Raw genomic sequence first — 118327 nt, 5'->3', positions numbered from 1 at the left:
TGCTGGGTAACCTGGGGCAGATCAGTGAACCTCCTTGTGTGTCTCCAGGCACTGCACGTGGAACTTAGCAGGACACAGCTATGGTGCTCAGGGGTGTAACACCCACACCCAACCTAGCCCAGGGTCAGCACAGCCAAGCTGTCGGATCCGTCCTTCTCTTGCTCGGGCAGGTTTGCTCCTGCAGACGGCGCCTCTGACCCTGCTCTGTGCGGCACTCCGGTGCCAGTGGGCACCAACCCACCACCAGCGAGTCCCTCACTATGAGGCCAGAACTAGAAACTCAGCTTGACAGAGGACTCCGTCCTGGGATCTGGCTGGCAGAGCTCTGGGTCCTGATGAGTCTCCACTTGTATTTAGACTGAGCACAGGAAGCTGTCCATGCAGCTGTGCTCCCCTGCAATATCTGGTCCTGCTGCCTGACCCTGCCTGCCTTGTGGTCTGTCCTCTGGCCTGTTGTGGATTTGGATCTCCTGGCATCTGACCCAACCCGACTCCTCCTCTGACCACTAGGTCAGACTGCCCACATCCTGGGTATGCCAGCAGGGCAATGTAGCTCCTCCTGCAGACAAGCTGTGACACCATCTATAAGAGCAGGAGGAGTGACATGGTTCATTTACAGCATGTTTGTAAAACTCAGTTAATTCCTTTTTGTTACAAGCTTTGGGTACAGACAGGCCATGAATTTCTATAACCACTGAAACAAAGATACACCCACAGCTAGTTTGTGTGTGTGGGGTGTATATGGTGTGTGTGTGTAGATGTATAGTGTGGATGCTGGGGAGTGTGTGTGGAGAAATAGGGGGGGTTTCTGGTGTATAGTGGATGGAGTATGGGGACGGATGGATGTTGGCACAGTGTGTCGGGGTGGTGTGTGTGTCTCATGGGTGTGGATATGGGTGGTGGACTAGGAGTGGTCTGAGTGTGTGTGCTAGGGGTGTGTGGTGTGTGGCGTGTGGTGTGCATGTCTGGTGGGCATGGGGATGTGTGATTGGGTGGGGTAGTGTGTGTGTGTGGTTGGGTGGGTGTGTGCTTGGTGTGCAGACATGCACATGTGTACTGTGGGTTTTGTGTATGGACACACATGTTGATCAGAAGCCAGACAGTCGGCCCCTGCCCCCAGACATGGCCGCTTGGAACAGTTCCAGCTACCCCTGCCATGGAAGCGTGGCGGGCGCGTGGGGTGCCAGGTGCAAAGCAGAGTGAACGCTGTGCCATGCACCGGCAGGGGATGCGCTGGGGAGACGCCTGCCCAAGCCAGGGTGCTGAGAATACAGCCCTGCAGCCCAGCCCGCACCGTGCGACTCGCAGGCTCGTTCTCTCCAACTGACAGCCTGTGGCCCGACCTGCGAGCCTGCTCCTCAGAGCTGCTGGAGCCAGAGGGGATGGGGGGGTGGCTGCCACAGCCTCCAGCTTGAAGGGCTTTGCATCCCGGACAGGCTTTACCCTTCTCGTTCCAGCTCCCCTCTCAGTGTGTAACCCTAACCCTGACCGAGCCGTCTCTGCCTAGCCTGGGAGACTGGGGCTGGCACCTTCACTGCCTGGGAAAGTCAGGGTGCCAGGCACCAGCTCAGACGACAGCTGGAGGAGTTTCTGGCTGATAAAGGTAGCATTGGGCAAACACGCTGTGTCCCGCTTCCCAGCCAGCTGCAGTATTACTCCGGGCATTTGAGCCAGCCAGATGATCCCGGGAACACAGACTCCAAGCCACCCGGAACCTGCCTCTTCTCCATGGGCGCGGAATCCAGAGGTCACTGCAAGTCCCAGGCCTGCAGCTCCCTATACAGAATGACCCCTCTCCTCTGGGTAATGAATCACAGAGCCAATCGCATTTCTCAACCAGCTGAAGTCACTGGCCAAACTCTCCTTAACTTCCGTGCAAGCAGGGGCTGGCCCTGGCTCATTCGTGTGCAACTCGGCAGCATTTCCTGGTGCTTGGGGCTTCGAGACCAGGAATCAGCACCCCTGGGCTCTGTTCTCAGCTCTGCCAGTGGCTCACTTTGTAACTTCAGACAAGTCCCCCGGGCCCAATTCTGCAGCCTTTAATCATCAGAACGATCCTTTCTCAAGAATTGCCAAATCAGGCCCGCAGCTGCTCCGTGCCTCAGTTTCCCCCCTGCCAATGGGTTTAATGATACATCCCTAATCCGTGGAGGGGGAGGCTCAGCCGTGGGTACGCGCTCTGAGATCCCTGGGGCTTTGGAAGTGCCGCACTTGCTATCCCTTCATTCCTGGATTTGTTAATGGCTTCCCCAGTTGCATGGGGTGGGGATGGGAGGTGGAAGAGGAAATGCCTGCCTCCCGGTCTGCAGGACGAGGCTTTCCTGGCTATGGGGCCCACCCTGCTCCCATCCCACCCCCTGTTGTGCTTCAGGAGCCCGCTCACTCAGCCGACAGCCGATTCCGTATGGTTCTGTGACACTTGCAACACGGTGCCTTTCTGAGTCATTTCCTCGCCCCTCGTCCCTGGGGCCCCCTCACTAGGGTCTGCTCAGGGGTCCTGTTTCCTGTTTCCTGTAGGCTGTGGCATGTCACCACCAGGCCCCGAAACAGCCCCAGGGGCGCGACTGAGCCTTGCTATGCGCCTCCCCGTTTTGTTCCCAATTTGCACCTCCCAGCCATCACTGATCCCTGACCCTGTCTGTGTCTTTCAGGGGAAGGAGCCAAGACAGGCTCTCTTGATCTGTCTCTCCTCCCCTCTCCACAGTCACCCCCACCCCCACCCCCGCCCTGCATCTCTGTTTCCGTCCACTGAGAGAGAGGTTCTTCTACAGCAGCCGGCCAAGGGGGAGCTCCTCTCGCCTGTGGCTCCGTATCCCTCCTTCCCGGGGACCTCCTCAGGACCGAGCACTGCCAAAGGTACGTGGGAAAGAGCGGCGTGGCACAGCGCTTCCCAGCAGAAAAAGGGCTTCATTCGAAAGAAACTCTAGTTGCGAGTTGCAGGCACTGTTACTGTCACCCGGCTCAGAATGAGCAACAGATGTGTGTGTGTGTGGGGGGGGTCAGATAGAAACCAAGTCTGTCTGAGCTCAGTCAGGACCAAATGTCTGTGTGTGTGTGTCCCCGTGTGTGTGTGTCCCCGTGTGTGTCCCTGTGTGTGTCCATGTGTGTGTGTGTGTCCCCGTGTATGTGTGTCCCTGTGTGTGTCCATGTGTGTGTGTGTGTCCCCGTGTATGTGTGTCCCTGTGTGTGTCCGTGTGTGTGTGTGTGTGTGTCTCTGTGTGTGTCCGTGTGTGTGTGTGTGTGTCCCTGTGTGTGTCCATGTGTGTGTGTGTGTCCCCGTGTGTGTGTGTCCCTGTGTGTGTCCGTGTGTGTGTGTGTGTCCCCGTGTGTGTGTGTCCCTGTGTGTGTCCCCGTGTGTGTGTGTGTGTCTCTGTGTGTGTCCCCGTGTGTGTGTGTCCCTGTGTGTGTGTGTCTCTGTGTGTGTCCCTGTGTGTGTGTGTCTCTGTGTGTGTCCGTGTGTGTGTGTGTCTCTGTGGCTGTGTCTACACTGGGCCACTTATTCCGGAAAATCAGCTGCTTTTCCGGAATAAGCTGCGAGCTGTCTACACTGGCCCCTTGAATTTCCGGAAAAGCAACGATGCTCTACTGTACAAAATCAGCCGCTATTCCGGAAAAGCTACGCTGCTCCCGCTCGGGCATAAGTCCTTATTTCGGAACACTGTTCTGGAAAAGGGCCAGTGTAGACAGCCCAGTAGTCTTTTCCGGAAAAAAGCCCCGATCGCGAAAATGGCGATCGGGGCTCTTTTCCGAAAAAGCGCGTCTACATTGGCCACAGACGCTTTTCCGGAAAAAGGGCTTTTCCGGAAAAGCAGCCTGCCAATGTAGACGCTCCTTTTCCGGAAAAACTGAAAACGGAATAGTATTCCCTTTTAAGCGTTTCCGGAAATTCATGCCAGTGTAGACACAGCCTGTGTGTGTACACGTCCCCTGCACGGTATCTCTTCCCCATCAGCTCTAAAGATCCCTTTTAGGGAAAAGGTAACACATCCACAGGAATTCTGTCTCTCTGAGCGCCGCCTGGCTGGGTATCAGAGGGGATGTTATCTTCTGAATGACTGGGCTGGGGGAAGAGGCTGGGAGCAGCCTGCTTGGACGGTGGGGGGGCTAGTCTCATGCGAGCTCACTGCATCTGTCTAGCTGTCGATGAATGAAAGAGGGACCCGAGCGTGTAGTTTGGATCTGGAACCAAATCCAGACTCCACGATGTTCCGCTGGGGTGGGGTCTGGCCCCTCTTTTCACAGGCTTGTTCAGGGTTATTCCCAATGCCGCGCTCCCTGCCAGCCCTCGTTATGAAAGCCCCCTCTCCAAATCCACAGTGATAGCAGCCTCCTGATATCAAGCCTACATTTTCCTTTGCTTAATTTCAGCCTGGAGCCCTGAGTGGGAGCTAATCCCTCAGCGCTGCAACCTTCACATACTGGCTGGCTGTTTATCATGTCTCTAGAGGCTTCTCTCCGCCAACCCATAAACATTTCGCTTTTGTAATCTTGGCTGCCCCGCTGGCCCTGCAGCGCCTCAGTCGCTTCTGCTGCGCTCCCAGCGCTGGAGCTGAGCGGCCAGGGGCCCTGGGCCTTGGCAGCCAGCTAAGGGGGCTGTGACTGTCCCCCGGTTCTGCAGGCGGCAGCAGCGGAGCGGAATGCAAGGGGATGGCTGGTAACAGTGGACGCTGGTGGTGACCCCAGAGCAGGCTCTGAAATGGGTGCAGGGGCTCGTTGCCTGGAGCCCCAACCTCTGCCCCATGGGCCAGTGCACGGCAGCTCCGCGGGCGTGGGAAGAGGTTGATGTGGCTGCAGCGCTGTGCTGGTGGAAGGCCATGAAACTGGTGGGGCTAGTTGCTGCCTTCAGTTGTATCCCCGGGATGAGCAGGGCTTGGCCCAGGGCTTGTACACCAGCTGCTCTGGCTGACTTACAAGGGGCAGTGCTCAGTGCGCCCTTGGCGGGGTTCTCAGGCCCTGAGACACAGGCCTGGTTTGCCTGCGCCGCCCAGGGATGGGTGCTCATGCGTGGCTTCTCTCTGATCTGCCTCATAGAACCATAGAACCATAGAGCTGGAAGAGACCTCAGAAGGTCGTCAAGTCCAGCCCCCTGCCCTAGGCAGGACCAATCCCAACTAAATCAACCCAGCCAGGGCTTTGTCAAGCCGAGACTTAAACACCTCTAGGGACGGAGACTCCACTACTTCCCTAGGGAACCCATTCCAGTGCTTCACCACCCTCCTAGGGAAATAGTTTTTCCTAATATCCAACCTGGACCTCTCCCACCACAACTTGAGACCAATGCTCCTTGTTCTGTCATCTGTCACTACTGAGAACAGCCTCTCTCCATCCTCTTTGGAACCCCCTTCAGGAAGTTGAAGGCTGCTATCAAATCCCCCCTCACTCTTCTCTTCTGCAGACTAAACGGAACCAATTCCCCGAGCCTCTCCTCATAGGTCATATGCTCCAGCCCCCTAATCATTTTGGTTGCCCTCCGCTGGACCCTCTCCAATGCGTCCACATCCTTTCTATAGTGGGGGGCCCAGAACTGGACACAATACTCCAGATGTGGCCTCACCAGAGCCGAATAAAGGGGAATGAGGACATCTCTGGGTCTGCTGGCAATGCTCCATGGGCTGTGCAGGAGGTGGGCGGAGGGAATGACCCAGGCTGGCAGGGAGCCAGAGTCCCGCAAGTGGCAGATGCTGGAATGGCCACATGCAGCCACATAGACAAGCCTGCTTGCCCGGCAGGTTTGTCACTCAGCAGGTCAGACCCTGCTTTCCTGAGAGGCTGAACAAGATCGTGGGGCGAGCCCTGGCCAGCACCTGACTCCCCAAAGCTGGTTTTCTCTCTGCCCTGGCCAGGCAGCGCCAGCTGATGTGGGAGGCCCCAGGATGTTGGGCTGTCGCTGCTGCTTGGCCTCCGCATGGGAGGGAGGGAGAACACACTGCAGGGGAGAGGCCTGCATCCGCTGGGGAGGCTGGGAGAAGGGGGCAGCCCAGCCCAGCCTCTTCCCAGCTTTGTCTACTGCCTTAGTGAGGACCTTGGCAGGTGGCAGGGGGCCAGCGGTACTGGGAAGTTTTATTTATACTGTCCAGGAAGGGAAACTGAGGCAGGCTGAGGGGGTGCATGGGAGGTGGCTGACCCCAGTTCCAGGTGTCTAGCACAATGGAATTTGACTCTCCACTGGGGTGATCTTGGTCGCTATGGCTACGCTGTTACTGACTATGCAGCTGGGGGACGGGCAGGTTAGTACCTGGCATCTAACACCTGGTGCCACAGCCACACAGCCCGCTGTCGCTTCTAGCGAGGGTCTGGCTCCCGTGCCAGGGCTGGCACCTCCCAGTCGCTGGCCAGGCCTGGTAAGAAGAAGGAAACTTGGGCCAGATTGACATGGAAACAGTTTGCCAGCAGTCAGGAGCGTGAGAAAGCCCTGCTATGGGCCCAGTCACCTCAGCGGACAGGACTTGCGTTGCTATAGCGCCTGTGAGCAGGCCCAAACTGGGGCCTCAGTGCACGAGGCTCTACACTACAGCTGGAGCTCCAAGCCGGCTGGCTCTCAGCTAGGGCTGTCGAACTGACTCAGTCTCCCTCGCTGTAAGTGGGCTCAGTGCCGCACCACAGGACTGGGCCCCATGCCCAGCAGGCGTGCGGGTTACACTGGGCTCAGCGGATCTGTTCTTTGGTGTGTCTCGCTGTGCCGGTGTAACCCACACACCTACTAGGGTTCACTGTCCTGTGCAGTGGCACGTAGACCCCTTACAGTGAGCTAAGAACAAGGGAGCTCTACACCCTAAGCTGCGCATCAACTGGCTTCATAGCTCAAGCTGCAGCGGTTCCTGCACCAAGCTCCTGAAATCCCAGGCTCAAATTTGCTTGGTGGTAGTTGCACCCGGCCTTGTCCTCTGTTGTAAATGACTGAACTGCACACCCTGATCTCTGCCACTGCACAGCCCCTCTGCTGCAGGCCAGCCCCAGCTGCCTGGTAGGAGCCCTAGGCCAAGACCAGGTGATGTCCCCTCCGTCTCTCTTCCCAGAAAATCTGAGCAGTGTGGCGTTCCCACAAAAGCCCCTGATCTGGTGCTAATCAGGAATGATGATTGCAGGCAGCACGCCTGTAGCCTGCAGAGTCTCTCTCCCAGAGCACCACATTCAGCTCCTGCCCTTTTCCTTTGTGAAGCTCTGAAGCAACAGGAGCAGGAAGTGAGCTTGCGGTAAAGCACCAAACAAAACCTGGAGCCCTAAGAGAACATGATCTGTTTAAATAGCGTGGCCTTGGTTGCCCTCACACCCTGGCTCCAGAATGGGGGTGATTGGAATGAAAACTCCCTGCCCTTCTCACTGTTTGTTTTTGTATTTTCGTGGCCTCACTCTCACTTTCACTTTTGTGTATCACTACGTGTCTTGGCTTGTAAATATCACCGGGAAGGTTGGTTAGTTTTACAGAAGCCATCGCAATAAAACCATCCTGCCTGCTTGAGCCTCGCTGTCTGGTGCGTTGTGGCCAAAATGCCAATTTCAAACCGCTTTGGACCTGGCCAGATGCTGTTCACTTTGGAGTAAGTGGCAACCGTTGGGGAAATCAACGTGCACCATGCTGCAGGCAGTTCCACGCATACTGCTGGGTCACTGACTTCCAGGAAGTCAGAGCCTGCCAGCCAAACTGGTCTCCTGGGGTGAAAGTCCCCAGATCTAGTGAGAAGGTGACAGGCAGCGAGTGCACAAGGAGTTGGAGCAGAGTGGAAGCTCCTGGCTGGTTTTGAACTTTACCCTGGAATTGCTGTGGAGCAGCTACAGAGCAGCAATAAAGCTCTGCCTGTAAACCTGGTGTTTCATTATGGGCAGGCTCCAGGCTTCTGGGCATGGTCCTAGGCACTGGAAACTGGAAGTCAGGAGGCTCATGTAAGGCTCAGTAAGGGCTGGGGGAGGAGCTAAGCCGTTGGCAGCCAGCGGTGCCGACAGAGCCAGTGTGTGGAGGTGTTGGCAGAGGAGACCTGTGCATCCCGGTAAGTGTCCTCGCGCTCTGTGGGGCTGTGCTGGGGGTCAGGGGCCATGGGTGGGGTTGGGACACTGGCTGCCTGCCGGGGCTGGAACAGCACAAGAACAATCCAGCAAGCAGCCACGCTCGGACCGGCAAATGGGTGTTGCGTAAGGGCTCCGACCGAGGCTTCAGAGCAGGTGCTTTGGCTCTAGGAGGCCAAGCTCCACTCCGGGAGGTGAGCAGCGTGCGGCGCAAAGGCGCTCAGTGCAGCTCTGGCCCTGAAGTGCCTGGTGCAAGCAACGCGGGGACCCCTGAGCCCAGTGGTGGGAGCTGCTGAACTGAAGGAGACCTGGCCCCACAGGACTGCTGGCCCCAAGTCTCCCACTGGCGGGACGAACAGGGCGCTAGGCAGCATTTGGAGGGGAGAGCCTCTGCAGAGGGGTGGGCTCGTCCCGTGTAAGGGACCAGGCTGGGGTGTGACCGAAGAGCTGGCGGAAGGGCTGAGGAGCTCCCTGCTCAGAGACAGCTCTTACGGCTGTAGAGAACACAGTGGGCTCTGGGTGGCCAGTTAAGGGTGAGGTGCCGATTACAGCTGAGCTGGAGCAGGAGCAGATAGCAGCGCAGAGGCGACGTCTGTAAACTCAGCCGGGTTAAACGAAAAGAGGCATCTGGTGAAAAATACCCCAAGAAATGTCTGTCTGCAGCCACAAGCAGTGAACAGCAAAGCTGGAGACTGGGGAATGCCTGGGGCCAGGGCAGGAGAGTCCTTGCTGGGATGACAAAAAGAAAGGAGGGAGCTGATCAGGTCTGCTGCCAAGGGGCGTAAGCCTGGAGATGAGGAAATGGGTGAAACTCACATTGGCTCAGGGACTGCAGCAGGCTGCAGGGCCCCATGGCAGGAGGTTTTAAGGGCTGCTTGTGTGGACTCCAGTCAGAAAAGTGTTAGGTTGGCATGGCCCTGCCTCAGTGGGGGGCTGGACAAGAGGGCCGCTCGCCATCGCCGGTGAAGAAGAACCAGGGGATGTAGTTTCTTTATACTTCCAAAGAAATCTCGTTCAGCTGCGGTAGACGCTCAGGCTGCGTCTGCACTGGGGAGGTTTGGGAACAAGTGCCGTTAACATGCAAAAGTTGCCAAAAGTGCAAAACTGTCCGACTAGTTTTTCTGCTTCCCATTGTCCACGTTTCATGGCCACTTTGCTAACACCCTGCTGACAGACAGAGCAAAGCCTTGTGGGTGAGCATCCCACAGGGCTGGGTCAGGGGAAGGCAGAGCTGATCCCTGCATTGCCTGGGATTCCCTCATAGCTTTGGGGTCTCTCCGTCAGAGGGATGTCAAAGCAGCACAGCAGCCTCTCCAGCCCTCCCCCCGCAGCAGCAGCCTGCCTGTCGCTATGTTCCTAATCCAGAACAGGAGCATCCCAACGATTTGCTCTTTGTTTGTTCCCCAAATGGAGCAGCTCACTCAGCTGTCAGACACTTCCCTGAGCTTTGAAAGGGGAGGGACAACTGCCTGCAGGGCAGCGGAGATCACAAAACACTGAGCAGAGCCATCACAGATGTAGGATACTGACAGAAGCCAGTTCTCTCAATAGAACAAACAGCAGAGTCCACACTGGCTCCTTGTTGACAGAGGTGGAGTTTTTTGTCACCAAAATTGGGTGTTTTTCCTGACAAAATTGCATTGCAGTGTAAACACTCTCATTGTTTTGTCACCAAATGGCAGATTTGGGGGGCAAAATGTGCCAGTGTAGACAAGCCCTTAGTCATCGTGGTGTGAGACACAAAATAGTGTCACTGATTAAAAACCGGCTCAAAGGCAGGAAACAAAAAGCAGGGCTTACTTGCTGCACGGCAACTATCTGGCTTAGGGACGTGAACTGCCTGCCCCCAAGCTCAGCAAGTTGCCGCCCTGCAAAGCACCAGTGTAAACAGGCTCCCAGAGCTGTTAGCTCCTCCTCTCAGGGATGTAGTTTGCCTCAAGCGCCGGGAGAGCTTGCACCAGTGTTGGCCAGTGACCACAGGGCCGCCTCAGCGTGCTGCCGCAGCTGTGCCTGGCTTTTAGAAGTGTGGACAAAGCCTCGGCTGAACTGGGGCGTTTCCATCACGGCAGGAGGCAAACAGCTCCCGGTTCTGCACTAGCTCTAGGTGTCTGACGTGGAAAGGGGGGGCAGTGTGACCAGGCCCGCGCTGAGGCAGCCAAAGAGGGTTGCTTCCCCGGGGCCTGGTGATTTGAAAGGGCCCAGGACTCCCAGCAGCAGTGGCTGGAGCCCTGGGCCCTACATCACGGCCAGAGCCCTGGGGGGCACGTGCTGGGCAGCACCGGGGGGCCAGCTGGGGACACTAGCCACAGCCCTACCCCTTCCACCCCATTCTAGGGGTGTAGAGCTTGCCCCCATCTTGCCTGGGGGCCCGGCAAGTCTGTCGGCCGCTCCGAAGCTGGCCATGTTTCCCTATGGGACACTGGTAACATGACTTGTGTGCAGGCAAGTTCAACAGCAACCCAAGCGCTGCCGCGCAGACACGCAAATCGCCACCACGGGGACCGAGCCCCTGGCAAAAGACTCTGCGAAGTTGGTGATTTTGGTTCCCTTCCGACCTCTCAGGCTTTAGGGTTCACGCGGGGAGAATCGACGCACCCCTCTCCCTGGGGCGGTGCTGACGTGATGCCAGGCTCCCCGCCCGATGGAGCCCCAGACAGACCTGCCCCATGGCAATATGGGAGCATGCGGGGTCACGTGCCCTCCCCAGATTTCTGTCATACCGGATGTGCCCGCAGCGGCTCTCTACGCTGTGTGGGAGGAACGGGACAGAAGCTGCTTCCAGCCACAGAGGCCGGGAGGGGGTGGGTGGCCTGGCCTGTGTCTGCAGAGCTCATCCCCCGCCCCCCCGCCCTGAGGCTGGAAGCAGCTTGTCCCTTCCTGCCTGCACAAAGTCAGAAAGGCAGCTCACACCTCCAGGCTGCTGCTGGCCACCAACACAGCTCACCTGCCCCCACCCCCGCTTACAGTGCAAGCAGGAAGGGGTTAAACTGGGAACCGGATTGCAGGGGCTTCAGCCAACTAGGCCAGAGAGCAACAAGTAGTCCTGTGGCACCTCAGAGACTACCAGCGTATAGATGGTCTGGTGGCACTTTACAGACTAACAAAACATGGAGATGGGATCATGAGCTTTTGTGGGCTCAGCCCACTTCTTCGGAAGACCGGAGTGCTGGATGTCCAGAACCAGTGCCGCTCACCCCGCGATGGCCTGCTGGCACCTATTTTCCCATCTTACTTGAACTGAATGATTGAATGGGATTCCCCTCTGGCGTACTGGCACCTATTTCCTGTTTCCTGGGGTGGCTTGGCTCCAGGGGCGGATGAGAGTTTTGCGGGGCCCAGGGCAGCACAATTTCATGGGGCCCCCTTTGGAGAAAAAATAGAAAAAAGGCATCTCCCCTGTGCCCACTCCTCCAGTAGCCCCATTCTGATCATGTGAGCTACCCCTCCTCATCCCCTCTCCTAACACCTCCCTCTACACACCTGCCCTGCCTCTCTCCTCTGGTGCTGGTCCCTTCCCTTCAGGTGTCTGCCCTTCTGCTTCACCCCCCGAATCCCCTGGCACCTGCCCCTTCCCTTTCCCCTGCACCCTCCTGGTGCCTCCTCCTTCCCTCCCCGCCTGCGCCCTTTGCCCTCTTTTTCCCTGATGCCCACCCCCTCACCACCCTCTGCCCCCATTTCCCTCATGCCCCTCTGTGCCCTCACACATGCCTTGCTCCATCCCCACCTTCCTCATGCCCATCCCTTCTTTCAAGCCTTCTCCCAGCACTTCCCCCTCCCTCCTTTAGCTCCCAATGCCCTTACCCTCTCCTCTCACAGCATCACCCTGTCCCCCCTCCCACTGACACCTCCCCTCCTGCCCTTTTCCTCATTGTCTCCACTTGGCCCCCTGGCATTTGTCTCTCCTCCACGCTGTCCCTTGGTGCCTTCCCCTTTCTTCTCCTGACCTGCCCCCCTCCCCTCAGCACAAGCCCCTTCCTCTCCATCCACCTTCTGCCTTCCAGTTTGCAGGGCGGCCATGACCCCGGCCCAGGCTCCAGACCATGTGCCGAACCAAGCGGTGCCATGCTGGGCCGTGCAGTTTTAAAGTCCCGGCCCGTGACGTCACACCATGCCTGGCCGTCTCCCCTCTCAGCTGTTGCGGGGCATTTCAGCACACCACGCATGTGTTCCCTTGGCCCCACATGGCCAGTACTGGCCGGCGCCGGGGAATTTAAAGTGTGGGGCTGTGGTGCCCCGTCACAATCCCCCTCCTCCTCCAGCAGCCGCCAGCTGGCCCTTCGGTGGACGGCCCACCGGGAAATTCCCGGTATCCCGCTGGGCTAGTCTGCCCCGGTGCTAGTGATGGGCCTATTGAAGTGCGGGGCCCGGGGCAGCTGCCCCGCTGGCCCTGCCCTATATCCACCGCTGCTTGGCTCCCAACAGAAGCTCTTAAAGAGGCCGCGACCGCATTTCGGCCCCTGGTGCAGGTTTGTTTGTTTTTTCTTCTTTTTACTCAACAACTTTGACCCTGGAGTACCGTCACCTTTTTTCTTACAAAAAAAGCACTGTCCAGAACCAAGAATAAATGGGGGATGGGGGGGGGGGGAGGGGAGAGGCAGTGCATTTCAAAGGGAAAGCAGAGCCAGTCTGTAACAGATAGTCTATTCGTACCTTAAAGACTAGATAGTTAAAAGAGGCCGATAAGAACCATGAGTTTGCACTTGGAGAGGAAGAGCACTAACACCAGATTCTGTGCAGACATCCAGAACCATTGGTACCTTCATTGTTCGGTTAGTTGATATTGTTGCAGCCATCCAATATCGCAATTTAAACCATCTGCACGAGAGTTAAACTTGTGAATGAAGTGGAGTTCCAGCCTTCTCTGTGTATTTGGCTTGTGAAATTGGTCTGTAGCAAGACAGCCACTTGGAGATCCCTTAATGAGTGTCCAGGGAGGTTAAAGTGGTTACCAGCAGGTTTTTGTTTGTTCCCTTTCCGGATATCTGATTTGTGTCCATTCTTTCTTTCCTGGAGGGACTGTCCAGTTTGTCCAATGTACATTGCAGTGGGGCACTGCTGGCATTTGATGGCATAGATCACATTAGTGGATGTTAATGAGCCTCTGATTTGGTGGCTGATGTGGTTGGGTCCAGGGATACATTTGCTTGTATAGATATGTGGGCAGAGTTGGCACCGCAGCTGATTACAAGGCTGGGCTCCTGGATGCTTGTGATGTAGCTGTGTAGCATGGTTACCGGAAAGAAATGGATTCAGGTTGGGGGTTGTCTGTAAGCGAGACCCCTAACGATGGGGGGAAGGACGGTGAGCAGTGAGGGGCAGGGGAGGGGGAATCTGCCCAACACAGACAGTGATTTAGGGGAGTTGGGACCAGAGAACACTGGAGGGAACTTCAGAGAGGAGCCCTAGCGTGGGACCAGGCTGCGCACATGGCAGGGGGGATAAACTACTCGTACCTGCGCCACCGAGGGTCCAAATGAACCGCCCCAGCTCAGGACAAGGGAGCCCTTGTGGACAGCACCATGGAGACGCCTGCTCCATGTGCTGTGCAACCAAAATTGCAAGTGCGCCGGGAGGCTGAGGAAGGGACGGACAGTGAATATTGCAGAGCATTTTCTAAGTCGTGATGTCAATCAGTGCCCAGAACGGAGCTGGTTACCACAGCGCCCAAAGGGCCGAGCCAGAAGAGGGATGAGGGGAATGAGCAGCAGTTTCCTGGGAAGAGAAGGGATGGGATACCAGGGAAGAGAAGGGATGGGATACCTGGGAAGAGAAGGGATGGGATACCCGGGAAGAGAAGGGACGGGATACCCGGGAAGAGAAGGGATGGGATACCCGGGAAGAGAAGGGATGGGATACCTGGGAAGAGAAGGGACGGGATACCCGGGAAGAGAAGGGATGGGATACCTGGGAAGAGAAGGGACGGGATACCCGGGAAGAGAAGGGACGGGATACCTGGGAAGAGAAGGGATGGGATACCTGGGAAGAGAAGGGATGGGATACCCGGGAAGAGAAGGGATACCTTGCTGGGGTAACTCAGCAAGGGATGGACTCCGAGGATGCGTGAGGAGAGTCTGTAATGGGTCTGGCTGCTCGGGCGCGGGGGTTTCTGTTCTCCTTCCCGTGGCGTAACACAGGAACAAAGAGGCATTTGTTGAGATGAAAAGGTGAGAGAGAAAACCAAAACCAATGAAAGGAAACGCTGTCTCGCGCAACGTGTGCTTAAACTGGGGGACTCATTGCCGCAAGACGTTGTTGTGGCCAAGAACTTAACAAGTTTCAAACAGAAACAACCCTGAGTGCAAGTGATCCTGACATCTTAGATTTCAGGGGTCCCAAGAAAGGAAGGCATGAAAAAAGCAGGATGGTTTTGCTCCCCACCCCCCTCCCCTGTTCCTGGCTGCCTCCTCCCAGCAGGCTGCTGCCATGGCTCCTCTAAGTCTACACTGCCACTGGTACTGGCTCAGGGGCATGACACCCCCAAGTGTAGCAAATTTCAGCTGTAAGGTGCCAGGCCTCACCCGGCGCCCTTGCTGTGACCACGCGGCCACCTCTGCTCTTCCAGCTTTCAAGTGCAGACAAAGACTCGCTGCTGGGACAGAGACAAGAGCCGTGTGAAATCGAGGTGGATGGGCTCTGTGACATTGAGGGGCATGGGGCTCACAGCAGGGGCTGTCACCCGGGACTGGTAGGGCCCCGCACTCAGCTCTCAGCATGCCCTCCTCAATCCCAGCCGGCGCGGGCGAGGGTGTGCACCAGCACCAGGAGGAGAGTGGCACGCACAACAGCGCTTTGAACCCCTGGGCGGCTGTAGGTCCACCAGCCTAGCTTTGCTGCGTGGCGAGCCCCGGGCACTGCATGCGCCACCCCAGAGAGGAAGATAAAGGTGCTGAGAAGAGACTCGTTAAGGACGTTAGAAAGCAGAAGAGGATGAAGGAAAGCGCAGGGCCTCTGCGTGGTGAGGGATGGGAGCTCAGTGCTGAAGACGCAAGGGAGGAATATTTAGCCACGTTAGTCGGCCAGGTCTCATGAAATTCATCTGCCGGTACCGAAGGCAACCTCAGAACCGTTAGCGACTCACTGGGCTGGAGGAGAGGTGAGGCCCGGCTGGCTGGAGAAGGGCAAAGGCAGAGCTTGCCTTTGAAAGGGGGAGTCTGGACCCAGCGGCCTGACTCCCATCCCTGGAAGATGCTGGAACAGATTATTGAGCAATAAGCGTGGAATCCCCCAGCAAGGGAGAGTCAGCACCTCGGGGCTCCTGGCCTAGTGGGGGGGGAAGCCGCTGACATAGGCACTGGAAGTCGGTGTGGGGGGGTGGGGGGCAGGTGCTGCAGCATCCCCAGGTTTTGCACCCAGCTTCGCCATGCCCAGGGGCCAGCCCTGCTGCCGTCCCCTGGGGTCCTGCCATCCCACGGGCTCGCAGCCCCTCGGCCCTGGGGTCCAGCCCACCATGCCTGGAGGCCCCGCTGCTGCTCAGGGTCCCGCTGCCACCCGGGCTCTGAGACCACCTCCAGCTGTGGCTAGGTTGCCGGCTCTCCTGGCCCAGCCTGCCGGATGCCATTTCAGCAGTGTCTGGGCCAGGAGAGTTGGCAACCCTGGGGAACGCCAGCCCGGGGCAGAGCCGTGCGAATGGGGGAGTGGAACTCAGCACCCCCCTAAAATAGCTCCAGCGCCACCGGCAGCGGGGTCTGGATTTTCCAGGGCTTTGGGCCCAGTCCTACGTGCACACTAGTGCAGTGTGGGCTACAAGGAGCGTCCCTGGCGTCGGCCGGAGGAGGGAACCCGCGCCGAGTGCCAGCGCTTCGCCCTCGGCTGCGGAAGAAGTGCGGGGGCCAGTCCTGGCTCTGGGACCAGCTGCTATTTTCATTAATTGCGGCGTGACCCTGTCCCGGAGGCGCTGTGGAGGGCAGGGCTGGGCTGAAATTCCTCGCAGACAAGAGCAAAGCGCCCGACCGAGCCGAACGGGCCCCACAACTGCAGACTGGCCCTGCTGGCTCGCGGCCGCCGCAGGGCACAGGGCGTGGGAACGGATCCCGCCCCAGCAGAGGGCAGCTGTGCAAAAGGCTACTAGGACTCTGGGGGGGGGGGCTCGCTGTAGGCAAGACGGGGGAGCTGGCTGCCCCGCCCTGCCCAGCACTGCTGGGGCTTCAGCTGGAGCCCTGCGTCCAGCTCTGGGTGGGAGGGAGACTAACGGGGGAGTGACACACACGAGAGAGGGTCAGAGCCCTGAGCACTGAGGGAGGATGGAAAAGCTGCCAGGGTCCGTCGAGAACAGACCACGGCAGCACGGGGGAGTGTGGGGGACGGGGTGGGGGAGAACCTGCGACTAGCCTGCAGCCACGCTCGGGGCTGCTGGAAAGGAGCCGGCATCAGCTGCTCTCCGTGTCCTGTAAGGTCGGACCAGAAGTGACAGCCTGGGAGTCCAGAGAAACTCCCCACTCGGCCCAGGGAGGCTGTGGGGCCCGTCTCAGGCCAGGGCCGTCCGTGGGCACTAGATCCCAGCGTGCGTGTCCCAAATCAAGCAGTGCCCGTGCTGCGCATGCCTAGCACTGCCCCAGGGCAGTACTGGCTCAAGCAGCCCCCGCCCCCACCCCAGCCGCTCTCCACCTCTCGGCCCAGGCAACCCAGTCCCCTGCCCCCGTCGGCCCCCAGCTCTGGCGGCTGCACCGCTCCCCCTTCCGCCTGTTCTCCCACAGCCTCCCTGCCCTGTTCCTGCCCCCCAGCCCTGAGCACAGCCCCCCTGCAGAGCGGGTGGTGCAGGTGCTTGGGCTGCACAGGGCTCCGGCATTCACGAGGGTGGCCTGTTTCAGACAACGCCCTGTCAAGGCTGCTCCGGGGTCACTGGCCTCCCAAGGTCCCTCCCGCCCTGCATTCCTGTGGCCTGTGCATGCCAAGGCTGGGCAGCCTCTCCCCAGCGGGCGTCACTGCCTGCGGACGCCATGCCCTGGGCAGGCTCTGGAGCGTGGGACGGGGCCTCGGGGGCCGGGCGGGGAGGCAGGGTCATTTTTCCCACATCGCTCCTCAGGCTTCCGGCAGCTTCCTCCGCAGCAGCCGGTGCCGGGCGCTGGCAGAGACAGGATCCGGGGGGCTCATCTGGTCAGGTCCCGCAGTGGGGCTGGGGGGCCGCCTCAGCCTGCCCCATGCTCCCTAGCTGACAGCCTCCCGCGAGGTCTCCCGTCCCCAGCACGGCGCGCTCGCTCCGACGGGGCCGGGAGCCGGGCCCCGGGAAAGAGGGGACCTTTCTGTGGCATGTTCTTTCCCAGGCTGCAGCAGCTCCTGGCATCCCAAATGAAAACAGAGAATTCCTAGCGCTCGCCGAACAAGGCGGTTGCAGCCGCAGCGCCCAGAGCCAAGGGCCGGGACCAGCCCTCAAAGGGGACAGGGGCTCCAGCAACGTCAGGCGGATCCAACTCTCCAAGACCCCAGGCTGGGAGAGGCTGGGGCCTGGGTTCCAGCCTCTCTCATTTGGCAGAGAAACTGTCCCTCTTGGGAAGCAAAGCCCGGCAGGCCCCAGGCCAGTTAATGCAGCCAAGCAAATTCCTTTGCCGTGAATATTGATGGCACAAATGATGCTGCAGGAATCTCAGCATGCGATGTACCATGAGTGTGCAGCAAGCACCGTCCGGGTGCAATCCGAGTCCAGCTTCCCCAGCGGGCAGCAAGTCACCAGGCCCTGCGGCAGGCATGCCTGGAGTGGGGCAGGGGGCCCGGATGGCAGCTCTCTCGTCCGGGGATGGTGCTCACAGCACGTCTGCCCTTCTCCAGAGCCCTTTTGTCCCAGGAGCGTAACACGCTTTACAAGGCAGTGTTGTTATCGCTGTGGCACAGCTGGGGAAACTGAGGCAGGGGGCCATGCCGTGAATTGCTCCTAGGCCACGCCACGAGTCACTGATTGAGGTGGGAATGAAACCCAGGAGTCCCGATCACCCCCACAGCCTCATGCCTGCTCTGTTAACGTGCCACCCTGGGCACCTGCACCCTGCCGGGAGCAAGGCTGTGCTTGAGGGTTTGCTATAGATTGTGAGGGAGGCTCGTTCTTGTCTTTCCTTCTCTCATGGAGGCGCAGACGGTCCCATGTGATGATGTGGCTCTGTCCCTGGCAGGGTAGATGTGATGGGTGGGTCTTTGGGCACAGTGAAGAGGAGTCCCAAGAAAAAGAATTTCCTGGTGGGAAGGGTTTGTCGTTGGGGGATTTCTCGCTTCCTCAAGTCCCGGCTTTGCTTGTTGAGCCCCCTCGCTTTGTGTACGTCCCGGCCAGCCAGCTCATACACCGTCCCCGCCAGTAATAGCCCCCTTGGCACTACTGCAGCAATTTCTGCGTCGCTGCGCTGTCCAGATGCTACTGTGCACAGTGGCCTTGTGACAGACACAGACACTGGCCTACAAGTCACAGAAGTCAAGTTCCATCTCCAGTTCAGCGACTGGTGCGCTGTGGGATGACAGCCAAGTCTCTGCTCCACTTTGTGCCTCAGTTTCCCCATCTATAAAATGGGGTCACTGGCACTGTCCCTGGGAACATGCTGGCCCATCAGCACAGTATCTGAGCACCTTAGAGCTTTTAACAACTCTTCTGTGAGGCAGGGCAGAGCTATTCATCCCAAACTACAGCTGGGGACCTAGGCACTGAGAGGTGAAGTGACTTGCTCCAGGGCACATGGGAAGTCTGTGGCAAAGATGGGTGAGACTTGAATGCAGCTTTCTTGACCCCGAAACCAGCTTCCTAATCACCAGCCGTCCTTTCTTTCATAGGGAAGCCCCTGAATGAAAAGGACTAAGTATGCTTAGCCCCTCTCCCTACAGTGCACTGTGTATTTCTGTGGAAGGTGCGACCGGGGCCAGATTATCCATTAGGCACAGTAGTACCTCGGGCCTACAAAAAATGTAGGGCCTACAAAAATTCTTAATTGACTCAAAAATAAGAAAAGAAAACTGCTAAATCATATGTAATAATTTGCCATTTTTATTAGAATACATGTGCAAATTATGTCGGACCTGTTTGTAATGTCGGTACCTCTTCAAAGGCCGTCCTTGCCAAGTATTATTGTATCACGTTATTATAAGGTCTAAATAAACCTTTCAGAACCTAATTCCCAAGGTTCCCTGTAAGCTGGGCAGCAGCGTGACCTTGCAGCTGCTTAATGAGCCCTGCCCAGGAGTTCAAGGGCTGCTTTGCAGGGAGTTGCCTTATGGTGGGAGTGGTACTTCTCTCTCAGCAGCAGTTCCATGCTGGAGATGGAGTTTGCCTCTTCCAGCTGGTAGGGAGGGGACAATAAGTGGTTGAGGGGGGAGTTTGGGGTGGGAGAGGAGAGGATTGGTGTGATTACAGCAGCTGGGTTTGGCTGTGGTTTCATGTGAGAAACTTCCCCTCCCCTCCCAGCCCAGCAGTCTGGAGTGTGCTGGGAGAAGGGGAGCAGACTGCATGGGGTAGGTCGGTCCTGGCTGGCATCTGTGTGCTGAGTTAGGGGGAATTTGTTGGGTGTCCTGACTCACTCCTGTCTGGTCTGCAACTGTTGGTGCAAGGGAGAGACATAGAACTCTCTCCTGGGCTGGGGGAACAGGTTGCATGGGGAGGTGGTGATATGCTGGGGTAGGAGTTATGCGGCTATATGGAAGATGAGGATGCTTCTATGGAAACTTCATTTGTCTCATTAATGCATCAGAGGGAAGTTAGTCAAATATATCTTCCCTTTTCGTGTTGGGGCTGGAGTGAGGAATATTAATTACCAGCTGATTGGTGACATAATTACAAATTTAAATATGCGAGGAAAATATGACAGGGGAAAGAATAATGTAGCACCCACTGTTAGACTTGTCGGCTGCGTCTAGACTGGCAAGTTTTTCCGCAAAAGCAGCTGCTTTTGTGGAAAAACTTGCCAGCTGTCTACACTGGCCACTTGAATTTCCACAAGAACACTGACTTCCTACGGTCTGAAATCAGTGCTTCTTGTGGAAATGCTATGCTGCTCCCGTGCGGGCAAGAGGGCCAGTGTAGACAATGCGGGATTGTTTTGCGCAAAAAAGCCCCGATAGCAAAAATGGCGATTGGGGCTTTCTTGCGCAAAACCGCGTCTAGATTGGCGTGGATGCTTTTCTGCAAAAAGTGCTTTTGCGGAAAAGCGTCCGTGCCAATCTAGACACTCTTTTCCGCAAATGCTTTTAATGGAAAACTTTTCCGTTAAAAGCATTTGCGGAAAATCATGCCACTTTAGTCGTATGCACACACCAGTGACTCCTCAGCAGTGCTAGACCAAAATATTTTTCACCTAGTATCAGGAGGAAAAGATAAAAAGCTTGCTTTTGGCAATGTTGAGTTTGTTAACAGGAGGTAACCTTCCTGGAGATGTTAGCCTGAGCTAAAGATTAGTTTGTTTGGAGGGAGACAGATCCTGAGCAGACAAATAAAGAGTGTGGAGAGATTCTGCATTCATAGATCTTAATGCAGGATCTGAATTCACTTGTATTGGTGTTTTTGTATTGTAAATCAGTTAGGTTGCTTTTGTAGATAAGGATTATGTGGATAGGCCTAGCTCATGATATTTGCGTGATTATACTTCAAAGAAAGTTTACATAAGTGGTATAGTTCTGGCTCTGAGTAGTCAATGGGTGTACTAGGTGTGATGCTAAGTGTGTTGTAGGATGAAGACTGTATTTGCAAGCTCTTTAAAAAATGGATCTGCCTACAAACTCTGACACCATGTGTTAAAATGCTGCTCTGGCTGGAGCTTCTACTCTTTGAGTTGGTGACCCACACAATGTAAAAGTTTCAAACAAGGATAACTTTTATCAGTGCTTACAGATCTCTGTTTCACTTGCATAGCATTCATGTAAAATACATATCACCAACCACCTGATTTTTTTTTCCCCTTCCTGTTTTCATGTGTGTGGCCTTATTTATTTTCTGTGTTGCTTTATTACTTATTTTTACTGTTCTATGGTTATGAACTATTGATCAAATTAAGAGTTAACATTCCAGAGAAACTGTATAAGCCTGAGTGCATGCCTCTTTCTCTTGTTTCCCGTGTAAGTAAACATAGTATTAATATTTGCAAGGAGAGCATGACTATGTTCACTTGACTCAGATTGCTTTAGCATTTTAAAGCTGGGCTATGTGTGGATAATACACGTTTTGGTGTGTTTCATAGCTTGAGTTGTCCGAAAGGATGATGAAATACATGTGGTACCAGGGTAGTGTTAATTTCCTTCTATTTGATATTAAACATTGCTCCTCGTTAATTATCCCTTGTTTTAAAATTTGTGTCTTCCATACCTACAAGCTGTTTAAAATATATATTTATATCTAGGTTTTTTTTGTTTGTAGTGGTGGTGCATAGAAGAAAATTCAACCTGCCCAAGAATGGAAAAAGTTAGAGGGAACACTGCTTATCACTACAGTGTTTGCATTGCAGTCACAGTTGTGTTTCAGAAACCCTAGGCTGCTCTTAAACACTGTCTGTGGGGAAACGTATGGCCAGCATCGACCAATGTGCTGTTATTTTGTAAATGATGTTGAACGATCTTGAGACACAATGTTGCCGAGTTACCTCGATGCATTGCTCTGTGGATTTTACAGTCGTAGTGGCGGCTACATCACCTCACTATTCTCCTTATCAGTCGATTATCTATCAGGTGACTCCTAAGTATAACTGTAGTATACAACAAAATGGCTGTTATTTTAGAATGAAGGACCATGAATTCCTCAGGAGAATATCAGGAGTGAAAATTAAAGTGGGTGATATTAGGTGTATAGGGGATAGTCTAATTCAAGAGCCTACAATTATGAGCATGCCTAGGCCTACAAAGAGCTTAATCCGGCCCTGGGTGCAACTCTCCAACTCCACCCAGCTGCCTTCGTACTGGGGCTTCCGGCCTCTTTCCTCGGCACCAGGGCTAATGCAAACCCTCAAGCACAGCCTCACTCGTGGCAGCCAATGCTCAGCTGTCAGGTGTGCGGGTTCACTGGGTGGCACGTTTACAGGGCAGGCATGAGGCTATGGGGATGATCAGGACTCCTGGGTTTCATTCCCGCCTCTATCAGTGACTTGTGGCATGACCTTGGAACAATTCATGGCATGGGTCCCTGCCTCAGTTTCCCCAGCTGTGCAATGAAAAGCACATTGAGCTCCCTGTACCCAAAGGGCTCTGGAGAAGAGCAGAGGAGCTGTGAGTGGCCATTCCCTGACAAGTGAGCTGCCATCCGGGCCCCCAGCCCCACTCCAGGCATGCTGGGGCCTGGTGGCTTGCTGCCTGTTCAGGCGGCTGCAGGGATTTCCCTACACCCCCCTATGGGGGTGTATACCCCCCCCTAATTTCTCCAGCACCCCACCAGTTTTGTGAACTTTGGTACCATACAGCCCACCTTCACTCTCACGGTCTCACCTCTCATCGGCCCTGACACACCCCTCCGTAAATTTGACCCCCCCCCCCCAATTTCAGTTCCTGGGGAGGCTACTGGGTGGCTGGGAGGAGGATACAGACAGAGCGGGGGTGAGGTGGACTGTGTGCTTGTCTTTCAAACATCAACTGTAAATTCTGTGGCTGAAAGCCTGGCTGGGGGGTTGCTGCGCCGCACAGATGTGATGGTTTCCTCTTTGAACTGTGCTAGCACCTGCAGGCGGGATGGGTTTGCCATGAGCTACGTCTGTGCTCTGAAAGAGAAAGCGGAAAACAAGCAGAACAAAAGACACTGCAGGGCTTGGAGCATGTTCAGCATGTGCTGCCTGTCCTGGCCGTGATTTGAGTGTGACGGGTGAAAATATAAATCCGGTGTTTGTACTACACCGTCTACAAATGCATTTGGCTTATAAAAACCCAGCGAGGCAAAGAACAATGATTAAAATCAAACAGAGATTAGAAGCAAAATTCTGGGGAGGGGGCTAGAGAGGGAATGGAAGGAATGTGGGAAGAAAAGGTGTCAGGGGGTCCCATGATCATTCAGCTACTTCCAGGAAAGCAGCCCCCACCTCTGGGACTTTGCCTGGAGTGTACCCCCCGCAGTGCCCCTGTCCAAGGCTGGCTCTGCAGCTTGGGGCTGCTGTTTGGGTTTCCCTCTCTGAGCACGTACTGGTGTTCTGCCCAGCACTAATACAAGCAGCAGGTTTTCGTAGAATCACAGAAGATCAGAGTAGTGGGATGTAAAATCCCATTTAATTGGTTACCGGCCTGCCGGAGCAGCCCCTTCCTGCAAAGGGCAGGGACCAGAACCAGTAAGTTAACCAGAACCAGTAAGTCTCACCCAGTAAGGGTGAAACTTACCAATTAACTGATTAAACATTCACATCCTTATAGAGTTGGAAGAGATCTCAGCAGATCTTTCGTGCTCAGAGAGGGACCAACCCCAACTCAGTTGTCCCAGCCAGGGCTGTGTCAAGCCGGGACTTAAACACCTCTAGGGATGGAGATTCCACCCCTCCTTAGGGAACCCAGCCCAGCCCTTCCCCACTCGCCTAGGGAAATCGCTTTCCTAATACCCAGCCTAGACCTCCCCCCCTGCAACTTGAGACTGCTCCTCTTTCTGCCACCCGTCACCACTGAGAACAGCCCCTCTGGGACCCCCTTCAGGCTGTCGAAGGCCGTGTCTACGCTCTGCAGCTTTAGGGACCGAGCCGGGTTGACATAGCCCAGTGGCTAGAAGTCAGCGTGCATGAACGCTGTTGCTGGCAGATTTGTCTACAAATTACACTCCCCACCCCCAATGAGGGGTTTCCCGCTGGGGGCAGCAGGGTGCTCCTGCCACTGCGGGGGGTTTGCACTTCCTCTTGCTGCAGCAAAACCGTCCTTCATGGGGAGCATTTTTTAAGCCCCCGTGAATGCCAAAAGCTTTGTCACTCGGGTTCGAGTGTCGTCATAGCTGGGGTGAGCTTTGCACTGACATCCAGCAGGCTCTCTCCCAAACGGCCTGGCCTGGCAGCCTTCCCAGCGAGGGGTTAGGCTGTACCCTGCCTTGTGTCTGACGCAGCAGCACGGTGTTGGACCGACACGGGGCAAAGCTCCTTCCCAGCCTCTTCTCTGGGAGGCTGCCCGGGCTTGGGGCTTCCGCCTCGGAGGGTCCCGGGCTTGGGGCTCCACGTGGCCCTGCGTGGCCGACCCCTGAAACAGCTCACGGACCCCCACGGGGTCGGGATTTTCTGCCAGGCTGTTGTTAGCCCAAGGCCCAGGGAGCAGGTCAGACAATGGCTGAAGTTTGTTTCCATTGACTGGCAGAAAATGAGCCTGGTCCCTGCCCCCATTCCCAGGTGTGCAAGGAGCAGCTGCAGCTCTTGGTGAGCAGGGCCTATCCGAAGCACTTCAGGAGTGTGGGGTTGGTCCTGCCAGGCCAGCGTGTTGCAGGGGGTGAGTGGGAAAGGTCCAGGGGAGCTTTGCCAAGGCAGGGCTGCGAGGGGCTGGCTGAGTTTCTAGGTGTCAGGGGCTGCGGGGATAAAGGAGGCCCTGGCAGCACAGAGATGCTGCAAAGGGCAAGCAGGGTGGGATTCTATCCCCTGTTCCAGGGGCCCTGACCAGGCTACACGGGAATCACCATGGTGCATGCTCGGGAGGTTAGCTATTGGGTAATTGAACAGTAGTGTAACCTCATGACATCTTTGCCATTTCATGACTATTTGTGGACAGTCATTAAATGAATGGAGATTGTCTAGCTCCTAGAACTGGAAGGGACCTTGAAAAGTCATCAAGTCCAGTTCCCTGCCTTCACAGCAGGACCAAGTACCATCCCTGACAAATGTTTGCCCCAAATCCCTAACTGGCCTCCGCAAGGATTGAACTCACAACCCTGGGTTTAACAAGCCAATGCTCAAACCACTGAGCTATCTTTCCTCCCCACCCCCCTGTTCTTGGTGGGGAAAGAACGGCTTAGGAACTATTTAGAAAAGCTAAACGTACATAAATCCATGGGTCCGGACTTAATGCATCTGAGGGTGCTGAGGGAGTTGGCAAATGTCATTGAGGAGCCTTTGGCCATTATCTTTAAAAAGTCATGGAGATCGGGTGAGATCCCGGATGATTGGAAAAAGGCAAATGTAGTGCCCATCTTTATGAAAGGGAAGAAGGACGATCCAGGGAACTATAGGCCGGTCAGTCTTACCTCAGTCCCTGGAAAAATCATGGAGGGGATCCTCAAGGAATCCATTTTGAAGCACTTGGAAGAGGGCAAGGTGATGAGAAATAGTCAGCATGGATTCATGAAGGGCAAGTCCTGCCTGACCAATCTGATTAGTTTCTATGATGAGGTAACTGGCTCTGTGGATATGAGGATGTGGATGTGATATACCTTGACTTAAGCAAGGCTTTTGATACGGTCTCCCACAACATTCTTGCCAGTAAGTTAAGGGAATGTGGATTGGATAAATGGACGGTAAGATGGATAGAAAGATGACTGGAAGATCAGGCCCAGCAGATAATGATCAATGTCAGGATGGCGGTCGGTTTCTAGTGGAGTGCCCCAAGGATCGGTTCTGGTACTGGTTTTGTTCAACATCTTTATTAATGACCTGGATGAGGGGATGGATTGCACCCTCAGCAAGGTTGCGGATGACACTAAGCTAGGGGGAGAGGTAGACATGCTGGAGGTCAGAGATAGAGTCCAGAGTGACTTAGACAAATTGGAGGATTGGGCCACAAGAAATCTGATGAGGTTCAACAAAGACAAGTGCAGAGTCCTGCCCTTGGGACGGAAGAATCCCAAGAACTGTTACAGGCTGGGAACCAACTGGCTAAGTAGCTGTTCTGCAGAAAAGGACCTGGGGGTTACAGTGGAGGAGAAGCTGGATATGAGTCAACAGTGTGCCCTTGTAGCCAAGAAGGCTAATGGCATATTAGGGTGCATTAAGAGAAGCGTTGCCAGTCGATTCAGAGATGTGATTATTCCCCTTTACTCAGCTCTGGTGAGGCCACATCTGGAGTATTGTGTCCAGTTCTGGGCCCCCCACTACAGAAAGGATGTGGACACATTGGAGAGGGTCCAGCTGAGGGCAACCAAAATGATTAGGGGGCTGGAGCACATGACCTATGAGGAGAGGCTGAGGGACTTGGGTCTATTTAGTCTGCAGAAGCGAAGAGTGAGGGGGGATTTGATAGCAGCCTTCAACTTCCTGAAGGGGGGTTCCAAAGAGGATGGAGAGAGGCTGTTCTCAGTAGTGACAGGTGGCAGAACAAGGAGCAATGGGCTCAAGTTGTGGTGGGAGAGGTCCAGGTTGGATATTAGGAAAAACTATTTCCCTAGGCGGGTGGTGAAGCACTGGGATGGGTTCCCTAGGGAAGTAGTGGAGTCTCCATCCCTAGAGGTGTTTAAGTCTCGGCTTGACAAAGCCCTGGCCGGGTTGATTTAATGGGGATTGGTCCTGCCTAGAGCAGGGGGCTGGACTTGACCTTCTGAGGTCTCTTCCAGCTCTATGATTGTATTTGATAGTCGCTGGGGGCGGGGACAGCAGCCAATGCGCTCTGGCCCCACTACCAGGTAGCCCCCTGCCACTCCGCACTCTAAAACCCAGCTCCCTGCTGATACAGAGGCAGCAAGGGGGGGTCATGTAGTTGACAGGATTAACCAGTAAGCCTGTGCTTGTGTAGTCAACTGCATGCTGACATCCCGAGTGCATGCACTTAGCTGGCTGCCCGCCCTCCTAGGATGGAGTGGAGGGAGGAGGGGGCATAGAACAAGCAGCGCTACAGCAAATGGGTTGTGCCAGGGATGCTGCCATGATCTGGAGCAGCTCCCTGGACTGCCTGGCTACGTCTACACTGGCAGCTTCTTGCGTAAGAACCGTTTTGCTGAAGAGTTCTCGTGCAAAAAATCTTCCACAAGAGCACGTCCACACTGGCATGGGCTTTTGCACAAGAGCATCCGTGGCAGTGTGGACGCTCTCTTGCACAAGAAAGCTCTGATGGTCATTTTAACCATAGGGACTTCTTGTGCAAGGAATTCATGTTGCCTGTCTACACGGCCTCTTGTGGAAGAGCTCTTGCACGAGAGGGCTTCTTCCTCGTGGGGAGAGGAGTGACTCTTCCGGAAGAAGCCGTTTTCCAACGCTAGACTGTCCATTTACTTGCACAAGAACGCTCGTGCAGTGTAGTCAGCGGGCAAGCTTTTGCACAAGAAGCTGCCAGTGTGGACATAGCCCCTGTGTGTCTCGGAGCCGTTCGGGATCCCCCGACAGCCCAGAGTTCTGCCCTGGAATGGGCCCCTGGCCTCCCAGCTCAGCCAGTGTTCCCTGCCTGGAGCGGGGGCTGCGAGAGAAGCACCAGACACTGGGGAACATGCTGGAATCGCAAGCGTTGGCAGTGCCGCGTGGATGGACATGCAGCCAACCCGCCGCATTCACTCTGGGGCCAGAGCCGGGGCTGACGGAAGGCCAGCTCCGAAGGTCTCCCACATCTGTCCCCCTCCAGCCCAGCTCAGTCCGAGGCCCACGGTGGCAGTGCTGCTGCTTTGCCAGACCAACGCCGTCGAGGGGCCGGGGCAGCTCAGCCCCCAGCGAGTGTTGCGGGAACAAACTGTGGCAAGTTTTCACTCTTGACTAATGGAAAAAGCTGGGATGTGCCCCCACCCCGGCAGTTGACTCATTCCAGAGCTCCCTACCAGAGCCCCAGTGACTCAGAGCGGCCAGAGGGGGGTTGGGTTTCCACCCGGGCCCGTCAGCCGGGGGCTGGAGGAGGCCTGTGGCTGGCAAGGTCGCGTGTGAAAGCAGAAGCAGAAGCTGGGTGCGGTGCTCAGTGGCTGCACCGCACCGGGTGAGGCCGGGGGTGAGAGGAAAGGAGATTTGGGCTGCTCCTGCCAGGAGGCGAACACCAGGCAGCCCAGCAGGCCTGGGTCTCGCTTCCGGACCTCGGTCCGAATGCAGCTGGGTCTGGGCTGCGCAACGTTCTCTCAGGTTCAGTCCTTAGCTTGGGGGACTCGTGAGACCCATCTCCTCCTGCCTGCTGGGCTCATCGGGGCCTTCCTCTGCAAGGAGCTGAGTCAAAGCCCCCCCGAGCTCTGCTGCCGCTCTTAGGGCTGGTCGCAGTTCAGCTCGGAGGTGCCTGGCTCCTGCCAGTCTCTGGCTTGAACGTCTGCTCGTCTGGCCTTGGCCCAAGGCCTGCACCAGGCACCGGGCAGAGGCCCGTGGCAGTAGTGAGCCAGAAAATCACTTCCCCTGCTCTGGTGCCGGGGCTGGGCCCTCGCAGCCTCTCCAAGTTCAGCGTTCCAGAGTCTACGCTGCTAAGAGCCTTGGCCTGACATTTTAGCTGGACCCGCCTGCTGCTGCCAGCGGGTTTGCGCAGGGAGTCGGAGCAGCTTGTGCCCTGGAGCAGGGCCCGCGTGGGCCACGCGAACACCTGCCAGATGCTAGGCAGGGGCAGACATGAGCTCAGTGTGACCGGCAGCTGGTGCTAAGCACCCGCTCAGCCTGCTGTTACCGGCGGCTCCTCCAGACTGGGCCTTGTCAGCAGGGGGGCCGGAGCAACGTGCGGAGCCGCGGAGCCGCGGAGCCAGGCTCTGCACCCGGCCGGGCTAAGTCCAGCACTGTGGAGACCGACGGTCGAAATGTGGGCCCCTGGCCGCGGTGTGTGGCGGCTGCAGCTGACAGCACAAAGGCTCTGACCAGGGACCCCCTGGGTGCTAAATGAGGTTGGTAAAACCAGAGATTGGCTTGGCCTGTGCCCCCTGGGCTAGTGCCGTTGGGTGACCTACAACGCGCTCGGGTTGTGGTCAGCCCCTATGTCGGGCATGCGCCGTCCAAAGGCAGCGTCGGACTTGGGCCTGCCATGCCGCTGGCTGCTCCCCGCCCCCGGGAGCGGGGGTGTCTCGGCCTGGGCTGCCCCCGTGGGCTGGGCGGGAGCCCTTGCAGGGGCTGTGGAGCAAGGCAAGTACAAGTGCAGACCTGGAGGGGTGACCAGGGCTCCATGGGGAGGCGTCTGTCTGCCTGTCTCTGGGCAACAGTCAAAATGCAGAAGGTCCCACAGTCTGGTGTACTCGGGAGAGCCCAGTCCCTCCCCCCGTGGGGCCAGGTGTGTGCAGCGTTGGGCGCCTACCCCCCTCCCGCTCTCCGGTGTGGACACACAGCTGGAGTCGCTGGCCAGTCCCGTGGTGCTGCCTGGGCGAGGCGGGCACAAGGGGGAAAGCAGAGCTTAGTGGAATTGACCTTCTCAGCTCTTGTGCCTTGTCCAAGACCAGCCTGTGAGCTCCCCGGGAGGGCTCTCCCTTGCACGTGTCTCTAGCTCCCCGCGTGGTGGGCCCCGAGCTGGGACTGCACAAGCGAGGCCGCTGCAAACACGGTGGGGCCGGCCGGGCACTTGCAGTGAAAATGGAGCGACCGGCGTCCGCTCGGAGCTTGAAGCCAGGCTGGGACCCAGCCAAAAGGCACCAGAAGGAGCCGAAACCGAACAGGAGAGCAGGGCTGGGAGCTTCCACTCTGAGCAGAACCGGGCCGTGGAGGTCGGGTCCCGGAGCAGGAAGGGGAGAGGCCCGTGATGCAGCCTGCCCAGGAGAGGCTGGGACGTGAGATGAAGGATCTTCTTTCCAAGCTCGGCAATTTAGTCAGTTACAGGGGACTGAATACGAACCACAGAGCACGTCGGGAGCAACCCGGGCACGGGACGTTAACACGAGCTCTGGAAATAAGAAGAGGAGCACCCATGCCCCGGGCTGGCACGCTGGGGAGTGGACACTGGGCTGGGGGCGGTGCCCCGGGCTGGCACGCTGGGGAGTGGACACTGGGCTGGGGGCGGTGCCCTGGGCTGGCACGCTGGGGAGTGGACACTGGGTTGGGGGCGGTGCCCCGCGCTGGCACGCTGGGGAGTGGACACTGGGCTGGGGGCGGTGCAGTGCCCCAGGCTGGCACGTTGGGGAGTGGACACTGGGCTGGGGGTGGTGCCCTGGGCTGGCACGCTGGGGAGTGGACACTGGGCTGGGGGCAGTGCCCTGGGCTGGCACATTGGGGAGTGGACACTGGGCTGGGGGCGGTGCCCTGGGCTGGCACGCTGGGGAGTGGACACTGGGCTGGGGGCGGTGCCCTGGGCTGGCACGCTGGGGAGTGGACACTGGGCTGGGGGCGGTGCCCTGGGCTGGCACGCTGGGGAGTGGACACTGGGCTGGGGGCGGTGCCCTGGGCTGGCACGCTGGGGAGTGGACACTGGGCTGGGGGCAGTGCCCCGCGCTGGCACGCTGGGGAGTGGACACTGGGCTGGGGGTGGTGCCCTGGGCTGGCACGCTGGGGAGTGGACACTGGGCTGGGAGCGGTGCCCTGGGCTGGCACGCTGGGGAGTGGACACTGGGCTGGGGGCGGTGCCCTGGGCTGGCACATTGGGGAGTGGACACTGGGCTGGGGGCGGTGCCCTGGGCTGGCACATTGGGGAGTGGACACTGGGCTGGGGGCGGTGCCCTGGGCTGGCACGCTGGGGAGTGGACACTGGGCTGGGGGCGGTGCCCCGGGCTGGCACGCTGGGGAGTGGACACTGGGCTGGGGGCGGTGCCCTGGGCTGGCACGTTGGGGAGTGGACACTGGGCTGGGGGCGGTGCCCCGGGCTGGCACGCTGGGGAGTGGACACTGGGCTGGGGGCGGTGCCCTGGGCTGGCACGCTGGGGAGTGGACACTGGGCTGGGGGCGGTGCCCTGGGCTGGCACATTGGGGAGTGGACACTGGGCTGGGGGCAGTGCCCCAGGCTGGCACGTTGGGGAGTGGACACTGGGCTGGGGGTGGTGCCCTGGGCTGGCACGCTGGGGAGTGGACACTGGGCTGGGGGTGGTGCCCTGGGCTGGCACGCTGGGGAGTGGACACTGGGCTGGGGGCGGTGCCCTGGGCTGGCACGCTGGGGAGTGGACACTGGGCTGGGGGCGGTGCCCTGGGCTGGCACATTGGGGAGTGGACACTGGGCTGGGGGCAGTGCCCCGCGCTGGCACATTGGGGAGTGGACACTGGGCTGGGGGCGGTGCCCCGGGCTGGCACGCTGGGGAGTGGACACTGGGCTGGGGGCGGTGCCCTGGGCTGGCACGCTGGGGAGTGGACACTGGGCTGGGGGCGGTGCCCTGGGCTGGCACGCTGGGGAGTGGACACTGAGCTGAGGGTGGTGCAGTGCCCCAGGCTGGCACATTGGGGTGTGGACACTGAGCTGAGGGTGGTGCCTGGTGCCCCGGGCTGGCACATTGGGGAGCGCAGATTTAGATGGGTGACTAGTGCGTGACCGGGACCGTATATTGGCCCTGCCTGCGTGAGCCCCTGCGGTCACAGGCCTGTCCTAATGGAGCTGGGGTACTTTGGCTCTGAGACATTTGACCTGATCCCAGCCTATCATCAGCGCAGTGAGAGGGTCAGCGAGGCTTCCTGCTGGGAACAGCGGCTGCCTCTAGCCCAGGCAAAGCCAGGCCCCTGTTCTGCCCCAGGCAACATTAACCAGCACCTGGGCAGCAGGGAATGCCAGGGCTGGGGGAGGAGCTGTCAGGCGAGGGTTATGGCCCAGCACTGCAGCCCAGGGTGGGAGCCGGGGGGTGACGTTACCTAAGCTGTGATCCCCGGAACTGGCCCTTTTCCAGCCCCGTTTGTCCCAGGATCACAAAGCACATTGCGGGGGCCCTGACCCCGTTGTGGTGACGGGGAACCTGAGGCACAGACCAGGAACAGCTTTGCCAGTCACACAGTGCTGCAGGCGTCCTTGCACACGGCCAGGGCTGGGCTCAGCCCTCCGCTGGGATGCCTCCCGTTCCCCCGCTGCGAGCCAGATGGCAACTCTCAGACCAAAGCAGCCTCCAGAGCCGCGGGCGCCTGGGCCGTTCGTTCTGGGCGCCGTGCCGGGCAGGGCTGCCGGGGGTCGGAGCTGCACCGTGGGGTGCCACAGCCTCCCCATGAGACCTCCAGGCTCCTGCCCCTGGAGTCCGATTCACGACAAGGGTCCCTCGCTGGGTCACAAACCTCCTCCTGCCAGCAGCTGTGGGCTTGAGCCCTCCAGGTCAGCTGCACAAAGGCCAAGGGAAGGGCAGGAGGCTCCAGGGGCCCGCGTGTGGGGCCGAGATGGGCCGGGAGCTCAGGGATGGGCCAGCCCACCGGGGCGTTTGCTCTGTCGGGGCCGCTCCTGTGCCCGGGGCTCTGGTTCCCAGCTTGGTTTGGCTTTGGAAATGGCTCTAAGCCCCTCTGCTGTTTGCCGCATTGAGGTCACTGCAGCAGCACCCAAAGGTTCCCCTGCGCTGGGCGTGGGGCACTGGCCCAGCCTGCCGGTTCCTGCCCAAAGGGCTCGTGGCTGGAGTGTGGGGAGCGCGTGGCGGTGACTCATCAGCCCCCCCTCCCTGTGCCCGGGGGGTCAGGCCTGCTGAGTGGCTGCAGAGTAGCCATGTCGGAGATTAGAACCTGCCCCCTCTGCTCTCCCCGGGAACTCCACTGCCCCCCAGCCCTGCCTGCTGCCCAGCCAGTGCCTGATGGGCCGCGGGGGTCTGACGTGGGGGTCGCCAGTCCCCCGCTCTGTGACAGCAGAGCTGGGGCAGTTCCACGCCTGGCCTGGATTTCAGACCCTTGCACTGAGATTTCGCCCAGGAGCGACACGAGGCCTGTTTCTGCTCCCCAACCCCCATGCTGCTTTGCACGGCCCCAGTGGACTTACGCCCAAGCAGGTCGGCTCAGAATTGGGCGCAGGAAGTTGGGGTTGAGACCTGGGCCGTTGCTTCACAGGCTGGGCCTGGGTGTTGGGGTCAAGTTGCTGCCGCCTGATGTTTGTGGTGAGAAGGGTTTTTTGGGGGGGAGGAGGGAAATGCAGATTTGGGAACTGAAACGTTTTCTGGCTTCATGTTCAACCCGCCAGATTGTTTTGCCGCAGGAACTCGGAACAAACGGACGGGGTTTGCGTTTCTGATTCGTTTCCAATGCCCTTTAAGCATGTTTCAATGCTCCACTTGTAAACAGCAAGTTGCCTTTGAGCCAAAAGGGTTTTTAAATGTTTTGCTTGGTCAAAAAAGTTTTTGTTTTGACTCCAAACAATTCCCGCCGCTCCCCCCGAGTTTTTGGAACTGCCACTCAACCAAAAAGTCCATTTTGTCCTACCCCCAGGCTGCTCTCCTACGGCTCCTGAGGTGCAGGCCAGCTGTCCCCCCTCACCCCAACTTCAGGGGGCGCCCAGTGTGCCGGCCAACCTGGGCCCACGCTGCTCCGAGCAAACAAACGCAGCACCTGGCTGGACTCAGCCGCTCCCTTTCCTGGAAGGACTCGCTACAGCAAGGGCAGGGCTTATTCATCCCTCCTGATGGGAAAGAGGGGGCATAAATGGAAGCAGATGCAGCTGAATATGATGAGCAGCCGGCTCCACTCCTGTCCCACGGGGCGGGGATGTTGCAATAGTGGAGTCGCGGAGGCTCACCCAGTGCAGGATGCGCTTGGGCCGACCCAAGCCAGAGCAGTTTGCACCTCAGTAGCGTTTTCCTCCCCTTTGCCCTGGGGTGAAGGAGCCAGGCCCAGGGGCTTGTCCCACGATGTGTCCACAGGGCCGTGTGCATCTCTGGGGGGAGCCAGCTGCTTTGTGCCCAGCTGGGGCACTCAGATACAGCAGCCTCCTTCCTTCCTCTTCTGTGCCCTGTGCCAGCCCTGCTGTGGCCGGGGACATGCCGTGAGTCCGAAAGGTGCAGAACGCCGCGGGACGTGCACCCCATTAGGAAGCCTGAATCAATGTGGGCACCCCCCCACCCCGGGAGCCAGCAGCAGGCCCGGGAAAGGGACCCTGGGCCCAGCCCCCTTCACTGAGAAGCTGCTTCCACAGACTTAGAACCAAAAAGCGGGTCCTGCGAGGTGTTTGGTTTTAAACTGGACAGTCCAGTACTTGAGCTTTCTACTCGGGAAACAAATGGAGGAAATAGAAATGAGAAATGGAACTGTCCGGTCGGTGTGTTCTAGATCCGATGGAATGTAGCGTGTGATGCAATGTCAAGTGTGTCTGGTATTTTTGTTGAAACCAGCTGGCAACCCTAGTCCTGCTCACAGGCGGGCTGACAGCCTCCCCAGGCGCCGCTCTGTTTTTGCAGCCAGGGCTGCGCAGGGCGAGTCCTGACGTACCGCAGGCCCCTGTTGCTAGTCCAGCCCCTGCCAACCACGGGAATTCGCTTTTCAAGCCCCACATGCCGCAGGGGCTGGGCTGGGGGTGTTCCTGGGAGAGACGTGCTGAGTGCAGAAGTGGGTTAAACTAAACGAGCCAGGACACAGTCTGCAGAGAGTGGCCACGCGGGGAGCTGTTCTAGATTTGCTCTTGCATTTTAAATTCAAACCCTGCCTTAATGTGGAATCGCCATTTGAACACGGGGACACATTCAGGGAGCCGGTACAGATCTCTGCCCAGTTAGCTGAGCCTGAGTTCTACTCCCGGCTCGCTCAATGACTTGGGCAAGCCACTGACCCGCTCTGGGCCTCAGTTTCTCCACCAGTCCTGAACCTTAGCTTCCTAGCCCATGGGGCTCTGCTACTGTCTGTTCACAAAGAGCTTTACTGGGCCCCAAGTGCTGGCAGGAAGGGCAGGGGTCACTGCGGAAGTGGAGGCCGGGCTCTCCAGCATGTTCATTGACTGGACCCTCTGGGGCCGGCCCTGTCCCAAGCCAGGTGGGTTTGTGCCAGACCCCATGGACAGCCCAAGCTGCCGGTTGCTCGATGCCAGAGCAGGGCCCCCCGAGCCTCCCAGCTGGCAGCAGGTTATTGCAGTCGGGCTCCGAAGGTTGATCCCAGCAGGACAAGGGGTAGATCAGCTGCCCTTCTCCAGCTGAGAGCACCATGTCGCTGGCTTCGGCTGGGAGCAGGAACCAGAGCAGGCTGATGAGCTGCGGGTGTAGAACAGGGCTCCCCGCCCCCCAACCGGATCTGGGCTTGGCCCGAGCAGCACCCAGCATGACCGGCCTGGGCTCTGGTGCCAGAACCATCCCGGGGAGGGTCCCGCGGTAGAGCCCTGCTGCTCGCCAGCCCCCCACACGGTGCTTGTGTAACTCCGCCCCAGCCCGGAGCGGCGCTGTGGGGCTCAGATCTCGCTCCAGTCAAGCTCCTGGCTTTGCCAGAGTCCAGAGGCTGAGCAGGCCAAGCCCCCCGTCTGGGGCGTCAGGCCTGGGGAGACATTCCCGGAGCTCAGGGAGGCCCATGGTGCAGCCACGCTGAGGTCAGGGGCAAATTTGTGCTGACCTGCTCCAATAGACCCGAAACTCCGCCCATCTCCCAGCTCCCTTTTGGATGGTCCACACTGATGCCCTCAGCTTGCCTCTGGCTGGCTCCCCACAGCTCTGGCAGGGAGGCCAATGGAGAGGCAGGCACGTGAGCTCGGCCCGGAGCCAGGTGCGCACCCGGCGAGCGGCGGGGCCCTCGGGCAGCGGGGGAGCTGAAAACAAGTTTCTTTAAACAATGCGCAAATGGGAGCCACAGACTCATGTAAACAGCCCGTGACCTGCCCTCGGGAGCGTGGTGCTAATGCAAAGCAGCTGCCCGGCACTGGACCCGCACGGCCCATCGCTGCAGGGCCTCTCTGAGCCCTTCTCCACACGGTTGAGACTCGACTGACATCCACACAGGCCCCAGTGGCCTCCAAAGCTGGACTGGAACCAGCAACCTACAGGGAGACACCGTCTGCCTGTATCTACGTTCTGGGCTCCCAGGGTCTGCTGCACCTTGGTAGGCAGGGGCCTGCAGGCCAGGTGCTTGGGGAGAGGACGGTGATGGTGGAGCTCGGTGGCGCTTTTGTACAAGGGACGTACAAAGTCTGTTTCCAGCATGCCGCAGGAATCGAACAGCGGGCCCACAGCCCCAGGACGGAGCCAACAGCTCTCCTTGGCCTGTTGCCGGGGAGTTTGCTGCGTTTCTCTCGCACAGGGCCCCAAGCTAATCAATCCTAGAGTGGCCAGATGGTTTAAAAAAAATACTGGACACACTTGATCTCATGGGGGGGGGAGGGGCTGGCCGGGGGGGAACCAGACAGCAGGGAGCGGGGCTGGCCGGGAGGGTGTCAGGGGGGGGACAGGCTGGCGGGGAGTGGGGCTGGCCCAGGTGCACGCAGATCCTGGGGTGCTGCCCATCCCGCACAGGGTCCCGGTGGGGCGCACGGGTGATTCCATCCCGCCCCCTCCCCCTCCTCTCTACTGCGTAGTTGCGTACTGCCTGGCTGGTAGACACGCTCACGCAGTGTGAGCCAGGCAGTACGCAACTACGTACTGATACTCATGACGATAATAAAACGTACTTATTAGAAAACACTGGACATTTCTGTTTGGTATTTTCTCAATTTGTTTCCCGGACAGACAGCTCAAATACCGGACACCTGGCAACCCTCCCAATGCCCCACCCTTGTGCTTTGGGATCTGGCCCTGGGAAGGCCCGGGTGCATCTCCTACTCCAGCCCTGCATATGCCGGAGCTTTGGCTGCTGGCTCTGACAGCTTCAGCACGGAGCTTCGTGGTGCCTCACGTTGCTCCTCAAAGGCAGCACGTGTTCCAAGAGGTCACCCCCAGGCCCGTGTGTGAGGCCTTTATCGTGGCAGCCGAGCACCCCCCTTGCAGCCTGGAGAGGGAGCGATTGGAGCGAGGCCGAGCCGACAGCTAGAGTCGCTCCTGGCGCTGAAACAGACCCAACCTGCAGCGTAGCGGGCGAGCAGCGTGGTGGCTACAAACACCATCACTACGTCTGGATTGGATCCCTTTTTCGTAAATCTCCCCCGCTTCATTAGCATAAAAATGGCTGCTGCTTTTTTTCGGCACGGAGCTTTGCTGGAAAAGAGCACTAGTCTAGACGCGGATCGTTCGGAAAATAAAGCCTTTTCCGAAAGATCCCTTATTTTAAGAGGGACTAGGGATCTTTCGGAAAAGGCTTTATTTTCTGAAAGATCCGCGTCTAGACTGGCGCTATTTTCCGGCAAAGCTCCGTGTCGAAAAAAAGCGGCAGCCATTTTTATGCTAATGAAGCGAGGGAGATTTAAATCCCTGCTTCGTTAGCAATTGCGATACATCTAATTTGCATCCCTATTACGAAAAAGGGATCCAATCTAGACGTAGCCCATGTTTGTGCCAGGATTCCGGGGGCGGAGGCCCCTAGGCGGGGAGAGGGGGGCGGGGCCATGGGGAGCCTGGGGGCTGGAAGGAAGGCCGGGCGGGGCGGGGAGGGGCGGCGCTCCCAGCCAATGAGCCCAGGAGAGAATGGCCAGGCAAAGCCGCCCGTGGCCAAGTCCCTGCTGCAGCACTTGCTTCGAGGGTTGCTCCAGGGCTTCCTTTCCTCCCCAGTCCCCTCGCCCCCCAGCTTGGGCCTCTGGGAGTGGGGGGGGGATGGTGCCTCGCGCTCGCTGGGCTGACGCTGTCGTTAGATTCCAACCCGGGACCTGCTGGCAGTCGCCCACGGCAGTGAGTGTCTCGTGCCAGGCTGCCCGGAGCCACCCCAACCGGGCCGGGCCCTGAGCTTCCAGCCCACCCCGTTTTCCCAGCCTCGGGGCAGCGACTCGCCAGCTCTCGGGCCGTGGGGACCGATGGGCAAAGGGAGCCGCGGCAGTGAGCGAGTGCCGAGGCCTGGAAGAGTCCTGAGCGCTCCCTAAGCCCAAGCCCACACGAGCCCTGGCCCAGCGAGGGCGGAGGGGCTGTGCAGGGAGCTCGAGTGGCTTTTAGTGCTGAAGACCCTTGACCGGGGGCTCCGGACACTTCCGCCCGCTGTGTGCGATCCGCCTGACGGTGCCCGGGGGCCGAGTCCCACCCTCGGTGCCTCACGCTGGGAGCCATGTGGGGAGGGCCCCGTGGGGCGCGCTGGGCGCCGCTGCCTGGGTGAGCCGGGCGTGATACTAACCAGTCCCCTTTCTCCCCAGAGCGCTGGCAGAGCAACCTGGGCACCTGCTGCTTCTCGGCCAGTCGAGCACCCGGCAGGCGCGGTGCCCAGCCCCGGGAGAAGGCCCGCCCGGCTGCGGGCCATGGAGCCCAGCTGTAAGACAGCCTGAGCCTGGGCTGCAGAGGTGCTTGTGTGGGGGAGACCCCAACCGTGGGCAGGGATGAAGCCCAACGGCAGCCTGCCCAGCGAGTTGGGCTCCTGCTTCCGCAGCCCCAACCTCACCGAGAACAGCACGAAGTCGATTGTCTCCCCCTGGTTCTCCACCGCCTTCGGCACCATCGGCCTGGCCTCCAACCTCTTCGCGCTCTGCGTGCTGGTCAGCTCCTCCCGCAAGATGCACAGCCGCGCCCGCTCCTCCTTCCTCATCTTCCTCTGCGGCCTGGTGGTGACCGACTTCCTGGGCCTGCTGGTCACCGGCTCCATCATCATCTCCTACCACTTCACCAAGTTCAACTGGATGGAGGTCGACCCCTCCTGCCACCTCTGCAACTTCCTGGGCCTCTCCATGGTCTTCTTCGGCCTGTGCCCGCTGCTGCTGGGTGCCACCATGGCAGGGGAACGCTTCTTCGGCATCAACCGCCCCTTCTCCCGCTCCACCAGCATGTCCAAGAACCGAGCCTGGCTCATGGTGGGCCTGGTCTGGGCCTTCTCCTTCTCCCTGGGACTCCTGCCCTTCCTGGGCCTAGGGGACTACACCCTGCAGTACCCCAACTCCTGGTGCTTCCTCACGCTGCTGCATGACTCCAGGAACGTGACCTTCTGCATGATCTTCGCCCTGCTGGGCATCCTCGCCGTGGGCCTCTCCTTCCTCTTCAACACGGTCAGTGTGGTGACGCTGTGCCGGGTCTACCACGACCGCGAGGCGGTGCAGCGGCGGCGGGACAGCGAGGTGGAGATGATGGTGCAGTTGGTGGGCATCATGGTCATTGCCAGTGTCTGCTGGTTGCCCCTGCTGGTAAGGGCCCCCCTCCCCCTGCGGAGCCCCCAGCTGCTGCGTTGCAACCGGGCTGGGAAGGGATCGGCAGGGGGCATTAAGGCCTTATTTCATCATTCCAGTCAACCTGACCCACAGCCTTGCACTCCCCCCAGTCAGTGCCCCTGGGGCCCGGCCTGCAGCCCCCGCGAGCCCAGCCCTGGGTTCCCCCCAAAACATCTCTGCCGGTGCCCCTGGGCCCGGCCCGCAGCCCCCGCTAGCCCAGCCCTGGGTTCCCCCCAAAACGTCTCTGCCGGTGCCCCTGGGGCCCAGCCTGCAGCCCCCGCTAGCCCAGCCCTGGGTTCCCTCCAGAACGTCTCTGCCGGTGCCCCTGGGGCCCAGCCCGCAGCCCCCGCTAGCCCAGCCCTGGGTTCCCCCCAGAACGTCTCTGCCGGTGCCCCTGGGGCCCAGCCCGCAGCCCCCGCTAGCCCAGCCCTGGGTTCCCTCCAGAACGTCTCTGCCGGTGCCCCTGGGGCCGGACCCGCAGCCCCCGCTAGCCCAGCCCTGGGTTCCCCCCAGAACGTCTCTGCCGGTGCCCCTGGGGCCCAGCCTGCAGCCCCCGCTAGCCCAGCCCTGGGTTCCCCCCAAAACGTCTCTGCCGGTGCCCCTGGGGCCCAGCCCGCAGCCCCCGCGAGCCCAGCCCTGGGTTCCCCCCAAAACGTCTCTGCCGGTGCCCCTGGGGCCCAGCCTGCAGCCCCCGCTAGCCCAGCCCTGGGTTCCCCCCAGAACGTCTCTGCCGGTGCCCCTGGGGCCCAGCCTGCAGCCCCCGCTAGCCCAGCCCTGGGTTCCCCCCAGAACGTCTCTGCCGGTGCCCCTGGGGCCCAGCCTGCAGCCCCCGCTAGCCCAGCCCTGGGTTCCCTCCAGAACGTCTCTGCCGGTGCCCCTGGGGCCCGACCTGCAGCCCCCGCTAGCCCAGCTCTGGGTTCCCCCCAAAACGTCTCTGCCGGTGCCCCTGGGGCCCAGCCCGCAGCCCCCGCTAGCCCAGCCCTGGGTTCCCCCCAGAACGTCTCTGCCGGTGCCCCTGGGGCCCAGCCTGCAGCCCCCGCTAGCCCAGCCCTGGGTTCCCTCCAGAACGTCTCTGCCGGTGCCCCTGGGGCCCAGCCTGCAGCCCCCGCTAGCCCAGCCCTGGGTTCCCTCCAGAACGTCTCTGCCGGTGCCCCTGGGGCCCGACCTGCAGCCCCCGCTAGCCCAGCCCTGGGTTCCCTCCAGAACGTCTCTGCCGGTGCCCCTGGGGCCCGGCCCGCAGCCCCCGCTAGCCCAGCCCTGGGTTCCCACCAGAACGTCTCTGCCGGTGCCCCTGGGGCCCAGCCCGCAGCCCCCGCTAGCCCAGCCCTGGGTTCCCTCCAGAACGTCTCTGCCGGTGCCCCTGGGCCCAGCCTGCAGCCCCCGCTAGCCCAGCCCTGGGTTCCCCCCAGAACGTCTCTGCCGGTGCCCCTGGGGCCCAGCCTGCAGCCCCCGCTAGCCCAGCCCTGGGTTCCCTCCAGAACGTCTCTGCCGGTGCCCCTGGGGCCCAGCCTGCAGCCCCCGCTAGCCCAGCCCTGGGTTCCCTCCAGAACGTCTCTGCCGGTGCCCCTGGGGCCCAGCCTGCAGCCCCCGCTAGCCCAGCCCTGGGTTCCCTCCAGAACGTCTCTGCCGGTGCCCCTGGGCCCAGCCCGCAGCCCCCGCTAGCCCAGCCCTGGGTTCCCTCCAGAACGTCTCTGCCGGTGCCCCTGGGGCCCAGCCTGCAGCCCCCGCTAGCCCAGCCCTGGGTTCCCTCCAGAACGTCTCTGCCGGTGCCCCTGGGGCCCAGCCTGCAGCCCCCGCTAGCCCAGCCCTGGGTTCCCTCCAGAACGTCTCTGCCGGTGCCCCTGGGGCCCAGCCTGCAGCCCCCGCTAGCCCAGCCCTGGGTTCCCTCCAGAACGTCTCTGCCGGTGCCCCTGGGCCCGGCCTGCAGCCCCCGCTAGCCCAGCCCTGGGTTCCCTCCAGAACGTCTCTGCCGGTGCCCCTGGGGCCCAGCCCGCAGCCCCCGCTAGCCCAGCCCTGGGTTCCCCCCAGAACGTCTCTGCCGGTGCCCCTGGGGCCCAGCCCGCAGCCCCCGCTAGCCCAGCCCTGGGTTCCCCCCAAAACGTCTCTGCCGGTGCCCCTGGGGCCCAGCCTGCAGCCCCCGCTAGCCCAGCCCTGGGTTCCCCCCAAAACGTCTCTGCCGGTGCCCCTGGGGCCCAGCCTGCAGCCCCCGCTAGCCCAGCCCTGGGTTCCCTCCAGAACGTCTCTGCCGGTGCCCCTGGGGCCCAGCCCGCAGCCCCCGCTAGCCCAGCCCTGGGTTCCCCCCAGAACGTCTCTGCCGGTGCCCCTGGGGCCCGGCCTGCAGCCCCCGCTAGCCCAGCCCTGGGTTCCCCCCAAAACGTCTCTGCCGGTGCCCCTGGGGCCCAGCCCGCAGCCCCCGCTAGCCCAGCCCTGGGTTCCCCCCAGAACGTCTCTGCCGGTGCCCCTGGGGCCCAGCCCGCAGCCCCCGCTAGCCCAGCCCTGGGTTCCCCCCAAAACGTCTCTGCCGGTGCCCCTGGGGCCCAGCCTGCAGCCCCCGCTAGCCCAGCCCTGGGTTCCCGCCAGAACGTCTCTGCCGGTGCCCCTGGGGCCCAGCCCGCAGCCCCCGCTAGCCCAGCCCTGGGTTCCCGCCAGAACGTCTCTGCCGGTGCCCCTGGGGCCCAGCCTGCAGCCCCCGCTAGCCCAGCCCTGGGTTCCCCCCAGAACGTCTCTGCCGGTGCCCCTGGGGCCCAGCCTGCAGCCCCCGCTAGCCCAGCCCTGGGTTCCCCCCAGAACGTCTCTGCCGGTGCCCCTGGGGCCCAGCCTGCAGCCCCCGCTAGCCCAGCCCTGGGTTCCCTCCAGAACGTCTCTGCCGGTGCCCCTGGGGCCCGGCCCGCAGCCCCCGCTAGCCCAGCCCTGGGTTCCCTCCAGAACGTCTCTGCCGGTGCCCCTGGGGCCCAGCCTGCAGCCCCCGCTAGCCCACTCCTGGGTTCCCTCCAGAACGTCTCTGCCGGTGCCCCTGGGGCCCAGCCTGCAGCCCCCGCTAGCCCAGCCCTGGGTTCCCTCCAGAACGTCTCTGCCGGTGCCCCTGGGGCCCAGCCTGCAGCCCCCGCTAGCCCAGCCCTGGGTTCCCCCCAGAACGTCTCTGCCGGTGCCCCTGGGGCCCGGCCTGCAGCCCCCGCTAGCCCAGCCCTGGGTTCCCCCCAGAACGTCTCTGCCGGTGCCCCTGGGGCCCAGCCCGCAGCCCCCGCTAGCCCAGCCCTGGGTTCCCCCCAGAACGTCTCTGCCGGTGCCCCTGGGGCCCAGCCTGCAGCCCCCGCTAGCCCAGCCCTGGGTTCCCTCCAGAACGTCTCTGCCGGTGCCCCTGGGGCCGGACCCGCAGCCCCCGCTAGCCCAGCCCTGGGTTCCCCCCAAAACGTCTCTGCCGGTGCCCCTGGGGCCCAGCCCGCAGCCCCCGCTAGCCCAGCCCTGGGTTCCCCCCAGAACGTCTCTGCCGGTGCCCCTGGGGCCCAGCCCGCAGCCCCCGCTAGCCCAGTCCTGGGTTCCCCCCAAAACGTCTCTGCCGGTGCCCCTGGGGCCCAGCCTGCAGCCCCCGCTAGCCCAGCCCTGGGTTCCCCCCAGAACGTCTCTGCCGGTGCCCCTGGGGCCCGACCTGCAGCCCCCGCTAGCCCAGCCCTGGGTTCCCCCCAAAACGTCTCTGCCGGTGCCCCTGGGGCCCAGCCCGCAGCCCCCGCTAGCCCAGCCCTGGGTTCCCCCCAAAACGTCTCTGCCGGTGCCCCTGGGGCCCGACCTGCAGCCCCCGCTAGCCCAGCCCTGGGTTCCCCCCAGAACGTCTCTGCCGGTGCCCCTGGGCCCAGCCCGCAGCCCCCGCTAGCCCAGTCCTGGGTTCCCTCCAGAACGTCTCTGCCGGTGCCCCTGGGGCCCGGCCTGCAGCCCCCGCTAGCCCAGCCCTGGGTTCCCTCCAGAACGTCTCTGCCGGTGTCCCTGGGGCCCAGCCTGCAGCCCCCGCTAGCCCAGCCCTGGGTTCCCTCCAGAACGTCTCTGCCGGTGTCCCTGGGGCCCAGCCCGCAGCCCCCGCTAGCCCAGCCCTGGGTTCCCCCCAGAACGTCTCTGCCGGTGCCCCTGGGGCCCGGCCTGCAGCCCCCGCTAGCCCAGCCCTGGGTTCCCTCCAGAACGTCTCTGCCGGTGCCCCTGGGGCCCAGCCTGCAGCCCCCGCTAGCCCAGCCCTGGGTTCCCCCCAAAACGTCTCTGCCGGTGCCCCTGGGGCCCGACCTGCAGCCCCCGCTAGCCCAGCCCTGGGTTCCCCCCAGAACGTCTCTGCCGGTGCCCCTGGGGCCCAGCCTGCAGCCCCCGCTAGCCCAGCCCTGGGTTCCCCCCAGAACGTCTCTGCCGGTGCCCCTGGGCCCAGCCCGCAGCCCCCGCTAGCCCAGCCCTGGGTTCCCCCCAGAACGTCTCTGCCGGTGCCCCTGGGGCCCAGCCTGCAGCCCCCGCTAGCCCAGCCCTGGGTTCCCCCCAGAACGTCTCTGCCGGTGCCCCTGGGGCCCGGCCCGCAGCCCCCGCTAGCCCAGCCCTGGGTTCCCCCCAGAACGTCTCTGCCGGTGCCCCTGGGCCCAGCCCGCAGCCCCCGCTAGCCCAGTCCTGGGTTCCCCCCAGAACGTCTCTGCCGGTGCCCCTGGGCCCAGCCCGCAGCCCCCGCTAGCCCAGCCCTGGGTTCCCCCCAGAACGTCTCTGCCGGTGCCCCTGGGCCCAGCCCGCAGCCCCCGCTAGCCCAGCCCTGGGTTCCCCCCAGAACGTCTCTGCCGGTGCCCCTGGGGCCCGGCCCGCAGCCCCCGCTAGCCCAGCCCTGGGTTCCCCCCAAAACGTCTCTGCCGGTGCCCCTGGGCCCAGCCTGCAGCCCCCGCTAGCCCAGTCCTGGGTTCCCCCCAAAACGTCTCTGCCGGTGCCCCTGGGCCCAGCCTGCAGCCCCCGCTAACCCAGTCCTGGGTTCCCTCCAGAACGTCTCTGCCGGTGCCCCTGGGCCCAGCCTGCAGCCCCCGCTAGCCCAGTCCTGGGTTCCCTCCAGAACGTCTCTGCCGGTGCCCCTGGGGCCCGGCCTGCAGCCCCCGCTAGCCCAGCCCTGGGTTCCCTCCAGAACGTCTCTGCCGGTGTCCCTGGGGCCCAGCCTGCAGCCCCCGCTAGCCCAGCCCTGGGTTCCCCCCAGAACGTCTCTGCCGGTGCCCCTGGGGCCCAGCCCGCAGCCCCCGCTAGCCCAGCCCTGGGTTCCCCCCAGAACGTCTCTGCCGGTGCCCCTGGGGCCCAGCCCGCAGCCCCCGCTAGCCCAGCCCTGGGTTCCCTCCAGAACGTCTCTGCCGGTGCCCCTGGGGCCCAGCCCGCAGCCCCCGCTAGCCCAGCCCTGGGTTCCCCCCAGAACGTCTCTGCCGGTGCCCCTGGGGCCCAGCCTGCAGCCCCCGCTAGCCCAGTCCTGGGTTCCCTCCAGAACGTCTCTGCCGGTGCCCCTGGGGCCCAGCCCGCAGCCCCCGCTAGCCCAGCCCTGGGTTCCCCCCAGAACGTCTCTGCCGGTGCCCCTGGGGCCCAGCCTGCAGCCCCCGCTAGCCCAGCCCTGGGTTCCCCCCAGAACGTCTCTGCCGGTGCCCCTGGGCCCAGCCCGCAGCCCCCGCTAGCCCAGCCCTGGGTTCCCTCCAGAACGTCTCTGCCGGTGCCCCTGGGGCCCGGCCTGCAGCCCCCGCTAGCCCAGCCCTGGGTTCCCTCCAGAACGTCTCTGCTGGTGCCCCTGGGGCCCAGCCCGCAGCCCCCGCTAGCCCAGCCCTGGGTTCCCCCCAGAACGTCTCTGCCGGTGCCCCTGGGGCCCGGCCTGCAGCCCCCGCTAGCCCAGCCCTGGGTTCCCCCCAGAACGTCTCTGCCGGTGCCCCTGGGGCCCAGCCTGCAGCCCCCGCTAGCCCAGCCCTGGGTTCCCTCCAGAACGTCTCTGCCGGTGCCCCTGGGGCCCAGCCCCCAGCCCCCGCTAGCCCAGCCCTGGGTTCCCTCCAGAACGTCTCTGCCGGTGCCCCTGGGGCCCAGCCTGCAGCCCCCGCTAGCCCAGCCCTGGGTTCCCCCCAAAACGTCTCTGCCGGTGCCCCTGGGGCCGGACCTGCAGCCCCCGCTAACCCAGCCCTGGGTTCCCTCCAGAACGTCTCTGCCGGTGCCCCTGGGGCCCAGCCTGCAGCCCCCGCTAGCCCAGCCCTGGGTTCCCTCCAGAACGTCTCTGCCGGTGCCCCTGGGGCCCAGCCTGCAGCCCCCGCTAGCCCAGCCCTGGGTTCCCTCCAGAACGTCTCTGCCGGTGCCCCTGGGGCCCGACCTGCAGCCCCCGCTAGCCCAGCCCTGGGTTCCCCCCAGAACGTCTCTGCCGGTGCCCCTGGGGCCGGACCCGCAGCCCCCGCTAGCCCAGCCCTGGGTTCCCCCCAGAACGTCTCTGCCGGTGCCCCTGGGGCCCAGCCTGCAGCCCCCGCTAGCCCAGCCCTGGGTTCCCACCAGAACGTCTCTGCCGGTGCCCCTGGGGCCCGACCTGCAGCCCCCGCTAGCCCAGTCCTGGGTTCCCCCCAGAACGTCTCTGCCGGTGCCCCTGGGGCCCAGCCTGCAGCCCCCGCTAGCCCAGCCCTGGGTTCCCTCCAGAACGTCTCTGCCGGTGCCCCTGGGGCCCAGCCCGCAGCCCCCGCTAGCCCAGCCCTGGGTTCCCTCCAGAACGTCTCTGCCGGTGCCCCTGGGGCCCAGCCCGCAGCCCCCGCTAGCCCAGTCCTGGGTTCCCTCCAGAACGTCTCTGCCGGTGCCCCTGGGGCCCAGCCTGCAGCCCCCGCTAGCCCAGCCCTGGGTTCCCCCCAGAACGTCTCTGCCGGTGCCCCTGGGGCCCGGCCTGCAGCCCCCGCTAGCCCAGCCCTGGGTTCCCCCCAGAACGTCTCTGCCGGTGCCCCTGGGGCCCAGCCCCCAGCCCCCGCTAGCCCAGCCCTGGGTTCCCTCCAGAACGTCTCTGCCGGTGCCCCTGGGCCCAGCCTGCAGCCCCCGCTAGCCCAGCCCTGGGTTCCCCCCAAAACGTCTCTGCCGGTGCCCCTGGGGCCCAGCCTGCAGCCCCCGCTAGCCCAGTCCTGGGTTCCCTCCAGAACGTCTCTGCCGGTGCCCCTGGGCCCAGCCCGCAGCCCCCGCTAGCCCAGCCCTGGGTTCCCCCCAGAACGTCTCTGCCGGTGCCCCTGGGGCCCGACCTGCAGCCCCCGCTAGCCCAGTCCTGGGTTCCCCCCAAAACGTCTCTGCCGGTGCCCCTGGGGCCCAGCCCGCAGCCCCCGCTAGCCCAGCCCTGGGTTCCCCCCAGAACGTCTCTGCCGGTGCCCCTGGGGCCCAGCCCGCAGCCCCCGCTAGCCCAGCCCTGGGTTCCCTCCAGAACGTCTCTGCCGGTGCCCCTGGGGCCCAGCCCGCAGCCCCCGCTAGCCCAGTCCTGGGTTCCCCCCAAAACGTCTCTGCCGGTGCCCCTGGGGCCCAGCCTGCAGCCCCCGCTAGCCCAGCCCTGGGTTCCCTCCAGAACGTCTCTGCCGGTGCCCCTGGGGCCCAGCCTGCAGCCCCCGCTAGCCCAGCCCTGGGTTCCCCCCAAAACGTCTCTGCCGGTGCCCCTGGGGCCCAGCCTGCAGCCCCCGCTAGCCCAGCCCTGGGTTCCCTCCAGAACGTCTCTGCCGGTGCCCCTGGGGCCCAGCCTGCAGCCCCCGCTAGCCCAGCCCTGGGTTCCCTCCAGAACGTCTCTGCCGGTGCCCCTGGGGCCCAGCCCGCAGCCCCCGCTAGCCCAGTCCTGGGTTCCCCCCAAAACGTCTCTGCCGGTGCCCCTGGGGCCCAGCCCGCAGCCCCCGCTAGCCCAGCCCTGGGTTCCCCCCAGAACGTCTCTGCCGGTGCCCCTGGGGCCCAGCCTGCAGCCCCCGCTAGCCCAGTCCTGGGTTCCCTCCAGAACGTCTCTGCCGGTGCCCCTGGGGCCCAGCCCGCAGCCCCCGCTAGCCCAGCCCTGGGTTCCCTCCAGAACGTCTCTGCCGGTGCCCCTGGGGCCCAGCCTGCAGCCCCCGCTAGCCCAGCCCTGGGTTCCCCCCAGAACGTCTCTGCCGGTGCCCCTGGGGCCCAGCCTGCAGCCCCCGCTAGCCCAGCCCTGGGTTCCCTCCAGAACGTCTCTGCCGGTGCCCCTGGGGCCAGACCCGCAGCCCCCGCTAGCCCAGTCCTGGGTTCCCTCCAGAACGTCTCTGCCGGTGCCCCTGGGGCCCAGCCTGCAGCCCCCGCTAGCCCAGCCCTGGGTTCCCCCCAGAACGTCTCTGCCGGTGCCCCTGGGGCCCGACCTGCAGCCCCCGCTAGCCCAGCCCTGGGTTCCCCCCAGAACGTCTCTGCCGGTGCCCCTGGGGCCGGACCCACAGCCCCCGCTAGCCCAGCCCTGGGTTCCCTCCAGAACGTCTCTGCCGGTGCCCCTGGGGCCCAGCCTGCAGCCCCCGCTAGCCCAGCCCCGAGAGCTACGTCGACACATCAGAAAACGCCGGTGGCAGCCTGGTCACGGACTCGGGCCGGCGGGGCTGGCGCCCGGGGCTAAAATCAGCCTCGTGGATGCTCTCACTTGGGCTGGAGCCAGGTGGTGAGCCCCTCCCTGCCCAGAGCGCTGGGCTCCAGCCAGCCCCTGACCGCCGGCCCTGCAGCCTCCGTGAGCTCCGGTCCTGGCGGCCCCACCTATCGGTCCCGCTGGAGGGCGGGGGGCCCAAGGCTCCATCGGGGCGCAGCTGAGCGTCCGCTTGTCTGTTCTCCCCAGCCCACGTGTTCTCCCCAGCCCACGCTGGGGGCACCTTCCCTCCCCCGCCCTTCACAGCACCTGCAGCCTTCCCGCCATTGCCTGGCTCCTGCCCCTCTGGGCCGCTCCCCCCATGTCCCCAGACGTTCCAGCTGTGGAACCCCCCCCCGCCCCTGTGGAATCCCCACCTGGGCCGTTTGCCTCCCAGTGCCCAGCCATACCAGCCTCCAGGTCCCCCGTCCCCCCTCCAGCGGCCCAGAGTCGCAGGGTGATTGGGGCTGTGCCCTGCCTACTCTGGCTGGCTAGGTGCCCCCCACGGTGGTGTGCTCTGCCCCATCTCGCCTGCCCTGCCTGCATCTCCCCCCCCCCCCCCGGCACTGCACTCCGTGTCCCCTCCCCCCACCATGTCCTGCTTATCCTGTTCCCCCCACCCAGCCACGTTCTGCCCATGCCCATCACCTGCCGTCAGGCACCGCTCACCCCATGTGCCTCACGGCCCTGCAGGAGGGAAGACTTGCCCCCACCCCATATAGGGGGGAAACTGAGGCACGGGGCAGGTAGAGGATTTGTCCAGGGAACATGGCAGAGCAGGGCCCCACTGACACCCAGCCCTGTACACTAGCCCCAAAGCCCCACTCGTGTCTGGGAGGTGGGCGGTGCTGCACTGGGCAGAGCCCGATCCTGGGAGGGGAGCAGTTTTGGGCACAACCAAAGTAGAAATAAATTATAACTCCAACCCTCGGGGGTGCCAGTGCCCCCCCCACACTGACCCATAACAAGGGGCAGGGCTGGCTATAGCTGGGTCCTTGGACCCAGGCTCAGATTCAGAGAGACCAAGTGCCCCCTGCCTGGGAGTCCTGGTGGCTGAGTCTTTGGCCAGCAAGTCACTGTGCGGCCATAGGCAGACGGTAAGATCGACACCCTGCATGTCGCTCTTTGATGGGACGGACAGACAGACGGGTGCTGCATGGGACCCTGTAGTGTGACTGACAGACAGACGGGTGCTGCGTGGCCCCCTGGAGTGTGAGACAGACACACAGACGGGTGCTGCCTGGCCCCCTGCAGTGGGACAGACGGGTGCTGCCTGGCCCCCTGGAGTGTGAGACAGACACACAGACGGGTGCTGCCTGGCCCCCTGCAGTGGGACAGACGGGTGCTGCGGGGCCCCCTGTAGTGGGACGGACGGAGGGACAGACGGGTGCTGTGGGGCCCCCTGCAGAGGGACGGATGGAGGGACAGACGGGTGCTGTGTGGCCCCCTGTAGTTACAGACACACAGACGGGTGCTGCGGGGCCCCCTGTAGTGGGACTGACGGAGGGACAGACGGGTGCTGCGGGGCCCCCTGCAGAGGGACGGACGGAGGGACGGACGGGTGCTGCAGGGCCCCCTGCAGTGGGACGGACGGAGGGACAGACGGGTGCTGCGGGGCCCCCTGCAGTGGGACAGACGGAGGGACGGACGGGCGCTGCGGGGCCCCCTGCAGTGGGACAGACGGAGGGACGGACGGGTGCTGCGGGGCCCCCTGCAGTGGGACTGACGGAGGGACAGACGGGTGCTGCGGGGCCCCCTGCAGAGGGACGGACGGAGGGACGGACGGGTGCTGCGGGGCCCCCTGCAGAGGGACGGACGGAGGGACAGACGGGTGCTGCGGGGCCCCCTGCAGTGGGACTGACGGAGGGACAGACGGGTGCTGCGGGGCCCCCTGCAGTGGGACAGACGGAGGGACGGACGGGTGCTGCGGGGCCCCCTGCAGAGGGACGGACGGAGGGACGGACGGGTACTGCGGGGCCCCCTGCAGAGGGACGGACGGAGGGACAGACGGGTGCTGCGGGGCCCCCTGCAGAGGGACGGACGGAGGGACGGACGGGTGCTGCGTGGCCCCCTGCAGAGGGACGGACGGAGGGACAGACGGGCGCTGCGGGGCCCCCTGCAGTGGGACGGACGGAGGGACGGACGGGTACTGCGGGGCCCCCTGCAGAGGGACGGACGGAGGGACGGACGGGTGCTGCGGGGCCCCCTGCAGTGGGACAGACGGAGGGACGGACGGGTGCTGCGGGGCCCCCTGCAGTGGGACGGACGGAGGGACAGACGGGCGCTGCGGGGCCCCCTGCAGTGGGACGGACGGAGGGACAGACGGGTGCTGCGGGGCCCCCTGCAGAGGGACGGACGGAGGGACAGACGGGCGCTGCGGGGCCCCCTGCAGAGGGACGGACGGAGGGACAGACGGGTACTGCGGGGCCCCCTGCAGAGGGACGGACGGAGGGACAGACGGGTACTGCGGGGCCCCCTGCAGTGGGACGGACGGAGGGACAGACGGGTGCTGCGGGGCCCCCTGCAGAGGGACGGACGGAGGGACAGACGGGCGCTGCGTGGCCCCCTGCAGTGGGACGGACGGAGGGATAGACGGGTGCTGCGTGGCCCCCTGCAGTGGGACGGACGGAGGGACAGACGGGTGCTGCGGGGCCCCCTGCAGTGGGACGGACGGAGGGATAGACGGGTGCTGCGTGGCCCCCTGCAGTGGGACGGACGGAGGGACAGACGGGTGCTGCGGGGCCCCCTGCAGAGGGACGGACGGAGGGACAGACGGGTGCTGCGGGGCCCCCTGCAGAGGGACGGACGGAGGGACAGACGGGTGCTGCGTGGCCCCCTGCAGTGGGACGGACGGAGGGACAGACGGGCGCTGCGGGGCCCCCTGCAGTGGGACGGACGGAGGGACAGACGGGTGCTGCGGGGCCCCCTGCAGAGGGACGGATGGAGGGACAGACGGGCGCTGCGGGGCCCCCTGCAGAGGGACGGACGGAGGGACAGACGGGTGCTGCGGGGCCCCCTGCAGAGGGACGGACGGAGGGACAGACGGGCGCTGCGGGGCCCCCTGCAGAGGGACGGACGGAGGGACAGACGGGCGCTGCGGGGCCCCCTGCAGAGGGACGGACGGAGGGACAGACGGGCGCTGCGGGGCCCCCTGCAGAGGGACGGACGGAGGGACAGACGGGCGCTGCGGGGCCCCCTGCAGTGGGACGGACGGAAGGACAGACGGGTGCTCCGTGGCCCCCTGCAGAGGGACGGACGGAGGGATAGACGGGCGCTGCGTGGCCCCCTGCAGTGGGATGGATGGAGGGATAGACGGGCACTGCATGGCTCCCTGCAGAGGGACGGACGGAGGGATAGACGGGTGCTGCGGGGCCCCCTGCAGAGGGACGGATGGAGGGACAGACGGGCGCTGCGGGGCCCCCTGCAGAGGGACGGACGGAGGGACAGACGGGCGCTGCGGGGCCCCCTGCAGAGGGACGGACGGAGGGACAGACGGGCGCTGCATGGCCCCCTGCAGAGGGACGGACGGAGGGATAGACGGGCGCTGCGGGGCCCCCTGCAGAGGGACGGACGGAGGGATAGACGGGCACTGCATGGCTCCCTGCAGAGGGACGGACGGAGGGATAGACGGGCGCTGCAGGGCCCCCTGCAGAGGGACGGACGGAGGGACAGACGGGTGCTGCAGGGCCCCCTGCAGAGGGACGGACGGAGGGATAGACGGGTGCTGCGGGGCCCCCTGCAGAGGGACGGACGGAGGGACAGACGGGTGCTGCAGGGCCCCCTGCAGAGGGACGGACGGAGGGACAGACGGGTGCTGTGCGGCCCAGGCAGGGGGCGAGACACAGGACCAGGGCCGTGGCGTGAGCCAGTCGGGGTTGCAGGACCACTGAGCTCCTGGGCCACGCCGGTTCCTCCCCACACGATCTCCCTCCCCCTCCCAGATATTCATCATCCAGACGGTGCTGCAGGAGCCTCGCCCTGGGCTGCTGCCCCGCCAGCTCGAGCGGCCGACGGAGGAGAATCTGCTGATCTGCCTGCGCATGGTCACCTGGAACCAGATCCTGGACCCCTGGGTCTACATCCTCTTCCGCAGGGCCGTGCTGAAGCGCATCTACCCCAGCCTCAAGGCCCGGCCCTCCATCGTCTCCCTCTACCCCACGCTCAACCCCTCGCTGCGCCGCAAGCTCACCCAGGACTCTGTGCTGCAGTAGCAGAGGCAGGGCACGGGCAGGGCGTGGGCTCCCGGCCCAGGACTCGGGCTGCCGAGGGACAGCTGGTTTGGGTGGGTCCCTGGACGGACACTGCCTCCCGCCTGCCAGCCTGGCCTGCCTGACTCCTGCCAGGACGCATGAGGTTGGCTGCCTCGTCTGCCGGCTGGCAGCGCGGGTATTGGAGCCGCCCCGCCCTGGACGGCGCCAGTACCCCGGGGCCATGGTGCTTATGGGTGGGTGCTCAGAGCCCTGGGACAGAGAGCCGACCCCACCTCAAGGCTTGGCTTTTTCAGTGGGGCAGAGGCCATTTTAAATCCCCCAATCCTTTGAGTGGGGGCCCCCCTCTCCATATGCCCCCCAGCTGCGCCTGCTGCAGGGCCCCCCTGGCCTGGACAGACTCCAAGTGCCGCTGCTGGCTCATCACTCCCAGGGACGTCCTGCTTCACCCCATCGGGTCTGCAGCGACGCTGGGCCCAGCACCAGGCGGACCAGGGCTCCCGGCTGCCGGGCAACAGGCTCGGCCCATGGACCACAGCTGCCGGCAGCACCTTAGCGCGAGCTGTGCTGCTGCTTGGAGGGGAGCCACTGGCTGAGGCTGGGGCATGCAGGGCTCTCAGGAGGGGCAGGGCAGGGCTGGGGGTGATTCAGGACAGGGATGGGACTGGCCAGGGCGCAGTGGGGCCCAGAAAGGGGACAGGCTGGATGGGACCTTGGCATCCCTGCAGCAACCCACATGCTCTTCCTAGCAATAAAAACCTAGTTGGTTCCATTCTCTGCACCTGGCTCCGCTGGGGACGATGTGGGGTGCCGACGTCCCGCCCCACAACAGGAAGGGATGCTCATGGGGGGCAGTGATGAATTTTGGAGCTGGGGTCAGGGAAGTTTTTTCACCTGCGTTTCATTGCAGGAGATCCACTGAGGGGCTTACGGGCCAGAGTGAGGCTGTGTGTCTGTACGGCTGTGTGTCTGTACGGCTGTATCTGTGAGTCTGTGTCTATACGGCTGTGTGTCTGTACGGCTGTGGCTGTGCCTTGTGTCTGTACGGCTGTGTCGCCGTACATCTGTATCTGTGAGTCTGCGTCTATACGGCTGTGTGTCTGTACGGCTATATCTGTGAGTCTGCATCTATACGGCTGTGTGTCTGTACAGCTATATCTGTGAGTCTGCGTCTATACGGCTGTGTGGCTGTGGCTGTACGCTTGTGTGGCTGTGCCTTGTGTCTGAACGGCTGTGTCGCTGTACATCTGTATCTGTGAGTCTGCGTCTATACGGCTGTGTGTCTGTACGGCTGTGTCGCTGTACATCTGTATCTGTGAGTCTGCGTCTATACGGCTGTGTGTCTGTACGGCTGTGTCGCTGTACATCTGAATCTGTGAGTCTGCGTCTATACGGCTGTGTGTCTGTACGGCTGTGTCGCTGTACATCTGAATCTGTGAGTCTGCGTCTATACGGCTGTGTGTCTGTACGGCTGTGGCTGTGGCTGTACGCTTGTGTGGCTGTGCCTTGTGTCTGAACGGCTGTGTCGCTGTACATCTGTATCTGTGAGTCTGCGTCTATACGGCTGTGTGTCTGTACGGCTGTGGCTGTGGCTGTACGGTTGTGGGGCTGTGCCTTGTGTCTGAACGGCTGTACCTTTTGTATGTCTGTGCATCTGTGTCTATGTGCCTGTGTCTGTACCACTGTGTCTGTATGGCTGTACATTTGTATGTCTGTGCGTCTGTGTGTCTGACTGTACTGCTGTACATACGTATGTCTGTGTGTGTGTCCATGGGTGAACCCCCAGAATGTTGTTTTTATCAGGGGCTGACCAGGCTCCACGGGCTCTGGGAGCCTGCGGTTGACCAGAGAGCAGCTGGCAGACCAGCCCCAGCAAGCCCAATGGGGAAGGGACTTTAGTCTGGACCCTTTAAAACTCACCCACGTTGGTTAGCTGGTGTTAGTGGCGGGGGGGGGGGGGGGCTCCTAGGGAAGCCGACTCTGCACCTGCGGGGCCCTTTCGGCCACTTGGGGCCCACGTTGCCCCCCCATTTCCCCACAAGCACCCGAGCCAGAACCCCGAGCTTTTGGGTTTGTTTTTAATCCACCTCCAGCTTGCCCATAATTCCGGGAGCTGGGGCTCTCAGCAACTCACCTACCACACGCCGTGAGCTCCCGTGGCCGCTCTCAGGAGCCCAGGCCCTGCTCCTGCCCATCAGCCCCCCCTCACCCCAGCCCTTCCCGGGCCCCCAGCCAGAGGCGAGCCCCGAGGGTCCCAGGCTGCGGGGCAAACGAGCAGAGAAACATGGAGGCTTTCAACAGCCTGAGGCTGTCTGGCTTCTCTGCCCCAGCCTTTGTCAGTGAACGTGGCTCCTCCATGCCCCCAGGTGGGGGGCCAGCCTGCCTGCAGGGGGAAGGTGGCAGGGCCCCCGCCCCAGTGCACACACCCTGCAGCCAGGGCAGCCCTTCACCCGCGTGGCCTCCCGTGGAACGGCCCCCACCTCGAGAGGAGCGGGGCTGGGCCTAGCCTGTGCCCCCGTCTCTCTAGGGCAGGAGCCCAGCCGCCCCACCGGGAGCAGGAGGGCGGGGGCTGCAGCCGGGTGGGAAGGGAGCACGTGGCCCAGAGGCAGGTGTCAGAGGCCGAGTGCTTTGCACCCCTATTTCCTGCCCCCCTTGGCTCCGCTGATGGCAGCCCAGACCTCGGCCACAAACTCGCCCGGGAATGCAAACTCGCCCAGCACCGAGTCCAGGCCCTTGGCAAAGTCCACGGGGCTCCGGCGCGCCTGGGCCACCTCCACCATGGTCGAGGCTGCAAAGAGAGAACTCAGCTCAGCCGGGGCTCTGGAGCAGACCCCGACCTCCCCGGGACAGGCCTCGGGGGGGGGGGGGGGCAGAGAGGCACCAGCCAGCCTGCCTCCCACGCCCCTGCCCTGCTCTGCCCTGCCCCCATCACTGGGCCTAGCCCCTCCCCCGCCCCCACAACCCCACCCTGGGCCCTGCCCCGCCCCCACCCCCACTACCCCACCCTGGGCCCCGCCCCCGCCCCCACTACCCCACCCTCTGCCCACCCTGAGACCTGGCCCTGCCCCCACCCCCACTACCCCACCCTGGGCCCCGCCCCCGCCCCCACTACCCCACCCTCTGCCCACCCTGAGGCCTGCCCCTGTCCCCACCATCACTGGGCCCAGCCCCTGCCTTGCCTGCCGCAGGTCCCCGACCCCGCTGCCCATGCCCTTCCCGCCCCGCCCTGCTCACCCAGCTCTACGTCCCGGATGCCCATGTAGCTCTCCAGCAGGTCGTCCACCCTCCGGGCGGCCTCCTCCTCCCAGGCGCTGGGCTGCGGGCAGGGGCCGGGTCAGCGGAGCCACCGTCAGGGCAACCATCTCGGCCCCTAAGCGCTGCAGGTTGCTGGCTCCGAGGGCCAGGCCAGGCTGGGGCAGGCCAGCGAGAGCCCTGGGTGCACCCACCCCAGGCCCCGGGGCGAAGGGAGTCACCAGGGTGCTGGTGGGGGAGGGGCTTTGGCCCGATGGACTCTGCTCTGCACCCAGGGGGGTTCCCTGGCCCGGCACGGATGCCTAGGGGGTCCCCCCCCCGACTTACCACCTCCTCCAGGCTGGCTGGGGCCCAGGCGCGCAGCCGCAGCGTCTCCCTGCCGCTGGCCACCCTGCCCTCGCCGGGGCACTTGCTGCTCTTGGTCCTCTGCCCAATCATATCTGGGGAGACGGGGGGGGGGGGGCGGTTCAGTGCGGGGCCCCGAGCCCAGCCCAGGATTGACCTGCCCCAGGCACCAGGGCCAGGACCCCGGTGAGAACAGCCCTGGGGCCAAGGTGGGGGCCTAGCACCCCCCTCTCCCCACTCCCGGAAAGTGAGTGGTCTCTGGCACGGACTGGGGAGGGTCAGGCCCACTGGGGCCTAGTAGAGGCTGGAGGGAGAACGGGGCTTTGCCAACTCGCTCCTCGAGGGCTGGGCCCCCAGATGGGAGCCCCCAGGGAAAACAGCCCATACCTGGGGGGGTGCATACACAGGGGGGTGCGCATACACCCAGGGGGTGCATATACACAGGGGGCATATACACAGGGAGGGGGCATATACACGGGGGGCACATACACAGGGAGGGGGCATATACACGGGGGGCACATACACAGGGAGGGGGCATATACACGGGGGGCACATACACACACGGGGGGGGGGGGGTGCACACAACTCACCAAAGGCCCTTTTGGGCTGCACCAGTCTCAGGGTGAAGGGCTGGGCCTTGGGCAGCTCCCGCAGCATCTTGGCAACGTCATAGTGGCGACAGCCCACGATGCTCTGGTCGTTGATGGCCTCGATGCTGTCTCCCACGCGCACCGCCTGCGCCCGGTTGATGATGCTCCCTTCCTTTATTCTCTGGGGGGGGGGGGGCACGGCCAGTCAGCACTGGGCAGCCCCCAAGGCCCAGCCCGGCCCCGGGGGGCAGCACTGCTGGGCAGAGCGGTGACCCTAGAGCTGCAGCCTGGGGCACCCGCATGGCAGGAGCTGCCATTTCTCCAGCCCCAGTTGCACGAGGGGCCCCGAGGTCTGCAAGGGGTACAGGGCATCACCCTCGCAGGGCCCGGCCGTAGGAGGGAGCCAGGATCAGCCCTTCTCGCCCTGGTCCCTGGCACTGCAGACAGCAGCCGGGGGAGGGGCAGTGCGCGGGGCACGTGGGGCCAGTGAGGGGTATATCACCGACGGGGATGTCTGTGCTGGCGAGGGCTGGGCAGTGGAGATTTCTCCAGTTCTCTGCCCCCAGACAGGAGCTGGGCTGGCTGCAGCTTCACTCCTGGCCCCAGAACATGGGGTTGCCCAGGTCTCTTCCCAGCCTCACTGTGCACCATGAGCTAGGGCGAGCGGATGCAAGCCCAGCCCCGGGGACGGGGCCGTCGGTGCCGCGAGCCCAGCCCCAGAGAGGAGCCAGGGGAAGTGATTTCATGGCTAAGACACAGCTGACCCGCTAGCCCAGCCTCCAGCAGGGCTCTGGCACAGGCTGGGTGCTGTGTGGCTCCAGTTCTGGCCTGGGACAGATTCAGATCCCAGCTCTGCTAGGTGAGGATTCCCTGCTCTGTTCCCTCCCTCAGAGGCACTTGGCCCAGGCCACGGTGGGTGGACAGGACACTGGGCTGGATGGACCTTTGGTCTGACCCATCACTGGCACCAGCTGCTTCTGAGGAAGATGTAAGAATTCCTACAGGCAGCTCTAGGTGAGCTACCCTAGGGCCTGGTCCCTCCAGCCCCCACAGCTAGAGGGTGGCTTGTCCCTGAAGCAGGGGGTCTCCCTTGGGTTATTTCCTGACTCAGGCTACTCTCCCTCCCTGAGGCAATGACCATGCCCTTCCCTGAGCCCTGCCAAGCTCTTGGCCTCTCGGGTACCTTGTGGCAGTGAGTTCCACAGGCCACCAGTAGGAAAAGGCATCCCCCTTGGATCAGTTTTGAATCGATCACTTTTCCATGTCATTGAAGGACTCCTATGTCGCCCCATGGGACGGGAGATCAGAGACCCCTAACCTGCCACCTCTGCTCTCTCAGCTGCCTCCTCAAACCAGCTCAACCTCCACTTGGTGAGGTTTCCCTACGTCCCCACTCATCCCCTCCACCGCTGTGTGCTGGGAGCCTGCCCCAGGGAATTCCCAGCTATCGAAGGGTCCATGAGAATAAATATCTGTCAATTTTGCTTCCGGCACATCCATCCCAAAGCCGAATTGTGTGAACCTGATGGGCCTTCTCCCAGGAACCAGCCTTCCCTGACCCCCTCCACAAAGTTTTGTCTTTTAATCAAACTGAAAACGGAAATACTTTTAAGACGTGCCACCCAGTGTCTCGTGAGTATTGTCTGTAGTTCAGTGATTCTTGCTCCTCCTCTCCTTTATGCCGGGTCAGACTACTACTCCCATGATGCACTAGGCTCTCCTCTCTTAGTGAGGCATCATGGGCATCAGACCCATAGTGCATCATGGGATTTGAAGTCCCGCTGGGGAGCAAGGTGAACAGAAAGCTGTAATACCCGAAGGCACCAGGAGCGCTCCTAACCCCAGACTGTCTGGGTGTCCGGGGCGCAGTTTTTTAACAAACACCAGACGTTTCCCACCAGAATCTGACAGCCACTTTTCACCAGATACCTAAGTTTCCACAAAGCCTGCTGGATAATTTGTGGCCACCCCTCATGCAGCTGTGGCCATTCCAGCCATGACCCTTGATGGAAGGCTCACCTTGATGAAGGCATAGCCTGCCCCGTTGTCGGTGATGGTCAGCCCCAGCGCATCCTCTGTCTTGGTCACCTCCACCTCCTTGGTCTCGCCCCGCACGTGGGCGAAGATGAAGTCCTCCAGACCGATCTGCCCCCCCAGCAGCTTCTGCATGTCCACCTTGTGGGTGTTGAGGGTGCAGAAGACGATCTGCCAGAGAGCAGCCCCTTCACCACCCTGCCTGCTGGGCGTGGGAACCCAACAATAGCCTGGCGGAGCAGCAGCTGGCATGCGCCAGAAGGGTGCACAGCTCCCAGCATCGTGATGCCCCTGCCCCGGGTTGGGAATGCTCCTCGCTTTGCTCAGTGTGAGTTGCAGACCCTGGATTCCTGCTTTCTGCCCTGGGGTGGGGGAGTCACTTCTGGATGGTGCATTAATGATCCTGTGAAAGGTGTTTGCCCCATGAAAAGGGAAACGGCCACTCGGGGAAGCAGGGCTTACGTTTGCTGGGGACGTTCCCATTCCCCACTGCAGCCCATGACCACACACGCCAGCCCCATATTATCGATGATCATCGTGTCTGTCACGGCAGCGCCCCAAGCCCGACCCTTGAGGCAAACGCCCTTCACACGATCTACAGCGCGCACCGATAAACGAATGAGCCCCAGAGCCGAGCTGGCCCCACCGACCTCCTTTGGAATGCCAGGGTTTGCAACTCAGGGAGCAAAATTAGATGCATTTTCTAACCAGAAACATGATGGGATTTTGCTCTGCTTTGTTGTGGCAGAGCCATGTTGGGTAATTAACCAGACTGGACTCAGTACAATTCCTGGCTTTGATGGATGCCCTGTAGCACGTGTCTTAGTTGACCTGTATCTCAGTTTCCCCATCTGTAAAATAGGGACAAACCTCCTTCCAGGTCTGCCGGTTGCATGGCTTGCTCTTCAGGGGCAGGGCCTGGCTGAGGGTGTATGTGCAGCACCCTGGTTCCAGGCCGGGGGGGGGGGGGGGGGGGGCTTCTGATGGTAACCAGAGAGTCACAGCTCACCTGGGCTCAGGGTCACTGCATTTCCCACAGGGGGACAGGACCCTCCTTCATCCTGGATGTCTGTTATCCTGCTGCTTGGGGGCGGGGGGGCTCGAACCCACCACTTTTCCCTTCCCAGGCAAGTGCCCTATCCACTGATGCACAGGAGAACCCACTCCATCACCTTACCTTTAGGGCATCCCTTATCCTGCCGGGGCAGCCTGGGTGTCAGCTGTCCTGCTGCTTCGAAGGGGGCCTCACCTCCCCAGGACAGCCACTCCCAGGTTCCCGAGGGATGGACCTCGCACCCTGGGAACACAGGATGGATAAGAGGGGCCCTGAAGGTAGGGAGGTTGGGGGGCTCCTCCAGTGGATAAGGTACCCACCTGCAGAGCCAGAGGTTCAGGGATCAAGCCCTGCCCCACCAGAGATAGCCAGCACTAGCTTGGCAACAGATAGACCCAGCACCCCTGGGACACAGGAAGAATGGGATGAGCAACTCACCCTCCAGCAGTGCATCAGTTAAGGTACCTGCCTCCAGAGCCAGAGGTCAAGGGCCCAAGCCCCACCCCCCAGAAACAGCCACACCCAACCACCCAAGAGATTGGGCTGGCACACTTGAAAGACAAAGGGGACCTGGAGACCCCCACAGCACACTCAGCTTTTTGCACAAAGCAGGCACCTGCCCCAGTTGCAGGTGACAAGCCCTAATGGGACAAATGCCCAGTTTTGCAGAAGTCAGGACAGAGCTTAAAGAAGGGAACTGTCCTGGCCAAAACGGGACACCTAGTTGCCCTCCAGCTACGCAAGTGAAAGGTGAGAGGCCCAGCTAAGAAACAAACCAGCCAGAGTTTTCTTCGTCACCCTACAGATTACACAGCCGCTTCTAGGCTTAGCTCTTCCCAAAGGTGGGTAAGACAGGGAAACTGAGGCATGGTCAGTCAGGCTGGGACTCAATCCCAGGTCTCCTCCCCACCCAGGGCTTTGTAAGGACCACAGAGGCACTGCGGGTAAAGACAGCCCCTGGTGCATTGGTAAGCCCCCGGGGGCCTGGAGAGCAGCCCAGTCCCACGGCACCAAACAGAGCAGCACCAACCAACTTGGCATTAGACCTCTGGTGAGCAGAGCCAGCCAGCTGGACTGTGCAGAGCTCCAAGCAGCTGTCTCGGCGCTCGGAGCTAGCTGCCGCCCCGCCCCCACCTCACCTCGGTGGGAGAGATGTCGAAGACCTCGGCGATTTTGGCATACAGCTCCTTCACGTTGGTGAAGCCCTCGATCTTGCCTGTGGGGCTGCCGTGGGCAAGCTGCGTGTGGAAGACCAGCCTGGGCCGGACCCGCGGGGTTGGCTGCGAGAGGGAAGCAGGACTGCTCTCTCCAGCGCGTCCCCCCTCAGGCGAGGCCTCCGTGGCCCCCTGCTCCGGGGACTTCCCGTTCTCCATGGGCTTCTCCTCCTCCTCCTCGCCTGCCTTCCTGCTCCGCCGGCCTGGTTGCTGCAGCATCCTGCTGCCCTGCTTCCAGGGCCACAACGGCAGCTGCCCCTGCTGAATTATAGATGGCTCCTGGCCCGGCGAATCTGATCCCTGGCGCACAGGTAATTCGAGGCGCGTCAGACGAGCTGCCCTGCACGCAGGCCCGGCTCCAAGCTGCAGGGCCCACGGGCTGGGAGGGCTCGCAAGTGCTACAGCCCCACAGGCAGCTGGGCTAAGGCAACCAGGGACCCAGGGCTTTGGCCACTCCACCCCCGCGGCTGTCAGCCAAGGGCCAGCGGGACTTTACCTCAGGGGAGAGGCCCTATGAACACGGCACCTTCCTGGGCAGTGACAAGGGGCCACTGGCAGCGAGGGAACCAGCACGTTTAGCATCTACACACACACGCCTCTGGTCACCCAAAGGCAGCAGCAGCCTCAGAAAACTGGAGCCGAACAAAGAGCCAGGCTCCCGAGGGCACCGCAGCCAAGCTCTGGAGAGACGGCTGGTCCCCCACTGCCCAGGAGCCGACGCCCCTAAGCAGAAGCCGCCGCTCCAGCACGCAGTCTCTGCGGGCCCCTGGGCCAGGGTTAGCAGTGTGTGGGAGCGATCGCTTCGGGGGAACGAGGTTTGCGGGTCACAGCCCCTCCCACACAGGGCTCTGTGCGACTTTTCCATGGCTTTTCACCTCAGAGCCATGGTGGAAGCTGATCCGTCCCGAAGGCAGCACCTCCAGTCCAGCGCCGGGCGGTTTCCTCGGATGGGAGAGCAGCAGCTAAGCTCTTGGCAAAAGCCAAGACAAGGAGATCAGGGCGAGAACTCGGAGTTCCGGGGGTGTTAATGGAAGCAAACCTCGCCCACGGCTGCGCTCTGCACCTGCCCCTTGCAGCGTCTTCATGCCATGCCTGCTGCCGTGGCTGCCACCACCTAGTCCTTAGCGCCGCAGGCCAAGGCTCTGCTCCATCTTCTGCCCCATCTCCTACAGGCTCCCCCCCCATTCCTGGGCGGGCTGCTGGGGAAACCCAGCTTGACTTTGAGAGGCCAGTGGGAGTTTGGGCAGAAAATAAAACCTCTCTCCTGCTGTGGGAGTTGAGCTGCATTGATCAGAAACGTGCAGGCTCCTCACACTGCACCACCAGGACAGGCACTTAGACGGGGTCCGTCTGCCAGGGAAGCCTGAGCAACATTTACTCGCCGCAGCTCCCCCGCATGGCCCTGCTTTGCGCAGGGGCTGGCCTGGGTGCGTCCTGAGGTCTCTTCCCACCCAAAGGGATGGTTCCGTGACTAATCCAGAGCAGGCCCTCACATCCCACATCCACTGCACGGAGGAGACAGCCGGGGCTAAGCTCCTTCTCGGTGTCCCTGCTGCAGCCAGGGGCTAAGCTCCTTCTCGGTGTCCCTGCTGCAGCCAGGGGTCCTGGTGTAACGGGGAATGGGGACCACTCAGCCACTCACAACACACGCACTTTGCCCACAATCCCCCCCCCCCACCGAACCCTTCACACAGGGCAGCAGACTGGGTCTCTACCCCTTTTTATTTGCACAAAACATCTCCCCGGTCTGAGGATGGCAGGCGGGAGCTGAAGTGCCGCGACACGGAGGTGCTTACAAAAACCAGCTCTCGCTGCGGCTCCGTGGCAGCCCCCCGGGGCTCACTGAAACGGAGCGCTAGTGACAGAGCGCCAGTAAGAAAATAAGTCTAACGCCACGAGCGGAGATCAGCGACTAACCCCCTCACCAGGACACGGAGTTACGACCCAGACAGACCCGGCAGAATGGGGGGAAGGCGCTTGTGCGACGGGCATGGCAGCTCCTGCACGAGGGGAACGTTTAAGCCACTGACGTTACTGGCTTAGGTGATGCAGAATGTGGGCGCGGGAGCAGTGGGCTCCAGCGTGCGCCCCCATCCCCGCAGACACTGGGGAATCTGGGCTCCCACTCTCCCCCTCCCCCAGAGAGGCAGGGCCCCCTGCAAGGCTGGAGGACACCCCCAGTCTGAGGGTCGGTGGCAGCGCTGGGAGATTATCCAGAGCTCTCAGGCCACTGCCCCTTGGAGTGGTGCTCAGCCAAGGCAGAGCGCGAGCCCAGGAGTTGGCCAGACCCCTACGAAATTCCGAATGGAGGCACAGACCCTTTGGAAATCTTAGTCCATGGAGGGCCAGGGCTCTGTGGACCACGCGCTGAAAAGCCCTATTGAGCGGGGCTGGCGCTGGGGGCGGGACAGGCAGTTCCAAGCAGCAGTGCACAGATCATAGAACCATAGAGCTGGAAGAGACCTCAGGAGGTCAAGTCCAGCCCCCTGCCCTAGGCAGGACAATCCCAATTAAATCAACCCAGCCAGGGCTTTGTCAGGTGGTCATCCCCAGGGAAGGACGGATGCTGCCACATGTCCCTGCAGTGCGGAGCCCCTACCGTACACCCCCCACACTAACCTCGTGCTCAGCTGCAGCTCCCTGCGACCAGGCTAGCAGGTGCCGCAGGCAAGTGGCAGGCCCCGACCGTGGCACAGTCATCTGGGCTCTGCTCTGCCCGCTAACAGCCCTGCACAGGTGCTGTGATGGGATCTGAACCCCTCAGCCCAGTGTGTCACGCTAGTGCCTCTGGCGCGGGCCACGCCAGCAGAGAGGGCTCAGCAACACGTGGCCCGGAGCGAGAGGGCGCCCCCACCACAAGGAGATGCTGGGGGCCGGGCAAACGACTCTTAGCTGCTCCCCGAGGGCCGGTCGCAGTCGACGTCAGAGCGAATTCCATCATTTCTTTGCAAAACGAACTGTCCAAGCCAGGCCGGGCCTGCGGCAAGGCCGTGCGGAGCCAGCACACGTCTCGTGGCAAGCCGGAAAGGTGAGCCCCCGGCTGACAATGGATGGCTGGCGTTGGCCAGGCTTGGGCTAAGCGGCTAAGTTGCTGCTATGCAGATGCTGGGGCTCAGCGTTCCGGGACCTACGGCCCAAACATCCGCACTACAATTATACCCTCGCCCGGGCCCAGGAGCCCAAATCAGCTGTGCTGCTCCGCATCTCTGCAGGATTGGCCAGGAGGGAGTGGGGCTCCTATCCCTACCCACGCAGAGCATGGCCCCCTTCTGCCAGGGCCCCGCTCTCTACCGTGCACGGCCTCGCCTTCCCGAGCTCCAGGCACCCAGGGAGCAAGCAACCCTCAGCCCCTCAGGACATCTGTGGGCTCAGGACAGGATGGCAGGGGGTGTAGTAACCCTGGAGACGCCTGCTACACCTCATGGCACAGGGCTTCACTGCAGAGTAACAGGAGACTAGCCTCCAGCTCTGAGCCTGGCCAGGGCGAGCAGCGTCTGAGCCAGCACGTCACTCCCCTGGGTGCCACTAGGACCTCGGGGGCACTTCCTAGGTGCTCTGTGCTGCAGGGAGCTGCTCTAGGAGTTTTTCCCCAGTTGTGGGAGACTGTGTCTGTCCTCCTGGGCACACGGGGAAATTATGGGAAGGTGCTGGAGGACTAGCACTGAGGGATTTAGCCAGCTAGCCCGGACTGAGAGCACCACCAAACTCAGGGGACAGGGCTGGATGTGTGGACGGGGGGGTTGAGGTACCACCCAGGTAAGAGCCTGGGTTAACTCAGCCGTGTAGGGCCCATCTACACCACCAACCCAAATGCAGACTGGGGCCTGTTCCAGGCAGCAGGACTGTCACCAGACGGATTGGGCTGGGCCTAGCCCAGTTCTGATCCGCTGGCCCCATCCTCTGGGGAAGGATCACTTGACGATGACCAGTTCTGTTCATTCCCTTTGGGCACCTGCCACTGTGGGCAGACAGGACCCGGGGCGATGGACCTTTGGTCTGACCCCGTCTGGCTGTTCTTCCACCACAGATATGGCCCCCAGCCAACTAAGGCAGAAGACACCTGGCTGAGGACAAGTGAGCGGGGCTGATCTTGGCATGCAGGCAGGGCCTCCCACACCTCCAGAGCAGAGTGCCCAGCCGAGCGACTTTAGGAGTCGGGGAGCAGAGGCCCCACCCCGCCTGCCCAGAGCTCGTTAAAGAGCCACAGCCTCCTGGGAGTGGGGTGTGAACGTGAGTCCGCAGCCAGCCTGCAGCAAGCGCCCAGGAGCAGCGTACTGGTGAGCAGCTTGCAGGCTGGCCAGTGGTTTAATTTCGCGCCGCTGCTGCAGGGTAGCCAGCACGGCTGCACAATTCTGGGGCCTGGATGGAGAACGGAGGGCCAGCCTGCAAGGGGCCTGCAGAACTTCCAGGAGTCTCGCTGGCCACAAGCAGCAGGGATCACATCCCACTGCGCTGAGCCCCAGCCCTGCCACTCAGCGAGCCAGGGGCAGCCAAGTGACCCCGCACGCTGCTCTGTGTCCCACTTGGGGGCCTGCCCCCCAGCCTCCACAAGAGCCCGGCCCAGTTCTCAGCTGCAGGGAAGGACCCAGAGTTACTCAGCCTGCTCCAAGCCCTTCTCCAGCAGAGATCTGTGCAAGGCAGAGCTGCTGAGGTGCGAGGCTCCGGCGGATTCCAGGCGTCAGGGTGGGCGGAGGGAGGTGGCCGAGGCTCCCAGGCTGAGTCAGTGCTGGGCCGCAGGCCACACCAGGCCTTTCATAAGTGTTCACTAAGAACAGGAAAGAAAAAGGCACGTGTGGGCACGCTCGGCTCGTCCTCAGCCAGGGGCGTTCTGTGTCTCTTCCCTGCTACCCACGCCTGCCTCCAGCCCACCCTGGGGATGTCCCTGAGGCAGATGGGGGAGATTTCAGCGTCTATGGCACCGCCCACCTAGGCAACAGTTGCCTGCAGGAGCAGATGCTGCGATGTGAACTCAAGGCCAGCGGGATGGGGAAGGGTGGGAGACAATCCCAGCAGGAAGAGCAGGACAGGCGATCCCAGGACATACCCTGCCCTGTCCCCCGGCTGCCATGGAAAACGGGGCCTCCCCAACCACGTGGGCCCCAAAACGTAGAGTTACAAGCCCCACGCATGGGCCCTCCAGTCACAGGTTGGCTCAGCACTGAGCTGGCCTGCGGATGCCCCGGGGGCATTTGGGCTGTTCTAGCTGCGTCCTAGGGCTGCGAGGGGGGGTCACAACAGGCTTGTGGCCTAGGCTGAGCACCACCGTGCAGAGTAGACCCCCCCCCCGCAGCCCCTGGCACCAGGCGTTTCCCAACTGGCACCGCCACACCGGGGTGTGACATGCTAGAGGGGACTCTCACGCTCCCGTTCACCCCCCCAAGAACGACCAAGGGAGCAGCCAAGCACCAGGGCAGCCTGAGTCAATTCCACCACATCCTCCTCTCGCCTGCCAAGAACTGGCTCCCCCAGCACCGATACGGCCTCCCCCCCAGAGCCGTGGGCACCGAACACCTGCCAGGCGAGAGCCAGCCCCGCTCACCTGGCTATCCGGGAGAGGATCTCCTTGATGCGCACAACCAGCTTCTCGTGCTGGAGGGGGTTGCTCTCGATGGCGCTGTGCAGTTTGGCCATGTAGAAATCCAGCGTGCCCAGCGTGGGGGTCTCTCCAGTGCCTGGGGACGGGGCCCGTTAGTCCCGAGCCGAGTCCCCTCGGGGGCCAGCGGTCCCGGCCTGGCACTCGAGGGGGTTGCCCACAGCCCTTTCACTGGATGGAGAGCTCCGCTCTGAGCCCAAGCCCCGGGGTCACCGCCCGGCTGGCCCGTTGCTCCCGGAGCGGATTTACCACAGTGGGCCTGTTGGGGAGGCCCCCGTGCCAAGCCCCCGTCTGCTCTGCACAGACGTTTCTCGGCAGGGGTTTGCCCTCTATCCCCTGCCCGCTGAGCCAGCCACAGCCCAGCCAGAGGGGGCTGCACTGCCACGCTGGCGGCGCCGCCAAGGGGGCTTCGGGAACGGCAGGGAGATCTCCAGGCCTCACGCCCCATCTCCAGCCAGCCACCCACGCGCAGAGCCCCACCGCCAGCCAGGGGGCTGTTCAGGGAGAGGCTCTCTGGGGGCGGCTCCCATGATCCTCCTCCCTCCGCTTCCTAAGCCCACCTGGGATGGGGAGGGCAGCGAAGCTGGTGGTCAGGGCCTGCCGGACAGACTGGAGCTGCTGCTGCAGGGCCAGCGTCTGCCTCTCCTCCAGCGCTAGCTCCTGCTCCAGCTTCTCCTTGGCGCAGCTCATGCTCTCCGTGTGCTTCTGCAGGATGGCGTTTTGCTCCTCAAACTCCGTGTTCATCTTCCGCAGGCGCCGCAGCTCTGCCTCCCGCGCTGCCCCACACAGACAGGGGGCGGGTCAGTGCAGAGAACAGGGAGGGCCCAGGCTCCCCCCAGCTTCAGATGGACCCGGGGCCAACCAGCGCTGCCATGGGCAACTTGGGTCATGGCAGAGCCCAGGGGCCCCAGCCAGGTGCTGCCCATGTTCTTGGCCCATTAGCCCCACACCCGGCCCATGCAGGGACAACTGAGGCAGAAGTCGCCTCGGGCAGGATGCTGGGGCCAGCAACTCCATTCCCCTGGCCCCCTGCCATGGTGCCGAGAGGCTCAGGCGGGAGGGGCCGGGTTTGCCTTTCTGGGCAGGAGCAGGCATCCGCCAGTGGGATGGGCTATGGCAGGCCAAGGGGCTTTACACCAGGGACCCTGGGCCTGCCCCGTGCGCATGGGAGGTGAAAACCCAGGGCCTGGCCAGGCTGTGCAGTGGCAACATGCTAGGGACCAAAACGCGGACTGGTCCCTGCCCCACGAGTGAAATCCTGTCCCCCCAGGCTCAGTACCTTTGTTCTGGTCCAAGAATTCCTCGGTGAAGATAGGCACGTCGAACGTGGAGAAGCCATCCCCGCCACAGTCCCCGCCCTGGCCGGGAGCGGACACCAGTTAATGGCCAGGGGCCAGCACAGGCCGACTCTAGGCTGAGGGTCGAACTCCCCTTTGCCTGGAGGGATCCCAGCCTCCCCTGGGGGTCACACACAGCTGCTCTGCGTCAGCCCAGGGGTTGGGGGAAGGCATCAAGGTGCAAGGAGCCCAGCCAATCCCAGCACAGCCCCACAGTCCCTGGCCTGGCACCTGGACAGGGTATTTTAAAGGCTGCACAATAACTGCCCACGACTGTTACAGGCTCAGCTCCACATGCTACAGCCCAGTCTGCAGCCAAGACCCCGTCACACCCTTCAGCCACAGTCACATGCAGCAAGTCTGCCAAGGACCATTAGGTGGCAGGGGAGAGACAGGAAGCCCCTGGCATGGTGCCCTAGGCGGGAGCTGTCTGTGCCCTGCATGGAGCCAGGCCCCTCTTCACCCCTCACCCCCCACATGCAGCTGGAGAGCTCCCCCAGCTGGCACCTGGCTCCCTAGCCCCACCCCCAGGCACTGCCTGCTCTGGGGAGAGCCACCGGGGTACTTACCTTGTGCAAGTGCCCATTCAGCAGAGTATTCACAGACGCAGAACCAGCATCCTCTGGGGGCACAAAGGGGTCAGAGGTTACTCCCCTCATCCTGCCATGCCAGGGCCACTTTTCAGCACATGGCAGTGAAAGACATGCTGCCAGCTCCTTCCCCGCCCCCGGGGTCCACAGCGCTTCCAGTCCCTCAGTGCCAGTGGGGGCAGGACAGGAGCTGAAACCCAGCCCCCCGCACCAACCTTTCTTGATCTTCTTCTCCTGGATCTTCTCTGTGCACATCTTGTAGGCCTCCGACTGCTGGTACTCCCGCAGCTCCTTCATGTACTGCTGCTTCTCGCGCTCCGCCTCGTCCAGGTACCGCTGGAACCACATGGGGTCATGGCACAGACCACAGCGCAGCCCTAGACAATACCCCCCAGCCCGGATCCCAGCAAATATTCCAGGGCGTGACTCCTGGAGTCTAGCCCAGCACGCAAGGCCCTGCTCCCTCGGCTGCCAATGGCAACCCAACCAGGTAGCCATGAGGAGTCCGCTACTGGCCGACACCCCAGCCTCCAGTCGAGCCGCTAGACATACGCCCTGCAGGTACGGACGGGAACAGGCCCCAAACACAGAGCACTGCAGCTGATTAGGCAAAAGCTTTGGGACCCGTCCCACGGACCCCACCCAGCCTCCCTTGGACGCAGCCTATCCTACTCACGAGAGGTTCTTGCATGGGGCTGGTGGTGCGGGACGGGGCCAACAGCCTGAGTGGGTACGGAGCATGGCTGGCAGCCGGGTCCCATGGCCGGGCTAACACAAGGGGTGACTCCCCATCTCCCCCAGCACCTGTTTGTCCACAGGCTGTAGTTTGCTCCATTCAGCTCCCAGCATCTTGGTGATCTCCGGGAAGGGCAGGTCGGGATGCTGCATGCGGATCTGCTCACGGCGTTCGTTCAGGAAGCGGACATAGCCCGTCACCGGGGCCTTGGGGCCATTGGGCAGGATCTTCTTCCTCTTCTTCCCTTTGGGCCAGCCTCTCTTCTTCACTGGCTGTTGCCCCACAGCAGGGGAGGGAAAGAAACCAACCAACATGCTGGACTGGAGCTCAGTGACCGCGTTGGCAGGGGTGAGGTACAGAGCGCCTTGCAATCCTGTGCAGTTAGCCCCCCCAGGCCCAGAGCCACTGGCCGTTCTTCCCAGCCCTGTGCTGCAGCACAAGGCCCCCCAGCATGCGACAGCTGCGCTAGGACTACTGCCACGTGAGCAAATGCATGTCTGTGCACAGGCTTACGCACAAAACCCCAGCAAAGCAGCTCCCGGTTGGACCCAACCCCCCACTCCCTGCAGCGCTGTAACCCAGCCGCCACTGCACCGTCCTGCTGCACTAGCGCCAGCTCACCTCCTCCTCACCAAGGGGCTTCTCGTTACTGGTCCGGGGAACCTCCCCCTTCTCCTGCTTGATGGCCACCAGGAAGTTCCCATGCTGGCCTTTGCCAGTGGCATGTCTGCAACCGGAAAGCTTGTGTCACATGGGGATGGGGGAAGGGCTGGCAGACACTACTGGGATGGTACTGCCAGTGCACCACAACTGCACAACTGTAACAGACTGGTGAGGTATTTGAGTTAATACTGCATGACAATCTGACTGGAAAATTAATACTCTCCACTATCAATGAAGCATTAAATGGATTACGAATTGGCTAACAGAGAGATCTCAAAGAGGAGTTGCCAATGGGGAACCATCACTGAACAGATGTGTTTGTAATGGGCTTCTCAGGGACTGCTACCAGGTCTGATGCTATTCAACATGCTCATCAATGACCTGGAATTAAACACAACATCAGCATCGATCATGTTTGTAGAGGGGTAACTAATGCTGAGGACAGGGCAGTCAGACAGAGTCATCTGGAGCACCTGGTAAGCGTACAACCAAATGCCAAGTTATTCATCTAGGACCAAGGAAAGGGGCTTGGGGTCACAATGGAGAAGCACCTTAACATGAGCTCTCAGTGCGACACTGTGACAAGAAGCACTTTGATGCAACCCTTGGATGTCCAAACCAGGAGTAGCAAGCAGGAGCAGGGAGGAATTTTACCTCTGCATGTGTTGGTGAGACTTTGCATCCAGCTCTGGGATCTGCATTTTAAAAAGGCTCTTGAAAAATTGGAGGTGATGTAGAAAAGAGCCACAAAAATGATCTAGAAAAATGCCTCACAGTGAGAGACTTAATGAGCTCTATCTGTTTGATCAAAAGCTGACTTGATTACAGCCTATATGTACCTGGGGCAAAAATACCGGGACTAATGGAGCCATTTAATCTACCAGAGAGGGAGTGACCAAGAACCATAGGCTCAAAACTGAAGCTAGGTAAATTCAATCAGAACTTAGGAGCAACATTTTACCAGTGATGGTGATTAATCATTGGAACAAACTACAAAGGGAGCCTCCATTTGTTGATGGCTTCAAGTGAAGCTCTCTTAGTTTATTACCTAGACTTCATTGCTTTCAGGCACTACAAGTCCTGTCATCATCACCATGGCAACAGCAACAAACAGTTGGCCTGTTGCATTCTGGTAAAGGGAAAGAGCCTGCAACACTTACAAGATCCCAGTGGCCAGCTGTTTTGCACCATGCGACATGACGAATTTCTGCAGACACCACCTTAGAGCACCAGGAAATGCTCAAGCAGCTCAGACCAGGCCACCTGTAATGCGCAATCAAGTTTCATTATAGACATTTCAGCAACCAGGCAGCAAGGTGAAAGGTTATTGAAAATTGGAGGCAGCAAACCACCCAGCACCAACTGAGCTAGCTACAGTCCAGCTAAAACAAGGCCCCAGTGCCTATCTGGCAAATCCCATTCATAGACTCCTGCTTCGATGACTAGGGCTCAGGACTCCTGGCTTCTACTGACAGCTAAGATACTAGCTCATTGTAATAGAAATGTAGCCGTGTTAGTCTGGTGTAGCTGAAGCAAAATACAGGACTATGTGGCACTTTAAAGACTAACAAGATGGTTTATTAGATGATGAGCTTTCGTGGGCCAGACCCACTTCCTCAGATCAAATACATAGCTCATTGTGTGACATTTGCACAAGTCACTGCCCTTATCCCCTCTAGAAGCAAAAAGATCAATGCACAAAACAAAACAAGGCTATTTAAACTGCAAGCTTAACACAGCACCAAAAATATATTCGGGATTTAAAGCAACCTTGGCACAGCAGGCACAGGTAACAGTCTGACTAGCAGCTGTTTTGCTGGGCAGGCCAGAGAGCTGATGTTGCTTGGGGAATGCTGAAGCTATTTCCTCATTCACTTATTTCAATTTATATAATACACGTTGCTCATTCATAGAACCATAGAGCTGGAAGAGACCTCAGAAGCTCATCAAGTCCAGCCCCCTGCTCTAGGCAGGACCAATCCCAACTAAATCAACCCGGCCAGGGCTTTGTCAAGCCGAGACTTAAACCCCTCTAGGGATGGAGGCTCCACTACTCCCTAGGGAACCCAGCCCAGTGTTTCCCCACCTGCCTAGTGAAATAGTTTTTCCTAATATCCAGCCTGGACCTCTCCCACCACAACTGGAGAAGCTCTAGAGCCCGGACCCACGATTAATGGCACCAAAAAGGCCCAATTCTCTACTGCAGCTCGCAAGCTCAACTTTAGTGAGTTGAAACCTGCCCTGGTGCCACCAAGCCTCGGGGAGGGCTGCACGGGCTCCTCGCCCCAGCACCCCCCCCCCTTAAAGCTGGGGAAACTGAGGCACGGAGCATCCAGGGGTGACTTGGGCAAGGCCGCACGGTGAGTCAGTGGCAGAGGCGGACCCCCCCCCCCCGCGGGAGAGTCACAGGCCGGAGAGGGGAGCGGGGGGGGGCTCAGCCCCCTCCTGGCCCCGCCCCCAGCGGCTCCCGCCAACCCCCCCCAGCTCAGCCCCCCTCCCCCCACTTTCCCCCCAACTTCCCTGGCTCGGCGGCCCCGTCTCTCTCTCAACCGCCCTTCCTCGCTCCGCCCGGAGCCGGCCCCGCATTGGCTCCCCGGGAGGCCGGAGGCAGACAGCGCAGGCGGTGATTGGTTCCGTCAGAAGCAGTGGGCGGGGCGGTGGCTTTGCGCGGCCGCGTCAGGTTCGGTTGCGCGCGGCTGTGCCCCAACCAATCAGAAATCGGCTTCCGGAGCCGGGCCCAGGAGAGAGTCTTAAAGGGCCAGTTACCCGAAGTGATCGACCCCCCTTGGCCAAAGTAGCCAGGGCCCGCCCCCCCCCAGAGCCAGGGCCCGCCCCCCCCCGAGCCAGGGTCAGTGACCCCCCCCAGAGCCAGGGCCCGCCCCCCCCGAGCCAGGGTCAGTGACCCCCCCCCGAGCCAGGGTCAGTGACCCCCCCCCGAGCCAGGGCCCCCCCCAGAGCCAGGGTCAGTGACCCCCACAGGCAGGGCCCGCGCCCCCCCCAGAGCCAGGGTCAGTGACCCCCACAGGCAGGGCCCGTGCCCCCCCCAGAGCCAGGGTCAGTGACCCCCCCCCAGAGCCAGGGTCAGTGACCCCCACAGGCAGAGCCCGTGGCCCCCCCCCCAGAGCCAGGGTCAGTGACCCCCCCCCCAGAGCCAGGGTCAGTGACCCCCCCCCCAGAGCCAGGGTCAGTGACCCCCACAGGCAGGGCCCGTGCCCCCCCCCCCCCAGAGCCAGGGTCAGTGACCCCCACAGGCAGGGCCCGTGCCCCCCCCAGAGCCAGGGTCAGTGACCCCCCCCCAGAGCCAGGGTCAGTGACCCCCACAGGCAGGGCCCGCGCCCCCCCCAGAGCCAGGGTCAGTGACCCCCACAGGCAGGGCCCGTGCCCCCCCCAGAGCCAGGGTCAGTGACCCCCCCCCAGAGCCAGGGTCAGTGACCCCCACAGGCAGGGCCCGTGCCCCCCCCCAGAGCCAGGGTCAGTGACCCCCCCCCCCAGAGCCAGGGTCAGTGACCCCCACAGGCAGGGCCCGTGCGCCCCCCCCAGCCTAGAGCTAGGGTCAGTGACCCCCCCACAGGTAGGGTCTCTTCCCTCAGGGCTCAGCCCCTAGCCAAGGTCTGTACCCCCTGCCCCTAGACAGGGTTTGCATCACTCTCCCCCCCACAGCCAGGGGCTCCCCTTCCCCCCAGAGCTAGGGTTTGTGATCCCCCACCTCGGACCTGTGAACCCCCCCGGTCACCCCAGCCAGGGTTTCTACCCTGCACGCAAACTCACCCCAGCCAGGGTCTGTACTTCCCCTCCCCCCCGCACTAACACACCCCAGCCAGGGTTTCTAGCCACCCCCAAGCTCCCAGTAGAGGCTCTCAGTCCCCTATATCATGCCTCCCACACAGAGTCAGGACCCCACAAAACTTGCTTGGTTCTATCCAAGTCTCTAGCATTTTGTGAATCTGCCTCAAATCACGCATGAGGGGCTGTCATTTGTGGCCTTGGCTTAGATTCAGAGGAGCCCCAGAAATGCAAAAACAGGGTGTGCAACCCCCATGGGATGGGAAAGAGGCATCAATGGCTCCGGGAATCCCCACGGACCAGATGCACAGAGCCATGCACAGTCACAACGGCAATACCCAATGGCCACAGTGGATCTGGCTCCAGAGCTGCTATCAAAACCATCTTCAAGACACAGATAGAAAATAGATTCACTCGGTCAGTGTCTCTTGCCATGCTAGTAACATGCCAATGCCCCAGCCCAGGTGTCATGCTTCCCACATGGGACCCAGGGCTGGGAGGCACCTCGTTACCACATCCCGTGAGCATGAGGAAACCTCATCAGTGCCTGCTGGGAGTCAGCCCCCCAACACTCCTTCTCCTCTCTCTCCAAGTTAGCAGCTGCCAAACTCCAACCCCATGAGCATCTCCTTGGAGCGTCCAACGTCCGGTCCACCGGACACTCGCAGTGTTCACAGATTTGCTGCTTCCAAAGAAACAGCTTTGCCTCAGATCACTGCTCTGCTTAACCGCAGCACTCATCTGTTTGCAGTGAAATCAGGCCTAAGTAATAGCAAGTGGAGAAACTGGAGACAAATTGTTACATATAAACCAAAATGCTAACAAGCATTCTAGAGTCTCCATCTCCTTAACAAGATACTTTTTGGCCCCTGGAATATCACTCTCCGCCATTTTCTAGCCTCTCCTGTCAACACAAACACCTGTAAAACTTGCCTCCTTGGTGTATTCCCTTGAGCCCTCCAGACAGACCTTAATAATCCTTCATCCTAAAGAGGATCCCCTTGCTGTTTGGTTTTCCTGTGACGTTTTCTTGTAGATTTCACAGCCTGCTGCTGCCCAGACCAATGCTGGGAGGGCCACAACATACTGCACACACGAGAAGATTAGGTGATGTGCCTCTGTTACCCCCTGCCTGAAAGGTACATGTCTGAGGCACGTCACCTCCTGGTGACCTGCCTTAATTTTCAATATAGAGACATAACTCATTAAATAGCAGCTGTGTGTACATTTCGCAATGATGGGCTGCTGGATCTCAGGAGAGGTATCACACGCCACTCACCTGTTATGCGTATGTCTGATCCAGGGGACCCCTGTAGAACTCAGTACATTCGCTATGCTCTTTCTCCATTGGCCCCATGAGGACCTGGGGTCACTTGGGCCCACCCCCAGGCTGCCTCAGACCACCCTTTTCTGCTCCTCCCATCCCAGCTGCTGAAATTGACATATCTGAATCGAGACAGTCACAGCTGAAAGAAGCAATGGGAACCAACCCCTGGATTTTTAAAAAAAACCTTCACGTCAGGTTAAATTCTGTGCTTAGATCTCACTGTATTTGCAAGCCTAAAATAGATCTGAATAATTCAGAATAATCCTGCACAAAATTTGATTCGGAATAGTCCTAAATTATATTAGGGCTGCCTAGTTGCCAACTCTCTGTGACATCTCTAATTTGATCACCATAATATTTAAAACCATTACTGGTTGCTGGAAGGATCTTTCCTTTGTAAACACAAATTCTTGGTTTAACTCAGGGTGCTTAGGAGATCATAACACTTAGCACTTTATAGCAGTTCACATTTCCAAGGGCTGCACAATGTCAGTTCATTAATAAAGCTGACGAAGCTTACTGTAGCTACTAAGTGCAAAAATATTTGGCATAAAGATACATGTCATTCTGTTTAAAGATTCACACGGTGCTTTTTTTTCCTTTATAATTGCAAGTGGCATATTGCTTTCCAGGGTACTTGACATGCTTACTCTGTATATATGTTGGTCCCTCTTTGATCTTAATGGGGAGCCAAAGTTCAGGGTCTTCCAAGTTGTTTCTGCTGGGAGAGAGTGAAAATGGATTGAGGAGTCAGGCATTCCTTTGGTGTAATCCTGTTTAGTTACAAAGAACAGGCCCAGAACCCGGTTTCCCTGACCCCAGCTGGAATCAAAACAACAGCAGACCATTTCTTTGCTCCCAGCCCCTTGTGGGCAGCACTCAGCCCCAAACCTCTCCCAGCTTTTCTCAGGGTTGCACGTCCAGCGATTCTTCAGGCTGAGTATGGCTTTCTGCTCCTTTGCTGGGCCTGAGTCCATGAAGGTTCCCCTGCTTCTCTCTCACACACCCCACGGGTACGATCTGCTCCCATTTAAATCCCAGCTTCATTAGCAGTTTCGATGTGCCTCATCTACATCTCTCTGTCGACAGAGGTGCTGTCTAGACGTAGCCATAGTGGCCTGTTTCACCTGCACAGCCTCCTTTCACTTTGGCTTCTTGGGCCCTTCCTTGCTTCTGGTCTCTTTTGGACCCCACCCCTTCACCTCCCCCCACTCCCGCCTGTTCCCACAACAGCTTCCACCTCCTCCCTCCCACTCGGCAGCTGCGCAATTCAGCTCCCCCTCCACTGCCGCACCATCCCTCACGGTCCTGCCTCCTCACCTATGGCCAGGCATCGGGCAATCCCTCGCAGCCCCTCCTGTAGGCAACCTGCAGCCATGCCAGGGCTGCTCACTCAGCTGCCATGACTCACCCCAGCAGCTGCTTCACAGACCCATGAGCATGGATGTGCACCTAGCACCGTTCAGTCCCTCCCTGCCACTGGCCCCTCCTTCAGCGAGGGAGAGCCTGGTACACACCTACCTCAAGTGCGGGCTACAGCCCTTTCTGGCTCCTCTAGAACCTCCTCTGGTTCTGGCTGCACCTCTCCCTGCCCCTCCTGATCTACAACCCCCACAGGGCCCCCTTGTCACCTCCCGACACAGGTACCCGCCATCCCAGGAGCATGAAGCTGGATAGAGGCTACTCTGCAACTGTGGGGCCTATTTCTGATCCCCCTCACTTCTGATCCCACGTCTCCAGGCAGGGTTCCTCTGGGCTGCAGCCACTGACTCTCCAGATGCCTTCGAGGAGTCGTGGGCACTGTCTGGCATTCCCTGCTCAGTGGCCCCCTCTGTCCCTCACCCCATCTCTCTTTCTCCTTTGCTCCCCCCACGTTTTATGCAAGAACCATGCTTAAAAGGCCATTGTGAGCTTACGGATCATACCTCTGGCCTGATGCCAGTCCCCTGCACTGGGCACCTCTGAAGACTGCCTGGGAGATGGGGGAATACAAACGTTTCTCGGTTTCTGTGGGCCCACTGGGAGCTCGTTGTGCACAATCCCTCTCGTTGTTCGTCCCACAGAACCATTTATCTAATCACTTTCCCCACCACTGTTGTTTTTATTAGAGGCGCTGGAGGCCAGCCGGGAACAGGGCCCCACTGTGCTGGGCAGTGCAGAGTTACAGACAGTCCTGGCCCTGGGGCGCTTTCCGTCAAAGAGACCAGACTGCCCCCAGGGGGCGAGAGGAGAGTAACTGACAAGCAGGCTGATGGTTGCAAATGGCATGTTAGTGCCAGGAGTTTTTTGGGTGGAGCTGAAACAGGTCAGGGCAACTGCACCTGAATTTCCTCTTCCTCCAAGCTCCTGGCTTCTCAGCCATCACTTCCTGGATGCAGACCTCTCTCTCCTTCCCTCCTGACCAGGGTTGTCCCAGGCTGCACAGTTTGTTGTTTGCACTGAGAGTTTTCCAGCAGGCCCCATGTCCTAACCCAGCCACTGTCTACGCTTTGCTTGCTCCCTTCACAGGCTCTGATCATCTCTTTCTAAGCAAACACATTTATTCTGCAGGTGGAAAATAAAAAAAACCCTCAGCGCTTACCAGAAATTGCCCCTAAGAACAGAGGATCGGCCACACTGGGTCCATCCAAAGGTCCATGTAGCCCAGAAACCGGCCTCCCAACAGTGGCCCCAGTGCCGACAAGGGCTCTGCTAGGAGTCAGTCAGACCCCACCAATGGGTCTTCTGTGGCCACAAGCGCATGACAGCTTTTGCTCTACATGAGAACACAGGTGCTTTGGCTGCTGATCTTTCTGCCGCTGATCTTCACAGATGGTAGGCAGGGAATCGGCTAGACCCTGGAGGTATCCCCTCAGGGAGTAGGTCCAGAGTTGGCATCTGCATTCACCTCCCCTCGGGTACTTCCTAGGAAGCCCACACTTCCTTTGTCCTGAAAGTTCCTTCTTGTCTAGAACGTTGCTTCGAGCAGTCCTCCCTCCGGACACCGGGAACAACTCCCCTAGTGGAGTGACGGACAATCCCCAATCACACCTGAACTTGGCTTCCAAAGCTACTTAAGCTAAATTTGATCTCCCAAAGACCTTGCAGTGTCTGTCACAAGAGTAGTGGTAGAAATGTAGCCGTGTTAGTCTGGTGTAGCTGAAACAAAATACAGGACTATGCAGCACTTTAAAGACTAACAAGATGGTTTATTAGATGATGAGCTTTCGTGGGCCAGACCTGAAAGTGATCTGAGGAAGTGGGTCTGGCCCACGAAAGCTCATCATCTAATAAACCATCTTGTTAGTCTTTAAAGTGCTACATAGTCCTGTATTTTGTTTCAGCTGTCACAAGAGGGAGCTGTGTCTGTGTGTCACGTGACGGGAGGGGAGGGGAGGGACCAGGGTAGTGGGAGGTAGTTGGGACCAGGGGAAGGAGGAGAGGCAGGGAGGAGACTAGGCAAGAAGGGCTGAAGACAGCAGCCAGTCAGCACAGGGACAAGATGGGGGGGGAGCCTCTGTATGGAGTGTCCCCAGAGAGGAGTGCATCTGTCATCACAGCACCGCTGTTGGGCCGGCTGGCCTCTCTCAGGCTAAAGAACCTGTTGGAGATGCTCTGGCTCCCTGCTGTTTGATTGGGTCTTTCGCACGACATCAGGGAGGGAGAAAACGCACCCAGAACATGGGACAGTAACAGCCAAACAAACTATCCAGGGACACGGGTTCCCTTTAGTGCCCCAGCACTCGGTGCCTGAGCTAGGGACCTCACTGTGCCAGATGCTGCACAGCCAGCCAGCCCCACGCAGCTCACCTGCTCAAGAGGCTGGAATAGAAACTACTGGGGTGGCCAGGTGTAGCCACGCCCGTGCAAGCCCCCTGACGTGCACAGGTCCAGGGCTTCACATGGCTGGAGCTCCCCTCTGCAGGGTCTAGGCAGCTGACCAAGCTGTAGGGTACATTCTGCCACGGGCACCACTGCAGACTGCGGGGGAGGGGGAACTTTAACTGTGATTTCAAAGGCTACTTTGGCACCTGAAAACTGTCGGGCTTCTCTGAGACAATAACTCAGACATTAGCTCGTAGGAGCACTGCATTTCCTTCCTATGCAAAAAAGGAAAACGAAATAAATATTAGGCCCAGTCAGCTCTAATCCTCACATGTTCTCACATCTTGTGTCAAGTCACTTAAGAGACACAGAAGAGGTTTAGTGATAGAGATGTAGCCGTGTTAGTCTGGGGTAGCTGAAGCAAAATGCAGGACAATGTAGCACTTTAAAGACTAACAAGATGGTTTATTAGATGATGAGCTTTCGTGGGCCAGACCCACTTCCTCAGATCAAATAGTGGAAGCAGAGAGGTTTACAATGTGAATGTATATTCTGGCTTTGTTACTAACTCTTGGATACAACAATTGAAACATTTACTTTCCCCGCTTTTTTGCTGTTACAAAGCAAGATCAATTAACTTTGGAAGCCTCCTACAAGGGCAAGGCCCCGGGACTTTACACTGCCCCTCCCTGTAAATAGTAGAGTAGTAACTAAAACTTTCAAGTCACTTTTTCCAAAATTGCCAGTCCCAAAAATCATGAATCAGACCCACCCAAAGCCATGAGATCAGCTTTCAAGCCATGAGATTATGTAAAAATAACACAAGTGGGCTTCTTTTAATTCTCCTTCTGCTTTCTGAGCCTTTAGTGCTCTGGCGCTCCAGGGGGTAGCCGAGTTAGTCTGTTACAGAAAAAAACCACAAGCAAATGGTCTGGTAGCACTTTATAGACTAACAAAACATGTCGATGGGATCATGAGCTTTCGTGGGCACAGCCCACTTCCAGTCACCTGAAAAAGTGAGCTGTGCCCACGAAAGCTCATGATCCCATCGACATGTTTTGTTAGTCTATAAAGTGCTACCAGACCATTTGCTTGCTGGTTTTTTTAGTGCTCTGGGGTCACATTTGGAAGCTTTCTCAATAGCCATGAGGGTTGAAAGTCCATTTTTCTTTAGGAACAGAGGCTGAAATCATCACAGCCCCACTGGACTCCCAGAGCCGGGGCTTTAAGGAAAACTATTCCCATGAGACTCATGGTAAAATCAGGAGAGCTGGCAGCTCTGCTTTTGCTTCCGGTGAAAGGCTGGTTACTGGCCAGAAGGTTCTTCCACACAACACTACAGTGACTGAGTTGCTGGAGAATATTTCAAACCAAATACCAAGAAAATTCCACATGGTAAAGTTGAGGATAAATTTGAGACTTTGGAGGTACCTCGGAGCCAAAGCAGGCAGGAAAGGAAACTTTCTTCCACCTGAAAGGAAGTTGGAGAGTCAAAATTTCCCGTCTTTATTCCAGTATCACTGTGTGACGTAGTGGGGGTACCTTGCTGGTTGCTGTGCTGGGCAGTGGGCTGTGGGTGACCTCCACTGGCTGCTGGCTGCAGTACGGCCCAGCAGGGCAGGGGATGAGTCACTATGCAAGGGGGCTTCAAAACTCATCAGACAGGTATCTCCCAGGGAGCAGAACAATGGGAAGAAGGGGAGTGGAGCCCTGGCTGGGGGCAGGGCTGGAAGTGAGAGAGTTAGTTTCTGTCTGGGAGCATGGAGGAGACAGCCTAGGGAAAGGGGCTGGAATTTAGGGGCCCAGTCTCCCCCATCTCAAGGGGGGCTGAGGCATCCTAGGCCTGCCCTGGGACCAGATTACATCTATGCTGTGCTGTACCCTGGAGAAGCAATAAACTCCCTCTATTCTACTGGCTGGTGGAGTCTGCCCGTGCCATTAAGGGGGTGCAGGAGATGGGAAAACCCCAACGCGCCGTCACACACTGCCAGCGCCTCCCCTCCTAGATTTGCATACGCCGGCTGTACGCAGGGGGGCTGCAAAGGGTGCGAACACGCCCCCGTGGTCCTCCGAGTGCGTGAGAGGATGGGACGGCACATTGCCCCTCAGCCTTCCTCCCCCATGCGTCAGCTGGCCGAGGTAAGGCAGGAGCGGGGTGTTGCCCAAACCTCCCTCCTGTTTGTCAGAGGCTGGAGAGAGATGGCAGGAGACAAATCGCTTGATCATTGTCTTCGGTCCACCCTCTCTGGGGCACCTGGTGCTGGCCACTGTCGGCAGACAGGATACTGGGCTAGATGGACCTTGGTCTGACCCAGTACGGCCGTTCTTATGTTCTCCTCCATGCTCTGTCCGGCCAGAGGAAAGCTGGGGCTGATTTTCCCACCCCCTCCCCAGGAGTGAGGCTGGGGGCAGGGCTGGGCCATGGGGGTGGGGCTCTCCAAATTCCTGCGTATGGGCCTATCACACGTACTCAGCCTGAGCCATGTCACTCAGACCCATGCATTGTAGCCACGCCAGCTCAGTGACCGCGTTGGCTGGCGTATTCAGAACAATGCTGAGCACACAGGGCCGCATAAATAACACAAATCCATGGACGGTCATTGTCAAAGTCAGACAGGACTTACATTTGTCAGACCGCTCTGTTTATTAGCAAAGCCGCTCTGCTAAATGCACCCAGAAAATGTGAGCACCCCACACGGTTCAAACCCCTTGATTTATACAGTCACAAGAAAGCCAAGTTAACAGGATTAAAAGAGGGGCAAAACTTCACATGATTAGTGTGAGGCTAGTCAAGTATTTTCATTTCCACATCAAGCACACAGCAACCTCCTGTCCATATCTCCTTGGTTATCTCACTTGCTTTCTGCCTAACACCTAATGTTCCTTTTCCTATTAACTCAGGCCCACCTGGCTAGCACTCTGATCTGCATCCCTACAAACAACATTCACATACTTTTCTTCTTCCTGTTCAGAGACAAACAGTATTCCTTCTAAAACAAATACAGGACTATGTAGCACTTTAAAGACTAACAAGATGGTTTATTTGATCTGAGGAAGTGGGTCTGGCCCACGAAAGCTCATCATCTAATAAACCGTCTTGTTAGTCTTTAAAGTGCTACATAGTCCTGTATTTGTTTTAGCTACACCAGACTAACACAGCTACATTTCTATCAGTATTCCTTCTACTTATTCAATTATTACAGCATAATTCATCTTTCTCTTACAGTATAATTCTTTCTACTTTCACAGTCATCGACAACTTAATGAACTCAGGGGGTGCAATTTCTGTTCCGTGTCCTCACATTAGCCAGGCTGCATTTGAAACCTCTAGCATTTGAGGCATAAACAAACCTGATACTTATGATACTTCCTTATTTCGGCTTTTTCTGAAACTAAAAAAAAAAAAGACAAAACAAAATGCTTTCCAGTTAAAATTTCACAGCAGCCACCCAGCCTGGGACGGAACCCGCCTCCTTCTGGGGGTAGGTGAGTTCCTCTCATCTAACTCCCAATCTTCACACACACACACACACACACACCCCCGCTAGGGATATAAAATCCCATTTCAAAAGTTAACGGGTTAAACGTTGCATTTCCTCTGTTAACCGGGATCTCGTGGGCAGGGACCGCCCCAGCCCCACCATACTGCGCGCTGCTCTGGCCAAGCCGGACCAAGCCTGGGCAGGTAGGAGGTGCCCAGGCTGGGCCGGGCCCATCTCGTTGGGGGGGGGGGAGCTGCTTCAGCCCATCTGGGTCCAGCGCGTCGTTCTGCAGACGGGTGGCTGGGCTAGAACATCCATTCCTCTGCCCCAGGGAGCTACCCCCGAGAGACCTGGTTCAGCTAGTGGGGTTTCCAAAGCACCGAACCCTCCAGGTGCGTCTGAAATCCCACTAGGTTCCTAAAATCTTTGAAACTGTGGCCGTTAGTCTGCGTGTGCCTCCGTGTTCCGTCTGTGCGGCGGGAAACCAGCCAGGGGCTGCGAGGACAGGCTGGACCTTGTGAGGTGCTCACATCCTAAGGGGATGGGGCCACATAAGCACCGGGTGGAGCGGAAACCTCTCTGTGCCACTGCTAGCTCTGCTCTTGGTTCGGCGCCTTCTTTTCACCGCCATCCCCAGATTCCCCCCCCCCCACCCGTTTCTGAAAGCAGCTGGACGTACCTCCCCTGAGGCTCTGGCTGTATTACACAGCGCTTAGCAGCCAGGCTGTGTCCACACAGCCCTGTCACAGCCCGGGTGGCACTTTTGATCACAAAATGCTTCTGTCTCCACCAGCGGCAGGAAGGCCGCCTGCCCACAAAGCGGCGTTCACACTTGCACCCGCCACGGCAAAGCTTCGTCCTGCATAGACAACGCCCGTCCCGCGCTCCCCAAGCCACGTGGCAGAGCGGGCTCTCGCGGGCTTGCTGCCAAAAGGCAGTTTTGCTGACAAAATTCAGTAGCAAAGACAAGGCAAAAGCAACCCAACTCTCCACCCAGGGCCTCCCCACCCCGCCCTACTCTTGCTTCACTCCCTCTCTCTGTCTCTTCCCCACCCTTGCTGAAGTTTCCCCTCCCTTCTGCACTCACGGGCAGTGGCAGGGGAAGTGGAGCAAGGTGGCCCCAGCTGCTTTGCTCCCTCCCCCTGCCACCATGTTGTCCCCCTCCCCCGCTAGTCGGCTGGCCAGCCTCTCTTGCCCACAGCCTTTGGGGTGCGCATGACCCCTCATGCCCACCCCGTCTCCCCTGCCAGGGACTCCTGTTTTCCAGGCTAAACTTCCAGATCCTTAATTTAACCACCAGCCCTTTCTTTAACTACCCTGCCTCTGTTCCTAAACAACGCGCAGGCTCCCTGCCCCGGGCACATCTCACCTCTCATGAGGCCTGTGGCAGGCAACCCCCCCACCAGGGAGCCCCCACACTTGCCGTCCCAAACTCAGGGAAGGGGGCTTCCACCTCCCCTGCCCCCTCTAATTGGCAGCCCTGTTGTGCCCTAGAAAGGAGACAGGAAGTTGTTTCTGGAGCTTTGCAACTCACGAGGGGTCTCGCAGGCAACTGGGGGCATTTCCTACATCATTTTCCAAGGCCCCGGCTGTCAATGGGAGTTAGGAACCTCCCGTGGAAACGCTCCTGTTTGTCGGAGGATGGTGCAGTCTGAGGCTTTGTGGCTCTAGCCACTTGGCAAGCCCTCCTACCATTTGCAAGGAGACAAAGGAGCTTGTGGCTTGTTAGCAGGTTGCTCCGGGAAAGCAGGCCCTCTGGAGACACTGGCCAGCAGCACAGAGAGCTGTTCCCAGGGGTGGGTAAGAAGCAAGTCCCACTAGCCTCCTGGGGAGTCGCAAAGCCGAGCCCAGAGGGCAGGAAAACACCAGAGGCCAGACCGGACTCAGCCCCCTTTTGGGCAACATCTGCAGCACCACAAGCAGGGAGAGAGGGAAGTGTTCCACAGCGCAACCCCCTGGGGTCAGGGACGGGGGCTCCCTGGAAGGCCTGCGCCCGGGGGTCTGTTCCCACAAGCAAGAATTCCTGCCTCATGTTGGACTTTAACACCCTGCGCTCTGTAGACAGGGACCTGATTTCCCAGCCCACCATGCCAAATTAACCATTCTCCCACTGCCCCCCGGGCACCAGATCAGCTGAGAAAGTGACCCCGAGAGCGAGCATCGCCCACTGAGCAGTGCAGCTATCTGTGTGTTGCTTATACAGGCAGTCCCCGGGTTACGTACAAGATAGGGACTGTAGCTTTCTTCTTAAGTTGAATCTGTATGTAAGTTGGAACTGGTGTCCAGATTCAGCCGCTGCTGAAACTGACCGCCAGTTCTGACTTACATACAGATTCAACTTAAGAACCCCAAGCGTCCCCAAGTCAGCTGCTGCTGAAACTGATCAGCGGCTGATTCCAGGAAGCCCGGGACAGAGCAACTCTGCCTCGGGCTTCCTGTAGTCAGCGCTGGTCAGTTTCAGCAGCGGCTGACTTGGGGACGCTGGGGGCAGAGCAGCTGGGGTGCTGCTGGGTTGCTGCAGTAGCACCGCTCCTCGGCGCTACTGGACCAACCCAGCAGCACCCCAGCTGCTCTGCCCCAGGCGTCCCCAAGTCAGCCGCTGCTGAAACTGACCAGCAGCGGCTGAATCAGGACGCCTGGGGCAGAGCAGCCGGGGTGCTACCGGGTTGGTCCAGTAGTGCCCAGAGCGGCGCTGCAGGACCAACCGGCAGCACCCCAGCTGCTCTGCCCCAGGGTCCACAACAAAAGCCTGGTCTGCTGAAGGGGGGGCACACTAGCTGCGCCCGCCCCCCAGCAGACCAGGGACACGGGGAGCAAAGCGGCAGCGGGGTGCCGCGCCTCTGAGGCTTTGCTCTGGCAAAGCCTCAGAGGCGTGGGACCCCGCCACCGCTGCGGCTTTGCTCCCGGTGTCCCTGGTCTGCTGGAGACGGTCCCCAGCAGACCAGGGGCACCGGGAGCAGCTTTTCTCGCCCCGGAGGTCGAGGTGGCGGGACCGCTGCCTGCGAGCTCTGGGGCGAGAAAGCCCCATTCGTAAGTGCGGATCCGCGTAAGTCGGGGACTGCCTGTAAAGGGCTTTAAATCAACAGCTCTGCATTGGTCTGGCCAAAGGGAGCGTCGCTCTGATTTCTCTGTAGGTTTGTCCCCAGGGAGCTCTCTCTGTCAGACCAGTTTCATTTGCACTTCCTTCTGCTCCGCTGCCTCCGGAGCCTGCCTCACGTGGCTGCGGAAACTTTGAGCTGGATGATGCAAGGGCCTGACGATCTTCTTTAGCAACCAGGGGACTTTCTGCAAAAGTCACAAGACCGGGTGATAATAGGAATTGTTTGTGCTTCCCTGGCTCAGGAACTCAGCCAGCTGCCCAGCAGAGCCTCCAGGAAGACCACCTGGCAGAGCACAGACACGCTAATACAAGAATTGGTCACATGGGACGCTATTGAGCTTCATTATAGCAGCCACAAGAGAACTCATATTACAAGTCACAGCCATTTGAGCTAAAGCAGAATCTCTGTTAGTGGTATAGGGCCTAGGACACACAGCTGAGCAGTTCTCCAGCGGTGCAGACATGCACTGTTGGACCCTTTACCACATGGTGCGTGTCCGAAAGACTTTCCAACTGACCGAGTTGAAGAACTTTACGAATAATACCCGATTAAGCCGCAATGCAGGCATGTGACTGCCTGCTGGTGCACACAGCTCCTGGCCTGCAGACAGTGAGCACCAGAGGGGCCAAGGGCAGAGACAGCCCATCCATACACAGGGCGGCCGCAGGGGTCTCCCCTCCCAGCACTCACCATGACAGTGAGAATCAGAATAGCCCAGCGGCCTGCTCCACCCCCCACCCTCCCCGCCGCCCTCTGCCGGCCCACTGAGCTCAGCTTCTCCACGGAGCACCCAGCCCTAGTGCATGTCACATAGTGCACAGCCAGCCTGGGGAACTCCTTGCCATAGGATGTTGCGAAGGCCAAAAGTGTCACTGGGCTCCAGAAAGAACTAGATCGGATGATGGAGGAGGGTCTATCAATGGCCATTAGCCAAGGCGGTCAGGGACTCCACCCCATGCGCTGGGTGTCCCCGAGCCTCTGGTGGTCAAAGCTGGGGCTGGCTCAGGGGATGGATGGCTTGATAATTGCCCGTTGCGTGTGCTCCCTCGGAGCAGGTGGCCCAGGCACTGTGGCAGGACAGGGGCTGGCTGGACCATTGGGCTGACTTGGACGGCCAGTCTCACGTTCCCTGCTGCAGACGCAGCGGCTCATTTCAGTCACACGGTGGATCGATGGCAGAGTTGAGCCCAGGAGCCTTGACTCACAGTCCTGTGCTTTCGTCTCAAGCCTGCCCTCCCGCTCGGCTGGATCAGCAGATTCACCCTGTGGCTAGGTGGGCAGCGCAACGCAGCCCACACTGTTCTCCTGGTACTGTCGCTCTACAGACAGCGTCGTCACTGCCCGTCACACGCGGCCCCGTCACACGCCCTGCTCTGGCCAATCCTAGACGAGTAAAAGGAGGATCACCCCCAGCCCTCATGACAGCTTGAGAGCAACCCTCCCCCGTTCCTGTACGTGAGGGAGAGAAATTCCTGTCTGACTGACCAGGTGATTGGGTTATGGCCCAAGGGGTGGGCACCCCCTTGTGATCGGTGCTTGCAGCACCGCTCCAACTGGCCTCCTTTTTAACATTCAACCATGCTGTTTGGTGCCCATCTCCAGTGGCAAGGAGTTCCGCAAGCTGCATGACTGGGGGCTGTGTCAGAGCCAGCTGCGGTTGATTTGGGGGTGTAGATGAGGCTGAAGTTAGAGGTGACGGAGTCAGCTTTCAGGAAAAGGTATGTGTGAGAGAAACAGAGACACCTTGTGTGCACTGCAAAAATAACCCGTCCTGAACACAGCTGCAGCCAAAGGACATCCCATGGTTTGGTTCTGCCTCTGAGGCCATGCTTTGGATTTTAGCCCATGTGCCACACAGGTGCTCATAAGGGAAACACCATGGAAAACCGACATGGTCTGAAAGCAGCTGTCAGGATGTCTGTGTGGTGTAGCCAGGGTGGGGGAGGGTCCTGGTGCCCGAGCATGGAAACTCCAAACTCGCTAGTGTGGACCTGACAGCGCATCAAACCCTGCTCTTTTCTTCTGCACCTGCTGCGCAGGGCCGTGGACCGGGGGCAGGACTCCCAGTTCCCTTGGGCCAGCACTGAGAAGTCTTTCTAGCCCCGTGTCACAAAAGGGTTAGCAGGTCCAGCGGTCAGAGCAGCGGCAAGAACCTACTTTGACAGGCGAGGGAGGTGGGAGCGGACCCCGCTGGCTGCACTGCTCTAAAACAGCCACACTGCCACTGTGCTGGGAGCAGCGCCCATCCCGGACACTGCCCAGAGCTCCGGGGATCAGGCCTCGGGGGCTCAGCTAGACAAGGCTAATTAAGCCAAATGTCACTTGGCACACGCAGGTTCCTGGCTGCTGCAGGGAAATGTTAAAAGACGAGAGGTCAGGCAGCCACATTGGTATGTGGGCATCTAAATCAGCAGCGCTGAAAGCACTGTCCCCAGCCAGCTCGGCATGCCGTGTCCGAGCTGTGCTCCTTGGGGGGGGGAGCCTGCTGCAGCTGTGTGAGTGCGAATCACTTTGACGTTGATGCAGCTACCCAAGGCTGCTCACGGGTGCCAAACCGCCTGCCAGCAGAGAGAAGCCATTGGATGCTAATAATGGATTTATTCTAAGTGCCTGATTTTAGTGATATAAATAATTCCTCGCTGTCATGTAGCCCTTTCCTGCTGTCGGCACCCGTGGCTGAAAACGTCTCCTTAATATTTTTTACTGAAATTAAATCTTAGGGTGTATTTATTTAGGGCCTGATCCTGCAAAGACTGGTAGAGCTTCCTACCCTTCAGCTGGCTCATAGGGTGCAGTTCAGTTACTCGCTGTGGTAAGCATGGCCCAGGTCCTCAGTGCCTAAGGGAATTAGGTGCCTAAATACCTTTGAGGAGCTAAACCTGAACACATGGCATGTTTGCATGATTAGGCTCTTAGATTGTACCTCTCTTGGGAAAGGGGCATCAGGCTTGATTCTCACCTGTCTTAATTGCCTCTTGTGTAATTTACACCAGAGCCAGGGCGTGTAAAGCGCTGGTGAGAGTACAGAATCCTGCTTTGGTGTTTAGCACCAGCTTTGCACGGATGTAAAAGAATTAGTGCAGAATCAGACCCTTGTGTCTTTGGCTGGGCCAGTTCTCTCTGTCGTCTGTGCATCCCTTTGGCATGGGATGATTAATAAGCTAGACAGAGTGCAAAACAATTGCTCATTTAATTAGATCCATTGTGCCATGTTGTTCTCACTGCACAAACGCATTTCCCTCGAGAGCTCCCCCCACAAACGGTACCTTGGTAGGGGCCATAGTTGCCTCTGTGGTTGCAGGAGCAAACCTTAGTCACATGAGTAATTTGACTCATGGACTAGTCCCATTGATCGCAGTGAAATCAACAGGTTCCAAAGGGGCTTGGAAGATGGGAGCAGCTGGTATCGGCAGCCCGGTTTGCAAGCACCCGTGGGGTTGTGCATAGCTCAGCTGTGATCTTTCAGTCAGGGGAAAAGTCGAGGGGACGACATCACAGCAGCAGCAATGCTTGAACACCCGGCCCAGAGCAGGTCTGATGAGATGATCCTGTGCCCGCTCCTGGCCTTGGGAGCCACGTCCGAGGTGAACATTGGGCCCAGAGGCTGCAAGTGCCAGGGCGACGGCTCCGAGCAGTGGAAATATTTCGCCCTGGGCCTGTGAGAGGAGAGGCGCAGGCAGACAGTAACAGAGGCACTGATAACATGGCCCCAGGCATAGCAGTGGTTGGAAAACCTGGCTTGGAAGAGCAAGCAAAGGAGCCGTCTGTCATCTGCTGTGGGGCATTGCTCCTGGGTTCAGGGAGACCGGGCATCATGTATGTCTCTGAGGCACAGAGCTTACCCCACGCCACCCAGCAACAGCTCCCAGGCCCCGGAAAGCCATAAAGGTCAGAGGAGTCAGTATCCACCACAGCCACTGAGCTCCCTGGGAGCGGGCTCCCTTCTTTTTACGCCTTCCCCTTTTGCCTCAGCCCCATGAGTCTCTGCTCTCTGGGAAGAGACTGTCTGAACAGCAGGGCAGCTGCCTACCTCACTGGCTGGCCTGGACACTTCCTCTGCGCACATGAGCTTCTGCATTGGTAAAACAGCTGTTCCCTTGCCAAATCTTGCTGGATTCAGTCCGAGTTTGGCCCCAACCCCACAAACGCCAGTAGCACGCGATGTATCCTAAGGCAATACAGTTGCAAAAATTTCACTGGCTAAATAGGGAACCAGGGCAGCTAAATCCAGGCCCCCACTTCTTCCAGTGCAGCAGCACCAGAGAAACCGTGAGCTGTTTACATCAGAATCCAGAGCCGAAACGAAGGTTTTCTGCGCCTGGGGCAAGCTACTGAACTGTGCCCCTCCCCAGAACCCAAAAAATGATAAAATTCTTAATTTTGTGTATTAATTTTATTCATTGCACATGTTGTTAATTGCACATATACTGAGATTGCAAATAGATGATAGTAAAGATATAAATGAAATAATATTTTAATTTTGCACCCCTAAAGGTACTGTGCCTGGGGCGTGTGCCCCACTTGCCCCACCCTTGTTACAGCTCTGTCAGGATCTGTCAGATGGGGGCACTGTCACAGCAGGGGCTGTCAGATTCGGGGGGGGGGGCACTGTCACACCAGGGTCTGTGATGGGTGGGGAGGAGGGCACTCTCATACCAGGGTCTGTGAGAAGTGGGGGGGGGGGGCGCTCCCATACCAGGGACTGTCAGGTGGGGGGGCACTGTCACACCAGGGGCTGTGAGAAGTGGGGGGGGCACTGTCACACCAGGGGCTGTGAGAAGTGGGGGGGGCACTGTCACACCAGGGGCTGTGAGAAGTGGGGGGGGCACTGTCACACCAGGGGCTGTGATGGGTGGGGAGGAGGGCGCTCTCACACCAGGGTCTGTGAGAAGGGGGGGGGGCACTGTCACACCAGGGGCTGTGTGGGGGGGGAAGCATTGTCACATCAGGGGCTGTGATGGGTGGGGAGGAGGGCGCTCTCACACCAGGGTCTGTGAGAAGTGGGAGGGGGGGCACTGTCACACCAGGGGCTGTGAGGGGTGGGACGCGGTGTCCTTCTCCCCCGTGGGTGGGGTCGGGGCAGCCGGCCACACCGGGCCCTGGCGGGAGGGGCAGCACCTACCTCACCTCACACCGGGCCTGGGAAGCTCGTTCCACTCCACGCCCCGAGCTGGGAAACTGAGGCCCGGAGCCGGCCGAGAGCCCAGGCAGAGCGCGCCCTGCTCGCGGCTGCAATCACAGCCACCCCGCTCGTCCCCAGCCCGGCCCCTCGCCGCCAGCCCCCGCCCCCGCCCCCGCCCCGCCCCGCGCGCAGCCCTGCCCCGGGCGAGTGGCCGCGGTTCCCACTGGCTGCGGCGGGGCGGGGGGCTCGGCCGTAAAACCCCGCGCCGGGCGCTGGCCCCGGCCCCGGCCGCGCCGCTGGATGCCGCTGCGGGGAGTCGCTGCGCGCCCAGCCCCGCCATGGCGGAGACGCCGCCGCTCTCCGGCCCGGCCCGGCTCAGCTACGCGCTCGGCCACTTCCTGAACGACCTGTGCGCCTCCATGTGGTTCACCTACCTGCTGGTCTACCTGCACGCCGGGCTGGGCTTCAGCACCACCCACGCGGGGACGCTGCTGCTCGTGGGCCAGGTGGCCGATGGCGTCTGCACGCCGCTCGTGGGCTACGAGTCCGACCGCTCGGCCGGCTGCGGCCGCTACGGCCGGCGCAAGTCCTGGCACCTCGTGGGTAAGGCGCGCCCGTGGGGGGCCCGGGGCCGAGCTGTGCGCGCCCCACAGCTCCGCGCCGCGGGGGACGGGTTGGCGGGGGGCCGGCGGCTGAGTCAAGGAAGGAGAAGCCGGCGAGGCGTTCGCACGCCAGTGTCCCCGCACGGCTCCGTCTGGCCGGCCCCAGTACTACACCCGCTCCCGGCCGTGCGGCGTCCGGCGCAGCCAGCGCCCCTGGGAGCTTCACTGCAGCCCCGACAGGGCTTTGGTGACAGGAAAACCCCTTAGGGGCTGGCCGGCCGGGCCTCTCCTCTCTAGAGAAAGCGCGAGTGAAGCCTTCCAGGGCCCCAGGCGCGGACTGACCCAGAGACCAGCCCACCGTGTGGTGGTGCAGGATGCCGAAGCCGAAAGGGGTTCTCTGACCTGTATCGACCAGGGGGGGACTGCCCCCAAATCATGGCACTAGGATTCCCAAGCACCCTGGGAATGGACAGGTACAACCTACCAGCTGGGCTCACTTTCCAGGGAAACGCAGCCACTTCTGGGGTGGAACCTTTCAGCTGTTAAGCAGAGCTGCAGAGAAAGTTATCTGCTAGCTTGGGCCATGCATTGAGACGTCATGGGGCAATGTAGGGCCTGATCCTGCAGCCTTTTGCTCCTGGGAGTAGGGCTCATTGACATAAAGCGGGGGGGGGGGTTGCTGAGTGAGGGGTTGAGAGGCAATAACCCCTGCTGGGAGGTAGTCGGGGTGCCTGGGTTAAAGGTGCCTGGGCTAATGACAGCTGCTCCAGCGTGTGCATGAATAATTAACAATAGGAGCTTGGTTTGAATTGTAACTGACTCTGTGTCCGGGGGCTGGCGCAATCACTAGCCATGCATAGGTGAGCCTGGCTGGGAAATTACCACTGTGAGCAACATCAGGCAAGCCCAAGGTTTGCCTGGCCCAAATGCAAACAGATCCTGCCTGGGAACCTGGCCAGGAGTCTGCCATAGCTCCTGGCTGGGGCACTGAGTCCTCAGATGCATGGTTGTCTCTTAGGGTGTGGGTTCGATCCCTGTGATGACCAGATGACAGTCCGCTCTTGTCAGAGGCTACAGTTGCGCTACAGAGTTAAATCCGCCAATGTTGGGTAGCCCAGCTGCTGCCCAGGCTTTCTTGCTGGCGTTAGGGAGATCCACACCCAGAAACCAGTGTGCTGCTGTGTTCCCATGGGAAGCTGGGACCTTAGGGGGCAGCAGGGTTTGCAGTGGGGGGGTCCAGGCAGCAGCCCAAGCTGAGAGCGTGGATGGGAGGAGGCTGGCAGCAGCAAGGCTGAAGAGCTGAGAGCCAGCTTTCTTGTCAATTTCATGGCTCTGGTAGAACCGTGAAATTGACCATACTGACAGCCAGCAGCCTATGTAAGGAACACAGTGTCCACACGCATCACCCTGCCTACACTTGCATCAGCCCCATGCCTCTCATTGAGGTGGCTTTATAATGTTGGCATAGCAGGGGAGCTGTGATAGGCCTGGGAGAGTGACAATGTGTGTGCTTCCGCTTGTTGACAAAACTATGGGATTCAGACAAGGTTGAACCTTCTGCTGTATGGGACGCAGGCGCTTTCTCTACTTGAGGTTATGTCAAACGCTCGGCAGCACAAACCCGGCCTGCGCGAGTGGGAGCGCTTCTTTCAGCTGCGTGGCAGGTGGCCCGGAGTAGTGAGGTTGATGGAAGAATTCTTCTGGCAGCTCAGCGCTATCTGCACCAGGGGTCAGAGCTGCGTGTCTGGTGGAACTTTTCGCACCCGGAGCACCCTGGCTATACCCAGGCCAGCTCCTGGTATAGAGCAGCCATTGCATAGTCTGCCAGTGAGCCCTGCTGTTGCTACCCCTGGAGGAGTTGCTGTAGAGATTTCTCATGTTGGTATAGGCCAGATCCAGCCATTTAGGCTTCAGTTAATGTGAAGCAATTCACAGCCGGTACTTTTGAGATAAAACACCTCAGGCGCTTCCGACTGATAACAGTGGAGTAATGGTTACAAGCCCCCCCTTCTCCTGGGGCTCAGGCTAGGGATGTAAGAGACTAGTTGACTAGCCAATAATCAGAAGCTTATCGGCTAGTCAACTAGTGATGCAACTAGTCGCCCTCCCCCCCCCCCCGCCCCGCTTGTTAGGGAGACAGGCAGCAAGGAAGGGGGAGAGCAGGAGCTGGTGCTGGGGGGGCCAGCTTAAAAGCCGGTTCCCCCCCAGCACTGTCTCCACAAGGAGTTGGGAAGGTAGAGGCACAGCGGAAACAGTGCAGGCAGGCACTGAAGCAGCCTCCGCTTGTGCCACTTCTGCTATTTTGCTTTTGAAATGTACAAGAGCCTCAGCAGGGGACTCTGGCCCTCCGCACTCCCTGCGGAGCTTCCTTTTGAGGGGCCTTGCTACAGTTCAAAGGTGCAGGTACCCTTATAGATGCATCAAATAGTCAATTGAAATCCCACTGACTATTTGATTAGTTAATTAATCTAAATTTAACATCCCTAGCTCAGGCAGAATGCAGCACCCCAGAGCTGCTGGGGAGAAGCGCTGAAATAGCTCCTGGCTGTGCCTTCTTGGTTTAGTTTTGTGTGTGCAGGGCGGTGTGATACAGACGAGTAGATGCTTATGAGCAGAAAGACGGCCAAGCCCCAGAGACCTGGCCTGGAAAGGAATGTCCCTTGAAATTCCTCTCAAGATGCTTGTCAAACCTGAGTGTCTCAAGGCCTCCCCAGCAAAGCAAAGGTCTGTCCCCATCTTGCAGATGGCGATGATCTGATGCAAAAGGGGGCAGGAGGCAGAGATTCAGTGAAGGGCTCCAGAGTCCGTGGGGGATCCAGAAATGGGTCCCTGGGGCCAGGCTCCTTGTGCTCTGTGATGAGGAGAAGGCCTCAAGGAGCAGTGTCATGTGGAGGAATTAAGAGGCTGTGGTTGCACTTCCTACTTTGTACGTGGTCCCATGCTTTGTTCTGTGGGCTGGGCTTAGCTACTGGCAGGCCGGGGTGGCTCAGTGGGGTAGCAGACACATGGCCCCTTGCCGAAGTGGAGCATCAGGTGGAAACTGTTCTCTCCTTGCCTCATCTATTGTACTTTCATCCCTGCGGTATGTGAGCTGCTCACACCCATAGCACCTCTGTGAAGCCGGACACCGCTATTCCAGGGTATAGAGAGGGCAGCGAGTGTGTCCACACTGCATGCTAAGGCTGGGCTCTGACTCAGGTTTGAATCAAAGTCTCCATTTCCATCCACGCAGATCGCTCTGACTCAGGTTAGCAAGCACACACGACCTGGGTTCTAGGACCTGTTGACAGGGGAAGGAGGTTGTGGGAGGTCAAAGCCCCAGTTCTGCAGAGTTTCAGGTCCAAGCCCTGTCATTCTGCAGTGTGGATGCAGCTCGTGCTAAGCAGTGTGGGCATGGTACCGTGGCTGTGAGACCCAGGTCCGATGACAGTAAATGCTGGTTTACAATGCACAGTCATACCAAGGTGCAAAATATATCGGAAGGACAGAGCAGATTGTGCTGGTGGGGGAGTGACACTATACGTGAAAGAAAATGTAGAATCGAATGAAGTAAAAATCTTAAATGAGCCAAAATATTCCATAGAATCTCTATAGATAGTAATTCCATGCTCCAATAATAAGAGTATAGCTGTAGGGATATATTATCAACCATCTGATCAGGACAGTGATAGTGACTATGAAATGCTAAGGGAGATTAGAGAGGCTATCAAATTAAAAAACTCAGTAATAGAGGGGAGTTTCAACTATCCCCATATTGACTGGGTGTGACGGCGTGTTGGGGTTCCCCTGTCTCCTGCACCCCCGAAGTGGCACAAACAGACTCCACCAGCCAGTAGAACAGAGGGAGTTTATTGCTTCTCCAGGATACAGCCCAGCACAGATGTAATCTGGTTCCAGGGCAGGCCTAGGATGCCTCAGCCCCCCTTGATATGGGGTGTCTGGGCTTCTAAACCCCCCAGCCTGTTGCTTAGGCTGCTTCCTCCATGATCCCAGACAGACTAACTAACTCTCTTCCAGCCCTGCCCCCCAGCCAGGGGTGGCATTCCACCTTCCTTTGATTCTCTCCTTGAGGGGTAGCTGGTCAGACAGGTTTGGAGCCCCCTTTGCATAATGACTCATCCCCTGTCCTTCTGGGTCGTGCTACAGACAGCAGAGGTCGCCCACAGCCCTAGCAAGTTACCCCCACTATGTCACAACTGGGTACATGTCACCTCAGGATGGGTTGCAGAGATGAAATTTCTTGACACGTTAAATGACTGCTTCTTGGAGCAGCTGGTTTTGGAACCCATAAGGGGAGAGGCTATTCTTGATTTAGTCCTAAATGGGGCACAGGATCTGGTTCAAGAAGTTATTATAACTGGATCGCTTGGAAATAGTGACCATAATGTAATGAAATGTAACCTCCCTGTGGTGGGAAAAATGCCTCAGCAGCCCAACACTGTGGCATTTAATTTCAGAAAGGGGAACTACACAAAAATAAGGAAGTTAGTTGAATAGAAATGAAAAGGTCCAGTGACAAAAGTAAACTCTCTGTCAGATGCATGGAAACTTTACAAAGCCACCATAATAGAGGTCCAGCTTAAATGTATACCCCAAATTAAAAAACACAATAAGAGCATCAAAAAAGTGCCACCATGGCTTAACAACCAGGTAAAAGAAGCAGTGACAGATAAAAATATATCGTTTAAAAAGTAGAAGTCACATCCTAGTGAGGAAAATAGAAAGGAGAATAAACTTTGTCAAATTCAGTGTAAAAATATAATAAGAAAAGCCAAAAAGGAGTTTGAAGAACAGCTAGCCAAAAACTCAGACTATGTCTACACTGCTGGCTTTTGCCGGCAGGGAGTATGCTAATGAAACGCTCATTAGCAACTTCTCTCGTAATCTCTGTCCAAGGCTTTTTGCGCAAAAACTAGCAGTGTAGACGGATCCGTTTTGGGGAAAAAAAAACCTTTTGCGCAAGATCTATATGCCTCCTTTTTTGAGGCATAAGGATCTTGCGCAAAAGAGTTTTTTTGCGCACAATGGATCCGTCTACACTGCTAGTTCTTGCGCAAAAACCTCTTGCACAAAAATCCTCGGGCAAAGATTATGCAAATGAAGCGCAAGAAGTTGCTAATGAGTGCTTCATGGCAAAAGCCGGCAGTGTAGACATAGCCAAAAAGTAATAGTAAAATGTTTGTAAGTACATCAGAAGCAGAAAGCTGGCTAAACAACCGGTGAGGCCCTTGGATGATCGAGATGCTAAGGGAGCCCTCAAAGAGGATAAAGTCATAGTGGAGAAGCTAAATGAATTCTTTGCTTCAGTCTTCACAGCTGAAGATATTGGGGAGATTCCCAAACCTGGGCCGTTCTTTTTAGGTGACAAATCTGAGGAATTGTCCCAGACTGCGGTGTCATTAGAGGAGGTTTTGGAACAAATTGATAAACTTAACAGTAACAAGTCACTGTGACCGGATGGCATTCACCCAAGAGTTCTGAAAGAACTCAACTGGGAAATTGCAGAACTATTAACTGTGGTTTGTAACCGATCCTTTATATCAGCTTCTGTACCTAATGATTGGAAGGTAGCTAATGTGACACCAATATTTTAAAAGGGCTCTAGAGGCGATCCTGGCAATTACAGGTTGGTAAATCTAACATCAGTACTGGGCAAATTAGTTGAAACTATAGTAAAGAATAAAATTGTCAGACACATGGATTAATATAATTTGTTGGGGGAAAGTCAACATGGTTTCTATAAAGGGAAATCATGCCTTACTAATCTGCTAGAGTTCTTTGAGGTGGTCAACAAACATGTGGACAAGGGGGATCCAGTGAATGCAGTATACTTAGATTTCCAGAAAGCCTTTGGCAAGATCCCTCATCAAAGGCTCTTAAGTAAAATAAGTTATCATGGGATAAGAGGGAAAGTCCTTTTGTGGACTGGTAACTGGTTAAGACAGGAAACAAAGGGTAGGAATAAACGGTAAGTTTTCTGAGTGGAGAGAGGTAACTAGTGGGGTCCCCCAAGGATCTGTCCTGGGACCCATCCTATTCAATTTATTTATAAATGATCTAAAGAAAGGGGTAAACAGTGAGGTGGCAAAATTTGCAGATGATACCAAACTGCTCAAGAGAGTTAAGACCAAAGCAGACTGTGAAGAGCTTTAAAAAGATCTCACCAACTAAGTGATTGGGCAACAAAATGGCAAATGAAATTTAATGTTGATAAATGTAAAGTAATGCACTTTGGAAAACTGTCAGCCGACGGTCAGGGCAGGGTGTGTGTGTTACCGAGAAAGGTTTAACGTCTGTGACTTTACTGCTAGGACAGGGGTCCCATCGCAGACGGCAGCCAACAGGCTGACAGACGCCCTGGGTTTATAGGAAGAGCCTATTACATCTCAGATTTTAGCTGCTAGAATACAAGATCCCTTTGTAGCGGGCAGTCTAGGGAAGACTGAGAGATGCCCCAACGGATCTATCATCTGGGAGTGACATAATCCAAATGCCCAAGCTCTTCCTATACCTGTCCCTTATGACCGGCTGAAGTTCTTTTAAATTGTGCTTGGTTCTGTTACAGCAACTGAAGGAGTCAGGTTACAGCTTAAACAGTTACAGGTTTATTAAGGAAGCTTATAAGTCATATAGTTACAATGGCTATTGCTCTATTTCTTATCTGCTAGCAAATATAGATCTTAAAAATGGTTACAAAGAAGATAAAGATAGAAGAATAGAAATAATGGTAACAAGTAACAGCTTAATCTTTAAAGAGCTCTAAGTCTATGTGTACACTTAAGACAGAGGACCACATCCAGGTACAATTTTTACCCCCTTCTGTGCCTCTCGACTCCAGCATCAGGCCAAGGCCGGTCCCTCAGTTCCTAGGAAAGACGAAAATACAAGGTGGGCATCCCCATGGAACCTCGGGAGGTCAAATACCTAACCCGACCAGCAGGTAGAGGGTAGATTGTCGCTCAGAGTGAGTGTGTGCTGGACCCATCTTTATACCCATGGGGTCACATATTTCTCTTTCTTATCTGTGATGCCAAATGATGCTGGTCTGTCTTTTGTGAGACTAGTTCTTACAAGGGAGTTGTGAACTTAATTTACACTTGTAAGAGAGAGGAAGTACTGGGGATTCTTTTCTCAGTGGGAGATTCCTCTCCCAGGGACTGTGTGAGATCGTATCAACATGGGTGCCAGCCGGGGCAGTTCTCGAGGCCAGCTTATTGCCTTAATCGCTCTCTCCTCATATTTATGTTTTCAGCTTCTCAGGATCAGATGAGCCAGCATAGACTATGTTGATTTTATTGCTCCTTCTCTGTCATGTATGCTTCAGGAACCTCAGAGAGGCAAATAAGATGGATGTGAGCCGGGGGGGGGGGGGGGGGGGGTCTGTCTGGCTACAAAAACATAATCCCAACTATATATGCAATATGATGGGGACTAATTTGGCTACAACTACTCTAGAGAGAGATCTTGGAGTCATTGTGGATAGTTCTCTGAAAACATCTACTCCGTGTGCGGTGGCAGTCAAAAAAGCAAATAGAATGTTAGAAGCTATTAAAAAAGGGGTAGAGAATAAGACAGAAAATATCTTATTGTCACTAAATAAAACCATGGTATGCCCACATCTTGAATACTGCGTACAGATATGGTTGCCTCATCTCAAGAAAGATCTATTGGCATTGGAAAAGGTTCAGAAAAGGACAACAAAAATGATTAGGGGTTTGGAACGGGTTCCATATGAAGAAAGATTAAAAAGACTTGGAGTTTTCAGCTTAGAAAAGAGGAGACTAAGTGGGGGGGGGGGGAATGGTAAAGGTCTATAAAATCATGACTGGTATGGAAAAAATGAATAAGGAAAAGTTCTTTACTTATTCCCATAAAAAAAGAACTAGGGGTCACCAAATTAAATTAATAGGCAGCAGGTTTAAAATAAAAAAGGACGTTTTTCTTCACTCAGCGCACAGTCAACCTGTGGAACTCCTTGCCAGAGGATGCAGTGAAGGCTAGAACTTTAACAGAGCTCAAAAAAGAGCTAGATAGATTCATGGAGGTTAGGTCCATCAATGGCTATTAGTTAGGATGGATTGGAATGGTGTCCCTAGCCTCTGTTTCTCTGGAAGTGAGAGACAGGGGAGGGATCACATGAGGATTACCTGTTGTGTTCTTTCCCTCTGGGGCATCTGATATTGGCCGCTGTTGGATACTGGGCTAGATGGACCTTTGGTCTGACCCAGTATGGCCGTTCTTATGTGTGTGTGATACCGCAGCTGAGAGACCCGGGTCCAGTGACTGTAAACACCAGCTTACAATGCAGTATGGGCATGGTACGGCAGCTGGGAGACCCGGGTCCAGTGACTGTAAACTCTGGCTTACAATGCCGTGTGTGTGTGCTACTGTGGTTGTGAGACCCAGGTCTGGCGATGGGAAACTCCAGCTTACAATGCTGTATGTGGGTGCTACTGTGGCTGTAAGACCCAGGTCTGGCGATGGGAAACTCCAGCTTACAATGCTGTATGTGTGTGCTACTGTGGCTGTAAGACCCGGGTCCAGTGACAGTAAACGCCGGTTTACAATGCAGTATGGGTGTGGTACCGCGGCTGGGAGACCTGGGTCCGGTGACGGTAAACTCCGGCTGACAGTGCCATGAGGGCGCTGACACACGGGCTTGGAAGCCGCAAGTCCACAACCTGGGGCCCCCAGGCCCTGGTTCATGGTGCCGTGTAGACACATCCCTAGTGACCTGCCCACGGCCCCTCAGAGAAAGGAATTAACCCCAAATTGCTTGCGTGCCAGGCTAGTGCGCTCACCACTGAGCCTCCCCTGCCCCACTCACCACGCCCAGCAGTGAGCAGGAGAGCCTGGGAAACAGGGCCGTGTGTAGGGAGCCCAGGAGTCCCACCGTGGCCCCATTCTCTCCAGGGCCTGCCTGTGGCCCGTTCTCTGCCTCTGGCCAGCACCAACCGGCCTTTGCACGCCAGTCCCTGGCTGGCTGCTGGGGTATGTCCTGCCCTCCATTCGCGCTGATCTGTGTCCCCAGGCCTGGTCCCTATGAGTGGGCCCTTCGTTGCCTAGGCTGCTGGATGGGGATTTCCCCCACACACTCTCCAAGCATTTGCATCTTGAAACGTCCCTCAGGGAGCGTCTGGGGGCGGTGGGTCGCAGTGCTCCCTGTGTGGCTCCGAGCTGGAGCAGCTGGGCGCGTGCAGGACTTTGGGGGCAGGGATTGTTCCTGTCCAGGGCAGCCTGTACCTGCTTTGGGCTAGACGGGCTGTTGGCTTTGCCGACCGTGCTCGGGGAGCTGCGTTGGGCTCACCTCCCCAGACTCAGACTCGGTTGGAAGGAGCTAGTGTCTGCTGCCAGCTAACTCAGAGACACGGACCTCCTCCCTGTGGCCAGGATCCTAATACTCCATCTTTCTAGGCAGCGCGGGCCAGTGGGTGATTAATGTTCCAGACAGATTCGGGAGAGCTGCTGGTTGTGCTGCTGCCTCTGCCACTGACCAGCTGAGTGACCTTGGGCAAGTCCCCTCCTGGCTTACTGCCTCGATTTCCCCTCCCACCCACTGTCAGTCTGGTCTGGTCATTAGAGTGTGAGCTCTTAGGGGCAGGGGCTGTAATTCCTCCGTGCAGTACCTGGCGCAAGGGGCTGTGATGTGTGCGGGTGTTGCTGTCTCACACCCAGCGATCCAGCCTCTGTAACAGAGCCAAGCCATGTGAAAACTGGCATCCCCCAATACACGGGGCTCTGCAGCCCACGCCAAAGCCCAGCAAGGCCCATCGGGGGAGACTCCCATGGACTCCTGCAACCAAACCCCTGGCAACTGTTAATGGAGAGTTTGGCCACTTTCCGCAGGCCCCTCCTTGCACAGCATCTGGCGCTGACCTGGAGCTGAAATGGGGCCTGCACCTGGTCATCTGGCTCTGAGCTGCCCCCGACAGGGTTGGGCCCGTCACCGAACTAAACACTTGTAAATTGCAGACAACCCGCAGCCCCAGCGTGTCTGATGAAACCTCCTGAGCTCTTTTATCTCCAGATGAGGCACCTCTTTCATCTGGTGTCCCGTGCAAAGCCGTTCCTCGTGTGAACCTGTCCTGAGGCCACGTCGGGGAACAGATCTTCCTGTGGCCGCTGGCATGAGCAGCGGGAGTCAACCAGATGAAAAGCACAGCAGGTCTGGCTCCTTCCCTGCCCCTGCCTCTGTCCCGGCACTGGGGGCATGTCCTGACCTGCTTTCAGACACACAGCTCCCATTGAGGGTGCGTACGGCCCCGCAGGGGCCTTCACAACCTTTTGATCCCCAGGCTGGAAGAAGGGTGCATTCAAGCTGGCACAGGCCTGATCGCATCCCAAGATAAGTGCGTTTGATTTGGGCTGTCATGGAAGGCACCTCAAAGTCCCCTCAAAGCTTGTGGGCCATGTCATGAGGCCAACTTGCTGCCGACCCCACAAAGACGCCTCTTTGTGCACCACGATGGACAGCCGCAGCACGGCGCAGGGAGCTGATCAGCCCGAGGGAGACCGCCCCGGTGCAGGCTGGGAAATGTGCCCACTGGTGACAGCCACTGCTGGGAGAATTGTGTCCGGCCTGCGCTAGCATCTGTGGCTAGCCCCGCCTACACCTGTGTGCGCTGCTGTCGGACCTGCCGGTGACGTGCAGGGACTGACGGAAGAACCGGCCGAGCCTGGCGCTAAGTATGAGCCCATGGCACTTGTTGCTGGACACCAGGGGGGTCCTGTTCCAGTGAGTGAGTCAGTCGGGGGCGTCGGTGATGCCAGGGCGGAGGGAGGACCGCATGGCCGAAGAGTTGAACTCGAGGGATTTGGCCCTACTCCTCCCACCGCCCGCTTTTCCAGAGAGCAGATGGGTGGGGGCGACGTGTTCCCTCTGTCCTGGGGCTTGAGTACATGAGAGTTGAGCGGGTTTAATTGAAGAGGAGATTAAACTGGTGCCGGCCTCCGTGTAAGAGACTGAAGGAAGCCCCCACGAGTCGGTTGGGAGCCGGTTCACAGGACGCTCCCCTTCAGGGGAAGAGCAGTGGCGTGGGGTGGGGGGTGCTGCACTACCTTAGGACGTGCCAACGCTGTGGGTGTTACAGCAGCGAGGGAGGGAGGGAGGTGGGCGAGGACAGCAGCTGAGCCGCTGGAGTGTGGACACGTGCGACCGCGGCAGAAGGGGGTTTGTTCTGTAATTGCTCCACCCCCGTGAGGGGCAGCTAGGCCGGCACCAGGGTCCAGGTTGGTTTCTCTATATCTCGGGGGTGGAATTTTTCACACCTCTGAGCATCGTTGTCAGGTCGACCTAAGTTTTAGGCCCAGCCAAGGCCTAGGGGTTGTCTACGTGGGCATTAGTCAGGAATTGCCGATCTGCTTTCCCTTCCTAGCCAGCCGTAACCTGGACTCGTGTCATCAGTAGACAAGCCCTGACTCGTGTTCGATCGGCACCGGTAGCCGTAGGCGGCGAGTTCTATGGGCTCGTGGTGCCCATGCTCCAGGAATATTCATAGCCGGGGGTCCTGCTCCACCAATATTTGGAGCTGGGTCTCTCCCTCGACCCTGCCTGGAGCGGGCCCCGGCCCCCACCTGCCGCCCCCTCTTCCCCCCGCGCGTCCTACCCCCTGGCCCCAGAGCGTGCCCCCCGGCCCCGGAGTGTGCCTGCCGAAATGAAAGCTGCACATGCGCAGGTGCTGAAATGCCGCACAACAGCTGAGAGGGGAGATGCCCAGGCGTGGGGTGACGTCATGGCCCGGGACTTTAAAACCACACGGCCCAGAGTTGCACCGCACAACCCAGCTCCAGGCCCGGCAAGTGATCTGGAGCCCTACAAGCAGCTGGGGCCCGATCACAGCCTCCAGCACTGCAAACTGGAAGGAAGAAGGTGAGGTGGGGAGTGGAGGGGGAAGAATAGGGGGAAGGGGAAGAGGAAGGGGCTTGTGCTGAGGGGAGGGGGGCAGGTCAGAAGAAGAAAGGGGAAGGCACCAAGGGACAGAGTGGAGGAGAGAGACAAATGCCAGGGGGCCAAGTGGAGACAATGAGGAAAAGGGCAGGAGGGGAGGTGTCAGTGGGAGTGGGGACAGGGTGATGCTGGGAGAGGAGAGGAGGGGGGGGGAGGGGAAGGGCATTGGGGGCTGGAGGGGGAGGTGCTGGGAGAAGACTTGAAAGAAGGGGTGGACATGAGGAAGGTGGGGATGGAGCAAGGCATGTGTGAGGGCACAGAGGCATGAGGAGAATGGGGGCAGAGGGTAGTAAGGGGGTGGGCATCAGGGAAAAAGGGGGCAGGGGCAGTGAGGGAAGGGGGAGGCACCAGGAGGGTGCAGGGGTAAGGGAAGGTTCAGGTGCCAGGGGATTCTGGGGTGAAGCAGAAGGGCAGACACCTGCAGGGGAGGGACCAGCACCAGAGGAGAGAGGCAGGGCAGGTGTGTAGAGGGAGGTGTTAGGAGAGGGGATGAGGAGGGGTAGCTCACACGATCAGAATGGGGCTACTGGAGAAGTGGGCACAGGGGGGAGAGAAGGGCTGGTGGAGGGGGGCAGGTCTCAGGAAGGCTGAGGGCAGTGAGAAGGGCAGGAGTCAGGACAGCAGAGGAGGGTGAGGGGTTGGGGGCAGCAGGCACCAGGGGAGCTGATGGAACAAGGGAAGGAGACATGGCAGCAGAGGGAAAAGGTTTATAAAGGTCTGTCTACACTACCCCGCTAGTTCGAACTAGGAGGGTAATGTAGGCATACCGCACTTGCACATGAAGCCCGGGAGTTGAATTTCCCGGGCTTCATTTGCATAAAGCCGGCCGGCGCCATTTTTAAATGCCGGCAGTTCGAACCCCGTGCCGCGCGGCTACACGCGGCACGGAGTAGCTAGTTCGGACTAGGCTTCCTAATCCGAACTAGCTGTACTCCTCGTGGAATGGAGAACACTTCCCCCAGCCTCTCTGCCTCCCCGCCCCTGAGCTAATGTCACACGCAGTGGGTTAATGCAATTGCAGGATAGTTGCATGAGGGGGGTTTGGTGGGGGCCAAACTAATCCCTATTGGTAGGAGGATGGTGGGAAAAGTCCTTGGAGAGGGGACTTTGCTTCTGGCCATGTGTCCATCAGAGAAAACATGAAGAACATTCCCACTTCGTCACAACAGGTACAACAAAATACGATATAATATATTTGACGCACAATGGAATCCACAATGGGTTCGTTCCATATTCAAACGAGTATTAATAACGTTGATATGCTCAGTTAATTTTTTTTCTGATAGTGATATTGTGCAGCAAAGGGAAACTGTTAAACGCTTACGGTTTCCAGTCCATTTTTACATTATTTAATCAGATATATATCGGCTTACGGGGGGGGGGGGACTAGACCCATTCTGGGCACCACTAAAAATTACACAAACCTGCCGCCCCTGCTGGTAGCCTAAATGGGGACTCGCGCCAAGTGCCTGGTGCTCCCGGGCACGTTTCTGGGTGAGCCCTCGAGGCGGCATGCCGGGCTGCGGGAGGGGAGGCGGCCAGGCTGCGGGAGGGGAGGCGGCCGGGCTGCGGGAGGGGAGGCGGCCGGCCTGCACTCGGGGCTGGGTCATCTTACCCACTGCGCTCGGGGTGAGAAACGTTTCCTGCTCCGGCCCCACGCAGGCAGTGCCAGGTGGCTGGAAGATTTCTAGCTCTGCTCAGCGGCTTGTGCTGCGCTGCAGCTGCCACGTTTCCGGTGCGGGCAGCCCCCTGCAGGGGAAAGTCTCTGGCATCTGTCGGGAGGCGGGTTAGAAAGCGCTGTTGTGTTAGGACAGCATGAAAGCCAACGGGGCGGGAGGGAGCTGGGATTTCCTCCGGGCTGACGGGTAAGGACCAGCTCCTGCCCGGCTCTTCCAAGCCAGTGGCAGTGGCAGGGATGCTCTCGCCAGGCCAAGCCCTTGCTGAGGGTGGAAGAGACTGAGCCGCGCTGCCCACGCGTGTTTGGGAGCTGACCGGGCAGCCGGGGGCCCTTTGGCTACGCGCTGCGCTGGCCGGGAGAACTGGGCTGGTGTCCATCACAGGGCGGAGGCGCGTGAGCCGGCAGGCGACGCGTGAAGGGCTGCGGCGCGTGATGCGAGCCCACAAAGCAGGACGCTTACGCTGGCTGGGGCTGTGGGGAACCGGAGCTGCAGGGAGCGTCTCTGGTTTCGCTGACTCTGCCTGGGATCGGTGTCTGGCCCCACTGGGCTTTTAGGAAACGGAAACCACCGCCTGCCTTGGACACGTGGAGGAAGCAGCTCGGCAGACGGTGCCTCTGGGGAGGAGCACCTAGGCCTGCCAAGCCAGCGGGGCCTCCGACATGCTGAGCATGGGCCCCGGCGAATGCACTGGGCTGGCCTGTGCGGCCTTCGGCTGCCATGGTTCCCAGCCCTTCCGGCCTGCTCCAGCAGCTGCAGGAAATGGCCCATGCGCCACCCTCCTTGCCCCCAGGGATGGTGACGTGTCCTTGCCCGCAGCAAGGCCTGCTCTGGGGGCTCGCGGCGGGGCGGGGCGTGAGCACGCCCTGGGAAATGGGCCAGAAGGGGGCTGGGTGGGGGGACCAGCCCTCCGCTACCAGCCAGTGCTGAGGGGTCGGATCCACGGGGGGGCGCTCTCCATGCTCCCCTCCTGAGCAGTTCCTGCGACCGCTCCATGGATGGGCTGGAGCCAGCGCCCTGCAGGGCAGGGGGAATAATCAGCCTGTGGGTCCATTCACAGGAGACGTCTGTCTGTCTGCGCTGCCCTTGGCCGGGGGGGGGCGAGGCCCAGGCTGGGCAGAGGGGAGGTCAGGGGTTCTCATCCTGGCTCCGACACCCACCCGCTGCCCGGCTCCTTCTCTGTGATGCGGGGTGAGCCAGGCTGAGCCCCTCCCTGGGAGTGCTCAAGGGGGCGGGGAGCCAGCTGGGCTCCGTCTGTCCCGCCGTCCGTCCGTCTCAGGAGAGTTCTGGGGCCGAGATCTCTGCCCTCGCTGGCAGAACGCTCAGCTGTTGCGTCTTGCTGGCAGTGGCAGAGCCCTGCTGTCGGGGGTGCAGGCAGCAGCTGTCGAAGCTGCCTTAGAATAACCGAGAATAAGCACGTCTTAAAGCAACGCCGGGGGCTAAGCGCTGCTCTCACCAGCGTGCCCAGGAAGCCGAGTGCTTGGGCCGTTGCCCAGGAGAGAGTCCAATGTTGCCCTGCTGATGAGCAAAGTGCCCACAGCCAGCAGCACGTGTTTATCCTGGTGGTGCACATTTGCTCATTCCTCGGTGCATATAGCAAAAATGATTCCACACGTGGATGGGAAAATTGGAGGGAACGTTGGTTCTCGCCTCCCTAGAACCGAGTCTGTTCCTAACCAGGTCCAGCCCCTAGTGTGACCCATGTACTGGGGCTTGCTCATGTGGGAACTGCACGGGTAGGAGAACCTGTCAACAGGCAGAGCTCAGCTCATCCACGCCGGGGCTGCGGGTGCCACTTGAGAAGGTGCCCTGGCAGAGGGCTGCCGATCGGATGCCCTCGCAGCGTGAGGCCGAGTTGCACAGAGGTGCTTCCCGCAGTGTCGATCTGGTTTCCAGAGGCTGCCGTGCCAGCTGTGCGTCCTGGAACGCCATGGGCCCTGCTGGCTCTGCTGACGTGTGGTACCCAGGAAACCTCCCGGCCAGCCCTGACTCCTCTCTCTTGCCTCCCCAGGGACTGTCTGCGTCCTGCTCTCCTTTCCCTTCATCTTCAACCCCTGCCTGGGCTGCACAGAGGCCACGCCCGAGTGGGCCGCCCTCGTCTACTTCATCCCCTTCATAGTCATCTTCCAGTTCGGCTGGGCGGCCACCCAGATCTCCCACCTGTCGCTCATCCCCGAGCTGGTGACCAGCGACCACGAGAAAGTGGAGCTCACAGCGTTCAGGTGAGGGGGCGGCACGCCCTGCAGCCGGCCACGGGCCTCCAGCCTGGGGCTTGGTGCCTGCAGCCAAGGAGCAGTGCCAGCAGCTGCCCCCCCCCCCCCCCGAGCGTGTCGCTTTGGGGTGGCCCCTTCGTCGGGGTGTCGGGGGCGGTGACTCTGAGGCGGAGCGCCGGCCCTGAGCCGCCGCAGGCCAAGCAGATGCAGTGAAGTGGGGCCTGATGCGTCCAAGGCAGGGGGTGGGGGGGTCCCGGAGCCTCCCTGGGAGAGCTGCCTGCTGGACCCGAGATCGCCGTGGGCAGCTGTGCCATGAGACTGGCGGAGGGGCCCCAACACCTGCACCCCTCCCCCAACACCCCCAACACCTGCACCCCTCCCCCAACACCCTCCAACACCTGCACCCCTCCCCCCAACACCTGAACCCCTCCTTTGGCCAGATCCTGCTGCTCACTGGCACCGCGAGGCCCCCGCGTGCTCGCTCCGGGCGGGTGCTGAGCCCTGCCCCCCAAGCAGTGGGAGGGGCGTGCAGCCGGGACTGAGGAGCGCAGGCTAATCCTGCCCCCGTGATGGGCACTGGGCCAAGGGGCCATGCGAGCTGCTCAGCAGCCTGATGCGGGGCCGAGCTCTGCACCTGGCCCAGCTCCCAGTCCCAGGGCAGCGCACGGGGATGGACCCCATTGGCTGAAGGCTGCTCCCTGCCCCTTGGGGCTCCCCTGCCGAGTGGCCTGGCTTCCTCCCGGTCCCCCGGCTGCTGATCCTGCCCCGCCCCGGCTGCGCCGAGCCAGCCCATTTCTCCCACTGGGCCCGGGTTCTCTGGCATGGGCTGGCCCCGGGCTCAGGCCTGTCAATCATTCTCTGAATCGCTCCCCCCTTGCAGCGTCCTGCCTGCCTCCCCTCCCCGGGCAGCGGTGGGTCTGGCCCCAGCCTTGCTGTGGCTCTTCTCCTTGGCCTCCCCCCTCTGGGTCCAGCCTGGGCCGGGCTGCCCGAGCTCTGCCCCCTGCAAGCTGCCTGGCTCTGAGCAGGGGTGCACTGGGCTCTGCCAGGCCTCGCGTGCACGGGAACACTCGGGCTCTGCCCCTCCCGGCCTCCTCACAGCAGCACCTGGGCAGGGGTGTGACGGGCAGGCCAGCCACAGGCAGCCAGCGATTGGGGGGCTGCAGACGGGAGACCCGCCCCCCCGCTCCTGGGTCGGTGGCCAGACAGTGGAGCCTTTTCTCAAGGTGCACTCCTGCCTCCCCACAGCGCGCCAGGCGAGGGGCCGCCGCACAGCCCAGGGGAGTGCACAACAGGCCGGGTGGCTCCGTTGCAAAGCCCCCTGCCCCCCGTCCTGGCTAGAGGGCCGGGCGGAGGACTGGAGCTGCCCAGGAGCCTGGGGTCCTGGTTCTGATTCCAGCTTCAGAGCTATGGGGGAGCCCTGGGCTGTACTCGACGAGAAGTCAGACAGTTACACTGGCAACGGCTCTCAGGGGAACAGGCCGGGGGCTGCCCAGGAGAACCTGGGAGGTGGGGAGGGGAACAGCCTCAGGCTTTGCAGGAGCAGCATTAGGGGTCCCTGCAGCCCGTGCTCGCTCAGGGGCGGGAGCGTCTCTTATCAGCAGGCCAGAGGCAAACGGAGCCCTGTTATCTGCCAGCGGTGGGCGGAAGCCCCGTCCGCATTGGGTCTGTGCCTAGCTGATAACTCGCCGGAGGAAGGATGTGGAGCCCGCACCGGTGTTGTGGGAGGCCTCGCTGCATCTGAGACAGTCTGTGCCTACCCAGTGACACGGCTCCCTGCTGCAGGACAGACCCCGGAGTCCCCTGTTAAACCCCAGGCACCGGGGCAGGGGCTGGGGGTCCCGGGGCCAGGAGAGACGGGGCTGAACTGTCATTGATCTAAAGGGGGCTGAGGCCACGGACCCCAGGTCGGGGGGGGGGAGCTAGCTCCCAGCACGTGCTGTCCACTGTCACGCTGGGCTTCCTGCACCCCAGGAGTACGGGAGCGCCCCCCCCCGGGCTAAAAAAGAGTCTCCGGCTCTCCCTGTAGCGTAATCCCAGCTGCAGGGTCAGTCTGGCTCCCTCCAGCAGGGGGCAGCATTGCACGTCCGTGCAAATTCACCCCACGGGGGCGTTCACGCTCACCTGCTCTGCACTGCGGACGTGCCTGGTGCTGGCTGTGCACTGAGGGGGATCAGGAGCCAGATCTCCCCGCACCAGCCTACAGTGTTTTCCCCTCCCTCCCTCGCACGTGTGGGCACCCGGGCTGGGAGCGCCCCGTGACTCGCTCGTCCCGCCCCCCAGGTACGCCTTCACCGTGGCGGCCAACATCACCGTGTACGGCGTGGCCTGGCTGCTCCTGCACTTCCAGGTCCGGCACTTGGAGCCCACCGACCACCTGGGCAAGCACGACATCCCCGTCTTCCGGGTGAGCACAGCGGGGCCGGGCCGGGCAGCACAGCGGGGATGGAGAGCCAGGGGTCCTGCTTCTCTGCTGCGCGGCCGGGGAGCGGTGGGGGACCCACCCTGTGCATTGCCTGCCTGGCCTGGCCATCCTGCACGGGGGGGAGGGGCGCAAATGGGGGGGAGGCTGGGAGGTGGCGCTGGGCTCCGGGGCGGTTGCGGGTCCCTCAGCAGCACCTGGGGTCGAACCGGCTGCCCCGAACTCCTCGGGAGGGGCTGGAGAGGGTTAACCCCTGCCTGGCTGGCTGCCATTGAGTCGCCTTCCTGTCCCGTCAGAACCTGTCCCTGATCGTGGTGGGGGTGGGCGCCGTGTTCTCGCTCCTCTTCCACCTGGGCACCAAGGAGCGGCGCCACCCCCTGGCCAGGCTGCCCGAGCCCGAGGAGCACACGCCGCTGCTGCCGGGGGCGCAGAAGAGCCCCCCGCGCCCACTGCTGCTGTGGAAAGACTGGCTGCAGGAGCCCGCCTTCTACCAGGTGCGGGGGCCACGGGCCGGGAGTCCCATGAGGGGGCGGGGAGCAGGGGCAAGAGATGGGCATTGCTGGTTGGCGACTGGAGCTCTCTTGCTACAGGACGGGTACAGCCCAGGGCGGGCAGGGCTGGACCAAGCAATCCGGCATCCCGGGCAGACAGTTTAAATGCACCCTGGGTTGGGGGAGGGTGCATGCGTGGCCCCGCCCCTGCCCGGCATGTGGGGGAGGGTGCATGCGTGGCCCCGCCCCTGCCCGGCATGTGGGGGAGGGCGCACGGAGCTGGCGGCGACAGGACGCGCGTGCCTGGCCCAGTCCAGCCCAGCTACTGCCTCTGGCGCGCAAGCCGAGGTCACCCGGGGTGGGCCGAGCCAGGCCGTGCAGGGCCCTGCGGCCGCGGGGGGAAGGGCGCTGCTGGCCGGCGCTGCGGGGGTTAACGTGGTCCCCGCCCCATGAGCCGCGCTGCCGTGCACCCCTTACAGCTGCCATCAGGCGCCCCCCATAGGTTGGCGCCCCAGGCAGCTGCCCGGCTCGCCCATGCCTTGATCCAGCCCTGAGGGCAGGTGCCCGATGCCCCCAGCCTTGGCAGCGCCCCTTGGGCCAGAAGGGGAGGCCAGTCTCCATGCCCTTCGGTCAGTGCTTGGCTGCTCCTGGCTGCTACCCCCGGGCACTGGAGCCCCCGAATGGCTTCTAAGCACCAGGCTCTGCCTTGTCCCTGCGGCTCCACCCCTGGTGCTGGCTGAGTGTCCCGTGGGGGAGCGATGTGCTGCCCCGGGGCCTGCCAGGGAGTGTGCTCTGGGCTTGGCACAGCCGTGTGGCTCACTGGGCATGTTGCTGGGGGCGGAGCTTTGGGGGGCTTGGCAGCGCCCCTCAGATCAAGGCTGGAGTGCACTGACTAGTGGGGCCCGGGGGCGGGGGGGACAGCAGCACGGGTGACCCAGGAGGAGGGAGACACCCCATCCAGGCGGTGCAGACCTGGCTACGCATCGCTGCACCCAGCTGGCTAGGCCTCGGGGCACCCCAGCAAGGCAGCTAATGGCTCTGGGTTCAAAGGGCTCATTGTACAGGGAGGGGCGGAGTAGAGAGCCCACCCCCGCTGCTTTGTGCAGTGCCAGCCTGCGCTGGCCGCTCTGTGCCCTGCCACTGCCATGGGCTGGGTGCCCCGGGTGGGCAGAGAGCAGGGCCGGGGTCCCCGTCGCTCCCTGCGAGCTGGGCAGGGCAGGGCGTGGCAGGCGTAACCGGGTCGCGTCTCCCCCAGGTGGCGATGCTGTACATGGCCACGCGGCTGATTGTCAACCTGTCGCAGACCTACATCGCCATGTACCTCACCAACTCGCTGCTGCTGCCCAAGGTGAGGGTCCCGCCCAGAGCTGCCGGGGCCACCCCGCACTGGGCCCTGCCTCCACCAGGGTGACCTGTGAAGCCCAGGGAGGCGGTCCCTGCACAGCTGGGGAGTAGGCGGGGGCTACGAGTGGGGATCCCCTGTGTATGGGGCGGGGGCTCTTGGGTGGCCTGTGAGCCTCACTCTCCGCTCTGCCTCACTGCCCCCCAGAAATTCATCGCCACCATCCCCCTGGTGATGTACATCAGCGGCTTCCTCTCCTCCTTCCTCATGAAGCCCGTCAACAAGTGGATCGGCCGAAATGTGAGTAGCCTGGGGCTGTAGCCACGGGTGTCCGGGCTTGCGGGGAGAGCCCCGTTGGCAGCAGTGGCCCGAGGTGCCCTGAATGAACAGTGACCCTGTGGGGAGGGCGTGACGTGCCCATGTCGAATCCAGGCGGAGCAGCTGCAGCCCCTGCCTGGCGCTTCCCCCTGCATGGCTGCCGTAGCCTCCAGCATGCGCGTCGCTCCCTGCTGTGTGGTGGTCTGCAGCCAGCCATGCCCGGGCTGGGGTCTGTGGCACGCGCCCACTTTTAGCTCTGCCTCCAGCAACGCATGTCCTGGGCGGCCCAGCCCCACCGGGCCGATGCAGCCAGGGGAAGCCCGTCCTCCTAGCAGTAACGAGATCCCATAGCGTGACCGCGATGCGTCAGCGCAAACACCCTCAGTTAGATAGATCGAGGGGCCCCGCGGAGTAACTGCAGCGCGACACCCAGCACGTGAGCCAGGAGGCAGAAGAGTCCGAAATGGTTCCAAGGAAAACAGCAAAACCGTCGCTAGGGCCTCGCTTCCCAAACCAGCTTAATCCCCAAGCAGAGTCATCTCCGCACGTGCCCTCAAGAGCTGTGCAGGCCAGATCCCTCAGGCCTGACCCTGCGGCCCCCCCCAGACTAAGTTGAATGCTCGGCACTGCAGAAAACCAGACCCCATCGTGCAAGTCCCCCGCCCTCTCCAGCATCCCAGGCAAGCTGCTTGGCCCTCCCCTTCTTGTCTGGCCACCTCGCCTGCTCCCCAAGCAGCTCTGTGCACAAGGGATGCCCTCCCAGAGCTGGCTTGTAGGATCCCAGCCCAGGTCCAGGCCTGCTACGACCGCGCACCAGCAAGGAATTAACCCGCTAGTAAGAGAGGGAGTTTGAATTTAACTCCTCCCAGGGCTATGTCTGCACAGCTGCGTTATTCTAGAATGACCAAGTGGCGAGCTGGAGGACTTTTGACTCCGATGCCTGTAACTCCTTTCCCGAGGAGCAAGGGAAGTGGGAGGAAGAGTGTTGAGACGGCGCCAACAGCCGACTTCAGCTGTTTTGCTTGAGCTTTCTAATTGACGTCGCTGAAGTTGGGTAGTTTAATTTGATGTTAGCCCTGCTGAGTACAACGTGCCCTGGCTGTGCTCTTTGTATCAGCTGTTCCCCTTCATCAGGGAGCGAGGGGAAAGTGCCCAGTTTGCTGCATCCCTCACTCTGGCTGGGGAGCACAGGGGGCAGACAAACCTGGACCTGCCCCAGCCAGGGAATATGCACCTCTCCCCCGGCTGTGCCTGCTGGAGCTGTGGCGGCCATGGAGAGGTGCTTCTCACCTGGCCCCAAGCTGCTGTGGTGAGGGGGGGCTGGGTTTGTCCTCCTCCCCTCGCCCCCCGGCAGCCCGCAGACTGAACCCCTCCTTCCCAGCCCTGGAGCAAGGATTCAAATGAAGCCTGGGCACTTGCATTTTATTGTCCAAAAACCAAATGTTAATTGAGAGAAGGACCCGAGCACCATAGGGTGAATCGGCCAGTGATCTGTAAGGTCCTGTCCCAACCCGGTACCCTCCCGGGCACTCTAGGCTGGTGCTGGCTGCTCAGGGCGATTGCCTGAGGGTAAAGGAAGCGAGACGCCATGTGGCTGGTAACCCCACCCACCCCCAGGGAGCGCCCGACGGGCGGGGCTGCCTCCAAGGGGCATTCAAAGACGAATGGTGCCGCGCGCAGGAATCTCCTGGCAGTAGCACTGGTTACGTCAGAGCCATGCTGGCTTTTGCCTTGAAAATACGATCCCCTTAGCCAGGCACCCAAACGGCCTCTGAACCGGCCACGCAGCTCTGCCAAACCCTTTGTCTTGTCCACACCCCTGCTCCTCCACTCCTGCCTCCATCGCCCTCCCCACAGAGCTGCTGACAACAGGGTGACTCCGGCCCTGTGCTGGGGGTGCAGAGGGATCCAAGGGACTGCCCAAGCTGGCTAGTCCAGTAGCTCTTACCAGGGGTTGGTGCATCCCTGGGGGCACACAGCCCTTCCGGGGTACAACCGGCCAGGAAACGCACCCGTGAAGTCCGCACCAACCAGGATTTCGCACAGACAAAAAGCGGAAGTCGGCAGATGGTCGGTAACGGTGGCTGGCCCTTGTGAGCAGGTCGCTGTGAGGGGTGACGCGTGGGGGCCCGACACCTGCACGGGGGGAAGGCGGAGAGCCGCAGGGCTAGTCCGGCCCCTCCAAGCAGCGGGGTTGGTTGCGTCTGAGCTATCCCAGACAGATGGCTGCCCAGCCTCCTTTGGCTAGCCGCCGGGGCCGGAGCTGCCAGCCCTCCCGAGGCAGACGCTGCGTCATCCTGAGGGTAAAGGAAGACCTATGAAGCCAGGCTTCATGAACTGGGCTTGTTTAGTTTGGAAAAAAGAAGATTAAGGGGGGGGACATGATAGCGGTTTTCAAATATCTAAAAGGATGTCACAAGGAGGAAGGAGAAAATGTGTTCCTCTTGGTTTCTGAGGACAGGACAAGGAGTAATGGGCTTAAAGTGCAGCAAGGGAGGTTTAGATTGGACATTAGGAAAAAATTCCTAACTGTCAGGGTGGTGAAATATTGGAATAAATTGCCAAGGGAGGTGGTGGAATCTCCCTCTCTGGAGATATTTAAGAACAGGTTAAATAGACATCTGTCAGGGATGGTGTAGACGGAGCTTGGTCCTGCCTTGAGGGCGGGGGGCTGGACTCGATGACCTCTCGAGGTCCCTTCCAGTCCTATTAGTCTATGATTCTGTGATTCTATCCCTCCGCTCTGCCAGCTAGCAAGGCTTCCCCGAGACTTACTCTGGATCGGCTCTGTGGAGGTGCGAGCCCCTTGTCCCTCGTCCTGCCTCCGGGGCAAGAGAGACACTTTCCTCCACCTTTCCTCTGGCAGCCTTTCCAGCATCTGAAGGCTGCTTGCCCCTCGCTTTCCTCTTCCTGATTACGTACCGGTTCCATCCGCCTTGCTGCGTGCCCTCGTTCCCCTCTGGCCCTTCCCTGCGTCTGCCCGCCCGCCCTCTACGCAGCCCTGTGGCCTGCAGCTGTAGAGTCCCTTGCTCAGCAGTGTTTTCCTCCCCTCTGTCCCTGCCGTGTCCGGAGCAGCTGACTTACTTCGTGGGGTTAGTCATTGTCCTGGTCTTCGCCGGCTGGGTGGCCCTGGACAGCCAGATCGGAGCCGAGGTTTACGGAGCTGCCGTGCTGCTCGGGGCTGGCTCGGCCACCATCTTGGTCACATCTCTCTCCATGACGGCCGACCTCATTGGGACCAACACGGTACGTTCGTGCGGAGGCGAGCAGAGGGCTGGCCCCAGTTAGCGCCCCTGGAGCGGAGCCGAGGGTGCCACCTCCCCTTTGCTGTGGCCTGCTGGGAAAGGCCAGTCCCAGCTGTCGGGGCGTCCGAGCAGCGTCCCCAGGGGGCTGGCGTCCTTCAGCCCAGAGTGCTCCGTGGGGCGTCGCCCTGCCTGGGTTTCTGAAGAGGCTTCGGAGAGCTGGTGGGTCTGTGCAGGGGGCTCCCTGGTTCTGCAGGCGCGGAGCCGAGCCGCTGGCCCTGAGCTGGCTGAGAGGCCTGGGGGCTCCCGGCGTGCGTGTGCAGGGCCTCCAGCGGGGCGGCTGCGGGAGACGCCGCAGAGGCAGAGCCGGGGCTGGGGGAAGGTGGCCCGAGCCCAGGGGTGTCAAACGAGGCTGATGCTGTTGGTTTCCCTGGCAGCACAGCGGAGCCTTCGTCTACGGAGCCATGAGCTTCACGGACAAAGTGGCCAACGGGCTGGCGGTGATGGCCATCCAGAACCTGCACCCCTGCCCGTAAGTGTCGGGGCTGGGCGGGGGCTGCTTCCGGAGACCCCTGCGGCAGGCATCTCCGTCCCCCTCTGGGCAGCAAGGCCTGGAGCTGCTGGCAGCCCTTCCCCTCAGAGCCCGAGACCTTCCAGTACACAGTGCTGGCCCCTGCTGCTTGAGCCAGAGTCACTGTCCCTGCTGCCAGCTGTAGTAGGCCATTATCCCCTCTCTGCCAACCAATGGGGGGGGCGGTACGCTCTGGCAGTGGCTTACCGCTGCACTGCACCATGGCCGGAGCCAGCACTGCCCCTTCCTGCTCCGGGGGCATCCCCTGGCCTCCCACCTGCAGTGACTCCCCATGCTGTGCCGGGCTCTGACCCAGTCCCCTCTGGGGTGCGTGCGTGGGGCTGAGGGAGCCGGGGCCCTGCCAGCTCCTCACTTCTCCCCTTGTTGCAGGACCCAGCTCTGCTGCGCCGGCTGCGTTGAGTTCTACCACTGGGTGATGGTGGTCGTCACCGGGGGCGTCGCTGTGGGCGCCACCATCTGCCTGTGCTGCATTATGATCTGGCCAGTCCGGGTCCGATTCCGTGAGTGCCGCACAGTGGCCTGGGAGAGGGCTGTTGGCAGAGCGGGGAGATCCCTGCACGGGAGGGGATGGTTTCTGAAGGAGGGTGTCCGTCTACACATGCGGCTGTGGGGGCGTTCCCTGCTACCCCGTCCCTGTGGGTGGCAGTGTAGCAAGGCTGCCAGTGGGGCAGCTACTCTAGTTCCAGCCACTTCCACCAGGAGGCGCTGTTGGGGAACTAGCGAGCAGCCGAGAGACATTTAAATGAGCTAGAACCCTTCCCTCGTCGCTAGTCTGCACCTGCGCTCTCCCTGGGCTTGTCCCTCGCAGGTGTCCTGCTGTAGCATAGCTCTTCTCCAACAGGCCTGGAACACCCCCCGGAGACCCAGCTGGCTACTTACACGGAACCACTGGGGGTAAAGTGAAATGAAGCTGAGCCACTGCTGGGCGGGGGGCCAGGCCTGTTAGCAGATGCCCCACCCCACCAACGCTGCGGAAGCAAACGCACCTGCAGCGCTCAAGGGAGTTGGCCTGGGGGCTCTAATGTGAGTTGGGGGGCTCCTTAACTGAACACTGGGGTGCTGCACGACCCCTGCTGCTGCTGCTGCCTCTAAGATCTGGTCTCTGCTGCAGACCTGGATCAGGGGTGAAAAATCCACCCCCAAGAGGGGCACTTATCCTGACTGACCCATTTAGATGGCACAATTGGTGGCACAGCTGGTACTGCCTGTGGGGGATGGGGGAGTGGGAGAGCTCGTCCCCCGGCAGTTTAGTGTCAGTTCTACAGCAGTGCAGGCTTTTAAGCAAAGACACGTCCTTGCCCTGGCTTATGTGAAGCTGGTGCCTCTTGGCCTAGACCTGATGGAGGCAGTGCGGCCTAGTGACCAGAACATGGGGCTGGGCATTGGATGGCTGGGGTCAGTGCTGGTCGGTTTGGCTCACGTGTAGCTGGCCTTGCCTGGCTGTTCTCTGGCAGGGCTGGCAGATGTGGGCTGAGACCTTTCCAAGGCGTGTGTGTCCAGCAGCCGTTGGGATGAGGGGAAACGAGGGCACAAATCCCGTAATGGCTTTGAACGCCGTGGTGGAGGCCCGGGGTTAAGCTGGACGCTGTTGGGGGCAGGCCAAGTCTAAGCATGGGGTGACAGGCTGCAGACTGTCTCGTCAGTCGGCTGCTAAGTGCTTTTCTGGCCCATGTCTCCTACGTGGGAGTCCTGGGAACCGGGTAACCCAGAGGCCAACCTGCCGCTCCTCCCTCTCTGCTGCAGATGACGTTTCGGTGCTACCGCTGGCGGGGGCCACGCCGGGCGAGGCTGGGAGCACAGAGGAAAGGCGTCAAAGCAGCACGGTCAACTAAGCCAGGCCTTGGCGCTTGGAACCAGGACTGCACCGCTTGCACTTTGCACCTGGGATGCTCTGAAGGAAGGAACCCGACGTCAGGCCCCGGGGCAGGGCCTGTGCTGAGGTTGTGCAGCAGGTCGTGCCTGCTCCGTGGCATCTCCTTCCCGCCACTTTGCACGGACTTTCCTTCCCCCACCACTGTGGAACATCCCCCCCAGCTGACAGTGGGGGAATCCCTGTGTCTCTGCACATGGGCAGTGACACAGATTGAATCCACCCCATGCACTGTGGGAAGGGGGCACTAAGGTAAACCCGTACGTTTTAACACTTGGTTGGCGATCAGGGTCTGAGAACACTTTTTTAACGAGAACAAGTCTGAATAAAGAGACAGTGTTGGAACAACAGCAGTGCTGTTTGGGGGGGTCCGATCTGCATCCCGACTGGCAACTCGCCTGCCAACTCCGCATTTCCCAGCCGGGCACCGTAACTGTCCCTCCTTTGCCGCTTGCTGTGCACCAGCATGACAGCGGGGCCAGCGCTTGTGAGCGGTACAACCCCAGCTCCTGGAGTCAGGTGACTCATGGGACTCTTGGGTTGATTCTGTTTTAAGCGAGTCTCTAGTTTTTGTGTATGCAGAGAATCACGGATTAGCACTGGAGAAGACCTCAGGAGTCAGAGTCCAGTCCCCTGCCCAAAGCAAGACCAAGCCCAACTCAATCATCCCAGCCAGGGCATTGTCAAGCCGGGACTTAAAAACCTCTAGGGACGGAGATTCCACCCCCTCCATGGGAACCCAGCCCACCGCTTCCCCACCCTCCTAGGGAAAGAGTTTTTCCTAATATCCAACCTGTTAACTCATCTCCAGCTTCTCTTCCACTGTAATCCCCAGGTCCTTTTCTGCTGAACTGCTGCTTAGCCAGTCGGTCCCCAGCCTGTAACAACACTTGGGATTCTTCCGTCCCAAGTGCAGGACTTTGCCCGTGTCCTTGTTGAACCTCATCAGTGCAAAATCCGTAAGGCTCCACCCTTTGAAGGAAGGGCCAGATTAGGGTTATCATAGAACCTTAGAGCTGGAAGTGACCTCGGGAGGTCATCAAGTCCAGCCCCCTGCTAAAGACAGGACCAATGCCAATTAAATCAACCTAGCCAAGACTTAAACACCTCTAGGGATGGAGACTCCACTACTTCCCTAGGGAACCCATTCCAGTGCTTCACCACTCTCCTAGTGAAATAGTTTTTCCTAATATCCAACCTGGACCTCTCCCACCACAACTTGAGACCATTGCTCCTTGTTCTACCATCTGTCACTACTGAGAACAGCCTCTCTCCATCCTCTTTGGAACCTCCCTTCAGGAAGTTGAAGGCAGCTATCAAATCCCCCCTCACTCTTCTGCAGACTAAATAGATCCAACTCCCTCAGCCTCTCCTCGTAGGTCATATGCTCCAGGCCCCTAATAATTTTGGTCGCCCTCCGCTGGACCCTCTGCAATGCACACACATCCTTCCTGTAATTGGGGACCCAGAACTGGACACAATACTCCAGAGGTGGCCACAACAGAGCCGAATAAAGAGGAATAATTACATCTCTAGTTCTACTGGCAATGCTCCTCTAAATGCATCCTAATATGCCATTAGCCTTCTTGGCTACAAGGGCACACTGTAGACTTATATTCAGCTTCTCATCCACTGTAACCCCCAGGTTCTTTTCTGCAGAACTGCTACTTAGCCAGTCGGTCCCCAGCCTGTAACAATGCTTGGGATTCTTCTGCCCCAACTGCAGGACTCTGCACTTGTCCTTGTTGAACCTCATTAGATTTCTTGTGGCCCAATCCTCCAATTTGTCTAAGTCACTCTGGACTCTATCTCTGACCTCCAGTGTATCTACCTCCCTCTACCTTAGTGTCATTCACACACTTGCTGAGGGTGCAATCCATCCCCTCATCCAGGTCATTAATAAAGATGTTGAACAAAACCGGTTCCAGAACTGAACCTTGGGGCACTCCGCTAGAAACCGACCACCATCCTGACATCGAGCTGTTGATCACTACCCACTATGCCTGACCTTCCAGCCAGCTTTCTGTCCATTTATCAAATCCACATTCCCTTAACTTGCTGGC

General features: G+C 60.1%; 4 protein-coding genes and 1 long non-coding RNA gene across 9 annotated transcripts; 2 read left to right on the top strand and 3 right to left on the bottom strand.

Annotated features, from left to right (window-relative positions):
• The first annotated feature begins 2516 nt into the window (after positions 1 to 2516).
• On the top strand, positions 2517 to 52297 carry TBXA2R (thromboxane A2 receptor). Of its 2 annotated transcripts, none has more exons than XM_075903287.1 (3): positions 2517 to 2856; positions 37744 to 38718; positions 51259 to 52297. In XM_075903287.1, exons 2-3 carry the CDS (start codon positions 37924 to 37926, stop codon positions 51526 to 51528), a joined length of 1065 nt encoding a protein of 354 aa, XP_075759402.1. In that variant the 5' UTR covers positions 2517 to 2856; positions 37744 to 37923; the 3' UTR covers positions 51529 to 52297. The 2 variants fall into 2 exon arrangements, with proteins under 2 accessions (XP_075759402.1, XP_075759404.1); XM_075903289.1 differs by lacking the exon at positions 2517 to 2856 and adding an exon at positions 19371 to 19422.
• A 131-nt stretch (positions 52298 to 52428) lies between these two features.
• GIPC3 (GIPC PDZ domain containing family member 3) lies at positions 52429 to 61579 on the bottom strand. Of its 2 annotated transcripts, XM_075903291.1 has the most exons (6): positions 59940 to 61579; positions 57732 to 57917; positions 55713 to 55893; positions 55105 to 55217; positions 54760 to 54841; positions 52429 to 54313 (listed from the first exon to the last, which is right to left on the bottom strand). In XM_075903291.1, the coding sequence occupies exons 1-6, from the start codon at positions 60231 to 60233 to the stop codon at positions 54162 to 54164; spliced, it is 1008 nt and encodes a 335-aa protein (XP_075759406.1). In that variant the 5' UTR covers positions 60234 to 61579; the 3' UTR covers positions 52429 to 54161. The 2 variants fall into 2 exon arrangements, with proteins under 2 accessions (XP_075759406.1, XP_075759405.1); XM_075903290.1 differs by having other exon boundaries at positions 52698 to 54313; positions 57732 to 60081.
• Positions 61580 to 61717: 138 nt separating this feature from the next.
• Positions 61718 to 74714, bottom strand: HMG20B (high mobility group 20B). Of its 3 annotated transcripts, none has more exons than XM_006114793.4 (10): positions 74694 to 74714; positions 70094 to 70196; positions 68892 to 68997; positions 68339 to 68542; positions 67750 to 67870; positions 67514 to 67566; positions 66887 to 66965; positions 66168 to 66383; positions 65554 to 65686; positions 61718 to 64779 (listed from the first exon to the last, which is right to left on the bottom strand). In XM_006114793.4, the coding sequence occupies exons 2-10, from the start codon at positions 70129 to 70131 to the stop codon at positions 64767 to 64769; spliced, it is 963 nt and encodes a 320-aa protein (XP_006114855.1). In that variant the 5' UTR covers positions 70132 to 70196; positions 74694 to 74714; the 3' UTR covers positions 61718 to 64766. The 3 variants fall into 3 exon arrangements, with proteins under 3 accessions (XP_006114855.1, XP_075759407.1, XP_075759408.1); XM_075903292.1 differs by lacking the exon at positions 74694 to 74714 and adding an exon at positions 71457 to 71579 and having other exon boundaries at positions 70094 to 70199; XM_075903293.1 differs by lacking the exon at positions 74694 to 74714 and adding an exon at positions 70704 to 71330.
• An 11126-nt stretch (positions 74715 to 85840) lies between these two features.
• On the bottom strand, positions 85841 to 89680 carry LOC142819051 (uncharacterized). Its single transcript, XR_012896740.1, has 3 exons — positions 89553 to 89680; positions 88461 to 88598; positions 85841 to 88086 (listed from the first exon to the last, which is right to left on the bottom strand). It is a non-coding gene; the product is annotated as an uncharacterized LOC142819051 (long non-coding RNA).
• Positions 89681 to 89747: 67 nt separating this feature from the next.
• MFSD12 (major facilitator superfamily domain containing 12) lies at positions 89748 to 116612 on the top strand. Its single transcript, XM_075903286.1, has 10 exons — positions 89748 to 90155; positions 105789 to 105999; positions 108271 to 108394; positions 108706 to 108903; positions 110156 to 110248; positions 110450 to 110542; positions 113636 to 113806; positions 114240 to 114334; positions 114764 to 114894; positions 116138 to 116612. The coding sequence occupies exons 1-10, from the start codon at positions 89891 to 89893 to the stop codon at positions 116224 to 116226; spliced, it is 1470 nt and encodes a 489-aa protein (XP_075759401.1). The 5' UTR covers positions 89748 to 89890; the 3' UTR covers positions 116227 to 116612.
• Positions 116613 to 118327: the final 1715 nt, after the last annotated feature.

The sequence above is a fragment of the Pelodiscus sinensis genome, chromosome 19, assembly GCF_049634645.1.
Source record: "Pelodiscus sinensis isolate JC-2024 chromosome 19, ASM4963464v1, whole genome shotgun sequence".
NCBI lineage: Eukaryota > Metazoa > Chordata > Testudines > Trionychidae > Pelodiscus > Pelodiscus sinensis.
Note: the sequence above shows the minus strand (reverse complement) of the source record. Positions and strands in the feature narration are given on the sequence as shown.

Excerpts from the sequence above, each read along its gene's own strand:
- HMG20B (XM_006114793.4), bottom strand. The coding sequence starts at position 70,131 with ATGTCGCATGGTGCAAAACAGCTGGCCACTGGGATCTT. Across the intron at positions 68,998-70,093 it reads CAGCTGGCCACTGGGATCTT|ACATGCCACTGGCAAAGGCC; the intron begins GTAAGTGTTGCA and ends TTCCGGTTGCAG. Across the intron at positions 67,871-68,338 it reads TACAGCCTGTGGACAAACAG|CGGTACCTGGACGAGGCGGA; the intron begins GTGCTGGGGGAG and ends ATGTGGTTCCAG.
- TBXA2R (XM_075903287.1), top strand. The coding sequence starts at position 37,924 with ATGAAGCCCAACGGCAGCCTGCCCAGCGAGTTGGGCTCCTGCTTCCGC. Across the intron at positions 38,719-51,258 it reads TCTGCTGGTTGCCCCTGCTG|ATATTCATCATCCAGACGGT; the intron begins GTAAGGGCCCCC and ends TCCCCCTCCCAG.
- MFSD12 (XM_075903286.1), top strand. The coding sequence starts at position 89,891 with ATGGCGGAGACGCCGCCGCTCTCCGGCCCGGCCCGGCTCAGCTACGCG. Across the intron at positions 106,000-108,270 it reads GTGGAGCTCACAGCGTTCAG|GTACGCCTTCACCGTGGCGG; the intron begins GTGAGGGGGCGG and ends CCCGCCCCCCAG. Across the intron at positions 113,807-114,239 it reads ACCTCATTGGGACCAACACG|CACAGCGGAGCCTTCGTCTA; the intron begins GTACGTTCGTGC and ends TTTCCCTGGCAG.
- GIPC3 (XM_075903290.1), bottom strand. The coding sequence starts at position 58,229 with ATGGGAACGTCCCCAGCAAACGTAAGCCCTGCTTCCCCGAGTGGCCGT. Across the intron at positions 55,894-57,731 it reads CAGGCTATGCCTTCATCAAG|AGAATAAAGGAAGGGAGCAT; the intron begins GTGAGCCTTCCA and ends CCCCCCCCCCAG. Across the intron at positions 55,218-55,712 it reads GCAGCCCAAAAGGGCCTTTG|ATATGATTGGGCAGAGGACC; the intron begins GTGAGTTGTGTG and ends CCGTCTCCCCAG.